We start from the raw sequence: 144,179 nt of genomic DNA on the forward strand, positions 1-144,179 counted from the left end.
TTGGTTTTGCAGCTTCGTATATATCGCCAATGGACTGGCAGGTTTTCTGAGTGAGGCAGTTTTGTTTGAAATCCCACACATCAAACTGAAAGTCCAATTCTGATCCTTGAGGAGAAATTCCATCTGGGAAAAACTGTTTCTTTCCTTCCTTGAGAATGTCTTTGAACCCAGCTTGTGTGGACATTTGAAGTTTTCTGGTACCTCCTCCCTGCTTCTCCCTCACCTATTGACCTCTTTAGTCACCCTCTGCTACTCCAAAAGTGAAACGATGTCCTCCGACACTCCTCGCCCATGCCAAAAGTCGCAAGGTGACGACATGACGTACTCTCCTCAAAGCCACGCCACACGCTGACGTTCCCCTCAATTCATGAGTCCACAAAGTGAGAATTCAAACTTTAAAGTCAGAACCACAAGAATACAGTCAAAATTCGGACTTGACATTACCGATCTCTGTTCTCGCAGATGAAAATAAAAACAACAACCTCAGAAGACTAAACTCCTGTAAGGGGAGTTGCAGGTATAGATTTGTTGTACCTTTTGCAATTTTGGGCGGACTTATGGTACCTGTGCAATTTTTAGAGGTTTGAAAGTATTTTTATTTTTGTGTAACCTGTTCAATTTGGGGGTCTTTACGCTAATCTCACCTTTACCTGTACAATGTTTGAGGGAGTAACTATACTTTAACATGCATAACCTTTGGGGTAGTTTAAGATAGTCTTGATGTAACTTGTGCAACCTTTAGGGGATTTGTGACAGCATTATTTATTGCATGATTTATATCACTTGGATTTCAACTTGCACAATTTTGACGGGATTTACAGTCATGTTATTTTAACCTTGCACAACTTTGGCAGGATTTAAGGTGTTGCTGTTGTAAACTGCGACTTTTGGAGGAATTTACAGGAGTCTGACTATCACCTGTGCAACCCTCAGGGGATTTACTGTATTCTTTTTGTAGAATGTGCAGTTTTTTAGCAGTAATCAAAATTTTACCCGTCCAAGTTTTGGGGTATTTCTGGTAATGTTATTTTAACCTGCACCAATTTTGGGGGGTTTAAGGTATACTTGTTGTAAAATGCAACTTTTGGAGTATTTACAGGAGTCTGACTTTAACTTGTGGAACCTTCAGGTATTTATTGTAGTGTTGTTGTAATATGTGTAATTTTTTAAGTTTTTTTTTTGTCATGTTACTTTTTCCTGTACAAGTTTTAGGGGAATATTTGGTAGTCCTACTTATGCCCGTGCAATTTTTAAAGGGAATTACTGTGATGTTTTAAACTGCACACCTATGGGGATTTGGGGTCATGTTGTTGCATTCAATCATTCATTCATTCATTCATTCATTTTCCGAACCACTTTATCCTCACTAGGGTTGCGGGGGGTGCTGGAGCATATCCCAGCTGTCTTAGGCGTAGGTGGGGGACACCCTGAACCGGTTGCCAGCCAATCGCAGGGCACACGGAGACGAACAACCATCCGCGCTCACTCTCACACCTAGGGACAATTTGGAGTGTTCAATCAGCCTGCCATGCATGTTTTTGGAATGTGGGAGGAACCCCACGCAAACACGGGGAGAACATGCAAACTCCACACAGGAAGGCCGGAGCTGGAATTGAATAGCACTGTAAAGTCAACGTGCTAACCACTCGACTACCGGGCCGCCCGTCATTTTGTTGTAAACTGTTCTAATTTAGGGATTCAGGGTTGCCTTAACCGCAGCTACAAAATGTTTGGAGGATTTATAATGACTTTACTTTAACAGGTGTAACTTTTAGAGATTTACACTCGTCTTAGTTTAATCAAGTGCGATTTTGGGCGGGTCTTAAAATTTGTCTCATTTTAACATGCACAATTTTTCGAGGATTTTTGTATTGTGGTTCTCTTTTATTTACGCAGCTTTTGGGTTGTCCTCACTCAGATTCTGATGGCAAGCAGGTTTTAAGAGGCAGCCGACTGTGTCTCCATGTCGACAAAATGTAATAAGAGCAAACACGAGCAGTCGAGCACAACAAATAACAACCAGAGCTGATAAGATATGACAGATACACGAGAGTCAGAACATGCTAAATTGCCTGTTTCAAATCTTGACATTGCGGCTTTCTCACCCTCGCCTACACTCAGCAAATTTAGCTTATTATCGCATATGTAAAACAGATAAGGAGCAAAATAATAATGGGAGTACAAAGTTTACTACATATTCAAGTTGTCATAGTAGTAGTTTTACACATTGAACACCAGTAAGCTGTTTTGTTGTTCGAAGTTATTGCAAAATTATTGATTTGAATAAAATGGATTATATAAGCATATAACAATTTAATTCAAAACGATCCAATTTGATTAGACATTTTTAGAAGTTTGATGTTTTTCAATTACATTACTGTGTGTCACGTTGCAAGGTGGTGGTGGACCCCAAAAACCAGGCAGGAGGGAGGAGCAGGGTGTACTTGAAAGATTGTATTAAAACGCAGAAAACTAAGTCCAAAACAAACAAAGTCCAAAGTAGCAAACAAAAATCACAACTGAAGCTAAAACTAGTGATGGGTCCAGCGACACCGATGCGTTGACGCATGCGCCGGGCTCACAGAGCAAACCACGTGTCGGTGCATGTGCTGCTTCATTACGTCACGTGATTGACACGTGAACCGCACCGGCGCAGTTTAGACTGCATCGGCTGCGTTGACACAGTCCAGGCTGCTAATTGACACGTGAACTGCACCTGTGCAGTTTGGACTGCATCGGCTGCTTGGCACAGTCCAAGCTGCGCCACTTAGTCCAGGGGGCGTCGACTCAGTGCAGGGGGCGTTGACGCAGCAAAAGCCCGCACAGTGTATCCTAAGGAAGTGCGTCTGGCGACACGATGCCGATTGCCGAAACAAGCCAGACCTCACCCTCGCTCGAATAAAAATATATGTTTGGGCAATACGGAAAACACACTGATTATCAGAAAAAATGTTTCCGTCTGACTTCGAGCGTCATGTCGGCTGTCATATAATAGGCTATTATTATATGAGAAGTGCTTTATGAACGTTTGTACTCTACGTCATACTCCAGTTGATTGAGAGGTCCCGCCTATAAGGGGGAGTTCCAGAAAGTGACTGCGAGTGAGCACACCGCATGTTTGATGACTCTGCCACGTTGCTATTAAAAGTCACATAAAACGTAAAGCTTGTCTGCTGACCATCATTACATCGGCTAGGCTAGTTTAGCTGTTGTCGTAGTTCAAAGCTTAATATGTGGCGTGGGTTGGGTCGGCGCCGCGAGTACGTGCTCGCGCTCACGCGCTCACAGCAGAGAGCAGCAGACTATCGACTGCTGAGACGCGCTTCACTCGAGTGATGTTGCTACAGTACGTGCAGACAAACGGGCCGGATCCGGCCCGCGGGCCGTAGTTTGCCCACCCCTGATTTAAGTAATGCACAACAAAATAGGTGCAAAGGGTTAAAAACATGCCTCTAGGTAGCACTGTTTCCTTCTTTGTGAGTAAAGTCCTTGGCTGGACGACACTCACTCCCGTTACACTCAGCAGGCTGCCATGAAGCAATGAAAAGGCCGATGTGACGTCAGAGCACCGGCATTAAATCAAGCTGGTATGAATCATGCCTAGAGAGAGAGAGAGAGAGAGAGAGAGAGCATTTAAATGCAATCTCTCTGGTCTCTGTTAACTCCATGTTGCCATCCATGTCGTGGCCTTTTAAGTTAGTTGGACAACGGCACTTGCAGCGAACACCAAGCTTCCCCCACACCTTTCTCAGATTCCAGCAAAAAGTTGATGATAAAGCATCATTGTTATGAGACTAAATAAATGCTAATACTCGTATATACGGTACACAGATGTTGTGAGGGGAAGTCATTTTGTTGGGGCATGTGGAAGGAAGTTGGCATACAATTTTCCTTTGCAAAAAAACAAACAAAATAAACCCATCAAACTCGAAACATCTCAACCCAACTAGGTCAGATTTTGACCAAACCTCTTCAAGAGAGTCAGGTGCCACCTGGTAAGTGTCTAAAAATGTATTAAAAAATTCAACACTTCCGCCCCAGAAAATGATTGTAGTGAAGAAAGCAGATGCTGCAGGCTTGCCTCTGGATGCTCTGGAGAGTAAACATGTCCTGCGGTGGTGCTTCTGACAAAGACAAATGGCCATCTCTTTTCCCTTGGTTTTCAGCCTCGTGCATCCTACTTGACAGTCTAAAGATATTCTAAATGAGTGGCTCTCGAACTGGTGTGCCTGAATCATAGTTTTGGGGGCCGCATAATTATTTGCACCAAATTATTTCGTATCACTTTACAAAGTAAGAAGTTTACACCTGCATATCACAAATGTCGGGGCAAAACCTCATAAATCACAAGATTCATATTTTTCCAAAATCAATACGATTGATCAGTCCACGCTTGGGGGTTTTATTATTACAAACTACTGACCAATATTAAGTGTTGAAATGGTTTGCTCTCTTTGATGACGCAATGTTAATGGTTGAAGAAGCATTTTCTTTTTGGGGTCTCTTAAAAAGAAACTATTTCAGAGGTTCAAGGTTATGGCTGGACGCCAGGGATATGAGCACTGATGCGCCAAGAAATCAAATCTAATAAACCATTCATTTCTACAGAAACAATAGGGACCTCACAGCGATTGCTGCTGGGGTTAGGGTTACTGCTTACTACTACAGCATCATTACCAATTAAAAGCTCATAAGATTGTCACAAATCCTATTTAGTCAATCTTACATCCCTGCATGACTAAGGTGATGTTTTTTCAGAATAAAAGGCTTATTATTCCAGTACAGTACAGCTAGCTAGCTAGCGTGATAGCTAGATAGATACGAGACCCATCTTTTGAGCTGCTTCAGATAGTTACAAGACCCCTCTTTTGAGCTGTTTGCCTACGGCGATGCTCGGATACAGTATGACGGACAAAGTTGTCCTGTGTGGATAGCAAAAAAGCTAAAAAAAAAAAAAACGAGAATGCCGGCACACTTCATACACTTGTGCACAATGGCGTACAAGTACGACAAGAGAACTGGGAATAAACTTTCACATTTATTTATTTATTTGTCTATTTATTTATTTATTGTGAGTAAAGGACATTCAGAGTTCCAGAAATCTCGACAATGAACACATCTGAAGGCAAAGCCAAATGGGCAGCTTCTTAATTACGCTGACATGTAGGGCTACACAGAGTGATGTGTGTGATGTGACGTTCTTATGTTATGGATGATAGGAGCTCCTTGGAAAAACATCCAAAAAAGTTTAAAAACTTGCGTCTGTGTTACCTCTCTTCAATGAAATGACTGTATCATGAGTTTACACAGGTGCTTTTGGGCTTGAAGCACTTCAACTTTTGACCTCAAAGGAGTCAGACTCGATGCAGTCATCGTGGTCCGGGGCCAAGCTAACAACCCATAAAGAGGGTTTGGCTTCCGAAGTATCTCCGGACCACTCGGCGGGTCTTTAACGGGCCTTTGAACCGCTGCACATATTTAAACAGGCAGCGTTTTCCAGGTCACAGCCACAATAATAAAAACAGGCAAGAAAAGCGAGGTTGAAAGAAAATTTATTTTAGGCAGGGTGTTGTCAAGTCTGAGCTGCTGACTCACTTACCAAATGGACCATTTCAATCAGTTTATGCATTTAAGCAGTCACGGAGCTGTACACATAAACAGTGGCCTCCACTCTTATAAGCACCTTGCCTCTAATAGAGGCCTAGCTCTATTGGAAGTAGATTCATACATTTAATTCACTTCATTTTGGTATCTTAAGTCGACCGACATGCCAGAAAAGTTACAGGGAAGCAGTCATTCTGGTTCAAAGTGGTCTGTTTAGGCAAATTTTGAAACTTTGAAACCATAAATTCAAAAAATTGTAAATTCAGACCTCAAAGCTAGTTTTTACATATCCATCCATCCAACCAATGGCTTTATCCTCAAGAGGGTCGCGCACGGGCTGGAGCACTCATTTTCCCCATTCTTGTACGTGTATAACGTCAGATCCGGTGCTTCCAACCTTAGGACAATTTACAGCAGTGGTCTCAAACCCGCAGCTTGCAGGCCAAATGTTGGCCCACAGGGCTCCGGTGACAGCCACACTGGCATGTTGTTTATTTGTTTAAATGTGTATTCAGCATTTGGCCCGCAGGTTGCGAGTTTGAGACCTTTGCTCTAAATTGTCCTTAGTTGCGATTGTGAGTGTGAATAGTTGTTGTGCCGTGCGATTGCCTGGCAACCAGTTCAGGGTGTACCCACCTACTGCCCGAAGACAGCTCAACTCAACTCAACTCAACTCAACTGTATTTATAGAGCACTTTCAAACAGCCATCGCTGCATACAAAGTGCTGTACATGTGTCATGATTCGGTTTTCGGTCTGGCCAGCAGGTGGCATGAGCGGACCTCGGTACGCACCTGCTGTCAATCTGTAATTTGTAGACTCTGTATTTAAGGTCTCTTCTGCGGTGCACCTGTGTAGGAGTATTGTTTCTGGTATTGCTATCTTCTCTCCTCATGGACTATTTGGCTATTGACCTCGTCGTGTTTCGCATTTTGTACTCTCGGTATCCCTGCTTTTTGTAAGTACGCTTTTGGTTTTGTGATTTGGCTTTTCGCTCGCGTGTATTTTGATACATTGTTTTCGTTTGTATTCGCGGTATTTATTTTTCTCCCTTGCCTTTTGTGCAAGCGCTTTTTGTTATTCGTTTATGTTCTCTCTGGTCCTTGTTTTGACCAGCGCTTTGTTACCTCTTTATCGGTGTGATTATTAGCATTAAAACAGATTTTTGTTACGGAGACCTTGTTTACGTCTACGTTTTTGGGATCCAGACTTAACTCGGCTTGCCCGAGTCGTGACAACATGGAGCAATTTAACATATACAATAAACAGTAAAACAAATCGGTAATAAAGACAGTAGAAAGCACCGAACAGTAAAACCAAGAACAAATCTAAGTCATGCTGAGTCGAATGCCAAAGAATACAAGTGAGTTTTGAGGAGGGTTTTGAAGATGGGCAGCGAGGAGGCTTGCCGAATGTTCAGTGGGAGGTCATTCCAGAGAGAGGGACAAGCAACAGAAAAGGCTCGATCCCCTCTGAGCCCCAGTTTAGTTCTTGGTACTTCTAATAATGTCTGGTCCGCAGACCTGAGGCGCCGGGCAGGTGTGTAGGGGCGGATGAGCTCAGAGAGGTAAGGTGGCGCGAGGTCATTTAGAGATTTGAAAACAAATAAGAGGATCTTGAAAATAACTCTAAAATGTATGGGGAGCCAGGGTAGGGATGCCAGAGTTATGTGCTCCCTCTTACGAGTACCAGTCAAAAGGCGAGCAGCGGCTTTCTGAACCAGCTGAAGGCGCTTAATGGAGGACTGGCTGACTACAAAGTAAAGGGCATTGCAGTAATCGAGCCGCGATGTGACAAAGGCATGAATTACTGTCTCAAAGTGTTCATGAGAGAGGAGAGGTTTGACTTTGGCCAGCTGTCTAAGGTGGAAGAAGCTGGATTTAACAACGGCACCAATTTGCCGGTCAAGTTTGAAATCACTGTCCAGTTTAAGGCCCAAGTTTGAGACTGTTGACTTAAGATAAGGAGACAGGGGGCCCAAGTCTCCAGGATGGGATGTACAAGGGCCACTGGGACCAAACAGTATCACCTCTGTCTTCTTTTCATTGAAATTCAAGAAATGTTGTGCCATCCAGGTTTTGATTTCTTCCAGGCAGGATAGAAGTGGCCTTAATGAGAAGGCGTCTTTTTTGCTCAGTGGGACATAGATCTGGTAGTCATCTGCATAGCAGTGGAAGGGAATATCATGTTTCCTTAAGATGGAACCCAATGGGAGCAGATACAGCGAGAACAGCACAGGCCCCAGAATTGAGCCCTGTGGAACACCACATGACAGGGGAGCAGTGCGTGACTCAGAGCAGCCAAGGCTGACACAAAAGGTTCTGTCAGCTAAATAGGACCTAAACCACTCAAGAGCACTCCCGCCAATGCCCACCGGGTGCTGCAAACGAGTCAGCAGAATACTGTGATCCACTGTATCAAATGCTGCAGTTAAGTCCAATAAAACTAGACACACGTGGTCTCCAGTGTCATTTGCCAGGAGGATGTCATTAGAAACGCGTAACAGGGCTGACTCCGTGCTATGCATCGTCTTGAAACCTGACTGCTGGGATGGGCTCCAGCACGCCTGCGACCCTTGTGCGAATAAGTGGATCAGAAAATGGATGGGTCATCAGTAGACTCGTAAAAAAAGTCAATCCATGACCCAAAAACACAGGAAGGAGGCTAGTTTAGGTTAAGGTGCATTTTTCATTTCATAACTCTTACTCTTTAACTGTACAGTTTAAAAAAATTCAGCAAGTTTCAGCCGCATGAATTTTGGTAGGTGTGTGAGTCATGAGAAGACTTTTTTGATATGGTGCCTTACATCGAATGTCCAGATTTTTTGACCCATTCGAATTAAACCATTCCGGTCATTCTTATTCCATTTTCTTCAGAAGAATTTCAAAATAAAAGCCCAAAATTCAAATTTTGGGCGGATTTAACACCACATTTTTTTTTGACCAATTTAAACCAATCTAACTTTAAACTGTCTAGCTCAGTCCTATTCTATTTTATTTTCAAAATCTCACAATCCTCCCGCCACCACCCCTCAATTTACTTTTTCTTGAGAGACTTACATCTGATTTCCTGATTTTTTTTGACCAATTCAAACAATTCCGTTTTAAACTGCTCAGCCCATTTTTGTAATCCATTTTCAAACACACATTTTGAAATCAAAGCCCCAAATTAAAATGTGGAAGATTTACCTCCAACTTTATACTGTTTGGCTCAATCCTATTAATTTTGTTGTTCAATATTTCAAAATAAAAGCCCAAATTAAATGTGTGGTCATTTTTCGATTGACCTCTAATGTCCAAATTTGTTTTAATTGTTCCAACTTATATTTGTTTGGCCCATTCCCATTAAACATTAAAAAATGAAAAAAAAGAGGTTTCTAGCATGTATAAGTTTACCTTTCGTTCAGATCAGTGAAAGAGTTTTCATTGAGAACAATGGTTCAAATAGTTCTTCAGTGCGATCCAGCAGGCCCATTCAGAATTTTCATGTTAATGTTATTAATATGAAACTATTCAAGTTGCTGCAGGTAGTCATTTGAAACAGAGGAAACATCTGTTAAAATTCACATTTTTTTTCTCCTCTTGTATTTTCATTTGCCTTGAAGGTGATGTCTTTACCGCACAAGCCTCATCAATGTTTAAAACAAAGATGGCACCCACTCAAGAGCCGATTTACTCCATTTCAAGAGGCTCTTATGTGATTTTAATTACCCAACAGGACAGCGGTGTGAGTCGAATGAAATAAACGTCGAGCTCGTGTTTGACATTGGGGAAAAGCAAAAAAAAAAAAAACTCTATGAGGGGGCTGAGAAACTGCGAGACACCTCAGGGGTGGTTGCCAGGCAACAGCCTCCACAGTCCGTCTCTGATGTATGAACTCGGAAAATGAAATTCCCAAGATGGGAGAGAGCTTTTTAATAAAAATTGTACAGTCTCACCAGAATGGCTTTGCATTCATAATTTACCATTCAAAATAAACAGCGTATATGATGATGTACTACAGGTTGCTAGAAGTCGGCGTGTACGCGCAACTCTGCCTCCTGTGGGTGGTGGAGATGTCTGTAGCCATGGCAACAGCTTCAGAGGCGAAGTGTCATAGTTTGATTGCATTTGAGTGAAGGAAACACACGTCAAAGATGAATAATCGTGACACTAACACTTAAAAGATGATTATTGTCGGTTTGTCAAGTATTTGTTAGGTACACACAATAAATGCGTATGTCGCTCGTAGATGTAAAAGCAACTGCAGGATGAATGCAACATGACGTTGCAAATGTATTAGAAAAGATTTTTATTATTCAAGAGAAGTGTAAATATTATAAAACATCACAATTTTGCAAGAAGAGTCACAATGTTACAGTGTGACACAAACGTATGATTTTGTGAGAAATAAATTGCCAATGACATGGAAAAACTGTAATTAAACGAAAACCAAGATCCCACTTTTGCGAAAGGTAAATTTGCAAGAAAAAACACGTCTGAATGAGGGTCCTTGTAATATTACAAAACAAGTTTTGATTTAAATAGAAAAAAAGATGCAATATTGAAAACATATTTAAGTTAAATTTTGAATTGTCATGTTTTTAAAATGTAATTTGTTGAATGTGATTTTTCTTCGCACCATTCTTATAACTGCAACGTTTTCTTCATAATATTGTGACTCTCTTTTAATTTTTATTTATTTTAATTAAATTATTGTATGATTAAATATCATGATTTTTAAAATAATATCAGTTTTCTCATAGGCCTTTTTTAAATGTCATGAATTTTAATCCTCAGTCCTATGAATTGTATCACACCAATAATTTTTACGAAATGATTACGGGAGTCCATTACATGTGCATGTGTATTGATTTTAGTTTATTCTTGTCAAAGTATTAGTTTTTGCAATCTCACATTGATGTGTAATTGAAAATAATTGTCTTGTGATATTGTGACAATGTTTAATTCCCGTATTCATTTGAATCAGTAATTCAGTTCATATCAGTATTATAAGAACATTATTAATGGGAAATTATACATATAATATTGGTGCATCTTTGAAATTATTGGTGGATCATTCAAAATAAACTAATTGTAGTTTTAGAATCTCTTTGACCCATTTTGTCTCAAATTGTAATAAAGTGAGCTTTATTGTATATAAATATACTGGATATTGTATAGAAGATTTTTTTTGGGGGGGGGGGGTAAATATTAATATTAGTGTATAATCTCCACCATTTTCCCACAATATTTTTCCTTCGTGGCACCGTAATCCAGTTTCCTGTTGTCTGGAGTGCAATAAATGATATTTTACGAACTGAAATGTAACAAAATTCTCACCCACGTGCAATACAATCTGCCCTTTTACGGTTCTACACACTAGTCAAGTGTAAATGAATGGCTTGAAGGGAAGCACAAGAACAAGTGATATTCCCAGCTGCAGTATTTGAGTTGTTCCCTAAAAAGGAGCCACTCAGCATGTGTTGATGACAATGTGCCTTGTCAGAGTTTACTTCAGCGGCACACTTTGCGTGCCTTAACACTGTGGGGGAGAAAGGAAGTACTGTGTCATTAAAAGAAAACACATTGTTCAGACCCTGATGTTTTTATTGGCCGCGCTCCTCTTACTTTGCATAATTACGATCTGGAGGAGGAAGTGTGGAAGTGTGTATGCATGTGTGTGTGTTAACCTTTTGATTGCAAACTGAATCCATGTGTATAGGGTTGAAGTTAACTTTGAAGAACGTGTGAGTGTGTCAGTGTGTGTGTGTGTGTGTGTGTGTGTGTGTGTGTGTGTGAGAGAGAGTCAGTGTGTGTGTGTGTGTGTGTGTGTGTGTGAGTCACACAGAGGCAACTGGGCAAGTCCAGACATGATGAGAGGAAAATACATCTAGTGTCTGGTTGGTAAAAGCACTTTTCCTTTTGGGTTTTTCTTTTTTTTTAATTCCTGGAAAAGAAATTTTTATTATATACAGGCTCAGGCAAAATGATCGGACACATTTGTAGGTTAAATAAAAGACAAATAAAGTAAAGAAACAAAAAAGTGTTTTCGGCTCCTCTCTGAGCCCTTGGTATTTCTCGAGTTTCTCGTGTTCCTTCTTTATGATGTTTCCATCACTTGGGACCGCTACATCCACTATAAACAACGGCTTACAACGGCTTCAAAGACCCTTCACGCTAATGCCTACCTCATACAATGATGAGAGACAATAAAACGAATGACATGCCGGCTCAGACGTCGCCCGGCCAAACAAGGTCTGCGTCAGGTGCTGGGGAACCAGAGCACCTTGATGAAAAATGGGCTACTGGAACAAAGCGGAGATGGGCGAGATGCAATATATAAAATAAAAAATTCCTCGTCTCACCCCCCCTCGGTGGTGTCCGTCCCTCATTCAGCTCGGGTCCTCTACCAGAGGCCAGGAAGCTTGAGGGTTCTGCGCAGTATCCTTGCTGTTCCCAGCACTGCACATTTCTGGACTGAGATGTCCGATGTTGTTCCCGGGATCTGTTGCAACCACTCATCTAGTTTGGGGGTCACTGCCCCAAGTGCTCCGACCACCACAGGCACGACTGTCACTTTTACCTTCCAGGCTCTCTCCAGCTCCTCTCTGAGCCCTTGGTATTTCTCGAGTTTCTCGTGTTCCTTCTTTCTGATGTTTCCATCACTTGGGACCGCTACATCCACTACAACGGCTTTCCTCTGCCCTTTATCTATGATCACGATATCTGGTTGGTTTTTTGCCTCACTCAAATTATCCTCAAATGAGGGTAGTTCGAGCGTGGGGTTTTTTTCTCCCCCTGTCCCTCCCTTGTTTCTGACTTTTGGGTTGAGTGAACGCTGGCGCGTTTTGGCTGCCGCTGCTCAACCCGTATTGTTTTGTGTTTTTTGTTATTGTAAAGTGTCCTTGGGTGATATTATATAAATAAAATCTATTATTATTATTATTATTATTACCATCTTGTCAGTCTGGATCTGGAAGTGCCACAGGATCTTCGCTCTGTCATTCTCCACCACCTTCGGAGGTGTTTCCCATTTTGACCTTGGGGTTTCCAGTCCATACTCCGCACAGATGTTTCGGTAGACTATGCCAGCCACCTGGTTATGGCGTTCCATGTAGGCTTTCCCTGCCAGCATCTTACACCCTGCAGTTATGTGTTGGATCGTCTCAGGTGCCTCTTTGCACAACCTACACCTTGGGTCTTGTCTGGTGTGATATATCTGGGCCTCAATGGCTCTGGTGCTCAGGGCCTGCTCTTGAGCAGCCAGGATGAGTGCCTCTGTGCTGTCCTTCAAGCCAGCCCTCTCTAGCCACTGATAGGACTTCTTGAGATCAGCCACTTCAGTTATGGTCCGGTGGTACATCCCGTGTAGTGGCTTGTCCTCCCATGATGGTCCCTCTTCCAGCATCTCATCCTCTGTTCCCCATTGTCTGAGACATTCTCTGAGTACGTCATCCGTTGGAGCCTTCTCCTTGATGTATTCATGGAGCTTGGATGTTTCATGCTGGACAGTGGCTCTCACACTCACTAGTCCCCGGCCTCCTTCCTTTCGGCTTGCGTACAGTCTCAGGGTGCTGGATTTGGGATGGAACCCTCCATGCATGGTTAGGAGCTTTCGGGTCTTAACGTCCGTGGTCTGAATCTCTTCCTTTGGCCACCTTATTATTCCTGCAGGGTATCTGATCACTGGCAGGGCATAGCTGTTTATTGCCCGGGTGTTATTCTTGCCATTGAGCTGGCTTCTTAGGACTTGCCTCACTCGCTGGAGGTATTTGGCCGTAGCCGCTTTCCTTGTTGCCAGTTCGAGGTTGCCATTGGCTTGTGGTATACCGAGGTACTTGTAGCTGTCCTCAATGTCTGCTATTGTTCCTTCAGGGAGTGAGACCCCTTCAGTGCGGACTACCTTTCCTCTCTTAGTCACCATCCGACTACATTTCTCAAGCCCGAATGACATCCCGATGTCGCTGCTGTAGATCCTGGTTGTGTGGATCAGGGAATCTACGTCCCTTTCGCTCTTAGCATACAGCTTTATGTCATCCATGTAGAGGAGGTGACTGATTGTAGCTCCATTTCTGAGGCGGTATCCATAGCCTGTCTTGGTGATTACTTGGCTTAGGGGGTTCAGTCCTATGCAGAACGGCAGTGGGGAGAGTGCATTACCTTGGTATATGCCACATTTGATGGACACTTGGGTAAGTGGCTTGCCATTGGCTTCAAGTGTGGTTTTCCACATCCTCATTGAGTTCGCAACGAAGGCGCTTAGGGTCCTGTTCACCTTATACAACTCCAAGCATTCAGTGATCCATGTATGTGGCATCGAGTCATAGGCTTTCTTGTAATCGTTGTAATCGGTTTCTAGGTTGCCCAGCTTTCATTCTCGCCATGATCTTAGCTTTCAGGTCAGTAGCTGCCTCGCTCAGCATTTCATTCATTGGGGCTGGCCTCCCAATCTCATCATCTGCATTCATTGGGGCTTGCCTCCCAATCTCTGGTATGACCTCCTCCTCTGATCTGGCAGAGGAGGAGGTACATCACCATGGAACCTGCGTTGTACCTCATCAATCTCAAGTTGTGACAGCAGTTGCCGTTTGTTGGAACACTGAGCTACTAGTTGTTTCGTGGTCAACCGTGACTGTGGGTTTCGAAGTAACCATTTAGCCCACATTCTCTGCATGTAACCCCTCTGACTAGGGTTGCTTGAGTAGTAGCATTCCAACAGAGCCATGTTATCGCATCTCACCCATCTCCGCTTTGTTCCAGTAGCCCATTTTTCATCAAGGTGCTCTGGTTCCCCAGCACCTGACGCAGACGTCTGTGCTGCGTCTGTTTCCTGACACAATGATCCATTTTGAATGCGTATGGGCACACCTTAAGTTCAGAGGAGCCAATCAGCGCATCGTTATCGCCAACATGCCCTGCTCAGCCAGGGTCTCCAGTTAGTCAAACATTATCCACACACAGTCGCGCTGCTGCGGTCCTCTGCAATACATCTGTTAGTGCACGCAAAGAATACAACGGATAACTTTAACAAGCGATCGCGGTAATGCGCAGATTATAGTCCAAAAATATAAAATGTATAACGTAAAAATCACATTATAATTTATTATTTTATACAATTTGCAGAGGAGGTCGGCGGTCCGGTCGTGGATCGCGGTCCGCCAGTTGAGGAAGCCTGCTGTATACACATACACATACATATATACACATACATATACTGTATATACACATACATATATATATTGAAATATAAATAAAACATTTCGGATCCGCTTACGGGGTGTGCCGAAGGCCATCCCAGCTGTCTTTAGGCAGTCGGCGGGTGACATCCTGAACTGGTTGCCAGCCGATCGCAGGGCAAATATCCAGGCCACCATTTTCAACACTGCTAGTCCTGAACAGGGCTGCAGAGGGGTGCTGGGGCTAACTTCGGGTGAAAAGCAGGCTACATCCTGAACTGGTCGCCAGTCTGTCGCAGGGCACATATAGAGACAAGCAACCATTCATACCGTCACCATTCACGAACCAATCCCACATTGCCCACACACAAGTCAGGCGAGTAAAGCACTTGTGAAACACGACAGCATCAGTGACTCTATTTTTACACATTTGGATATACTGTATGTATGTATATTAAGGGTGTGTGTGTTTCATAAAAGACAATTCAATGTCTATTTTTGTACATGCTGTTCAATTAATTATGTGCATGTTTTTTTGCTGCATATATTGCTGTTGACTGTTTTTGCTGCTGCTACACTGCGAGTAGTATCACTGGTGCTGACTTCACTTCCAACTGCTTATCCACTATCTATTGAGTACTAATTAAAATGTGTCTCAGTTTTTTGGGTTTTATTTATTTATTTTTTGCTGCATCGAGTGCAGCTAACTATTCGACCTATTGTATTTTAATTGTAGCGGTCTACTTCACAAAGTTACATGTCCTTGAAAGCTTGCTCGTCTTTGTGTGATGGTGGAAATGCTTTTGGTGAAGGGTGCAGTTTACTTGAGGTCAAGTGGCTTCATTTATTGTCTTTGTGTGATGAAATTTTGGCGAGGTGGAAAGTGCTTTTCACATTAATCATCCATTGTGTGTGCAAGGGTAAAAGGCTTCCAGGGGAATGGCATTCGTCCACAACAGCAGAGATGTGTTTATGCAGGAGCATCTGGCGCCATCCCGGACGCCTGCCAGGGAACACATGAGATGGCAAGATAAGAATTTGAGTGTGATTTACCAAAAAAACTGAGCAATACAACACTGTTTCCACATTTTTAGGGACTATTAACATGACATTAAAATAATTTAAAATATTCAAATTGTGTTTAAAGTTGATTTTATGTCCATGTTGAAAAAGATGCAATATTTGGGCAAAAAATGAATATTAAAAATTGTTATCTTAAAAAGGGTTTAACAAATAGTTTCAACAGCACGTAAATGGATGAGATGTTTCAATCAGTTCAATTTCTTGAAAATACAATTGAGCTACATTAAAATAAATACAATAGTAATATTTGTTAATAACTTTGAACAAGTTCTCTCTCACTTCATACATTAGATAAAAATGACAGTTTATTGAATATTACATTATAAAAATATTTGTAAAAGTTTGTTATTGTTTTAAAACATTAACATTCGCACATTAAGTATCCATCCATCCATTTTCCGAACCGCTTGATCCTCACTAGGGTCGCGGGGGGTGCTGGAGCCTATCCCAGCCGTCTCTGGGCAGTAGGCGGGGGACACCCTGAATCAGTTGCCAGCCAATCGCAGGGCACACAGAGACGAACAACCATTCACGCCCACACTCACACCTAGGGACAATTTTAGAGCGTCCAATCAGCCTGCCATGCATGTTTTTGGAATGTGGGAGGAAACCGGAGCACCCGGAGAAAACCCACGCAGGCCCGGGGAGAACATGCAAACTCCACACAGGGAGGCCGGAGCTGGAATTGAACCCGGTACCTCTGCACTGTGAAGCCGACGTGCTAACCACTGGACTACCGGGCCGCCCACATTAAGTATCGATCACTGTATTTTTATTTATTTATTTATTTAAACAGGTAACTTAAGTCACTTATTTCCAGCAGTACTCGAGGAAAGAAAAACTATACTTCACTACATTTTTATATGGCATTAGATATTAGATTAGGATAAATTCTGTATTTCCATGCATGGCATCCACAAATAAGAAATGAAAGAGTTTATTTCAGAATTTCGGTACAATAAAATAACAGTTGTTGCCCAGGGGGAGAGAAAAGTAGATAAATAACTAAACATGAGTGAATGAAAAACACATTAAAAAAAAGATTATACAGGAAGAAAATGGAAGCATGTCGAACTGTACAAAAGAACCCCATTGAATCTGTTTGCTCTGAAATGTTTGTTTTTTTGGCAGAGAAATAAATACTTGACAGGTGTAACTGCCTCAAATGAAGCACCCACAATCTCTTTGGTAGGGGAAGAATAGGCACCTTAGCAAGGAAAAGAAGCACAAATGGAATATTTACACACGAGGGAGGCTTTGGGTTGAAAAATCCCCTCCAAAAGTATTGGAACAATGAGGCCAAATAGTTTACTATTGGGGTCGGACATCAAAATGTTTTTCCGAATTAGAATTTTCAAACATATTTACATTTAAAAAAAAAAGTGTGTGTCACTTTAACATTTGCCATACAAAGTGGATAGAGAACGTTGGCACAAACGTTCAAAACTTTGTGTGGCACAAAAAAATAAGACAGTCAATCATTTCCAAGCTATTTTCATCAATGTGACTTCTAACCTATAGCACTCAACTGAGGAAAAAGAAGTGTGATCATGTGCTTGCACAAGTGTGCACACCCTCATAAACAGTGAATGCGGCTATGTTCAGATTTAACCAGTCACATTCAAGCACATGTTAAATGGGAGTCATTACTCACCTGACACCATTTTAAGTACCGCTGATTAACTTCAAATAAAGTCCAGATGTTCTGGTAGGCTTTTCCCCGAACCATAATGCCAGGAAAAGCCTACTAGAACATCAGAACTTTATGTGGGGGGGTAATCGGCGGCAACGATTGACTGAATCTAAACACAAATTTTAAAAGGATGTGCACACTTGAGCAACTGCATTTTCTCACTTTGTTTGTACTCACACTATCAAAGGTTTCTGCATTTTATTTTAGTTCTCGGTACTGCAAGTCACATTATTGGTGGAAAAAGTGTTTCCACCAATAATTTGTTTCTATGTCATAAAAAAAACCCCATTTCAACAGGGGTGTGAAAACTTTATATCCACTGTTGTTTTGGCTATTTTAATTTTGCTTTGTACTGAATATTTAAAAAAAGATTCTAACAGTGTGTAAACGCATTATGAATTTTTAATATTGGGGGTATTAAAAATTCACAAGTGTCAAAACAACAAAGAAGTTCATCAGAGGGACAAGAAGGTGAAGATACAAGCTCAAATGCCCAGACTTAAACCCTATATAGTGCGCAGAAGAGGGGATTGAAGGATGTTTGTTTTCATGTCAAACCCAGTTATCGTGGCGGTGCAAAAAAAAAAAAAAAAAAGGATTAGCTTCACTGTTCCAATACTTTTGGAGGGGAGCCAATAGCAAAAGCACTCGAACAAAAGAAATTCCCATTTCCCGTGACACTATCAGCCCAAAAGAGGTGAGGAACAGGCAACTCCTTATCTCAAATTGTCTTCCATCACTCCAAATAGAGGCCGGTGGAATTTGTAGTCTCAGTATTTATTCCACGACGTTCAAGAGATGGAATCTGTCCCAATCTTGGTTTTACTTTCTTCATCCAATTTTGCTTTAAACGTGTCCGATGGGCGCGCTATTGTTGGCGATATCGGTGTCCTTGCACACGCACGCACACTCCTCGTGGTGCTCCAAGGCCACGTCGGTCATGGACTTCTGCAGGCCTCGGCCGCCGCTGCGGTGTTTCAGCAGCAGAACCTGATGGGAAAAAAAACATCATGTATTCACACAGTATGTATGAAATAAGACTATCCTAAAATTTGAGGAACTGATATCCTTACACATTGCATGTAGATATATACTGTATGTGCACACGTATATAGTCGACACATATTGGAAAGATGTATATACTGTATATACACACACTCACACACACAACAGAATAATTTTAGTAAAAAAAAACCCCAATAACAATAATATTAAAGTTGCTGCCTATACCCCTCAATGGGTGCTGCAGTTTTGGTTAGCAACTAAGTAAAAAAGAAATCAAATAATATTTAATAATTAAATGTATTTTGAATGAACCCTTTATTTATTACATGATGAGTGAAGCTTTGTGATTTAAAAAATACTTTATTATATTTTAATCATATACTTTGTTGAACAAAGATAATGGATTGTATATTTAGATTATTTTCGTATTGGTATTTAGTGGTAGTAGTTGAGTTCTAATCTTGTGATTATCCTTTTATGTTGTTTTAGGTTAAGATGTTTTATTTTCTTATTTTGAAATGATGATGATAATTGGGAATTATTGTGATAGCGACCCAGCATTATAATAATAATAATAATAATAGATTTTATTTATAAGCGCCTTTCAAGACACCCAAGGACACTTTACAATAACAAAAAACACAAAACAATACGGGTTGAGCAGCGGCAGCCAAAACGCGCCAGCGTTCACTCAACCCGGAAGTCAGAAAGAAATGATGATGAATAATGACAAGAAACAAGTCCAATTTATATCACGTCCATTATGGTCCATTAATAAAATGAACAACTCAACACAAAAGTGTGCTGAAAATGTTATCACCGAAAGGCAGTGAGAGGCAATGCTCTGAATACTGAACGAAATTGTGAACGGGTCAATTTGACCTGGAAAACTGAAGGCTGTTCCTGACAAACAAATGGAACAAAAGAGTTTTGAAAAGTCATTTGCCCAGGACAAAACTGGTTTGGATGAATTTCCTTGGGGCTACCTCGTGGTACTTTTTGGTGACGCGGGCTGGCTGGCACTGGCAGTCGAAGCAGCGGCGAGCGCAGCAGGCACAGTTCCCGCCACAACGCCTCACCAGGAGGCAGCTGGGCCAGAAAATGGCATCGGTCCGCTTGAGCTCCTCGCGCAGCGACACAGACAGGTTGCGTGGCGTGCAGCTGTACAGCTGAGATTCCTCCCGAAGCAGGTTGAGGTCAGCGCCTCCTCCAGGGGGAAAGCAAAAACAGGAAGATTAATATCAGTCAATTCATGCTGTACAGTGTTCCGCCACTAAATCATAGATTGTTAAAGGATTGTTTTAAAACAATTTTTACAGTAACAATGAACTAAATGAAGTTCCGCAATTAACAAACGTCCCTCGGCATCAAGATGTCACACTTTGGCGGCAAAGTATTACTCTTGTCTGAATGAAGCTTCTTAACTCATTTCGCCATCGTCTGTTGACACGAGATACCACAAGATGCTGATAAAGTACTAGTTTTGTCTAAATGAAGCTCCTCAACTCACATGGTCACATTTCCTTGGCAACAAGAATTCAGAGGATAGCAGCCAAGCACTGGTTTTGTCTCAGTGAAGCACCTCATCACCTCACCAGAGTTTCTTGGCATCAAAATGGCATCCAAGTACTGCCTTTGTCTCAATAACGTGCTGAAGCTCACTTCAGCAGAGTTTCTTGCCATCAAGATGCCACAGAATGGCAGCAAAACACACCATTTGCATAAATGAAGCACCTCAACTTTCTTGGCATCAAAATGGCGGGGGAGCAATAAAATATCAGAATGACGTGCTGCATCGCACGTCTTTATAGATGCTAACACCAAGTTACCAAGGGGTGGTGGCAAAGCACTATTTTGGTCTAAATTAAGCTTTTTAACCCACTTCAGCATATTTCCTTGGTACCAAGATGCCACAGGTTGGTGACAAAGCACACGCTTTTTTTTTCTTTTTTAATAATGAAGCTCTTCAACTCATTTCACAAAGTACCACTTTTGTCTAAATAACGAACTGCAAATTGTACGACATAAAGTCAAAGTACTCCTTTGTACCACTTTTGTCTGAATAACGTACTGCAAATTGTTCAACATAATGTCAAAGTACTTCTTTGGCCGAAATGAAGCTCCTCAACCAATTCCACCATAGTTCCTTGGCAACAAGTTGAAAATATGGAAAAAAATATTTACCTCTGGCTTTCTTGTTATGGATGAAGGATTTGCCGAGCACGTGCCACGTTGGTTTATACAAGTCATCCATGTCGACCTGCCAGCGCTCGGGCTCCAAGTACTTCATCACCTCCTCCACTGTTCTCAGGCCCGACACGGCAGCCGACAGCTCTTGCAGGTCCAGCTGGGATGGAAGTTCGGTTCCTGCCGGAATCTGAAAAGCAATAAAGGTCTTCATTTTGGATTTCAATCAAAACAGCATTTAACTTTTTTTCACACTTGTATGACACTTGAAAATGTGAAAAACATTGATTGGGGCAAGTTGATGCTGAAGATGATTTACATTTATAATATTTCACACAGTCACTCCTGTTGTGGGTCCACTTTTGCTCCTGCCGTCCCCCGGGGTAGCATTATTTGTTTTTTCCCTGCTGCGCCAAAGGCGGACATGATTGATACTTGCACTGTCGCTTCTTCCGAAAGCACTTGGCTCGTCCGTTTAAGCTTTAAGCATCAAGACCATGTGTTTGTTGGCTTTGTGCTCGGCATTAACCTTGCCTGAATGACAGCCAGGATGTAACAACACTGACAACAGATGAGGAAAAAAATGCTTCGGGCGGTGTTTCATGAGCGTTTTTGTGGCGAGTCATGAAACTTTATCGCTATGCTTTGGCTAACCAAATCTGAAATGCCGAACAAGTTAGTAGTGCCCGTTTTACCCATTTGTGGTTCAAATTTGGTAATACATTTCTTGGATGAGTTTACCTTGATCAACACCTGGAAAAGGTCAAAATTATCCTAAACTAGCCTCTTTAAATGAAAATGGCAGATTTCTTGCCTCTTTGCAGGCATGGCGACTTCAGACTTTGTGTGCTCTCGGGCATAGCTTATTGAGAATTTCTTGTGGGCCTCCTCGTGATAGACACGCTTAAAAAATGTCACCGTGAAAGTGGCTCCACAGGCTAAATTTGAACAAAAAATCCGAAATGAGCTTTCTGTTATTCCCATTGGAGATGCTAATGGGGAAATCACCTTCCATTAAGTCACACATTTACGTTCAGGAATATAGAAACCAAAACCACAAATGAATTCCTCAGCTGTCTGTGGTTAGGATGGGTTTTAGTGTTATTTTATACGAGTATTTAGAGCTGTGAATCAAAACAGTTATTTCCGATCCCTCTTAATACAAATGAGGTCAAGGAGCCCCGCAGCAAAATCCATTCATAGGGTGGCACGGCCATCTGCCTCAAAGTTAGGTCAAAGTTGTACGATAAAGCAATCAGGTCAATGAGAGTGCCCGAGCACACAGTACTGTTTCTCCCTTGATTCATTTTGGAAATTTCATGCTCAAAAATAATTCAATAGAAAGAATACTGTGGCCATAATCCTCGCAGGCGTGATTTTGGGGTCCATTTTCTTAGTGTGTCGGTTTGACCTTATGCTCAGTTCACTTATCGGTTTTTCAATTTTATTTGACCAGACCACGAAATAGAGAAAACAGAAATTACAGTGAAAACAAAAGAATATATTGCCCGAGTAAAAAGTAATGTTGAAATGACGATGAAAAATAGCTTATAGCTTATTCAAAAATCCATCCATCCATCCATTTTCTACCACTTATCTGGGGTCGGGGGCTTTAGCAGGGAAGCCCAGACTTCCCTCTCCCTAGTTACTTCTTCCAGCTCTCCCGGGGGGATCCCGAGGCGCTCCCAGGCCAGCTGGGTGACATAGTCTCTCCAGCGCGTCCTGGGTCCTTCCTGGGGTCTCCTGCTGGTGGGACATGCCCGGAACACCTCACCAAGGAGGCGTTCAGGAGGCATCCTAATCAGATGCCCGAGCCACCTCATCTGGCTCCTCTCGATGTGGAGGAGGAGCTTCTCGACTCTGAGCCCCTGCCGGATGACCGAGCTTCTCATTTTATCTCTAAGGGAGAGCCCGGACACCCCGCGGAGAAAACTCATTTCGGCCGCTTGTATCCGGCCGAAATGTACCCTATATAGCACGTGACCATAGATGAGGGTTGGAACGTGGATCGACCGGTAAATTGAGAGCTCCGCCCTTTGGCTCAGCTCCTTCTTGACCACGACAGACCGATGCAAAGTCCGCAGCAGAGCAGATGCTGCACCGATCCGTCTGTTGATCTCTCGCTCCCTCCTGCCCTCACTCGTGAACAAGACCCCAAGATACTTAAACTATTCAAAAATATGTGTTTTTAATTGAACTAAAACACATAGCAAATCATGGAAATAAAATAAAATGCATAACAATAATTGAATAGACAAATACGTACAAAATGTTTTCATTTTGTATATATTTTTCTATTCAATAAAATGAAAATGAAAAAGAAACAATGACAAGGACAAAAAAATTGAAACCAATTTTAGATTTAAGCAATAGACATTTCAACACGTAGTCTTCTTGGATCACCTTTTTGATATTGCCTGCCCTTTTCCACTCTTTCCCACATTCATTTTTGCATGCGCACTAAACTCCTACATGTGCTCTCGGGATTGCTCCTGAAGACGGACGCCAAAATGAGAAAAAATAAAATAAAAACATCTGAGGCCCATCTGTGCGGTGGCTCAACGAGAGCGGCTCGTTAAGAAAGCTTGCAGTGTAGCATTTGGTTTCGCCGGAGCCTCGCTGAGATAAATCGACACAAGAGTGGAACACCGACAGATCTTGGCAGTGAGTAGCAGCAGTAGCGTGAGCGGCAAATTAGCCCAGCCTTGGCAGAGTTCAGCGACTGGAAGTCATTAACAGCCTATGAATTTTGACGGCGCAATCCTCCCCCAATTAGCGGCGGAACGCTCCCTCGGCCAACTAGGCCCACTGTGACTTTTAACAGCTGCCAATTAAGACACAAACACACAAGCCAAAACCCTCTATTGAGTTTGAAGGGTATCCTTTGAAAGATGATCGGAAACATGCAAGAAATGGCCAAAAAGTGCCTAACATGGACTCTTCAAACCAAGATGGTAGAGTCCTGTGTTTTTTAGGGCATCAGTTGTTCGACTTTTTTGTGGGTCTACTCATGATAAACACGTCCACCAAATTTCATGTTGATGATTGAAATTGTCTCCAGGTATTGGATTTTAAAACTGAATTTATTTTCAGATGTTGTCGAGCTGCACCACATTTTTCACATCAAAATGGCAGACTTCTTGTGTCTTTTAAAGGAAACGTTTTCGAAAGGTTTTTGTGGGTCTACTCGTAATAAACATGCCCACCACATTTAATGCTGCTGTGAAACTGGTTGCAGGGGCTTCAGTTTCAAATTCAACTTGAAGTGCACATTTTAAGGCAAGTCATCAAACGTCTGTGCTGCTCGCTGCCATGCCAATTCAAACAAAAATGACACACCTTCACCTTTTAGGGCATGGGTAGAGAACCTTTTTGTGCATATACTCTTGGTAGAAAATGCTTCCCAAAGTTCATGCTGCTAATTGAAACTGACACAGGGAGCTAAATGATCAATTTCAATTTTAAAGTGTTTTATGGTATGTCATCAAACTTCACTGCCATCCCTATACTTTTCAAACCAAAATGGCAGACTTCCTGTGTCACTTAAAGTACAGCTTCTTGAGACTTTTTTGCACGTCTACTCATGGTAAACACCAATCCATTCGTCCGTTTTCCGATCCGCTTGATCCTCACCAGGGTCGCGGGGCGTGCCGGAGCCTATCCCAGCCGTCTTCGGGCAGTAAGCGGGGGACACCCTCAACCGGTTGCTAGCCAATTGCAGGGGCACACTGAGACGAACAACGATCACACTCACACTCGGGGACAATTTAGAGTGTTCAATCAGTATGCTATGCATGTTTTTGGAATGTGGGAGGAAACGGGAGGACCCGGAGAAAACCCACGCAGGCACGGGAAAAACATGAAAACTCCACACAGGAAGGCCAGAGCCTGGAATTGAACCCCGCACCTCTGCACTGTGAGCAGAGAACCAGCCGACTACCGTGCCAACCCTCATTGTCAACATGACGACCAAATTTCATTTCACATTTTTAAACTCAATTTTTATTAGAGTTGAGCCTTTTATGGGGCATCATCATATTTCGTTGCCACCTTCCGCCTCACTGATTCAAACCAAAATTGCAGACTTCCTGTGTTGTTTCTTCATATTTAATTGTACAAGATCTTTAGGATGAGTTCCCTGGAACTAACTGAAACAAGGTTAAAATGGCTTCTTGAGAGTTTTGTTTGTTCGTCTACTCATGACAGCAAGTTTTGCCCTCATACAGTGGTGCATATTTTCTGCTGGCTAAAATGATGACAACTCGTCCGGAAAGGGCAGATTAAAACACACGTGGACAACTCTTCGCCGTTCTCAAGCTCTGGCGAACCACTTCTCTACAATCCGCTTCGCTTCCATTAAACCACAAAGTCTATTGTGCATGAAATCATGTGGCTGTGTGTGGGGTTTTTTTCTGCCCCATTCACAGTCTGCAATTAAGGTTGGCGTAAAAACAGCCTCGGCTGTTTTATCAACTCTTGCCTCAACAACAGTTGAAACGGCCGACATGGATGTGAGTTGCATGAAGTTGTAAAGTTTTCTTTTTCCATTCCAACCTTCTAAAAGAAATATCAAAATTTGTAATGTTTTTTTTTAAACTAAATCTCCACATTTTTGTGGAACCCATATGTGCAAATTTACAGATCATATTATGTGGCCCGGTGGTCCAGTGGTTAGCGTGTCGACCTCACAGCGCAGAGGTACCGGGTTCAATTCCAGCTCTGGCCTCCCTGTGCGGAGTTTACATGTTCTCCCTTGGCCTGCATGGGTTTTCTCAAGGTACTTTGTTTTCCTCCCTCCCATGTTCCAAAAACATGCATGGCAGGCTGATTGAACACTCCAAATTGTCCCAAGGTGTGAGTGTGAGCGCGGATGGTTGTTCGTCTGTGTGTGCCCTGCAACCGGTTCAGGGGTCCCCTGCCTACTGCCCGGGATAGGCTCCGGCACCCCCCGCGATGCTAGGAAACTATGTTGAAATGAATTGAGAAGTGTCTTTTAAACCAAAGTCCTGCTCTGCTACCATCTCATAGCATGTTGGTGCTAAGGAAGTACGTTAAAGTGAATCAAAGTGCTGCATTTAGATAAATGGAGTGTTCCGCTGCTATCTTGTAGCATACTGATGCTAGGGAACTATGTCGACATAAATATTAGTAACTTCATTTGGACAAAATCTCTGATCTTTGGCATCTTGATGCCAAGGACCTGTGTGGGAATGAATTAAGAAGCGCCAAAAGTATGGGAAGTACTTTTTTTTCTTTACTTAAGTAAAAGTTGAATTTGTTGAATTATTTAATCCTTTTCTGCACTCCTATTTATGTGGATAGAGTGATCAGTCATTTTCCATCTCTGCATTTTAGAGGCTGTGCTTTTTCACTTTGACCAGAATATTATTTTGCAAATAGTATCTGAAGTAAAGAATGCGAATACTCTTGCTGCCTCTGCATTTCAGTATCATAGTCTGAGTACTTTTGCGCTGGTTTCAAGTGTCTCCTCCTCATCATTCTTCTTGTTGTTTTAACAAGCCGCCTGCCAAAAATGGCATCCTGTCAATGACAGAGCGGCTCTTGATGGGCCCCTGTGTGGCTTCCTGCGGGTTCCGGTAGCTGGGAACAGAGCGCCGCTGTTCCTCTGCTCGAGGTTCAAAGAGAAGACAGGAGGGGTAACATTTTCACAAGGTTTTCGCAGTGGAAGTTGGGTACGTTTGCTTGGTGGGGGTGCTCTGATGCATGCTCAACATCGCTGGTGGGGGTGGCTGGCAACTGGCACTTAGCACAATAGAAATACACAATGACTAGAAATGATAACGGTGCAACTAAAACATAGAAGAAAAATAAAAAAATGTGAGCGCAAAATTTGCCCGGACTTCACAAATAAAAACTATGACTTGGAACATCATTTCTCCCAGTTTTCCTGTATGTAACACAAACATCCAATCACATCCCGCAAGAAAAAGAAAGACTATAAATAATCTGCGGGATAGAGCAAATGTCCACGCCACAATCCGCACACCACAATTGGTCAGAACAATTGAGCATCACTTTTCCCAGTTTTGTTGAATGCCACACGCAAGCCGCATACATCAGTGACTACTCTATGAGCATTTTGATGCTCTTGTTTTTCGCTCTTATTATAAAATGAGTGATGTCCACTTTTCCCAGTTTTAATGAACACGGCACGTGTGCTGCACACACTAGTTCTTGCTTATACTGTTTCTTTTCACCTTCTTTACTATTGTCCCGACAAAATGAGATGTCCCCTCTTCACAGATTTCGTGAACACAGCACAATGTCCAATCAGATCGTTCTGGAGTTCTCAAATCCTTTTCCCAATGTTCTTGAATGCGTCATGTGAGCTGCACATACCGTTTTTATTAGATCCTTTTCATAGTCTTTTCACCCCTGATTATAAATGACAGATGAACCATTGTGACATTGTCCCATGTCGCTTTAGGACTTGAAGAAAGGTTAACGGAAAGGTCGCGCGGGACTATCAACCTTGCAATATTAAAGTGAAAAAAGAAACGGGCCCTGTATATATAGTGTATATCACAGAGCTAAAAATAGAGAGACATTATCCTCCAAGTAAGATCCGCTATATTACTTGTCGAAGGCTCCAAATGATGGACAGTTTAAAAAGTATTCCAGTCCCTCTGAATTCCTCCTTTCATTTCAGGGGTCCCAATGGAAGCCACGCAGGGGTCGAGAACCCTTGACGAGAAACTTCATTCCCTTCATAAGATCTGCGCTTTCATAGGGAACAATAACCTTTCGATCATCTAGATGGAGAATCGGAAAGGGTGCAGGTGGAAGGCATTCATGGGAGAACTTGGTGGAAAAGTTCATTTCTTGGTCATTTATACAAAGAGAAGCAAGCAGAAATAAGAAATAAAATAACCCAGTATTTTAACAAATGACATAAAATAACACATTATTTTATCAAAAAAATAAAGGACACAAAATGAATCCAAATGAAAAAAAAATAGAATACAACTATGTGAAAATGAAATGAAAATATTTCAAATACAGAAAACATTAAAAAGCTGCAAGCAAATAAATAGATAAAATACATTCATTCATTCATTTTCCGAACCGCTTTATCCACACGAGGGTCGCAGGGGGTGCTGGAGCCTAACCCAGCTGTCTTCGGGTGGTAGGCGGGGGACACACTGAACCGGTTGCCAGCCAATCGCAGGGCACACGGAGACGAACAACCATTCGCGCTCACACTGAGAGACAATTTGGAGTGTTCAATCAGCCTGCCAAGCATGTTTTTGGAACGTTGGAGGAAACCGGAGTACCCGGAGAAAACCCACGCAGGCCCGGGGAGAACATGCAAACTCCACACAGGGAGGCCGGAGCTGGAATTGAACCCGGTACCTCTGCGCTGTGAAGTCGACGTGCTAACCACTCGACTACCGGGCCGCTAGATAAAATACAACACAAGTCAAAAAAAACAAGAAACAAATAAAACTATTATAGTCAAAAATATAACAACATAAGAATCAAACATTAGAATTTGAGTGCAACAAAATATTAAAATGCTAACAAAATGCAAAGAATAATTTGCAAATAATAAAACAAAAAAATGTGAATCAGAAATAGAGCAATATCAAAGTGATGATGAATACATAAAATATAACTCATAAAATTGACATGTAAGAAGTACAATTATAAAATAAATCAAATGGAAATTCTAATATAAAAAATGATTAATTCGAAAATTAAGTGCCGCTAAAAAAATTCAAACAAATATTTAGACAAGAAAAATCAACAAATGTAGATTACAATTTAGTGAATATAATGCAAATATACGAAATGCAAACAAAATAAAAGTGCAAATAAAAACGGATAGAATACAACTCATACACATATGTACTATGTAATAATGAAATCAAAATTACCTCGAGATCTAATTAAATAGAACTGATTGAAGTGAATTTTAGGTAATCCTGTTTTTCTGAAGATTTAAATCCTACCCCGGTAATGGTGACATTCTGGTTTTATCTGCATGATTAAACTAATGAGCTGTTCCGTTCCTGTGCAACTTCCATGAACAAAATAAACACGTGCTCCTTTTTAATTTGTCATTCAGATGGACGGAACCAGAATTGGAAAAATATAATTGCCAATTTTGTGAACACATTAGACTGTTGTTGTTTCCACCTCAGCTCGTTCATGAAGTGAAATTAAAGCACAAGGGAGTTTTTGACCGTGATCTCAAATGACAATTGACATGTTTCTGCTGCCGTGACGTGATTCTTACCGCTGGCTGGATGGAGTAGCGGATGAGGAAGCCCGGCTCGGATGGGAAGTACTCATCCGAGACGAAGCGTACGCAGACCTGATTGCCTTTGGTGAGGTGGGCCGCGGGGGCTGCCTGCAACCCACACCAGCGGCCCAGGATGCTCCCGTCGGTCGGATCCTCCAGCTCAACAAAGTCATACCTCAAAAACACATCACATTCTATTTTAACCGAAACTGCAAGCATGACAGCTGAATAGATACAAATTGTTGTATAATTTATTTTAATCTATCCATCCATCCATTTTCCGAACCGCTTGATCCTCACTAGGGTCGCGGGGGGTGCCGGAGCCTATCCCAGCCGTCTCCGGGCAGTAGGCGGGGGACACCCTGAATCAGTCGCCAGCCAATCGCAGGGCACACAGAGACGAACAACCATCCACGCCCACACTCACACCTAGGGACAATTTAGAGCGTCCAATCAGCCTGACATGCATGTTTTTGGAATGTGGGAGGAAACCGGAGCTATTTTAATCTAGAGTGGGGAAAAAAAAAAGTAAAACATTACAAGATGCTTACTGCACAATATACAGTATGGCCACTATATCTGGATAGATGGATGGATAAATGGATATTACCTAAATGGATGGATGTGATAGCAGATAGCTAGCTATATAGTTAGCTAGCTCGCTAGGTAGATAGCTAGATAGCGAGATAGCCTCTTTGTTGCCCATTAAAAAACATCACATGCCTGCACCCACAGGTTGCCTCACAACCCGAAGGCCCCGCGTTTGATCCCTGCCTCCTCCACGAGGTGACGCATCAAAGCGTCCTTGTGCAAGGCAATGACCTCCAACCTTTTCTGCCACCGCCATCTGTGCCGGAAACGTCTGCGGAACAATACTCATAAAAACACTCATAAAAGGAGTGGAGGTGGCATGGCGATCAATACCAAGCTATCCCATAATAAGCAGCAAACACAGTGGAGTGGAAGTATTCCAGCACTTTTTGTGGCGACAGATGGCTCATCAATAATGCAGCAAGTGTGGATCATTAAGTGCTGTTGAACAGCAATGGAACAAATAGGCTGACATCAAGTAGCATCTCAAAGACACTGTAAGGGCAAAGACGGCTCAATATAATCCATCCATCCGGCCATCCATGACCTCACAAGAGAAAATAACATGTAAAACACACGCAAACAGCTGATTATTCATCAAGACCACCGTGCGCGATAGAAATAAACAGAAGCGACTACAAACATGGAATGGAGGCGATCTGTTCTTCTAAACCTCTCAGTGCATGTCAGAATGTGCAGACGAGAGCATTGTGAGTGGAATGTAAATGTGTGTGTGTGCGTGTGTGTGTGTGCAGATGATTGGATGCTGCATTCATCATGCGGCATCCTGGAACGCAATCGAATGCCTCAGGCCCTCAGTCGGACTGGCTTGACCCCAGGAAAAAAAAAATGTCGCTCTTATTCGCCCGACGGCTGCCAGGATGCTGATTACTTCAAGCTACGTCCACACGTGCACACGGATGTTTTCGGGAGATTTTTTATTTTTTTGTGATGTTTTTTTTTTTTGGTGTGATTTTCTCTTTGTTGTGTGTAAAAAAGAAAGAAAAACAATGTTGCATCTTTTCTTTGAAATGTCGTGCAAGGGTCTTCTGTTGAAATTTTAAAAAATGTTACCCTAGAAAGTTGTCACTTAAATGTCTTTGTGTCTTCTCTTGTATGCAATTTTAAAAATTTCAGTTTCCACTAATGCTGTTGAAAGGGTGAACATTTACTCGTTGTGGGGTTAATAACGGGGATCTCAACATCATCATTATTGCTGTATTAAGAGAACATAATGTTGAAGTATTTAGTAAGGTTTGAGATTCCAGTTGTTTTATGGAATAAAAACTTTCTGAACTGGAAATTTGAAAATAAAGTATCAGTAAAATAAGGAGTTCATATATATTTGTAGATACATATTAATTTTATTTAATTTCATTTGTATAATGCGTGTTGAGTTTCAAATATTTTTCAATGTAGGTTTAAGACATTTTTCTGATCAAAGAACTTTTTGAAAATATATTTAATATATCGTCGGCCACATAGGATAAGTGCCCAAGTAATTTTTCAATATTTTGAGAAAACCAGAACCCCCCCCCCCCCCCTCACATTTTAGAACTCCCATTGCTATTTTGACTTTGGCAATTATGCTATATCTGATGATGTACGTTATTTAAGTTATATGAAATACAATAATATTTTATTATACAAGTATCACATTCAGTTGAATCCTGACATGAGCACGATCTTAAATTGATGTCAGCAAATACTGTATGAGCTTTTGGAGGGACGCAGGCGAAGGGGGGGGGGTTCAATCATACTATAATTTCTTCTGGCACTGTCTCTTTTGATTAGGTGTTCATTGTCTTGTGGAGGTAAACACAAATAAATATTTGATTATAGCTGTGCATACAAATTGACCTCATGTGGTCACCGATTGCACTAGGTGGCAATAATCGAGCCTCCAGTACTTGTCCAGGACTCTCCAGACAGAAGTAGCCCGGCATTAACCACCTCCAACTCCTTCCTCTTCCTCTTGCCCTTCATCATCCATCTGTCCACCTTGCCCTCATTTGTCTCCTGCATAACGTCCAGTCAGTGGTGATGTACTGTATCTGCGTAAAGGCACACACAGCCGTCATCGACCGGCTCTTTCTTTAAATGAAATGGCACCAGAGGCAAACACGAGCCGTAATTGAAAGTGACCCGTACGAGAAAACAAATGTAGTGTGTACGACGCAGTGGCGATTGCTCTCGGACTGCAAGGGAAGCTCGGCTTCCCCTAAAATGTCAAAGAATAAGTGATCAAATATATGAATGTAAATTTCATTGTGTGTACATGTCATTGACTAAATATGTGCTACAACGTGCTCAACTTTTGTTCCGAATCAGCTTCTTCTTACTGGTTACGACGCGACTCCCTTCTCATTCATTCCCGCAGCTTCGCTGTGCTTTAAACGGTGGACGCTGAGCGTCCGCAGAGCGTCTACTGCCCGGACGCCGAGCGTCTCGAGAGTTCAGGGTAGGTTGTGCCAATGCGTTGAACGGAGACGAGTCATTGGATATAAGCTGTTTTTTGTCCCGCCCACGGACGCTCGGCGTCTCTGGGACTGGACGGCAGTGGGAGGGTACCGGACGCCAGGCTTTTCTGCATCAGATTGGATGATCTGTCTGAACCTGTGTGCCAGTTTGATTGACATCGAAATGAGCCAATCACCGACCTTTTAGTATAGGCATCCGTGTGAGCAATTTTTCAATTCGCATTCTGTTCTGAGTTGAGCTGGAGACTTCTCCTAATCATCTTAGCGACACTCTTTGTTGTAAACAACTAGCGATAAATTAATCTTTTATTTCTGGTGGGGTTTATTGTAGTTCCTGTAGTTGTAGGACACTAATTAAGTCCCTGGAAAAGACGCCTTGTTGGTATGACATGGTCACAGATCATTTTCTTGAAAAGGAACGGAGAGTAGAGTTCACGTATAAATAAACGGACACATTTTATGATGTCGGCCCAAATTGAGCTTCCCCTCTTTGACAGACCAGCATCCGCCACTGGTACGACGTATGTGTGTGAGTTACTGTGAGCCGCCGTTTGTATTGACGCAGTCCGAGTCAAATTCGCTGCTGTGTATACATTTTTAATATTCATGATCGTCTGAAGCAGAATGAAACCCGGAGGCAATTTCACAAATGGACTCACGCCCACTCTAAATCTTGAAAGGCAGACAACCTCACATGATCCAACACTGACCAACTGTACAAGCGGTGATCTGCCATGCCTATGGTATTCAAATCAAAGTCATTTGTTTGCAAAAAATTGGTGGAAACCTCCCAAAACCCAAACAAACAATGGAGGAAAACAACCATCTCTTGCTAAGGTCATGTATTTTACCCAAGAAAATATTGAGGATGATCTGTTCTTCCAATGTTTGATGAAGACGTTCATGACTTTTGCTGATTTTTTTCACCATCATTTGGGATCTTACATTATTCAGCAGATGCCTCACAAGACTTCAGTCAGTCTCATGATTTAGCAGATTTCACACAGTATTTGAGGAAGTCTTTTATGAATTTGCAAGAAGACTGACAAGACTTGGGGAAACGCCATCGAATGGAATTCTCTGTGATACGATAAAGTCTCGCCTGAGTTAGCTGATTACTTCCCCGATTCCATGATTCATCATAGGTCTGTAAAGATTTTAAGAAAGTCTCATGAGATAGAATAGAAGCATGCAATTGGCAGAAATCTCACAAGATTTCATGAGGTCTCATTTCATTTGGCGGTCTCGTGATTTTTATTATTATTTTTAGGAAATATTTGCTTGATTTAGCTAGTGGTACCAGTAAGTGATTCAGTGGAACTCTTACAACATATGAGAATGTCTTATCTGATTTTGCTGAATGTTTTTCAATATTTTAGGAAGTCTGAGTTAGGAGTCTCTTAAGATTTGAGGAAGTCCTGCATAGTTATATGGCATTCTAGTGAGATTTGAGGACATCTTGAGTGCTTTAGTGGTAGTCTCACAAGATTTAACGAGGTTTTGTGTGATTTTACAGAAATCTCACCTGATTTGAAAAGGTCTTGTGTGATCTCACATAAATTTTATGAGAGATTTTGCTAAATTTTTCAGAGCAGTCTTTTAATTGAATGGAAGCCTTATCAGATTTGATTAATGCTTGTGTAATTTAGCAGAACTCTCACGACATTAGAGGAATGCTCATGTGATTTCGAAAAAAATTCTATTCACGTATCAGTCGTTGCGACAATTTAAGGAATTATGACACCCAGTGGGTGTTTTCCTTACTTGCATATTCCGTCCTCTGAGTCTTCCAAGCCAAATCTCTCATCAAAGGTAAACTGAATCCTCATGTTGCTCGCCGCCACCAGTCTCCACACCAACACGATGTTCCTGGGGTAAGTGAGAGGGAAATCCGGGCTATGGATCGTCCCCTCTCCAGACACCATGATCACCTTCTCCTGATGGGACTCCTGCACTCCTAAAAGAGAAAAAAAAAAACAACAAATGAAGGGATGCTTTGCGGCCGAAAATGGCGATAAACTGTCACAGACCTCACTGAATTGAACACTTTAAACCAGGGATGTCAAACTCATTGATCGCGCGGGCCACATTTTAGTTACCGTTTCACTTAGAGGGCCGTTATGACGAAGCCATATAAAGAAGTCAAGAATAACTGTTGATTCAACTCTTGTTTAAATTACTTTCATGAGGGATTTGGTAACAAGAAAATGCTTCGAATATCCATCCATCCATCCATCCATCCATTTCCGTTCCGCTTTATCCTCACAAGGGTTGCGGGCATGCTGGAGCTCCCAGCTGTCTTCGAGCAGTAGGCGGAGGACACCCTGAACTGGTTGCCAGCCAATCGCAGGGCACACACATACGAATCATCCGCGCTCATACTCACACCTTTGTGACAATTTTTGAGTGGTCAAATGTGGGAGGGAATGTGGGAGGACACCGGAGTACCCGGAGAAAACCCACGCAGGCACAGGGAGAACATGCAAACTCCACACAGGAAGGCTGGAGCTGGAATCGAACCTAGTACCTCCGCACTGTGAGGTCAAAATGCCAACCACTTGACCGGGCCACCCAGCTTAGAATGTCTCTCTTATTTATTACATATGAGAATTAAAATTTTTAGTAGACATTTTAGAAAGGATAATGGAAGTTGACATGTTTGAGCTGCTTTCCCGGGCCACATAAAATGAGGTGGCGGGCCAGATCTGGCCCCTGGGCCTTGAGTTTGACCCCCGTGGTTTAAACTAAATTAGACAACCAAGGAATTGTATCTGGAGAGGAGACAGTAGGCAACAAAGCAGAGACTTGAGCCAATTACACATATCATGTGAAATATTTACACCAGGAAGAAGTACCGGTAACATAAGGAATCTACGAGATTTTATAGAGAGTCTCGTATTGTCTGAATAGGTTTGATGAAGTCTTTTGTCAATTCTGGAAAGATTCAAGAAAGTCCCACCTGATTAGCGCAAGATTTGAAAAAATCCTGGATGGGTCTGTGGACCAGACCTTATTAGAAGTACCAAGAACTAAACTGAGGCTCAGAGGGGATGGAGCCTTTTCTGTTGCTGGTCCCTCTCTCTGGAATGACCTCCCACTGAACATTCGGCAAGCCTCCTCGCTGCCCATCTTCAAAACCCTCCTCAAAACTCACTTGTATTCTTTGGCATTCGACTCAGCATGACTTAGATTTGTTCTTGGTTTTACTGTTTGGTGCTTTCTACCGCCTTTATTACCGATTTGTCTTACTGTTTATTGTGCATGTCAAATTGCTCCATGTACAGCACTTTGTATGCAGCGATGGCTGTTTGAAAGTGCGCTATAAATACTGTTGACTTGACTTGACTTGACTTTCTATGGTATTCATACAAGTCGTTGAAGTCTTGCATGACTTCATTGAATTCCCACAACTGTTGAGAATGTCTTGCGTCATTTGGGGGAAATCCCACGCGATTAAGAAAGTCTCATTTGATTTTGTGGAATTCTTGTGAGAATTGTGAAAATTTTATGTGAATTTGCGTTGGGTAATTCTTCCAACAATTGAGGAATTCCTGTGTGGTGTACCTGAGAACAGGTCTGGCAAGATTTGAGGGCAATGTGCAATTAAAATAATTATCGCAAGATGAACACACGTTTCTAATGAATTTGCATAAGCATTGCATGGTTTGGAAGAAATCTCATGAGAATTGATGAAATCTCATGTGATTTAGTGGATCTGATTTTTTTTTTCTTTTCCATGATTTGTCAGAATTTTGAAGTCCAGTGGAGGTCTCATTTGATTCAACGGGAATTGGTTACATTCAGACTGCAGGCAAATATGAAAACTGATTTTTTTTTTCACAGCCTGAATGGCTCAATTTCCATTGTTTTTAAAGTCAACCTGGGTCACTTTCATATGTGGTCTTAGATCGGATATGTATTTGATTTTTCTGCAATGCGACTTCTGTCGGCAAGGTCGCAATTATCTGATTTATATGTCATCAAAAGCCCAAATAAAGTCTTATTTGCCACGCAAACGGTTCATTTATTGCATGTGGCAATGACGTGATGTCATCTTTAGTAGACGTCTCCGTGAAATGAGACGATCAAAAAGCTTTGCCTCATTTCCCCAATATATTTTTACTTGCTCCCACACCACTCTTCCGCAGATACGAGATGATGAAAAGGTGAGGCCCTACTCACTGCACCATATTTACTTCCATAAACACTATTATGTAGGTCACGTCATCTCTTCTGCACATGCGGGTGACTGGGGGTGCATTTGGTTCACACACCAGACAGACTGAGGTCACAATTAATACATAATCACACCAAAAAATAAATAAAAAATCGATTTCACCCAAAAATCTAAACTGAGCATTAAGACCTACAAACTGAACCTAGATGCTTTTTATTTTATTTCAGCACCAAATATATAACATTGTGATGCCGGTTTGTGGATAAATCACTTTTTAATGTACTTATTTTATTCAGTGAACCCAAGCAGCACAAAACAGTCTTTTTGCGAGTGAGAAATGACAGTGTCAAACTGCAGTATTTCCTTTGGGTATAAACACCACAAAAGGCGCGAAGGTCCCTTGAAACTCCTCAATCAGTGCACCCTATAAGATGACTGTTTATATTATATTCCTCCAAACAAACAGATACATCCTGCTGATGGAATTTGTTGTTTGTGTATGCCCCCATGGTGCATGCTTTTCCAGATACATTTATAAATGAGAAACAAGTGGCTGTGATTCATTCTTTGCTTGCTGGCTTTAGAAAATAACAAGAAAACAAAAGCATTATGCCACGTGAATAACAAACACCGGAAGATCTTAATAGGCCAACTCAGGTCAGTATCCAGATTCACACGTGCAGCAAGTGGGTGTTTGCAAGGCAGGCAAGGAGTGGGAAACATATTGGTTAACATTTTAATCATGGTGATATCAACCAGCAATGGGACTGAAACTGATTAATTCGATAGAATGAGATGATCATTTAAGTGCTGAGGTTTAAAAAATATAGGGGTCAAGTAGAGAGCCTTCACGCGTGTACCTACAAGTACTGGCGACCCTGTTAATCTCCCAAACCCACGGGGGAGACCAATCTCTACACCACGCACAGTACTGAATAATTGGGGTGGTCCCAGGCATGCACCTAGTCGTCCACCATGCTAGCCCTGTCCATGGAAGTGTCATCTACACACGAGATCCATCGAACATCCTAAACAGAAGGGATGGAAATACTTGAAGTAGAAACGACACATATCACCATTGTGTCAGTTTACAAACCACCTTTAACACCATTCATGTGGCCCAGAACCGTCAGCCAAAGAAACAAGGCCCTAGTTGCTATTGGTGATTTCAATAGTCATAACACCATCTGGGGCTATGCCCAAAATGATAATGATGGAGAGGTCGTTGAAGAATGGGCATTAAATAACAATCAGACAATCTTACATAATGCGAAAGATAAACCATCCTTCATGAGTGCAAGATGGAAAAGAGGCTATAACCCTGATCTGGCATTTGTGTCCTCTCACATCTACACAAATTTTGAAAAATATGTCAACGACCCAATCCCCAGATCACAACATAGACCAATCACTTTGAATGTGAGGCCAGTCATCAGGCCTCTCGACTCCAAATCAACCCCCAGATTTAACTTTAGAAAGGCAAAATGGGAAGACTTCACCCATGAACTAGATTCCAGGATCTCCACCATTGCAGCGCGAGCAGAGAACTATGAACACTTCCAAAAGCTTGTCTGGGAGGTTTCCAGGAGACACATCCCAAGAGGATGTAGAAAGACCTTCATTCCTTGCCTAACAGATCAAAGCAAGGAACTTTACGAGGATTATGTTCAAGCATATAATGCAGATCCATTTGATGAAAATACTATCGAACTAGGTGAATTGTTAACAGCCTCTGTTGCAAATGGAAAACGTGAATGCTGGCAAGAACGTATATGCAACACAGATATGACTCATAATAGCAAGAAGGCATGGAGCACTTTAAAGAAATTGAATACAGAAAAGAACATCCGAACAAGAACAGCTGCCGTAACACCGGACGAAGTGGCAAACCAACTACTACTCAATGGAAAACCACCCAATAAAGAGCGAGGATACCTCAAAAAAATGAAATCAGAAATGGACCGCATTATGCAAGAAAGTGATGAACTCTTCAATCCGTTCACCATGGAAGAACTCTTGGGAGCCATGATACCTAAAACCTGGCAAAGCAGCAGGACTCGATGGTATTACAACAGAAATAATTCAGCACTTCGGTACAAAGACCAGATCATGGATACTTGCTCTCTTCATCAACTGTGCAGCAAGCCTAAAGATCCCGAAGATATGGCGAAGAGCAAGAGTCGTGGCCCTGCTAAAACCTGGTAAAGACCCAGAGAATAAAAAAAGCTATCGTCCTATTTCGCTCCTATGCATCCTCTACAAATTATATGAACGAATGATAATGGCCCGAATGTACCCTACAGTGGAACAACAACTATCGCCAGACCAGGCTGGATTTCGTCCAGGGCGATCATGCTGTAGCCAAATATTAAACCTCACTCAGTACATCGAGGATGGTTTCGAGGCCAAGCAAATTACTGGTGCAGTTTTTGTAGACCTGACTGCTGCATACGACACAGTAAATCACAGAATTCTTCTCCTGAAACTTGCCAAAGCTGTTCATAATACAACGATTGTGAAAATCATACAATCACTGCTTACAAACAGACGCTTCTTTGTAGAAATGGATGGCAAGAAAAGTAGATATCGAACACAAAAAAATGGTCTCCCACAAGGCTCTGTTCTGGCTCCAGTACTTTTTAACATCTACACAAATGACCAGCCAGAGTTTGAAAACATCCGAAGATTTATATATGCCGATGATTTGTGTATTGCCACCCAATCGCGCTCATTTGAAACCACCGAAAGGAGACTATCAGCTGCTCTTCAACATCTAACAGAGTATTATAAACAAAACTCACTTAATGCCAATCCAGGAAAGACGCAGGTGTGTGTATTCCACCTAAATAACCACCAGGCAAATAGAAAATTAAGCATCCACTGGAATAATGAGAGACTTGAGCATGTTGACTATCCCGTCTATCTTGGAGTCACATTAGATCGAACGCTCTCCTTCGCAGAACATGTAAGGAAACTCAAGTCAAAAGTTGCCACAAGAAACAACCTCTTAGCTAAACTTGCTAACTCTAACTGGGGAACAGATCCTAAAACTCTGAGAACAACACCTCTAGCACTATGCTACTCTACTGCTGAATATTGCTCAGCAGCATGGGCAAGATCGTGTCATGCTCACAAAATAGATCCTGAGCTGAACAACACATGCAGAATAATTACTGGCACACTAAAACCAACACCACTGACAGCACTCTACAGATTGGCGGGCATCGCACCACCACACATACGTAGAGACATTCATGCAAGGACACAAAAGCATAGTCAAGAAAATGACACAAGACACCCCCTCTATGGTCATAGTGACTCAATAAGAAGACTGAAGTCCAGAAAGAGCTTTATGACCGTCCAAAGTTTAGACCCTGAGCAGTCAACAAACCACAGGCTCGAAAAATGGAGAGAATGGGACAGCTCTGCACTAAATGGTGCAATCCAAAGCCCAAACGAACATCTTCCAAGTGGAACTGCCCTGTCAAGAAAGAACTGGGTGACATTAAATAGAGCAAGAACCAGAGTAGGCAAGACTGGGAACAACACCGATAAATGGGGACTCTCACTCAGCAGTGAGTGTCCGTGTGGCCACCCAATACAAACAATGGAGCACATTCTTCGGGATTGTGAACTGGGGCCCACCTGCACAGATCAAGACCTCTTAGACACAAGTGATGCTGCCAAGCAATGGATCCAGTACTGGCGCGACAAGATATGATGACGATTTAAAAAATATATAGGCAAATATTTCTTTCAATACAAGGCGTCGAGTTTGTTTAGTAAATGACACTGTATTTTGACTCATTTATTTTAACACTGGTCTGCATCAAAAACTAAATAAGAATGACATGTATACTATATATAATGACATCAATAACATGAATATTTTCTAGATGAGTTTTCGCACTGAATCGAGTGGTAACATTCATTTTGCCCCATATGCTCCAGTTGTTCTGTTAGTTGCTATATGCTATTTTTTTATTTATTTATATGGGGGGGGGGGGGGGATCCCTTTTGCGAAGCTATTAGCCAGTTACTACTATCTACTACAACTTAGCATGTGTGCATGTATATGGTATATGTATGAAGTGCATAAGCAAACACTCTGTTGACACGAAAACTCAGAGAAACTGAGCAAATGTCCATATGCACTCTTTCCATCCATCCATTCATTATCTGACACTTATCCGGGGGCAACAGCTTCAGCAGGGAAGTCCAGACTTCACTCTCCCCAGCTACTTCTTCCAGCTCTTCCTTAGGGATCCCAAGGTGTTCCCAGGCCAGCTGGGAGACATAGTCTCTCCAACGTGTCCTGGGTCATCCCTGGGGCCTCCTACCAGTGGGATATGTCCAGAACACCTCACCAGGGAGGCGTTTAGGAGGCATCCTAATCAGATGCCCGAGCCACCTCATCTGGCTCCTCTCGACGTGTAGGAGAAGCGGCTTGACTCTGAGTGCCTCCTGAATGACCAAGCTTCTCACCTTATCTCTAAGGGAGAGCCCAGACACCCGGCGGACGAAACTAATTTCAAGTCAAGTCAAGTCAACTTTATTGTCAAATGTGCTACATGTGCGACATACAGCACAGATGAAATTACTTTCCTCTCAACCACAGGAGTGAGAGGAGCCGTCAAAAGAAGAGTTAACATAAAATGACAAAATAATACAACACAACACATGAGACACAGACCGTCGTGCAATTTCGTCTGCTTGAATCCAGGATCTTGTTCTTTCGGTCACGACCCATAGCTCGTGACCATAGGTGAGGGCATGAATGTAGATCAAGACCTACTAAGAGTGAGCTAAGAGCTACTTCATGTGTACTGATTGTGTGAAGGGCGACCAAACTGATACATTTCTGTATAACATATAACTAATAACATATTTGTGCAAATTACCTCTAAAAATATTAGAATGTGATATTTTTAATACTTGATGATTTTAAAATTTCAGACTCTGACCATGTTAAAGAGTTTTCACAATACTGCCAGTGTTTGCATTTTTGAATCATCATTGCTACTAGCAAATCACAATGTCCTAGCACTGGCGGGCTACTCATGTGGTCCTCACGGGCCACCTGGTGCCTGCGGAGACCACGTTGGTGACCCAATGCATTCTATAGCAAATTGTGACACACGTCAGAAAGTTCTTCCAATTCAAATCAATCATGAATATACTTTGGATATAACCAAATTTTATTTTTTTATGACACTTGTTTTTCAGTTTTAACTTAGAACTCCTGATGTACAAAGAAAAAACAAGTCATAGCATCTTTTACAGTGCAGCTATCATTCAACCTCATTCAATACTTCAAATAGAAAAAAAGTATGTAAACTTGAATGGAAAAAAAAGAAAAAAACTACATTGGATTGCCTTTGATGCTTTCATTTGGGCTTGGTAGCCAGCCAAGTGGGACGCCATTGAATCACACTACGCCAACAAAAACAAAAAAAAGGGCTTTTGCATGAAAAGACTCTTTCATAAAGACACCAAACTAACATTTGGCACAGCAATACCTCCTGCAGGGCAAACACGCATGCATGGGAACACTGCATAATCCCTCCTTTTCTTGCACTGAATCCAATTAAAGCGCAATCGTATCTATTGAGCACACACTTGTCCCGGCACGCCATACTCTGCTGAGGTCTTATCATCATTCTTGGAGCAAGTGGCAGCGAAAGGGACCATGTTTAATTAACTGATCCAGGCTCGGGAGGTCACAAATTGAGGGGTTTGTCTTGGCCTCCAGCAGTCGTGTTTTTAATTACCCTCCACTTTTTCCCCACTGCCAGAAGTGACGTTATCGCGGTGGGAGAAATGGGATTCGCCAGACATGGCATCATCTGTTGAATGTTGACTGAAACATGTCGGTTTTAACATAACGAAGGGCATAGCAACTAATAATTTCCAGCAGCTCCTATATTTTGTTGTTCTACTTCTTCCTTTCATAACTTTGCTGGTGTGAATTGGGAATTTCTCCATTGCGAGACTAATAAAAGTTTTCTCATCTTATCTTATCTTAATACATTTACTTTAATTGTTACATATTGTAGAAAAAAGTACTTTTAATTTCTTGTATACAAATATTTGGCTCTCTCAAGTGCATCACGTGTGAAATTAAACAATGGAGTCTATTTGCCTACTTCGAAAAATGTGTCTGTGAGCAAGCCCTTCTGCACCTGTTGGTGGAACAAGCAGGGCTAATTTACATTGTAACCGCCCTAACGCCAAGTTTCTTTGCTTGTGACATTATCAGTTAGGCTGGGCGAAGGTCCAGAGCCACTTTCAAGCGATGGCCGAACAACCCTGTCTGAAACAAATATCATGGTGTTGATATTGGATGCACCAATTAGCATAAGCAAACAGTGTTAGCTGCCGAACAATGCTGCAATTAGTGAGTAATTGAACCCAAAATATTTCTAATTGCCTATAAATGCCACAAGGTGGCAGAAAAGCACAACCTTGGTCTACTCATTTCATCATAATTTCTTGCCACAAAGATGCCACAAAATGGTACCAAAGTGAAAAAAATGCATCATAAGTCTCCTTTAAAGGGACACATTTTTTAATTCCCAATGGTACACCATACAAGATGAAGTAAAAGTAGACTTTTCTTCACATTTTCATCAACAGGGGGTCTTTTCACTGAAGCACCTCATCATGGATATGTACCATGTGACTTGCAAATGACCTCACCTCTGGGGTCTTCTTAAGATCAGAGGCGCAGCCGTTCCTCCCGGGGGGTGAATTACCTCAAACATGACTTTTCTTTGACCTACTTACCCACCCACCCCTCGCAGTGAGGAAAGTGGAGGCGGCTATTGAGGCAGGAAGTCAATGCGGATGAATAGGTTGGCGTACAGTGCGGCCATTGTGCTTTCTTCGCACCTTCCATTCACGCTGTTGAACATTAACCTTTCCACTGGAGCGCCCATACATGCGTGCAAGGGGGGAGTTCTAGGGACCCCGCCCACCGTAACATGGACATGAATGAACTCTGTGGGTAGGTTGCTAACAGCGCTGTTCTTGAAAATAGCAAATTTCCTCAAATAGATGCCGTCCCTTCCAGTAGAAGCTGGGCGGTCATCCACTAAACACAAATGAAAGACTACCTTTTCCCCATCAACAAAAAGGGGTCCTAATTATCTTAGTTCAGCCTTTTTCAACCCAGGTGCTAACCAAAACAGCAGTATGCTTTGAAGGTGTCATGTTTCGGTTTGTGGCCAACAGGTGGCACTGTGGGGCTTTTCCTTGCAGCTGCACACCTGTTGGTCGTTACATAATTAGCGGCTTTAAAAGGACTCCCAGCCCGAACACTCAGTGTCGGGTCATTGTTTGCTCTTGGCTTCTGTAATATTTGTTTCAGTCATGTTTAGTTCATTGTTATGTTTTAGCTTCAGTCATGTTTTGGTCATGTTTTTGTTATTGAGAGTTTTTAGTTTCTGCCATGGTGTTTGTTTGTTACTTTGGGTTCGTTTTGTTTTCACAACTTTGTTTTTGATTTAGTTTTCTGTGTTTTATCAATACACTTCTTCAAATACACCCTGCTCCTCCCTCCTGCCTGCTTTTTGGGTCCACCGCCACCTTGCTACGTGACAGAAGGACAATTTAAGTCCAGAGTCGACACCCTGATCCTTGCCTTTTTAAGTTTGTTTTAAACTCCAGTGTCACTTGACACAAATGTCTTTCAATCAAAAGCTCCCTCTCACTTATAACTAACTGTATTATACTAGAAATAGTCGCAGTGGGTCAGATACAGAAGTAAAATGATTGTACATTTTTCACGGCATAGAAGAGTACAAAAATTCAAATCTGAGGGTAACAATCGACTAGGAAAGACAAAATTCTTCATTAGTACTGGATGGAGTCCCTCAAGAGAGTGAAGTCCATGGCGTTTTCTGTAAAAGTAGAAACACTCATTCAACCTTGTATTAAGAAGAAGCCAAACAATAAAAATCAGGTGTTCAGGGAAGGAATTTAGAATTCAGAAGTTGACAATCCCAGAGAAAGGACAATATACCCCTCAATTCTCCACTCAAAAACTACTACAGTACTGAAAAGAGTTCCTCAAGGAGGTGTTTAATGTACGTTTTCTATAAAAGGGAGAAAAGCTCCTTGATTCTTGTTGCAAGACAAAAACAAACAGTGATCGAAGGTGTTAAAAGTACAAAAGTTAAAATCTGAGTGTGACATTCCCCAGTGAAGAAACAGCATACCCCTAAATTTCTTCAACAACACTGAGTGGAGTTCCTCAAGGAAGTGTTTGAGGTGCATGAAGGTTTCTATAAAAAGTAAAAAATGATTTCATTTAGGATACCTGCTTCTTAGTGAATACATTTCAAAGTGCAAGGCCATTTTGTGGGAGCCAAACCAACTAACAAGACAACGTAAACCAACAAAGGATGAATTCACCTTTTTTTCACGATTATTTCGAAATTTAATGCCAACATCTGTTACCTGTTAGGAGTCCCGCAGGTGCAGTGAATTCCCAGGCCCTGCTTAGCTACTATTTATGGCTTTAAAGCTTATAGTCCGTTGCCCGTACATGGCTGCAAACACACGGTGGGAATCTTTGGTAGCATGAAGTATTAATAATTAGGCATGTGCGGCCCAGTTGTGCAGTGAGTTCATCTCCCAGGCATGTTACAGGGACGCTGTCGGAATCTAACCAAGTACTGGAAAAATATGAAGACACTTTATTGAGTAAAATGTAAACTAATTAAGAATTCAAATTTGAGTGGGCTTGAGCACCCAGTGACAGATTGTCAAAATGACTGGGGTTGTATTTCAGGAATGATCACCTGTTGGCAGGCCAATAAGGCTTTATGGAAGAAGAAAAACGGCAAGGACATGGAAATGTTAATGCAAAAAATTTTAAACTTCAAAACTTTAGCCTGTAATACATTTTTACCGAGCAGCCTGACATTTTTGTCGGTGTGTCTACCATAATAGACCCACCAAAAAAGTGTGTCAAGGCATGCCTGAAAATACACAAAGTCATCCCCTTTGTTTTGAAGCAGGCAATTCTCATTCAAAAATCCGTCCCCCAACGCTATTTTCACTGAGCAACATAAAATTTGGCCAGCGTGTCTACAATGAGTAGACCCACAAAAAGTCTCAAAACTTTTACCCGAAAAGTCACAGGAAGGCAGCCACTTCAGTTATAACACACTCTTTATGGATCATTGTCTATTTCACAGCACTTTTTGCGCATATAGGCTTTTTACAGCTTTTCTATAGTGAGCAGTTACATCGTTGGACTTGTTGGAACATATTAATTTTATTTAAAGCTCGAATGAACACACATGCAATAAATCCTTGCATAAGTGCCACAGCTGCACAATGTTAATGGCAATGACTGCACACACACACACACACACACACACAGAGCAATATGCATTTTCTCCCACACCCACCGGGCTACGACCAGTCCCTGGGGGCCTGAAATTCACGACCGCAGACTTTCTCCCTCCTTCTGCTGCTCAAGTTGCAAGAGCACCGCACACCCAAGAGCACCCCCAAGTGATTTGCGCGAGGCTCTCATTAGTGCCAACACTTGTTGTGTGGCATCCGGCCACGGGAAGATTGAGTGTCAGCTGGAATTCTGTGTGTGACTGGATGAAGACATGGAATCACCTTCTGACTTCTGTCTGAAGATTTCACTCAGTATAAAAGCCATTTTACCCTAAACCAGTGGTTCTTAACCTGGGTTGGATCGAAACCTAGGGGTTTGGTGAATCGGTCTCAGGGTTTTGACGGCGCCTCTGCCATACATCCATCCATCCATTTTCCGAACCGCTTGATCCTCACTAGGGTCGCGGGGGGTGCTGGAGCCTATCCCAGCCATCACCGGGCAGTAGGCGGGGGACACCCTGAATCAGTTGCCAGCCAATCGCAGGGCACACAGAGACGAACAACCATCCACGCCCACACTCACACCTAGGGACAATTTAGAGCGTCCAATCAGCCTGACATGCATGTTTTTTAGGAATGTGGGAGGAAACCGGAGCACCCGGAGAAAATCCACGCAGGCCCGGGGAGAACATGCAAACTCCACACAGGGAGGCCGGAGCTGGAATCGAACCCGGTACCTCTGCACTGTGAAGCCGACGTGCTAACCACCGGACTACCGGGCCGCCCTCTGCCATACAATTAAATAAAAAAAACTACTCATGTCTTGAAATTTATGTTTGTAATAAAATCGTTTTTTTAATGTCTTGAATGTGTAAAAAAATCATCTTTATTTTTCACTAATGAAAGGTTCGGTGAATGTGCATGTGAACTGGTTAGGTTCGGTGCCTCTAACAAGAACCACTGCCCTAAACGTATCCCTTACAATCATCGGCCTCTTCATTAGGTACACTTTCACACTAAACTTAGATTCAAAACTTAATTTATAGCACGATGAGATCCAATATGAGTTTCAAGGAAAGAAAAAGCTTTTATTGAGATAACACCCCGTTTGGATTGAGAATGTCAGAGAGGTACTCATTTGATAATTTGTTGATTGCAGTGGTTATTGCAAGCTTATTTAGTTAACGTTTCCCTCTTTGTTGTTGTAGTTGGATGAGGTTTGATTATTTTCAGATCCCACAGGGAGAAGAAATCAAATTTAGGCATTGTAAATAATAACAATACTAATAATAATAATACAAAGATGGTCCACTGGTTAGCGTGTCGACCTCACAGTGCACAGGTCGTGAGTTTTATCCCGGCCCCGGCCTTGCTGTGTGGAGTTTGCATGTTCTCCCTGGGCCTGCGTGGGTTTTCTCTGGGTACTCCGGTTTCCTCCCACATTCCAAAAACATGCATGGCGGGCTGATTGAACACTCAAAATTGTCCCTAGTTGTGAGTGTGAGCGCAGATGGTTGTACGTCTCTTTGTGCCCTGTGATTGGCTGGCAACCGGTTCAGGGTGTCCCCCGCCTACTGCCCAAAGAAGGCTGGGATAGGCTCCACCACCCCCCGGAACACTTGTGAGGATAAAGCGGATCGGAAAATGGATGGATGGTTGGATGGATGGATGGATACAAAGAACAGGGCGGCACGGTAGTCGACTGGTTAGCACTCCTTGCTGTGTGGAGTTTGCATATTCTCCCCATGCTTGTGTCGGTTTTCTCAAGGTACTTTGGTTTAAGATTTAAGATGTCCTTTATTTGTTCCACACTGGGGAAATTTACAGTCTGCAGCAGCAAAATTGGGGGGGGGGGTAGAAAGAAGAAAAAACAAAGCATGCATGCACAAAAATAAATGTTTCAGAAGAGAGCTGTACACAGTTCAATATAAGTGCAATATATATATATATATATATATAAGGCATCGGTTTGGCATACGGGAGACGGTGGTTCGAATCCCGCTTGGGGCAAAAAATGAGCACATAACACCATCCAGTGTGGGTCCTTGGGCAAGATCCTTCACGCTAATGCCTACCTCATACAATGATGAGAGACAGTAAAATGAATGACATGCCGGCTCAGACATCGCCCGGCCAAACAAGGTCTGCGTCAGGTGCTGGGGAACCAGAGCACCTTGATGAAAAATGGGCTACTGGAACAAAGCGGAGATGGGCGAGATGCGATAACATGGCTCTGTTGGAATGCTACTACTCAAGCAACCCTAGTCAGAGGGGTTACATGCAGAGAATGTGGGCTAAATGGTTACTTCGAAACCCACAGTCACGGTTGACCACGAAACAACTAGTAGCTCAGTGTTCCAACATCCACAAACGGCAACTGCTGTCACAACTTGAGATTGATGAGGTACAACGCAGGTTCCATGGTGAAGGGCCGCAGGCTGCCAGATCAGAGGAGGAGGTCATACCAGAGATTGGGAGGCAAGCCCCAATGAATGCAGATGATGAGATTGGGAGGCCAGCCCCAATGAACGAAATGCTGAGCGAGGCAGCAACTGACCTGAAAGCTAAGATCATGGCGAGAATGAAAGCTGGGCAACCTAGAAACCGATTACAACGGCTATGTGAAGTACCACCTGAAAGTCTCATGGAAAGTGTGAATGCAGCACTGAGGGCGATCCCGACCGTAACGATCACGGAAACCAATGAGCTGATATACGCTTCAGCATCAGTGATCCTTGAGATGCTTGGCTATAAGAGCAACCATGGAAGCCATGAGATACGTTACCCACCATGGAAAAGACGGTTGGAGGCAAAAGTCAATTGACGGAGGCCCAGAGAGGTGTGATGAATACCGATACCCGAGAGGTACATCCAGATGACCATACCTGAAGCACTCGAAACTGCCAAACAAAGGCTCCAAGCCTAAAGCGGTGAGGTCAGACGAATAAACAGGCTGTTCGCAACACAATCTGCGAAAGTGTACGCTCAGTGGCAGGGTCCTAACAACAGAGCTGACCCACCAAGACTGGAAACTGAAAGGTACTGGAAAGGCTTAGAGAGAGGTGGAGAAGGAGGTTGCACATAACAGCAGCGCACAATGGCTGGTGACCCTGAGAGAGGAGCACAGCAACCTCCCTGAACAGAACCCAGTTACCATAACAGTGGCAGACATACAGGAAAGAGTCTCAGATATGAAGAACTGGACAGCACCAGGCCCGGACATGGTCCACACCTACTGGCTAAAGAAGCTCACAGCACTCCATGAGCGCCTAGCAGCACAAATGAACCAGCTGCTGAGAGATGGGACTCACCCAGGATGGCTAACCGAAGGGCGAACGATCCTGATCATGAAGGATCCCTCAAAGGGTGCAGTCCCATCCAACTATCGGCCAATAACCTGCATCATTGCGGCTATCAATACATGAGCGAAACATAGAAGGGCATTGGTAGAGATACCAGAGGAGCCAAACATCAGCTCCTGGTTGACAGAACAGTCGCACAAGACTGCAGGTCCCGACGTACCAACCTGTGCACAGCCTGGATTGATTACAAGAAAGCCTATGACTCTATGCCACATACATGGATCACTGAATGCTTGGAGTTGTATAAGGTGAACAGGACCCTAAGAGCCTTCGTTGCGAACTCGATGAGGAGGTGGAAAACCACACTTGAAGCCAATGGCAAGCCACTTACCCAAATGTCCATCAAATGTGGCATATACCACTGCTGTTCTGCATAGGACTGAACCCCCTTAGCCAAGTAATCACCAAGGTAGGCTATGGATACCGCCTCAGAAATGGAGGTACAATCAGTCACCTCCTCTACATGGATGACTTAAAGCTGTATGCTAAGAGCGAAAGGGACGTAGACTCCCTGATCCACACAACCAGGATCTACAGCAGCGACATCGGGATGTCATTCGGGCTTGAGAAATGTAGTCGGATGGTGACTAAGAGAGGAAAGGTAGTCCGCACTGAAGGGGTCTCACTCCCTGAAGGAACAATAGCAGACATTGAGGACAGCTACTGAACCCCCTAAGTATACCACAAGCCAATGGCAACCTCGAACTGGCAACAAGGAAAGCGGCTACGGCCAAATACCTCCAGCGAGTGAGGCAAGTCCTAAGAAGCCAGCTCAATGGCAAGAATAAGACCCGGGCAATAAACAGCTATGCCCTGCCAGTGATCAGATACCCTGCAGGAATAATAAGGTGGCCAAAGGAAGAGATTCAGACCACGGACGTTAAGACCCGAAAGCTCCTAACCATGCATGGGGGGTTCCATCCCAAATCCAGCACCCTGAGACTGTACGCAAGCCGAAAGGAAGGAGGCCGGGGACTAGTGAGTGTGAGAGCCACTGTCCAGGATGAAACATCCAAGCTCCATGAATACATCAAGGAGAAGGCTCCAACGGATGACGTACTCAGAGAATGTCTCAGACAATGGGGAACAGAAGATGAGGCGCTGGAAGAGGGACCATCATGGGAGGACAAGCCCCTACACGGGATGTACCACCGGACCATAACTGAAGTGGCCGATCTCAAGAAGTCCTATCAGTGGCTAGAGAGGGCTGGCCTGAAGGACAGCACAGAGGCACTCATCCTAGCTGCTCAGGAGCAGGCCCTGAGCACCAGAGCCATTGAGGCCCAGATATACCACACCAGACAAGACCCAAGGTGTAGGTTGTGCAAAGAGGCACCTGAGACGATCCAACACATAACTGCAGGGTGTAAGATGCTGGCAGGGAAAGCCTACATGGAACGCCATAACCAGGTGGCTGGCATAGTCTACCGAAACATCTGTGCGGAGTATGGACTGGAAACCCCAAGGTCAAAATGGGAAACACCTCCGAAGGTGGTGGAGAATGACAGAGCGAAGATCCTGTGGGACTTCCAGATCCAGACTGACAAGATGGTAATGGCGAACCAACCAGATATCGTGATCATAGATAAAGGGCAGAGGAAAGCCGTTGTCGTGGATGTAGCAGTCCCAAGTGATGGAAACATCAGAAAGAAGGAACACGAGAAACTCGAGAAATACCAAGGGCTCAGAGAGGAGCTGGAGAGAGCCTGGAATGTAAAGGTGACAGTCGTGCCTGTGGTGGTCGGAGCACTCAGGGCAGTGACCCCCAAACTAGATGAGTGGTTGCAACAGATCCCGGGAACAACATCGGACATCTCAGTCCAGAAATGTGCAGTGCTGGGAACAGCAAGGTTGCTGCGCAGAACCCTCAAGATTGCTGGCCTCTGGTAGAGGACCCGAGCTGAATGAGGGACGGACACCACCCGAGGAGGGGTGAGACGAGGAATTATTTTATTTTTATATATATATATATATATATATATAAAGCAGATATATTTTTTCTGTTTCCTCCCACATTCCAAAATCATGTATGGCAGATTAATGGAACACTCTAAATTGTCCTTAAGTGTGATTGTGAGAGTGAATGGTTGTTTGTCCATATGTGCCCTGTGATTGGCTGGCAAACAGTTCAGGGTGGCCCCTGCCTATTGCCTAAAGACAGCTGGTATAGGCTCTGGCACGCCCCGCAACCCTTGTGAGGATAAGCGTATTAGAAAATGGATGGAAGGATGAAAAAACGAACAAAAAGAAGAAAAAGAACTAACCCGTTTAAGATGCTCAATAAAGAAATACAAAAGAAATAAACAAAGAGAATAAGCAACCCAAAAATAATCATAAATAATCATAACTGAGATGAATGAATAATAAAATAAAAAGAAAATACCAAAACAACTCAAATTAAATTAGATAATTAATACATAACAAAATAAAAAAAATAAAAATGAAAGCAGCTGATTACACGTTGCAAAATAAATAAAAAAGCGAACACAAATTACATAAAAAAAATAAAAACTAGCAGTAGATAAAAACAAACAACAAAAACAAACAACAAAAATTCAAATAGAGTTTGGGGGGACGAAAATGAAAAATAAATTAAAATAACAAATCAACCAAAAACATACAGTAAACAAAATAAGAAAATTAGTCTATAAAAAATAAAATGGTGAAAGAATGTCATGACTCACAATATTCAAGGGGGATATAAAAAAAAAGTATAAAAATGTAATATAAAAAAATCTTTCATTCAGCCATGTAATCCTAATAGGAAATTTCCAAGTGACGGTAAAGCCTTAGAGAAGTCCCGATGGAAACCACATCACCCCTTTAGCGAGACACAGCTGCCAATCGGGCTGCTTTGAAGTTGCATCTGAAAGCGGTAGCACGACAGGAGAAATTTTTAGCCGTTGGATTTGTGGCTTGGCCGGTCTGGAAGTGGCCGCAACCAGAGGCAGCCATTAGAACGCAGAACAGGGAAGAAGGCCAAGTTGTGCTGAGAGGATGATTGCAGGCCACTTCGCACAAGCACAGAAACATGCAACAACTCCGACAATGGGTGGGCAACCTTAAGCCATTGTGCACGCAGAAGGATTTTTCAAAAAGGTAGTTTATCTGTCGGGATGTTCAATACCACTCTTTTTTTCAAACAGATACCGGTAGGAGTATTAACTCTTTGAGTACCCACTGTACTGCACAAGTACTGTTACCTCTGGTATTTTATATGTATTAAATTTGATTTAATACAGTGATGATACATTGTGAACGAAGAAGTGCCTCTGGGCTTGCATTATGAACATCGCGTGACCAAACCCAGAACAGGTGAGGCTTTACTGTACATTTGCAATTGGGGCACGTGGACACTTTGATGTTAATTTCAGTTGACAACAGGGGGTGGTCTTGAAGGTGTCAAATGTAACATTTTCGACCTGTTGCTGCCCCTACACAAAAAAACAACATTTTTTTTTCAAACCCTCAGTTGTCCAGATATGTTCTATTTTTGGCCAATGCTCGAAAGAAAGTCAAGAAGCTTCAGCAAAGGACGGGTGCTAGTTATGTGGTTAATAAGCTATCATACTATCATTACTGTGTTTTGCTTGTTTGATATTAACACCATTATATTTTCTTAACATGGCACTATTTTGTTTAAATTATGTATGTAAATTATGTATAAGACTAAAATGTGATGAAGATTAATAAGTATATTCGGCAAAAAGACTAAAACTAAAATGGCTACCAAAAACAACACTGTACAGAACCCAACTAAAACAAGATATTGCTGCAACTGTGACCTCGTCACGCAACGATACAACACTGTGTAATCTGATAATTCAACATCTGGTGTGATGTGTAAAATATTTGTCTGACAACAACTGCTTCGAACGCAATAGGAGGGCAGGAGTGAGTGACTATTACATTTTTTTTCCATTTCCTGTACATTTACTGCCAATAGTTTTGTCCATCGTGTAAGTGAAATTTCACATTCTTTTGATGCTTTTAAAAGTGCTAACTAACAGGTTAGCGAGTGAGCGTGGAGAAGGTGTGGAGCCCTCGTCTTCATCATTCTACTCTTCTTCCTCCACAACTTTCTCCTTGCAGCTGCCTCGAATGGGAAAGTTTGGCGGGAGCTGTGCCAGCTAACGAGAGAGCGTTGACGAGGTTTGTCAAAGTCCATCTTTCACTTTGTGCTCCTTTCAGCCAAAGCACACACCTGTTGACAGCAACTTTTTTAGCTTCTATTCACATTCTTTTAGGATTTCAACATGGCTGGAGGCGTCACGTCTTGCTGCTGATGGATTTTGTCAGGAGGATGCTTGACGTGTTCCCACTCGCGCTCACTGTGGCCACCGCCAACATTTATTGTAAATTTGTATGCTGTTTAGGAAATATAAGTAATAAAGACTGCATGCGCTTTTAATTGCAGTCACTCTGTGAAAATAGCACATTAAAGATCACAATGCGCCAGGCAAACTGCCTTAACAGTGCTTTATTTTTGCATGAAGAATAAGCTCACCATCACTCACATCATGAAGTGCTTTAAAAGCAAACTGTTTCCATTTTATAGAACTCTGAAAAAGAAGTCCACCAAATGGTACTTTGCGCCTGGTAAACTCAATCTACAGTGTTTGATAAATGTTGGCTATTACAGCTCCTGTGGTTCGGCAACCATACAGCATCATGAAGTGCTTGAATGCGGACGCTTTCCGTTTAATTTGTCATAATTGAAGAATCCATTACACGACTAGTTTTCGGATGAGAAAGCTGAATGGACATTCCTTAACAAGTGCATTTGACCACCATCACTCAGAGAGCATAGGAAATGAAAAGTGCTTTAAAGTGGACAGTTTCAATTTTAGTAAGTTTCGAAAAAGCAGCGCACTGAAGGTCAATATGGATCTTGCAAGCTGAAAGTAAAGCGCTTAACAAGAATGCTAGACCACCACCACCACCACCACTACCACAAGAGCATTCATCATCAGAAGCTCTTGAGAAAAAAGGCTCACCTGTTTCCCGGCTTAGGTCACGTGGCGTTCGCAATGCAAGCCTGAGGGCGGTTGTGACGTCAATTTCAGTCAACAGCAGAGGACGGTATGAGCCAAAACGGTGGCTCCCTGAATATGAATGAAAATGGATCAATTAAGATCGCCATTGATGTGCTGATATTCTCTGTTTCGTGGTGGTCTAATGCACGTTAAAGGGGAAATAAATGTAAAAAAAAAAATACTATTGCATTTGTGAAATAATAATGACGTATATAAAGCCTGTCAAACTGAATACACAGTGCAAAACAACTGTATTAGACCCCTGTCCTCAGGAGACCATCCGGCATTATGAAGCACTTTAATGCACATTCTACATTCTTTCGAGTTCGGTGAACCTGCGGAGTTTCATGAGTGGTTAAGCCCTCCCGAGTGAAATAGAGGGCCAAAGCAATAGACTGTGCTTAACCTCACTTGTGGACTAAAGGCTCCTGTGGGATTTGAATCGATTTGACTCGAAAAGCTTTATTTATAAATTAATATAAACGTTCTCGTACTTAACTGCTCAGGATCATTTGTGTCGAATGCACATTACATTATTACCTTTATCATAATGCGCCCACTTATTATTATTAGCCTTTCGGTCTTTTAGTAGATTACTGCAGGAGCCATTGGACGGTTCATGGCTTTTAAAATTAAGTGTTCTTTGTGAATGTAATGTGCTCAGCTTGCGAGTTCCAGGCAGTCGTACTGTGTTAGTATTTTGGTTTATGAGCAAAAAGAAAAGAAAAAAAAACGGACTCGACTTGGGCCTCGCTGAGCTCATTTGCATACTCATGAAAGGGTACCGGTACTTGTTTTGTGACACGTTTAGTAGTGATCAATCACTTCTCGGGTGGAGATGCAGCAAAGATGCACCTGAAACTAATTGAGCTTCAGTTTCATAAATTCTACATATTCATCATTATTTTATATTGTAGTATTATCACTCTGTCGACATTATTGATTGGTCAACCTAAGTGCCAGATTGCCTCTTTCACACATGATTTATACTTCACAGCTGGTCTATTACTCCCACTCAAAAGCGTGTCTGATATCTTACGATCACAGAATTTGCACCATCGAATCACTTTTTAAGATAAGATAAGATAAGATAAGATATCCTTTATTTGTCCCACACTGGGGAAATTTACAGTCTACAGCAGCAAGATTGTGGGTAGAAAGAACTTGTTCGTATGTGTGACGCATGACTGACTTGGTCGAATGTTACACACCTTGATCAGATTTCCTGTACAGTGGTGTGGTGTGAAGAAAATGTTCCAGTAAGTAAATTTCAATATTTGGTAATGTGGGAAATTGGCAAAAAATACTTCAGTTGAGAAAGAGAAGCACTAAAAAGGAACAGCAATGGAGTACATACAGTAAGAGTCCTCTGTCTTCACTTGGCCATGCTAAGGAGACACTATTTTATGCGAGAGGAAACTGCAGGCCAGCTGCAGCAAAATTGGGAGACAATGAGTCAACGCATTTTTTTGCAAACACAGTGGAAAACGAGGGTCTTCAAAATGAGAAAACCTATTGTTTATCCAAGTCTGCAGGTCTTCTGCAGCAAAGTGGAGACTATGGAGACTCAAGTCTCAGTGACAGATTAGTTAGGTTAGCAAGGAATGACACATGCTAAAAAACAACAGTTGGGAATAATGAGGTCTCCCATATTTACTTCTCCACAGTAAAGAGACACATTTTTATCCAAACGAGAGACTGTGGGCCTGCCTCAGTAAATTAGACACTGTGAAGTCTATGCATCTGCTGTAATTACCGTGGAGGAGGAGATGCGATTCGAGAAGAGATTGTCGGTTCGGCAAGTGGAGACACTGGAGTCCTGTCTGGCTCACCCGAGCCATTAAGTTGCCTGCTAAGATAACTAACATAGAGTATGATCACACAAACTAAATCAACGCACTTTTTGGGGGACCCACTAAAGCTTCATCAAATCACCTCTGTCTGCCCTTTTTCAAACAGTTTCCAGGACCTCTTTCCCACACGGATTTGTCAAACAAGCTCTTTAGTACAAAACCATCTGCTACATTTGCAGGGTCTCGCTTTCATACAAAACTGAAGTGAGATTTGATTAAAAGCAGGCTGCCGCACATCCGGATGAGACTACACACACATACACCAGCTAACAGTTAATGTGGGTCGTTGTAATGTATACTCCCACCCACGGGGTTGCGGGGTTGGAGGGTTCCCAAGTCGTGAAGCATATCCATCCCTCCATGAAAACAACTTGGGGAAAGCCTTACATTCTTTAAATAGCCAATATGATCAGGTTACTGGGGCATGTATCGCCAATCGCCATGTGTCGGCTGACATCATCCACTACTGGGACAGGTGTATTGTTTATCTACGTACATTCATGTCATCTATCAAGTGAGGCTTGGCGATGATTTATGTTCTGTTTTTATAACAATATTTTACATTCAAAACAGAATTTGTTGACAAAGCTTTACATGAATGGGCAACTGCTACACTATAAACTCATTATTTCTCCAAAGTGAGTCTTTACTCCAACATGTCTCGGTTGTATTTAGAGCTAAGATCGGTCCTAAAAAATCGAGCCCCACCCGAACCGGCCCGAGGGTATTTAAGCCCGACCCGGCCCGAGCCCGATCACTTAGCTTGATTTGCAGGCCCGAGCCCGAAGCAAACCCGACATTTCATATTTTATTTGTGAGGACTCGGGAGCAGGAGGGGTGATTTCTGATAACAAAGCCTGTCTTTTGGAACGAAATCTAAGTTAAACAAGACTGTATAAACATTTACATCTTTTATATTTCTGTTTCTGAAGAGGTTACATTAACCGACAATTTTCTATCATTGACGGATTTTTTTTAAGAATTTAAGGCCGTCCGTCATTTTGACGGGTTGAAAATTGGGCCGTAAACCACCGCAGCAGTACGTCCTTAAGAATCTAGCGCGGCACTATATGAGAGAGAAGCAGAGAGACAAAAAAGAATAATGATGGGTGGATCATAGACAGAGACAGGAAGGAGTTCTTTGAATTGTCATTGCAAGAGTTTAGTACAGTACATGTTGTGATGAGGCGACTTCTGTTTTTTTTTGCGAACCACGGTCTCTCGTGGCCAAAACTATTGACGGCCTCGGAAAAAAAAAAAGTCAGCGAGAGAGAAGCCCGACCCGACCCGAACCAATGATTGACATTTTAAGGCCCAACCCGACCCGAATTGAAGACCATTTTGGTCTTTCTATTCTTCAATAGAAAGACCAAAATGAATTTCGAGTCGGGTCGAATTTCGGGTCGGGTCAGGCTCGGGCTCGGGCGGCCCGATCTTACCTCTAGTTGTATTGGGCTTGAAATGTGAAGATCCTTATCACATCTGCCCCGAGGTGTCAAATGTATGCAGCTGCTCACGCATGGCCACGCAAGCTAAAATTAGCCAGCATAATGGCGGTGCTCCCGTAAGCATGAAATGTGCTGCATTGCCTTAGTGTAGCCGCATGCATTGAGGAACTTTCGCACAACGGAGCTGAGGAATCTTCTTGCAGCTTCACAATTGCCTGTTTGTCATCATGAGACAGCTCTTTGGTTTTCTTGTGGGTTAACAGGTCTAAATCATAAAACAGATTGAATGTAAATCCAGTATTAAATGAAGTGTATTCCAATATTGTAGTTATATAAAACATGAATAAAAACACAACTGGAAAAAATGAATCAGTTAAAGAAAAAAAAAACAAATTAGAAAACACGTATAATACAGAAAAATGCTGAATTAAAATGTGTGTGTGTGTGTTGAGAGAGAGAGAGACAAAAACACATTTGTTTTTATTCAATCTTGTCAGGGTCATCAATTCATAACTGTTAAATTGACAACAATGAATCAACATTGTGGGTCATTATGGTCGGAATATTAAGATTTAGTTGTTTGAAGAATAGAAAGACCAAAATGTTCTTTGCAATTGCAGCTTCATGGCTACACTTTTTCATAGACTCACGAGAGAGTCTTTGTGATGGGAATTGCATGAATTCTAGGATGTTCCCTTGCGTTCATGCCTCGGGGCAACAGAGGACACAACTGCGGGATTCTTCAGGTTTCCCACCGAGGCGACGAGATGCCCTCCAGAGACGCCGGCCAAGGTCAACTCCCGGACGAGGAAGTGAGGGCAGAATTCTGAGGAGCGCGGTCTAGGTCTCGGTGAAAGCGGTGTTGTGTTCTTACAACCCGCCAAACCCGCCGGCTTAATGCAACAAAGGAAGCTTTGTAACGCATACTCTCAAAAAATTTTAACATATAAATCACACACCCATACATTACTCTGAAGCACTTTATATAATCAGACTAGAGCCATGCTACAACTAGCCTCGACCAGACTAGACACAGACAGTCAAGGGCTAGACTAGTACCAGAATTTGAGGAGGCAAACACCAGTCTCCTACCAGGCAAGAGACAACTAGTAACATTCTGCTACCAGGCTAGGACAAGATGAAAGGCAGACTAGTAACAGCCAGATACCAGACTACTTTGTGACTATTATCAGGCTAGAACAAAGTTCAACGAGGCTAGTACCAGAGAACCAGAGTGGAAACAGACTAGTATCAGATGAAAGTCAGAATATTACCAGAGTTGGACCAGATGAGAGGTTCCTACCAGGTTACTAGCAGACAAGTACCAGAGTAACAACAAACCACAACTGTACTAGTGTCAGGCTAGAACCAGGCTAATAGTTTGAGAGACCTGTGCAAGAAACAGACTAGTATTAAATGAGACCCAGAGTAGTAATAAACAACAACCAGAATAGTTTGAGACCAGTACCAGACGAGCACGAGACCGAAACCAGACACGTTTGGGATTAGTACATGACTCGAACCAGATGCCAGATGAGACCCAGACTAGTAACAATCTACACTATGGCAGTACCAAGAAGAATCAGACTACTAGTCGTAACTTGAAACTGATACTCAGACTAGACTCAGTCGAGCACCAGATTAGAAACAGGCTGTCAAACGAGTACCAGGCTTGAGACTGATCTACCGGGCTAAATCCTTGACAGGACCAAACTAGAACCAGTCTATTACAAGGACACACCAACACTACAACCAGATAAGGACCAGGCAAGTTTACTACTAGGCGAGAACCATTCTATTTCCGGAATTGAAGCAACTTTCACACATTTGGCACATCATAATTATGATTTACAGGCATTTCTGTGGGGTGTTTATTTAATCATAATGCCTCCACATTGGAGTTTCAAACTAGTTTGTTCTTGTCTCCTTTTGTTTTTCCCCAACCACCACCATTTCCCACTAATCTGCCCTGAAGAGTGTGTCACTCGAAGCTTTTTATACAAGCGGTTATATGTTATGTAAGATGCTGTACAAGCAGGCTAGCATTTTAGAGTGAATTTAGTGGATAAAAGTGTCAAATTACAGTGCGAGAGCAGGTCAGGACGATGAGCAAATACAAAGACGAGGAAACGAGGAAGCCACGCAAGCACCTGATGATTGAAATCTATGTGCTCTGACAAGCAGGCCTGACTGTCTGCTGGGAGGCTCAAATATCTATGCTCAATTTTAGATTTGGGTTTTGACAGGCAACACAATTTGAGTGTGTTTTAACCCTTTAAGAGACAGATGTATCAACAAACAGTGCAGCAACCCATGAAGACAGACAATCCATCACAATACACATTCGCATAAAGACTTAAATCGCTGTGATAAACAACTATTCCTGCAGATACTAAATCAATAGTTCAGTACAGTAGTTTCCTTCTTTGTTTGTTTTTACTGAACAGTCAGTCTTACACTGCCCCCAAGTTGTGCATACCAGAAGAAGCCACAATTAATTATTCCTGATGCACAAAATGTTCCAAAAAAATTTAATGTGTTATTCCTATTCATATAAAATTCAACATTGTAAATTGCAAGTTTCCTTCTTTTTTTTTTTTGTTTTGTTTTGACTGGAACAGATTCATGCATGGCATTCCCATTCATTTCAATAGGAAAATATTACATATTTTATGATATATTTTAGATGTGAATTCCATCCATCCATCCATTTTCCAAACTGCTGACCCTCACGTGTTGGAGCCCATCCCAGCGGTCTTCGGGCAGTAGGCGCGGTACACCTTGAACTGGTTGCCAGGCAATCACAGGGCACACAGAGACGAACAACCATCCACGCTCACACTCACACCGAGGGACAATTTAGTGCGTTCCATTATCCTGCCGTGCATCTTTTTTTGGAATGTGGGAGGAAACCGGAGTACCCAGAGAAAACCCATGCAGGCATGGCGAGAACATGCAAACGCCACACAGGAAGGTCAAAGCCTGCACCTCTGCATTGTGAGGCCGACGTACTAACCAGTCGCCCTCCATTCCGCCCCAGATGTGATTTCCACCCCAAATACATACATACATACACAAATAGTTAGATTAATAAATAAATGCACAAATAGATAAATAGATAGATAAATGTTTCAGTTCTCACAATTTGAATAGCAAGGGATTTGAGTAAATCTTAAATTTAAAAAAATATTCAAACTATTGTGAACAAATATTACTGTAATATATACTTAATATATGTTGATTAAAAACTATAAATATCAAAGTAGTTTCTCTCTAAATCAACAAAACTAAATCAATCTGTAATTTCAGAAAGATTTTTTCTCAAAATGACAATGCATTTAGTTTACATTTTCACCTAAAAAACTGAAAAAAACCCAGAGCAAATTTCAAGTTTGTGTAATAAACCTATTCCAATTTTTTTAACTACAGGTACATGTGAAGACAACATGAACATTAGATGTGCAACCAACATGAAAACCAGAGAACTATGGGGGTGGGGGAATACAAACGCAAGATAATGACCTAAATCACACTGTCAAAACAACCAAGGACATGAGTCGGATAATAGTTCGACCTAAACCCTATCGAGCATGCATTTTACCCTTGAGGAGGAAATTTCAGGAAGTACCAAACCCCCCTAAACTAACAAGTAAACGTGTCTGTGGCGATCATCATCCTATTTCACATAGAGACCCCACAAAACTGCCATGAATGAAGCTTCAGTATTTCCCGGGGGTGGAATAATGCCGTCATGTCTTTGCCAAGCAGAATGTCTTTATCTGAAGTGCGATGTTATTGTTCCCAGTCAAGGGCGGCGGAAATGAGGCGGCACAACTACATTGGTGCCCGGGCTCCAGCGATAAGCAGCACCAAAAAGGAGGCAGCCGACAAAGTGGCACATATTATTTCATGACAGCAATTATCCCGCTTATTGTTTTGGCCCAAGTGCCTTTTCCTCACCAACAGCCACCCTGCCTGCGAGCTATTTCTATAAAGGCTGCGCTGAGTCAGCGCAATTTGCGCATTCACTCGTCTGTAAGGCAGGGCAGGATTGCAATGAATGATCATGGCAATAGTGCTGCAGTATCACTTTTCAATAATATCCATATCTGGTGATCTGAGTTTTCAACAAAAGTTAGGGTTTGTAATTCGAAGTTCAAACAAGGTTTACTGTTTTAAAGCGGTTGATGGTTCAAAGGGGTTACGAGCCTCGCTTAGGGTTTCAATATCAGGCAAGAAGTTCAAGTTAGATTACGGTTTCAGATTTTGGATCGAAGACAGGTTTAGGGTTTCATATTAGGGATTCAGAAAAAGGTTGCAGGGTGAAGGTTTCAAAGCAAGATCACGTTAGGACTTTAAACAACAAAAGGGGGATTTGTGGTGGGTTTTCCAGCAAGGATTTGGGTTTCAAAGTAGGGTATCCAATGAGAGTTGAAGTTTCAGAAAAGGGTTTCATGCCTACATTTCAAAGTAGTGTTTCAAGACATTGTTAGGGTTTTCGAGAGAGAGTTTTTAAATAATGGCTGAGAAAAAGGGTTATGGTTTCAAAAGAGAGTTTTAAGCCTCTTTTAAGGGTTAACGGTTGGCCAGGGTTACGGTCTTCAGGCATGGCTACGGGTTCAAATTAATTTTTCAGGCCTATGTGAGTGTTTCAAACCAGAGTTAATATTGTAAATGGGGTGTTTTAGCCAAGGTTCGGTTTCATAGAAGGGTTTCAAGGCCACCGAGCGACGCTCTCAGATTGTCAGACAGTAAGTTAGCAGTTATGGAGACAATGAGTGAAAGGCAGTTCATTGAATGAGAGTAAAGGACCTCTGCAATTGGGCAATGCAGGGAGGCAGGATTCCTAAAGCACCATCAGAAAAACACACCAATAACCAGCCTTGTGTTGTAGTCACACATCTACTTGGTAAACAAACACACCATAACTCAGCCTCTGATTAGCGCTTGTCCTGACTCAGCTGTATCTTTTTTCGCAATTAAAACTACATTTTAAAGTGAAATGGTTGGTGTAGCACTTGGAAAGTGTGGTGCCAAAATGACAAACAGCAGGCCCCCCGGCCAAGCGCCGGCCAAATAAAACACCTTGGAGTCCTTCTGTTATGTCACAGGCGGGAGACGCCAAGCAGAGAACACACTCGGACCTGTGTCCATATGTTGGCGTCTTTAGATTGGAGGATATTATTTCTCTTGATGAGGTGTTTGTGTCGGAAGTGATGGCTTTCAATCAGAATCTCGCTGGATGTCGGGGATCGTTTTCATGTGCTCATTTTTTTTTTTTTTTAACATGTGTGAGACAGTGCTAAATAAGGCAAGCACTGACTTAAGAAAATACTTTTTTACCTGATTAAGTAATACTTACCTCCCTGAACCAACACCAACTGAATAAAATAAGTACCAACATTTTACACTACCTACAGATCTACCTCCCGAATAAAGTACTTTCCTAACTATGAATTGCACGCACACCCACACATAAACACCCACACACATATACATATACATACATACATACATATACACACACACACACACATATATATATATATATATACACTCACACATATATACATACATACACACACACACACATTTTCTATATATATATATATGTATATATATATATATATATATATATATATATATATATATATATATACATACATACCGGAACATGTATGTTTTGTACTTCCCTGCTGACCTAATTAAGTATTTGCAGTACATGCCAAATAATATAAGAACCTACATAAGTACTCAACTACAGTACTTACATATCTACCTACCCAACTACTTACTGAATACAGTACAGACCTACCTAATAAAGTACCTTCTTACCAGGTAACATGAGAACCTTCCTTATAAAGTGCCTAACGACCTACCTAAGTACCTACCTACACACCTGCTGTAACCTTTCAAGTACCTGTCTAATAAATAACCTACCTATGTAATAAATCACCATCGTAGCTACCTAATCTTTACCTACCAACCAAATAAAGCAAGCAAATACCTCCCCTTTAAAGTACATCGAGTAAATACTCTCCTTACCTACAAAATAAACTACTTTCAGTACCTACATACTTATCTAACTAATAAAGTGACTGCCTACTGAATAAAGTACAAAGTCCTTACTCGCCAACAAAACAAATCACAGACTACCTCATGAACTACTTACCGGTACCTACCAACCTGCTATGTCTCAAATGTACAATTACTACTACCCCGGCACACATTTACTGTATAGACTTAGCCTAAACTGTGAGCCCTAGAGTGTGTATTTAAAGCATGGCATTTACCCAACTGGTACCAGACATTCCCTAAAAAAGGTCCTCTTTGGCTCTGATGTGTCAATCCCGCTTTTCCCGGCCACCCAGGACTTGGACGCACTCCAACATCCAATCACGACATTCACATCTGGAAACACGGGGACCCCGATATGTGCCCGCCCCCGGTAAAATGGATATGCTCATATGTCTCAAAGTGCGCACAGACTTTTCACATTTTTCAAACCACTCTGCCATAAACACGTATTTGTCCCCATGGTAATCTAATGAATGCACAATATGCCTCTTTATCTTTAACCCCACCCTTCCATATGAGGATTTTTTTTCCCGGCCCCCCTTCCGTAAGGCTTGTGAGTGACCCCACTCACCCCTGTCTGTCACTCTCCCAGTTTAATCTGGTAATCTGGAGCGGAACAGCGGCCTCTGTGATCACTGGCAGGTTGGGTTCGGCGGATGCATACCTTCCTCCGGCGGTGCTCAAGGGGGGTGGGGTGGATACGAAGGGGTATTTATGAAGGTAATCCGCATCTCCAGTGGCGGTTTGTTACTAATAAGATCAGGGCCAGGGGGGGGGGGGTTTATGGGTGGGCTCGGGCGAGCAAAAACGTGGCCTTGTACGGGAACATTAACCGGGAACACTTAACTCCCATGTGGAATCTGAAGACTCCCCTAATCTAAGATTAATCTACAGATAAAACAAGTATTTGGTGGGTATTGATGTGTAATGCTGGATGTTTCACTTGCCATGCGGTGGAAGAGAACTTCTAAAATTGAGGAAATCAAAGACCAATTACGGAAGGGATGAAGGGTACCATGGGCAAAATTAATGGCCAACCAATTTTAAAAAGTACCTAATGAGCTACAAACCTATTTGTAATTGAGTACCTAACTACAGTATGTATGGAATAACGTTATCATCTCCATACTACGGACTTCAACAATTGTGTTAAATCACAGACCAGGGCAAGACAACGAAAAAATATATTTTGCATGGGTTGATTCAAGATGCTATGAATCAACAATCAATAGAGATTAGAGTTTGGTTTACTGGAAAAGTCATAAATAGGATTTGCCCACAGAAATTAATAGGCAAGGCAAATGAAGGCACACTATATTTGTGAAAAATATTCAAAATAGGTCAGAATCTTGTTGGAATTTGGAAGCGAGAATTTCAGTTCAGGGATTCCAAGTTCCCATTTGTGGAGAGTTGAATCTGCAGGGCGTCGGCTTCCAAGATTTACCTGGCCATCAAGCACCTTTCATGGCTACGGATTCCAGGGCCTCGGTAGAGGCTCCAGGGTCAAATTTATGTTGTCCTACCTGACTTTTTGGGTGAGAGGGTCGGATCCAAAAAGTTGGAACGTTTCACTCCAAGTATTATGCTATTTTTTTAAAAGGGCTATAGGGTTTACATTAGAATTAAGGGTTAGGGTTAAAATCGGGAAATGGGGATTATGATTATAGCTATGGTGAAGCGTTTGCATTAGGGTTCAGTGTTAAGAGTCATGAATTAGGTTTATCTTTGGTTACACAGAGGGTAATTATGGTAAGGGTGTAGGGTTAGAGTTAAGCATTAGGGTTGCCGTGTTGGCCTTCTCCAAACAAATTCTCCAATGTCGGAAATTTCAACTCACTATACTACTATGGCTATAAGCTATCCTTTAATGTCTGCATTTCCATGTCCAATGTCAAAGATTAAGATTCAGCCGTCTTTTTTTTTTTTTTTACTCATGGCTATCATTAAACCGAGCCAGGCAGCTGGACTGCTGTTTGCTGACTGTTTGGAAGTTTTAAATCAAATTCAAATATAATGTTGAAAGTGATTCCTTTAGTATGTGGTGAGTAAGATGGAAAACTGTTACATCAGAAGTGCAACTAGACTGCAATCAGATCAGAGACGAGGTCAGTTTGGGCTATGGCCGTAGGATATCCTTTGGCTGTTAGCTCTGGTTTTTGAGGCAAAAACAAACAAGAGTGTTTTTTTTCAAAGTGCAGCTGTGGATGTCTTTCAAGCAGTCTCACTTAAATAAGTGTGAAACATTATAGCCACACCAAGCCGCGCTCAGACCAACAAACCACGTCCAATATTTGTTATTGTAATATAATTGTTGAGACGAAGGAGCTTTGCCAGTGCCATGCGTACAATATCCCTGAGACTCATTGGGTGATCTTAAAAAGACTCTCAGCGTCAGCATCCCTCAATAGGAAGTGCGGCAGTATAAGCAGCTGCTTCAATGTAAGACTGTTGCTCCATCAAGTCCTGCTCAACTTAATAGAGCAGCCACTTCTCCTTCGGATGAGTAACAAGATGTTTTGACAAAGCAGTTAACAAGATATCGATTGAATTCAGTCCAACCTGCTAAAAACACCAAACACTACAGATTTGTTGCTTCCTGGTCTTACAAGTGACAGTGATGTGGATTCCAAAGTAGATGCAAAAAAGGCTTGTGATCATGCCAAACTCCCAGCCAACCAGCCCGTCATCCAGTCAGCCAGCCAATCAATCAGTCATCCAACAAATGAACAAACCAGCCAGCAAACCCACAAATCAACTAAGATATGAACCCGAAAGCCAGTCAGCGCCAGTCAAAGTACTCATCAAACCAACCAACCAACCAGCCTACCAACCAGCAATAAACTAGCCAACCACCCAATCGAACAACCAACAAAACAATCAGACAGCTAGAAAATCAGCAAACCAATCGACCAAACCCAACCAATGAACCAGCCAGTTGACCTGTCAGCCAGCCAAGCAAACAACCAGTCATCCCACGGGTACCAACAAATAAACCAGAAACTTGACAACCAGCTTCCAACCAACCAACCAACCAACCATCCATTCAACCAGTCATCTTGGAATTCAATACAGGGAATTTGAACCCTGCCCTTCTTTCATCTGAATTTTTCAATTGCCAAACACTGTGCCATTTGTAGAGAAAAATCGATTTGGTGCCTTAACCGTCTGTGAACCCCAACTGTTCTACTTGTGTGACAGCCGAATGCCCTGCACTCTATGGGCAAAACGACACACTTCCTAATCAGATGGTTTACATAGACGCCTTGGATCAGTAATTGTATGCTTCCAGCGGAGAGGGTGTGTGTGTGGGGGGGGGGGGGGGGAGTTGACATGGAATTTGGGGGCAAACTTTAAAAGGTAATTTCCATATCCTGCCTTGTTCGAAGTGAATGAAACACACCCATTCATTGCAACCAAACTCAAACAAGGTGTCATTTGGGGGGGGGGGGGGGGGGGATGGGCATAAGCCCAGAAAGAATGAACATGTGTGTGTGCAAGGAAAAGAGGCATAGAGACGTAAACTGACCGTTTTGCTCCTTGCTGCCCGGAGGGTGAAACTTGCTGACATGACTTTCCTGAGCCTCCGAGCCACTTGAATGCAGAAGCAACGCGAGAAGGATGAGGATTGATGGAGGTATCATTTGGATAAGTTGGAGTGGTGGTGCGGCGCAGGGTTCCGGGAGACTGGGGGGGGGCTCGGGGATCAGCAGGGGCACCGGTGCTGCTTCGGCGCACGGACGCGCGCGAGAATCCGCATAATCTTCACCATCAATCCACCCAGAGGAAGATGAAATAGTTGCCAGAAAAAAAATAAAGAAGGAAAAATAAAATCTTTATGAAAACAACCAAGAGCACAAAGTGATCGAAACAAAGTGGCAAATGTTTAAAATACAAAAATTAAAATAAAACAATCCAGGTTTTAAAGAGGTATTCTTGCATAAAAGTGAATGTACAAAAGCATTATCTCCCACTCGAATTGGAGTTGTGCTGTAGTCCGTAAAAGTGGTTCTGCTGGGCTTTCTCGGTTTGTGTGGAAGACTAGTCGCTCAACAGGTGCCGGACAGAAAAAAAAAAAAAGTTTGAGCCGGGAAGGAGGAGGAGGAAGGAGAGTGGAGGGAGGGAACTCCTCGGGCATTTTAACCATTGCAGTGCTGAGCGCAAGCACGTCCAGTGCCAGCGCGCGCGCGTGTGCGCATGCGTGTGTGTGCAAATGTACTTATTTTGAAAACACATAGTGGAGTGTGTAATTGTCAAATTTCAATTGTGAGTAGGATTAAAAACTTGTATCTTTTTTGATGAAACCTTTATCATTTAGCATTTGCTGAACTCAGGGGTAGCCGACCTTTTTTGACCGAAGATCGACTTTTGAATCAACCAACCTCTCGCATGCACGCGGGTCCGCAACCATGCACACGCAAGTGTAAATAAGCACGCACGCACGCCACGACGAGCAACAGCCGTACATGAACGAAACCGGAATCTACAAACACACAAATCCCCCAACCCCCACCCCATTTCCCCCTTCGAGCCCTTGCGATCAACGTAATGGGCACCCCTGGCATAACTGCCGCTTATTTAGCATAGCACAGCATAATATAGCAAGACTGGTGTGATTACATCCCGAATATCCACACGACAGTATTTTCAGTATGGTGATGCAGTAATGACAAAGCCAGATAAATATGAATGTTGACCTCAAGTTAAACTTTTTTCAAGTTATTGATATTTCTAGCTTGTTTCATAGTTCTAATTGAAAATATCTCTACTCAACATCAGTTGACTCTCTTTTCCATCAATATTTGACTGCTATTGACTTGATGTTTATGTTTCATAGTACATATAAAGTGTGAATCATCGTGCTATTAAGATGTACCCCTGATGTTCCAATCTCAGAGTTCTTGTTTAGACACTTGATTGGCGATGAAACATGAACGGGACGTTTTAAGTTTTCCTGCGACTGTTTGTTTGTTGTTGTTTTTTTTAAGCATCTTCACTTTGTCAGATCAGAGCGCTGAACTCCTGTTCCCAATTTCCCCCGTTTTGTGCATCATCAGGTCGATTTCATTATCCCATTGTTGACCTGACAGAAGATGCCATGTTTACATGTTGACCATCAACTTAGAGATGGGGAAAAAAAGTCAGCTTTCCTGAAAGTAAATACTGTTATGTGATTCAAATAGTGCAACTATAACAAACAATAACATTTTGAATGTGTTTTTAATAAGAAAAAAATAGCATTCTATCATACTTCACACACACACAAAAAACTGGATTGACGAATTAAAGTTGAACAATTTTTGCAATACTGTACAGTATTTGGACGTAGTGCTGCTGTTCCTTCTGGTGTGCTCACCTTGGCCGCCTGGGGGCAGTAGAATGCAGACATAGAGACACACACAAACGAAGAAGAGTTTGACAAATAAAGAATACAGTGTTATGAGTATTGTTATATTGTCTGTGTGTTGCATGTTGCTTCACTGTTTCCACTAGTGGTATAAACTGTCTGGAGTTAAAGTGGTTTTAATGCAATAACACAAATGCTCTTTGTTAGCTAGCTCGTCGATGTAATTTTGAATTGTTTATCAGCATTAAGCTAAAGGGACGGTATTAACATAAAGCTCTGTGATTGTTCTAAATATGCACTGTGCAAATCTTTTTTAATGTTTAGTTTTACTGTAAACTTCAACTTGGTGTGACATTTAAACAACTTGAAGCCTCTTTTCCACTTTGCTTCGCAGTCATTAAACATTCAACTGCAAATGAAAAAACATGGAGTTAGCCCACTCTAGTTCCAATGGCTCCAAAGACTTGACAATTAGTTTTTGCGGATCCCCGTCATGGATCGAATTTTGAAAATCACTTCAGTGAACACAAACGATAGCAAGTAATGACACAAACTAGCATGTATTCAGGCACCTAGGGCGGGATCGTGCTCACTAGCGCTAATGGGGAAGCACATTCCAGTCATACTACTTAATCCTGATCCTGATCCTGGGCAATCGGCCCCCGTCAGGGACTTGCCCCCCCTCCCCCTACTTAATGTCTTCTTCTTCTTCTTCTTCTTCTTCTTCTTCTTCTTCTTCTCCTCACGGCTGCCGAGTCTTTTGTCGACAGTACAGAATCACATTCCAGCCCTGCAAAGGCCTACAACACATGTCAGCACTTCACCATTGTGGAATCCCCCATCGCTTTCCCTCTCTCTCTCTCTCTCTCTCTCTCTTTCTCTCTCTGTCTCACACACACACACACGCATACACATTCGTGCAGCCCTGTCTACTGGACTATTTTGTCTCGTTTGATTGGCGCTTTCACGGTGGTCTGGCCGAGACGTGTTTGGGCTTTGATGCAGAGACGTACAATAAACACAGCAAATTAGAAACAAGTCCCAGTTTTTTTTTTTTTTTTTTTTTTTTGGTGAAGGGTCATCTACGATCACAGGGGTCAGCCTTTGATGGGAATGTATACAAGACGGAGACACGCCCTGTCAAACTAAACATGCATATGGTGGAGTTGTCCTCACACCAGGTGAAATTCTATCCAAGCAGTTGTGATGTTGTTTATTTTTCATTTAAAAAATAATTAAATATGAGTGAATGCTTAAAAAATGTTTTGGGGCTTTGTTCGTTCAGATTGTACTTCATTTGTTTTGCTGTATACTTCCCTCTTTTTATTTTTGTTCTTTGATTAAAGTGCATTAAGTAGATTTAATTTCCTAGTCCTAGTATTTATTTAAATGTAATTTTTTTTGACAGTGATTTAACAACTTATATATTGGTAGAGGATAACATTGCAAATTAGTGACAAACAACTTAGTGATAATGTTGTATTCGTACAAAAATAACAATTGAAAAAAATGTTTAAATAGAAAAAATGTAAAATAAGTTTGTCATTTATATTTTAGAGATGTGTTTAGCACAGACATTTTTATTAATTTATTGTTTTTAATTAAAAAAAAACATTTCAGAACAATTTTTTTTGTTCAGAATTGTTTAGATTTTATTTATTGACTTTTTGTTGATATTTACACAATTTACACGTTTGTGTCTTTGATTTAGTTTGAATACTTCATTCATTTAGTGTTGTGTTTTCCATATATTTGTTGTTTTTAAAGTCCTAATTTTGCAGTTGTTGAAGAAAGAAATTATAATTGACCAGTCTTTTGAAAAAAAAAAACAATAATTCTGCTACGCCATCACAAAAGCCAAAGAAAAAGCAAAACATACTTATGGAGTTCAAATGCGTCTTCTTGGTAATGTAAGTAACATCATTGGGAATTGTTGGCATCTTCAATGCACCGGATCATATCACCCCGGATTGCATTGAAGACGAATACCTGCTGCTGCTTACACCTTCATGCAGTTGTTTCTTAACATCAATAATAATAATAATAATAATACATTTTATTTATAAGCGCCTTTCAAGACACCCAAGGACACTTTACAATTACAAAAAACACAAAACAATACGGGTTGAGCAGCGGCAGCCAAAACGCGCCAGCGTTCACTCAACTATATACACAGAGATTGGAACTTTTTGTTGACCTTGTTAGTGGAAAGTATGAAAAGTATGATTCCATCCTGACATGCAATGTACAAATGTGCGTACACTTCGAGAATGCAGCGAGTCAAGCGAGCAGAATGCAAGAGGGAACGATCAATACCGAAAGGAAGAGATCAGCACATGCAGGCTGACGTCAATTGCCACTCCAAAAGTCTCCTGCTCTCGTGAGCATGGGGAAGCACAAAATAAAGGTTCAAGACAGTATGTTGAGCTTTTTAAGATACGATAAGAAAACCTTTATTAGTCTCGCAATGGAGAAATTCCAGATTCACAGCAGCAAAGTTATGAAAGGAAGAAGTAGAACAACAAAATGTAGGAGCTGCTGGAAAGGCAGCCACTCACACGGCGCCATTTTGAAGTCAAAATAACGAAAATAACACAACACAACACATAGGACACAGACAGTCGTGCAATCTTCACCCCTTTTCTGCATACACTTTGTTGTCTGAAGCGGTTCTAGATGAAAGAGGAGAGGATCAAAGTGTCCTTTCACCAGTGGGTCAGAGACGTCATGCTGAAAATGTGCACACGTCTGCTACAAGCTAAGCTTTGAAAGCAAACGCGAAGCTGTAGCGTCCATTGACGAAAAAGAGATTGGCTCACATCTCCTTCAGGGATTTTGGAGGCAGTGAATTGAAAATGTATTCTAACCCTTTCATGCACCCTGTAACCTGATAAGATGATAAGCTGTCCACTGTCATAACCGCTCTCCCTGAAAGGGTTAAGAAAGTGGTTGAATTGCAGGGGTGGCACGGTGGGCCTTCCTGTGTGGAGTTTGAATCTTCTCCCCTGTGGCTGCGTGGATTTTCTCCGGGTACAGTACTCCGATTTCCTTCTCTTGGTGTGTAGTATTTTCATGAAGAAAAATTAACAACAAAACTGGTGGCTACATAGCCCCAAAGACAACATAGCCTTGGGTCTCCTCTAAAAATAGTCCGCCAGGGATGAGACATTGTGACTTACTAAGAAGAAGAATTAAAACGCAAGAAGAATGTTAACATTTCTTTTTTTAAACTAAACTTGTCTGGTGTGGCATGGTGGTCGACTGGTTTGTGTGTCGGTTTCACAGTGCAGAGGTGCAATGTTCGGTTCCGGCTCCGGCCTTCCTGTATGGGGTTTGTATGTTCTCCCTGTAACTGCATGGGTTTTCTCCGGGTACTCCGGTTTCCTCCCACATTCCAAAAACATGCTTGGCAGGCCGATTGAACACTCGAAATTGTCCCGAGGTGTGAGTGTGAGCGTGGACGCTTGTTCGTCTGTGTGTGCCCTGCGATTGGCTGGCAACTGGTTCAGGGTGTCCAAAGACAGCTGGGATAGGCTCCAGCACGCCCGTGACCCTCGTGAGGATAAGCGGATTAGAAAATGGATAGATGGCTTGATAGGATGTACTGCAATGAGCTTCTAACGTGTTGTCTGACGCTAAAACATTGCAATCAACATGCATTCTTTTCTTTACAGTTTATTAATTTGCAGAGTACACACCCAATCCTCACAACAATTACAATGCAAACCTCCACCAAGGCCAAATGATCCTGACAATCTGACTCCCTTGATTGAAAATTGTTCCACTCCGGTCCTGAAGGTGGCGGCAACATGCACCAAAAAATGCCATGTGTGCCAAAATGTCACATTGTTGAGTGGAATTTTTCCGAGGCATTATTGTGTGGTTTATTATTTATTGATTTTTAAAATGTAACCAATGCAATAATTTATGGTTTGTGAAATGTTGTGTTGAAACTTTCAGGGATTCAGAGTGTCACATTTTTTTCTTTGGCCACAGCAAGAACTCGATTGACAAATGACGTAATGCTGCCGAGGCAAAGGAGCAAATCAATAATCATTGCGGCCTCTCTCGCAGGCGCGAATTTAAACTGTTGGTCTTTAATTGTTCATGGATTAGCGTTCATCTCCTTAAGCATCCTATTCATTTTTTTTTAAACTGACCAGGGAACATATGGATTTTTTTTGTACATTTCAATAAAAAATGCCAATAATTATTGCCACTTCCATTTTGAACAATTTGTATTAAAATTGTTAAAATATGATGGAAGAAATCTGTTGGTTTGGAATAATTCCCAACACAAAATGGTCACACAAGCAATTGATGTAAATTTCCACCATTTTGTGTTTTATTGCTTCGCACATTCACACATTGGTCTTATCCATTCAGTCACAGCCTTATTCCAAAATGAAATACATTTTCTCCTCAAAACTCTGGACACAATACACCCCATAGTGAGAATGATACTTTGTTTCCCTCAATTTTCTAGATGTGTAAGAAATACTTCTAAAAAAAAGACAAAATGTGGACGAAGTAAATACTTTTTTGTCTGCAGTGTCGAAGGCAGAACCTGTAATTTGGAAAACAAGTCAAATTGAAGACTATGTGTCCAAGAAATACACGGTTATTACAAATAAGAGTTCAATAAGTGTTTGAAAAAGACAAATAGCTAATTACCTATGTCAGGTTTGATCAAAGTTAACGTGGCCAACCACGCATTTACGTGACAGGACAAAGATCCCCGTAATTTACTCATAAAATGAGCATTATTTTCCCATCTTGCATTAATTGAAACAAATCAAATTTTTGATGAGTAATCTCAATAATAAGTCACTTGATTTATGTTAAAATTTCAAAAATGAAATACCTCAATATATTTCAAACGATTTGTGACCAAAATGGATATGTTTATTTCTTATATGTTTTTAAATTAAAAAAAATATGGTCCTTGAGCACAAAATGTTTACGCTGCCCAGATCTTTGTGCTGTCGTCAGATGTTGCCTTCGAGCACAATTTAAATTATTTTTCCCTCACAAAACACCTGAGTGACTATTCCAAAGGTGTTTATATGTCAAAGTCCAATGTATGTATTACATATACATGAGCACACCAGTGAATACATTTTGTATGATCCAATGAATTTGCTTTCCCACTGAATCCATGACTGGGGTCTTTTGAGCTTCCGTGATATGCCTGAAGCGACCGGGAAGTGCGTCCGTGTCTCGCTAAGTCATTCGCTCTCAGCAAGTCACATGTTCGCCTCGCAACAGCCGGAAAGGAGGAGGGGCGCGGCTGGAGGCGCGTTCTCTCTCCGTGGTGCTGATGGCGCGATGCCTTCTGCGCAGCCGTTACTGCGCATGTTGCATGACAGGTGCTCGCGCGCGAACCATCCAGCGAGCCTCCATCTTGGGCTTCCTTGAGCAGCAGAAATCTATCCACCCCCACAAAACAACAACAACAACAACAACTGCGGCAACGGAGCCATCATGCCGCTTGGGCTTGATGATGTGACTCTCCTTTAGAGACGACAGCTCGCCGAAGAAGGAAAAGTCCCCCCAGGGGAAGGGGGATGGAAAGGAGCGGCAACGGCTGGTCGGGAAGGCGCCGTTAACGACGATTAGTCCCAGCTTGCTTTGACGGGTCGGTCCGGAAGGGAGTTTTTCGACAAACGTCTGACAGGTGACGGATCAGAAGAAACGTTTTGACGTAATGGTCGTAATGTTTACGTTCGTGACGTGTGCGTGTGTTGGCCGCCATTTTAGGGAGGGAGTGGTGGCGGTGGGGGATCCCTGTATACATGGTTGCGTGTGCTGGCATCTTCCCCTTCACTGCCATCCCTCCCCAACATGGTGGTCGCTTTTTTTTCCCCCTCTGCAGCACTTTTAATGGTTGTTTGTCGTTGGTTTACATGGTTTGTAAGCTGGGCCTTACATTAGGTACAGCTGCAAAAGCTAATTCAAGAGCTGTGTGGCCTTACTGAAATGACACTTGAGAACTGACCTCTCCCAAGGTTCAAAATTGTACACCTTATACTTATGCACCTCCAGTACGTGTCAGTTTTGGCACTGAGAGCTGGGCCTAATATTATGGCAAGACTGCATTACTGAGACCAGTTCAACATGCATATTGTTGTATTAAATGTACATTTTATTTGGCAGTACTTGCACACAATTCTTGACTGCTACCCATGTTATTAATATTGTCTGTATAAATATTTTCAACTGCAAATACACTACAAACAGTGCTCTGTACCTCTTGTATGTCAATGTGAAAGTAGCGCTTGTATCGCGGGCGATGCAACATTAGATCTACAGTAAAAGAGAAAACAAGTACAATTATTTTACAAAATAAAAACATTCATCTTATGTCACAAATTTCACTTATGTGACACGACTGCATGCCTTCTTTTCCACCCCTTATATTTTTATTGAATTTATTTTAAAATAACTTATTGACGTTTTTAATGGGGAAACGTTTATTATTTTGTTCTTTAGAAAAATGATCATGTCTCATGTTGGATCTTATGTATAGCACTTTGCCACAGCTTCACTTGTTAATGTGCCATATAAATGAAGTTGAGTAAGTAAGTGATTAGTTTAGTAGTGCCATCTAGAAAGGTTGAAAAAAATAAATGGCCGCCAACTACGTTCTATAAAACAGTATGAACATTTATAGATGTACAAACACGTCAATTACAAATATGTGTATACAGCATGAAGAAAACATTTAGTCAGCAAATGAAAAGTGGCTTATATGGTTTAGGATGTGCCACGCCCTGAAGCCGTTTATAATCATCTTCAGGCCTCGAACTCTGCCATGATTTTGTTGCCATTACGGATGATTGTCGAAATCGTTGACCAGTTCGTAGTCTCGTCCGAGCTTCGTCTGGGAGACTCCATTTCGAAAGTGAGAGATGATATCAGCCTTCACAGACAATGAGATTTGCTTCTGTTTACCAGACATGTTTTCAGACCATGTGCTCAGGACCACACCTTGCCTCTGAAAGTACAATGTCCGGCACTGTACATTTTGCTTCTAAGCAAGGTCACGGCGGCAGTTTGCTTCCCACGGTTTATTGTAACAAAGTCATTTTCACTATTTTGTGGGAAAAAGCTGGTTGTTATAATGAAGTTTACGTTAGAAAGCTGTTTGTTGTAAGTGAAATCGGCAAATGGAAAATGAATGACTTGAAATTTGGGCTTTGAAATGTGAACGTTATAGCGGTGAAAACGCTGTATGTTGAAAAGAGGTTTGATTGTACCTGTCGTAACAGCATTCACAAAACATCCCCAAATTCAACAGAAGTCTGCCATTTTGGGGGAATTCAAGGGATCGTACTTTGGCAAATTCCTCCGAGCAAATTTGTCCAAATGATTTCCTGTCAGAGGCACCGCTAAAATAAGAGCGCAAGCACTCATTAATTATTAATGTTTTCGGTAGCTCTATTCCCATGTGGCATCATAGTGGTGATATGGTATTGACCTTGAAGTCTTAATACAGCACGTGTATGTCTGTCTGACTCTGCCACTTTGTGTGACACAGTCAGCTCTATGAACACTGACATGATCAAACAGAACGAGGGCGATCTTGTTCATTGGTCCGCCAGAGGCAAAGTCACTCGTGAAAGATTTCTGGTTGGCTCGAAGGCTTGAAGGCATGTAGAGCAACGTTTTAATGATTTGTCAACAGCATTTTTTTTTTCTCTGAAGTACACTCTATTATCGGCATTGACTGACGTTAAGCCACAAAACTGTCATTGTTTCTTAAGTGAAAACGTGAATGGAATACTGCCTGTTAGTCAGGCGCTGTTGAGTGTTATGTACTATCTAGCAAATGATCCATTAGTCAATATTGGAGCTGCTGCGTTTTTTATTAATTTAATTTTGGAGGGGAATCATATGTCTCTTAATGCTATGGACTGAGGTTTTTTTTTTTTTAGATTTGCTGAGGTCTCGCATCACGCTAGTAACGGCATGAGCTTTGTATGAGCTCAGAGACAGATTACAACCACCAGTATTTACATTTGAGTATTTGAAATTGCATTTTATTATCAATGCACTTAATTTCAACCTAATGTTGTTTAGTGTAGCTTGAATGTGGCACAAGTTTCATGCATTGGAAATCAGAATCTGTTCTCGCTTGCATTACCCGGAGAAATAAAAGTTAAATTTCAAACACCACCTGTCATTTCTGACATTTTAATATTAAATTGCAACTTAAACGTGTCCTGTAACACAAGGTACTTTAGTTATGAGGTGTCTCAGTCAGAGCACGAGAATGCACTATGTTAAAGGGATACATATATACAGCACCAAAAAGAAATATGGGCTGGAGAAGAACATAGACATGTAGAAATATCAATGACATGCTACCTCATTTTGTTAACTGCAAAATAAAGAAGTAAAAAGAAATACAGGACCGCTTATATATAACAGATGATTAAGTGGTATCGGTTTGTATTGGCACAGATATGGATACAGCAAAACTACTTGATGGGCCAAGGAAGATATTACATTTTTGGTACTGATTACCAATATTTTATCTCAACAGAGGTCAGTCGAAAGACTCCTGCCCTAATTAATGAAACCAAATTGACCTTGCCAAGGCGACGTGCAGTTAAAAGTTGACGTACTGGGCAATAGCAAGGACTTCCACTTATGAATATGATGAAGAGCGAGCAGCAAGGAGCGGGTTAGGAGGGCTGGGCCAAGAGAGTCCGTCTCGACAATAAACTGTGCTACTTAAGAGAGGGATGCAAGTTTGGCTGCGGCATCTCTATACTGTCCAATGGCGACTGCATCACGCGGTTGATTTATGACTCCTATTGCTGCATACACGTACTGCCTCGAAATAGACATGCTCTGTTTGTATTCTCTCGCATAGGGGCCAAGGGTTGGCTGAACGGTAAACACACAGGATCAAATTGTATTCATGATGACTGTGTGTACCATGGAAATCCAACACTTGACTGCATCTCGAAATGGACGCTAATTTGCGGCGCCCCCATTTGGAGGTCACATTGCTCTGACAAGGACTGAATCATGAATCAGTCGCACCACTCAAATTGATTGCGTGTAGGCCCGGAAAATGTCATTTTAGTTTATATTTTTGGATGATTGCTAGGCCTAAAAAGAGATGCTTCTACCAATAGGTACAGTTTAGAAGTCCCCGTTTCCATCAAATCCAATGGTCTGGTTCACTTTACTATTAGTTGTGGTAGTCACAGAAGTTGTCGTAAACGTAGTACCGTATTTTCCGCACTAAAAGGCGCACTGGATTATGAGGCTCACCTTCAATGAATGGCCTATATTGTAATTTTGTTCATATATTGGACACACCGCACTATAAGACGCAATCTACAATGCATCCACTAGATGGAGCTACACTCCATGAAATGCGTTGCTACAGAACTGTAGTAACGCCACTCGAGTGAAGCGCGCCTCAGCAGTCCATAGTCCGCTGCCCTCTGCTGTGTGTGCGTGAGCGCGACCACGTACACACGTGGTTCAACCAATCGGCGCCGACGCAACCCACGTCACAGATCAAAGAAGCTTTGCACAAATGACAACAGCTAAGATAGCTTAGCTGTTGAAGGGCTTGCTACAAAACGATCAAATGTCTATAAAACTTTTTTACATCAAGTTATAACATTGACTCATTAACATTGACTCTCTTGCGCTGCTCTATTTCCATGTTCAACTGTGTAACCCGATCAACGTAAGTTTCAACTGTGTAACCCGATCAACGTAAGTTTGAACTCTGCGTTGTAAGCATGTCTCTAGCAAGGAGCCATTTTGGGGTCGACATATTACCGTAATAACCATACATAAGGCGCATCGGATTTTAAGACGCGCTGTGAGCTTTTAAGAAAATGGAAAGCTTTTAGGTGCGCCTTTTCGTGCGGAAAATACGGTAATGCTAAAAGCCATAGTTGTCGTATTAGTGGCGGTTTCAGTTTGTCATGGTACAGGTCATACAGATATCCCAATGCCACCACTTCAATCCATATGGTTATTATTGGACTAATATCCGCCGAGCAGTACAGTTCAATTTAAAAAAACAACTACTATACCCCTTTGAGCAGCCATTTTGGGGATCATGTTGTGTGATTTGCCCTCTATCTTGGCAGCTCAACCTAGTTAAAACTGGAGCATACTCACGATTGTTTTAAAGTGTCCTAATTCGTATTTCCGTACCCGGACAGGCTCCATTTGACACGCAGGATGGGTGTCAAGAAGAAGCTGGTGTTCTTCCTCCTGGTCCTGTGCGTTTGCCTCCAGGGAGCATCTGCCAAAGAGAAGGGAACAAAGAAGGGCAAGAAGAAAGGGAAGCAGGTTTACTGCCCATCGTAAGTAGAACAAACAAACACAACACATTACTGTGCGTTGGTTACTTTTCTTTGGATTTACAGTTTCAAATAAATAGTGGCCAGGGGAGTGTTTACTTAACCTTTGATGGGACAGGGGTTCGGTTTTGCCAATATATTACAATGTATCTCTCGTAATTGTGAAAAAAATGATAAGGGCCCCAGTAATCCCCACGTTTGCGGTTCACTATTCACGAATTCACCCATTGTTTTTTCTCTCACCTATCCCCAGTGATATGCTAAAAATCTCACCAAGTGGCAGTTTTATGCTTTTTGCGAAACATCTGAAGGTAGGAAAGTTGCATATTGGTGTCAAAGAAGTATGTTGAAGTGAACATCTCAACTGGGAGACAAGGTTTGTGTGCAGAAGACGAGCTAATTTTATTATTGGTGATTAGTTTACATGATTATTACATCCATCCATCCATCTTCTACCGCTTATCCGGGGCCGGGTCGCGGGGGCAGCAGCTTTAGCAGGGAAGCCCAGACTTCCCTCTCCCTAGCGACTTCTTCCAGCTCTCCCCGGGGGATCCCAAGGCGTTCCCAGGCCAGCTGGGTGACATAGTCTCTCCAGCGTGTCCTGGGTCGTCCTCTGGGTCTCCTCCCGGTGGCACATGCCCGGAACACCTCACCAGGGAGGCGTTCAGGAGGCATCCGAATCAGATGCCCAAGCCACCTCATCTGGCTCCTCTCGATGTGGAGGAGAAGCGGCTTGACTCTGAGCCCCTCCCGGATGACCGAGCTTCTCACCTTATCTCTAAGGGATAGCCCGGACACCCTGCAGGGAAAACTCATTTCGGCCGCTTGTATCCGGGATCTCGTTCTTTTTCGGTCACGACCCATAGCTCGTGACCATAGATGAGGGTTGGAACGTAGATCGACCGGTAATTTGAGAGCTTCGCCCTTTGGCTCAGCTCCTTCTTTACCACGACAGACCGATACAACGTCCGCATCACAGCAGACGCTGCACCGATTCGCCTGTCAATCTCTCGCTCCCTCCTGCCCTCACTTGTGGACAAGACCCCAAGATACTTAAACTCCTCCATTTGGGGCAAGATCTCCTCCCCGAACCGGAGGGGGCACTCCACCCTTTTCCGACTGAGGACCATTGTTTCAGATTTGGAGGTGCTGATTTTCATCCCAACCGCTTCACACTCGGCTGCGAAACACTCCAGTGAGAGTTGGAGAGCCCTACTTGAAGGAGCCAACAGTACCACATCATCTGCAAAAATCAGAGATGCAATACTGAGGCCACCAAAACAGACCCCCTCAACGCTTCAGCTGCGCCTCGAAATTCTGTCCATAAAGGTTATGAACAGAATCTGCGACAAAGGGCAGCCTTGGCGGAGTCCTACCCTCACTGGAAACAATTCTGACTTACGTACTGCTGGTGTCCACCAGCGAGTACGGGGATTGCCGCCACGACAGGCACCAACCACCTTACGTCCACAACTCAGATTGGCCGCCTCAACAATAGAGGCACGGAACATGGTCCATTTGGACTCAATGTCCCCCGCATCCCCCGGGACATGGGAAAAGCTCTACCGGAGGTGGGAGTTGAAAATCTTTCTGACAGGGGATTCCGCCAGACGCTCCCAACAAACCCTCACAATACGTTTGGGTCTGCCAGGACGAACCGGCATCTTCCCCCACCATCGGAGCCTACTCACCACCACGTGGTGATCAGTTGACAGGTCCGCCCCTCTCTTCACCCGAGTGTCCAAAACATGCGGCCGCAAATCCGATGATACAACCACAAAGTCAATCATTGAACTGCAGCCAAGGGTGTCCTGGTGCCAAGTGCACATATGGACACCCTTATGTTTGAACAAGGTGTTCGTTATGGACAATCCGTGACGAGCACAGACGTCCAATAACAAAACACCCCTCGAGTTCTGATCGGGGGGGCCGTTCCTCCCAATCATGCCCTTCCAGGTCTCACTGTCATCGCCCACGTGAGCATTGAAGTCCCCTAGCAGAACAAGGGAGTCCCCAGCAGGAGTACTCTCCAGCACACTCTCCAAGGACTCCAAAAAGGGTGGGTACGCTGAGCTGCTGTTTGGTGCATATGCACAAACAACAGTCAGGACCCGTCCCCCCCCACCCAAAGGCGGAGGGAGGCAACCCTCTCGTCTACCGGTGTGAACCCCAATGTACAGGCACTGAGCCGGGGGGCAATGAGTATGCCCACACCTGCTCTGCGCCTCTCACTGTGAGCAACTCCAGAGTGGAAGAGAGTCCAACCCCTCTCGAGAGAAGTGGTACCAGAACCCAGGCTGTGTGTGGAGGCAAGTCCGACTATATCTAGTCTGAACTTCTCTGCCTCACACACCAGCTCGGGCTCCTTCCCTGCCAGAGAGGTGACATTCCATTTCCCAAGAGCTAGCTTCTGCAGCCGAGGATCGGACCGCCAGGGTCCCCGCCTTTGGCTGCCGCCCAGCTCACACTGCACCCGACTCCTTTGGCCCCTCCCATGGGTGGTGAGACCATGAGAAGGGGGACCCACGTTGCCTCTTCGGGCCAGGTGTAGGCCCGGCCACCAGGCGCTCGCCAACGAGCCCCACCTCCAGGCCTGGCTCCAGAGGGGGGCCCCGGTGACCCGCGTCCGGGCAAGGGAAACTGAGTGCCATTTATTTTATTCATCATTAGGGGTTTGTGAGCCGTGCTTTGTCTGGTCCCTCACCTAGGACCTGTTTGCCGTGGGTGACCCTGCCAGGGGCATAAAGCCCCAGACAACTTAGCTCCTCGGATCATTGATTATTATTATTACAGTGCATGTAAAAGAAAAAAAAATCCAGCCATCTGTAATGCATTTATTTTTAAGGGTCTTGTTGTAAGACGAGTTTGAAATGAAAAAGAAAAAACAAAACAAAGGAATATGTCGACAAGTTCACATTCCTGACATGACTGGCTATTTTCCGTGAAGTGAAAGTTGGCTCCCAAAGAGACCCGAAATGAAGTGTGGGACGAATAGACGGGAGAGTCTAACATCTTTTGTTTGACCACCTAAAAGCAGCAACACAGCATCAATGTCCCAACAGACCCAGTGGAGTCGATACGCTGTATATATATATCCAAATGTATATTGTATATACGGTATATTGAACAACTGCCTTAAATGGTAACAAATGTAGTGTAAGCTGTGCCACATATTTTGCGTCTTTTGTGGAACCACTTGGTTTCATTGCATCTGCAGCGATGAGGCTAGGGAAAAAAAAGGAGGTTTATCAGACGGGAATTATGTGTTTTACTTTGATCATGGAAACAACACGCACACACCGTCAGCAACATTCTTGCAGAGCGTTCACACCGATTTTGTGTGTGGGATAACGTTTATATAATGACATGTAAAGTGCTTGAAGAAGGGGTGTGGGGGGATTCTTTGGCAGGAGCTTTCATTGCCACCCACGGGGGGAGGCTTTCGCTTCTCTGCTCTCCTGCCAGACCTGCGTCTGCTGCCTCTCCGCCTCCGCCATCTAAACATCCCAAACATCCGCACTCTCTTTATGTGTTGCTGCGGCGGCTAGCTTCAAAAGGAAAAGATGATTCTTTTTTTTTTTTTTTGCGTGTACATTCTTGATAAGCTCAGCTCAGACCATCAATCAGATCACATGACTCACAAACTGGCTATTCCATTGCCCTTACTAATTTGTCATCTGCATGCACATCAGCTATACATGATGAAAACTATTAAAGGAGATGTATTAGGGATATTTTTATTCCAAAATGTAACAATTCCCAGGTGTCTTAAATGTGACACACATTACACACGCTGTTTGTATAGCCTGGTGTGCTCCCGCACGGTGGTCCTATCTCATGCGATGAGCCAACCCCTATTTGACATACATACATACATACATTTTCCGAACCGCTTTATCCTCACTAGGGTCGCGGGGGGCGCTGGAGCCTATCCCAGCTGTCTCCGGGCAGTAGGCGGGGGACACCCCGAATTGATTGCCAGCCAATCGCAGGGCACACACAGACGAACAACCATGCACGCCCACCGCCCACACTCACACCTAGGGACAATCTAGAGTGATCAATCAGCCTGCCATGCATGTTTTTGGAATGTGGGAGGAAACCGGAGTACCCGGAGAAAACCCACGCAGGCCCGGAGAGAACATGCAAACTCCACACAGGGAGGCCGGAGCTGGAATTGAACCCGGTACCTCTGCACTGTGAAGTCGACGTGCTAACCACTGGACTACCGGGTCAATCCTATTTCACATTCTAAATTAATATAGACATGGTTTAATACATGGCTGACGCACGCATGTAAGCCTTTTGATGTTATTCAGATGTCCTCTTAGGTTCCCAAGTGCAAGGACAGATTGCGTCACTTTATGTCCGTTCCCATTGGGTGGTTGCGTTTCAGCCAGACGCAAATGGAATCCACCACTGGCAGCCCCACCTGAAGTCCTAATTGAATCAGAGTGGAGAGCTGGAATGTTGACGGCCCTTTTTTTTTTTCCCAGGCAACTATCATCCGAGGATCTGGCCCGCGTGCCTGCCAATTCCACCAGTAACATCTTGAACAGGTTACTGATCAGCTACGATCCCAGAATACGGCCCAACTTCAAAGGTAAGTGTGAATGCCTCTTCATCTCCCTCATCTGTCTGTCTGGCTTTCATGAAGGCCGCCGAATTGCTGGTGTTATGCTAATTTCACAACAGCTACTCGGAATGTCTTCTTTTGGATTTATCTTCACTCCAAGCGCGTGTTCAGAAGACCGTGAAGTCTTCGATTTGAAATGAGGTTAGGCCATGCTCAAAATGGACGCTCAAAATAAGTCAACATGGTCAATGTCACATTTTTCAGATCAGGGTTTTTTTGCATTATTGCTCCCTAAGCGCCCGCCCCCCTTTTTTTTCTTCAGTAAATCTTTTTTCCAATTGCCAGGGCGTTACTCTTCATATGAAATTTTTAAGTTACGAAACAGCTCAATAGGAATGTTCCGCCCTCGCCACGTCCCTGATGCGGCTAGACCGGGGGTCGGCAACACGCAGCCCCAGAGCCGCATGCGGCTCTTTAGCGACATCTAGTGGCTCCCTGGAGCTTTATAAAAAATGTTTGAAAATGGAAAAAAAAATTGATAGTAGGCTAATATAGCTCAAATAGATATAGATACATGTTGCAGCTCAGAAAAAGGAGAGCTGTGGTGTTGGGATTTTAAAACGTACACTTTATTTATGCTTTTAACAGTCTCGACAAACACAGACACGTCTGCGTCCGACTCCGTGCCTTCTCTCTTCGCGTTCGACTCGAGAGGCGTTCAAAGACAGCCTCCGAAAAACGGAAATAAATGATCACTTCACTGACACTAAGAAAAGCGAAAATAATGCACCAAAACAAAAAATCAAGCGAGGAAATCACAAAATAAATTATATGGGGGCGTTTGTGAACACACACCAAAGGAATGAATAACAAACAATTCTGAGACAGTTCAGTCTCCAACATACAGTACATACAGCATGTGTTTCCTTCATTGTAAGTTTTATAGAAGGCTTTAATTTTTTTGCGGCTCCAGACATACTTGTTTTTTGTTTTGTTTTTATCCTATGTGGCTCTTTCAACATTTTGGGTTGCCGACCCCTGGGCTAGACAGACTGATAACTCCTTCAATGACCACACCGTTGATGTTTCTTGCAATTTATTCACCGGCGAGTCAAGAAGGTGTAAAACTGTAACAGACACACATAAAAACACTCACACATTGTTGCAAAGTAAAACGTGGTATAACAATGTGCGCCACTGGTCTGATGCGTGACGAACGCGTGGCTACGCTAGTGTAGCTAACGTTAATGAGCAAATGCGCTAATCGCTGTACGTATATGCTAACCGTAAGCATTTGGAACGCCCCTCAAATGTAAATATACGGCGAACACACCCCACTAATTCATAATGTTGCACACATTTGCATAATAGATTTACATACAGGCTGTGCTTGGCTTACGACACGAAGTTGCAGTCCATCATTTCGGAGGTACCCCGTACTTCGTGAAACAGGAAGTGTCTCACGCAACAACGTTCGGTGTGCCCTTCACAATAACAAATTAACCTAACAAAGTAAAGAAACTCTGTCGCTATAGAAATAGAAAACAAATGTTACATGGCTCTTCAGGAGCCAGAATAAGGAAAATATTGCCTCTAGTTATGAAATAAATTTCAAGAAACGAAAGGTAAAAATAGAGTATGGGTTGCTACTCACAGCTCCGAGTTTCCTGAACGCAACATACTTATAGCTGCTCTGCCATTGGCTATTCCCGAGCATCATCCGGGCAACCCATTGGCAAAGAGGGACCTTCACCGTCTTCATTGTTTATGTCTTGTGACCTGTTGTAACTGTCATATGCTTGTGCAGGAGTTTTTTGCCTCACTCAAATTATCCTCAAATGAGGGTAGTTCGAGCGTGGGGGTTTTTTTCTCCCCCTCTCCCTCCCTTGTTTCTTTCTGACTTTCGGGTTGAGTGAACGCTGGCGCGTTTTGGCTGCCGCTGCTCAACCCGTATTGTTTTGTGTTTTTTGTTATTGTAAAGTGTCCTTGGGTGTCTTGAAAGGCGCTTATAAATAAAATCTATTATTATTATTATTATTTACCGTATGTGTCTATGTGTGTCGATAGATATGTGTTTTTACAGCGTCCTCGTCATTTGCCTCTCTGGCCATGAGGTGTTCCGATAGTTTTAACTCAATATGAACCCCCAGAATTCTTCATCAGTCGCGCGATCGCTCACTCTGCTGATGTTTGCTTTGGATATTTTCGAAGGATTGTTAAAAGCCGACAAAAGCAGATGTCCTTTGCTCAGTTCTTTACAAAACCTCTGAGAGAAAACATGAACTAAAGAGGACAAAAAAAGATGAGGACGCAGTTAAAAGTTAAATGACCATAATTTTGATTCTTTATTCTATTTTTTTGTTTTCAGAATCAGAATCATCTTTATTGGCCAAGTATGTAGAACACACAAGCAATTTGTTTCCGGTAGTACACGCTGCACTAGTATCATCATAAACAAGGACATGACAAATAAGGACAAGGAAGGACATTCCGTAATGTAAGTGAACTGTTGTGCGGTGGTACCACCCAATGACAACAGTGAGACAATGTGCAAAGTCTCACAAAGTATCAAACAGAGCTAAAGTGATCAATGGTAGAATACAATACGATAATACCCTTTTCCCACTAAAACTAGCGGGTAGTAGTGATCCGTGGCGACACGCAACCAATTGGCAATATGTCCCTTTCCCATTTCCCTTTCAAACAAACAAACAAACATTGACCAAAAGAAGGTGGTTCTGTGATAATACTCACCATTAATGTGGTTTTACGTTCCTCACGATTGCTGAAAATCCAGCAAAACTAGTGTAATTGTAGTCGGCTTGCCGGGTCCATACGCGGAGTTGCTGCTGGCTACCTTGCACCCTGTTTAGTAGCTTGCACGCTTCCTTTCCGCTGTCTCTCGCAGGGTATTTTGATGCGGACGTAGCATGGCGCGTGTCAAAATGCTGCTTTACATTCGACCGTTTCATCGATGGTATTTTGTCATTGCAAATCAGACAGATCCTATTCTCTCCACAAAGGCGAATCCTTCGCTCCATTCATCCTGAAGTGTACCATACTCGTCATCTTTTTTTTTCTCGCCATCTGATTTGTTTAGGATTAGCTTTGAGCTAATGACCGAGCGGTCTGATTCCAAATCGGGGCGTTTACCCGTTTCCACAGCAACGGCCTACGTAGTATCATCCAATTAAAATTGCTCCTCCAACTGCAGCCCTGAATCAGCCCCACACAGTTTAAATGAGCAGTGAAAAATGGATGGATGTATTAAACAAGCGAGAATATTTTATTTTACCTGCGAGCCAGATGCAATCATCAAAAGAGCCACATATGGCTCTCGAGCCATAGGTTCCCAACCCCTGGATTAGGGCATTTAGATGGAAACCGCATCTCTACTTACAAAATGTTCTTGTTAAGAAATTTCTTCCAGAACCAATTAATTTCGTAAGTAGAGGTACCACAGTACAGTAAATACAGTTGTTCGAAAAAAATTAAGTTGACATTGTTGCTGTTGTTATATTATTATTATTATTATTATTATTTGGGATGTTATATACCACTTTTTTTTCAGACCGATACCCGTGTGAGTAGTCACTCTTTGAGTACTCACTGATACTGAGCACCAATACCTCAAGTACTTTTCATCCATCCATCCATTATCCAAGCCACTTCTCCTCACGAGGGTCGCAGGCGTGTTGGAGCCTATCCCAGCTGACTTTGGGCAGCCAGCCAATCGCAGTTGCCAGCCAATTGCAGGGCACACATAGCCACACAACCATTCACTCTCCCAATAACACAGAGAGACAATTTAGAGTGTTCCATTAACCTACCATGCATGTTTTTGGAATGTGTTAGGATACCGGAATACCCAGAGAAAACCCACACAGACACAGATGGAACATGCGGAATTGAACCCCGAAACTCTGCACTGTGAGGTGGACGTGCTCACCATTCCATCACCGTGCTGCCCCCTCTCGTGCTTTCAATGTATAAAATTGTATTTAACACAATAACAAAAAAAAATTGTGAACAAAAACCTTTCTTTCTGACGCAGAACACTCAATGTCTGAATTTTTTGCCAGTATCGGTGGCTGGTATCGGCAGCCTCTATAAGGTCAAAAGACTGGCAAAGTTCAACAAAGAATGCTGGTACAACACGAGGAAAACAAGACAATTAAAAACGCTTGCAAAAAAAGGCAAGGATAAAAACAAACGGAAATCGCTTGTCAATAAATGGACATGAAGAAACCCAAACATGTATAATACAAAAGCCGTGACTATAACGACAATGAAAAACTAGCTACAAAGCAGTGGCAGATGCTTGTCTGTCAACGAGGGGAAGCTCAATTTCGGCCGACATCATAAAATTTGTGCGTTTACTTATATGTGAATTTTACTCTCCATTCCTTTTCAAGAAAATGATCTGTGCTGTGCTCTGCTAAGATGATTAGAAGTCTCCAATTCAACTCAGAACAGAATGAGAATTGAAAAATGCTCCCACGGATGCCTACACCAAACGATCGGTGCTTGGCTCATATCGCTGTCAATTAAAAAGAGATTCCGTCTCAGACAGATCATTCAATCATCATGCAGAAAAGCTGAGTGTCCGGGCCAGCCGATAAACCCCCACTGTCCATAGAAATCTCTAGACACCCAGCGTCCGCGCTGTAGACACTCAGCGTCCACACAGTTTAAAGCACAGTGAAGCTGTGGGAATGAAGAAGAGAGTCTCGTTGTAACCAGTAATAAGAAGCTGATTCGGAACAAAAGTTGAGCGCGTTGTAGCACATATTTAGTCAATGACATGTACAGACAATTGCATGCACACACATATATTTGATCACTTATTTTTTGACATTTTAGGCGAAGCTGAGCTTCCCTTGCAGTCTTGGAGCAATCGCCTCTGCTACAAACAAAAGTTCAGAAAACCTGGCGGGAACAAAAACGAAGAGCAAGAACATGGAAGGTCTAGTCGAATTCAACACTTGGAAACAGTCGTGAGCAAGGTGAATTATTAGACAGTGACATGACAACAGGGGAGTCCTTAAATAGTCATCTGATTACATTGGCAGCAGATGTGCAAGATGGAGGGACCGCCCTCCATTGCCACCTGCTGGAGAAAAACAATAGGATAATGACAGCATTCCACGACATAAAGGGAAACTGCCTTTATATGCACGATGAGACGAGAGTGTTGTGGGGGTCCTCTACCCAGGGCAGATGCGTGGCTCATGACGTAGGCTGCAGTGCGGATTCCAAGTCCTGTTTTTTCCAGGGCTAATTTTCTTCTGAAAAATGTAGTTCCAAAGTTCCTCAGGTTAATATCCCATGGCAATTTAGTTGTACTTCAACGATTTCAAGATGGCACCTTAATTGTCAGCAGTCTTCAAGAGCACTTCAAGAGGTCTGCTTTTTTGTTGTTTTTGTGTTTTGTTTTGCCATATGGTGTCTGTTGTCCTTCATGTGGACCCGTTGGGGACTGTTTTCACCGTTTTGGCCACAACATTCGTCAAAGAAGTAGAATTTGTGCTTGATGGTTGCACCTTCTCTGCAGCACGCCTGTACCAGCACTGATTGTGATGGGGGGAATGTTGGAGCTATTTGACGGTCGCCGATTGACAGCACCTGTAATGGGCATTTTTCACAGTCCCATTTTGTTCAGCGGAGATGTCAGAGTTGTTGGGGGGACAGTCTGCATTCGTGCGGCTGGATGGATGGCTGGTGGGGCCGAGCATGAGGAGAGAAGAGCATATATGCGTATTTGGAGAACTGAGAGTTACTGCTTTGAATTGAAGCTGATCTAAAATTGACAGAAGTGAATCAATTTCTTTTATCATCGAACGGACACTACAGCTTTGTGTTTACTTTCAAATTTCGCTTGTAGGGGATGTGATGCATATTTTGAGCATGACGTCTCTGATCCACTGGTGAAAAGAGACTTTGATTTTCTCCTCATTCATCTATTACTGCTTCAAATAACAAGGTGGATGCAGGAATAGTTGTTTCGATTGTATGACTGTCCATGTTTAAGATATCCTTTATTTGTCCCGCAATGGGGAAATTTACAGTCAGTTCAGAAAGGAAAACACTGGGTAGGGAGAGGAAAAAAAAACCCACCCTCGAACTATCCTCTTCTGAGGATAATTTAAGTCCAGGATAAAAAAAGACCCGAGCACATAAATAAGCATATGACAGTTACAACAAGTCACAAGACATAACATTTAATGAGGGGGCAGATGAATGGGAAGGGGGAGGGGCGACCGCGACGCGGCCCGTCCGACCAGCTCGCAATGGAGAAATTCCCCATTCACAGCAGTAAAGTTATGAAAGGAAGAGGTAGAACAACAAAATATAGGAGCTGCTGGAAAGGCAGCCACTCTCGCGGCGCCATTTTGAAGTCAAAATAGCAAAAATAACACAACACAACTCATAGGACACAGACAGTCGTGCAATCTTCACCACTTTTCTGCATACACTTTGTTGTCTGAAGCAGTTATAGATGAAAGAGGAGAGGATCAAAGTGTCCTTTCACCAGTGGGTCAGAGACGTCATGCTGAAAATGTGCACACGTCTGCTACAAGCTAAGTTTTGAAAGCAAACGCGAAGCTGTAGCGTCCATTGACGAAAAGAGATGAGTTCACTTCTCCTGTCCCACGTAATCCGCTTCAAACTCCAAGCCGCGACTCCCAGTTCCAAATCCGCATCGGCGCTCCGCGCTAACGCTCCTTTCTTCTCATCGTCGGCTCCTCAAGACTTACATCCATCCAGCCGCAGACCGTTCAACAGCACCGATCTCTCCGCTGAACAAAGCGGGGCTGTGAAAAATGCTGCCCATTACAGGCGCAAGACACAAGCGCCCCGGGACTGTCCAGCAATGACAGTCAAATGGTGCCGACATTCCTCCCTGTCAAAAACAGTGCTGGTATGCCCATGCTGCCGAGAAGGCGCAACCACCAAGCACAGAGTATCCTCCTTGATGAATGTTGTGGCCAAAAAATGCTGAAAAAAAGTCCACATCAGGTCCACACAACGTTACAACAAAGTTGACTTCAAAGTTGTTGTTTTTTTAATGTTATATGTTCTATTTGGTTCTTTTATGTTAACTGTTTTGTTAAGCGCTTTGCAGCTGTTGTCGAAGCACGATATAAATAAAGATGTATTGTTTTTGTGATACAACTGATGGGTATATTTCCACTTGTCCTGTGCAAAATTATCCAATGTTTTTGCAAGGCCCGTATAAATCCTGCTGTCTGACGTATGTCGAATCAAATGTTCCTTGTCACCGATACACTGGCTCGACTGTTGAAACCATCTTAAAACAATCATCGAACTATGTTTAGATGAAGAAGCTTCTTAATTTTTAAAATAGTCTGTCAAAGGACATGTAAAGGCTTAGCACAAGCATCAGTTTGCACGCTTTTCACAGCGTGCGGTACGATAAATTGTCAGCCTCAAGCCACGAATGTCCTAGAAAAACTAGCAAGCGTTTGATTAATGTCCTCAACAGTTGTCTTTGGGTCGATCCTCGGATCCCCTCCGTCCTCGGGGTCCTTGGCAAGAGCTGTCGGTGGGCCCATGCTTCCGCCTGCCTAATCGACTGCCTCCCCGAGCGAAACATCTGCTCTCCATTCCAGTGACCCCCAAAGTCATCCATTAGCAGCGTGTCATCATCTTTCAAAAAATTGCATTCCTTTGACCAAAGCTTATAAATACCCTTGCTTTGATCAGCATTTGAAGCTACTTGAACATAACTCAAAGCAAAACACATGACCTCACTGATGTCATCTTTTGTTTCAAATGCAGGAATACCCGTGGAAGATCGGGTGAACATTTTCATCAACAGCTTCGGCTCCATCCAAGAGACGACCATGGTGAGTGTTTACCTTGACAAGCCATATTTCAGTCAAGCGTGCCAGAAAAAGTATTTTATTGCATGAATGTGAGGGCAAATTCTCACGCCCTTGCTCAACGAATGGCTTCATTTCTGATAAAGGAAATACACTTGGAATGAGCATAAAGGGATGGGACTCAAGGACAGCGCTTCACAGGAAACAATAGCTGGAACAACCAAAGACATATGCTACTACTTTGGAATTTCTCCATTGTTAGATAAATAAAGGTTTTCTTATCTTATCTTAGTCACAAAACATAAAGGGTATTGGTGTTTCAGGATGAACGTGAAATTCACCAGAACCTTTACAGGCAAACTTAATTCGACCTCTCATTCGTCCATTTGTGGATCCAACACCTGTTGTGAATTTTGCTGTTCAGCTCCATCGTAAAGAACAGCAGATTGTTCAGACGAACTGTTGCATTCAAAATTTAAAAGAAGGCCCAGATTAAGGTCACCTGTAAATGTTATACGCCCCAACGTTTTCTGAGTCATGCATTTTTTAAATAATATTTATACACCATAACATTGTCAAAATTCCTGAGGATCAAGAATTATTTCAGAGCCTTTGAGGGGGTGGGCCTTTGTCATCCACAAGAGCCACTGCTTATGCTGTCCCTCTCGACTGCAGGACCAATACAAAGTTACAATCAATTTCTAAATGCGAGCCATTTTGGGGGGGGTGGGGGGGGGGGGAGGTACCAGCGCAGTACTGTGGCAGTGACTCAGTTCACTTCAAAAAAAGCAGCAGTTTGGCAGATACAGTCAAACCTCGGTTTTCAAACGTCTCTGTTCTCGACCAAATGTTTTTTTTTTTTGTTTTTTATGCCTCGAATTACGACCGAAAATCGGTTCTCGACCAAACTGAGCGCACTTGAATGCGCCACTTGACTCCTCTCGCCTTCCTTACACGAGAAAGTGACGCTTTTTCGGCGAGACGAGGAAGTGACGCTTCCTCGTGTAGCGTTCCATTGTGAGCAGACGTGTTCAATAAAGATTTTTTTTTTTTTAAAAGAGCGTGGTTTCGGTTTTCGAACAAATCGGTTTTCAAAAAGGCTTCTGGAACGGATTATGGTCCAAAACTGAGGTATGACTGTCTTCAGAAGACGTTTCAAACTATTTATTCCCACTCCCAGTTGAAGTTTACTGCTGAAAACAAGAACAGTCATACGATTTTCGACCATAATCCGTTCCAGAAGGCTGTTCGAAAACTGATTTGTTCGAAAACCGAAACCATGTTTCCCATTGTAATCAATGTAATAAATTTTAATCCGTTCCAAGTCTAGAAAACAACTTTTTAAAGCTTTTTCTTTTTTTTTACTATTTTATACCATAAACTGTATACAGATGTAATAAGAGAGCAGGTAATATGTAAAATACTGTACAAACATTTTGTATGTTTTGTTTTGACCAATTTTAACAAACATTTACATTGTAACATAAAAATTCAGGTAACATCTCTCTCTCTCTCTTTCTCTCTCTCTCTCTCTCTCTCATCGTACCAATTGTAGATTACATTATTTTACACCTTGAATTAATAAACCCTAAAGTAATGGCTGTAACTATGGACTCTCTCTCTGCAACCCTACGGTACGAGGTAACATCCCTCCATCCATTTTCCATCCATCCATCCCGCTGTATCCACACAAGTCCAGTCTCGTCCATATTAAAAGTTTGCTGGGGAAGATATTCCTCGGCCTTGATGAGATTTTCAAACTCAACTTTAAACTTTAAACTTTTCGGCAGGTTCCTTGACTGAACTGGCTGCCTCCCCATGACGAATAACGGAGCGTATCCCACTTATTTTCCGAAACTTTTCGAACCATCCTCTGCTTGCTTTAAAATCAAACTCTTCAGGAGCAAATCTAGGATCCTTTTTTTATCAAATCTCCATACAATTGTCTTGCTTTGCCACAAATCGTATCTTGGCTAAGACTGTCCCCTGCTAGCTGTTTCTCATTTATGAAAATCAGCAAAAGTTTCTCCACTTCCTCTATGTGTGGCCTTTGTTTGCTAAACACACGAGATCCTTTAGCCACATCAGTGACATTAAGATGGTCCTTCTTTTTTAGGATGCTGCTGATCATCGATTTCGGCATGCCGAACTCCTTAGCCAACACAGACACATGCACACCTGATTAATATTTCGCTTGCAAATCTTTCTTAAATTCAATAGTTTTGCACGCTATTTTCCTCTTTTTTTTCACCGGCTTTACTACTTCCACTTGGTTTCTTCGGTGCCATGATTAGGGACTGATACACAATGCAGAAATAATAGTCCGATTTGTGTTGATGTCAACAAACACGATGCTTTAAAAAAAAACTTTATTTAACACGTTCTCTCACATTGGACGCTTTTTAAAAATCTTTATTGAACACGTCTGCTCACAATGGACCCTCTTTTTTTAAAATTAATCTTTATTGAACATGTCTGCTCACAATGGAACGCTACACGAAGACGCGTCACTTCCTCGTCTACCCGAGGAAGCGCCACTTCCTCGTGTAAGGAAGGCGAGAGGAGTCGAGTGGTGCATTCAAGTGCGCTCAGTTTGGTCGAGAAACCCAAAATTTTGGGTCGAAAACCGATTTGGCCGAGAACAGAGATGTTCGAAAACCGAAGTTTGACTGTATGTGTATCTAACACAACGGCATACCTTTGCTTTTAAGTCCACGAGCTTTATGCACACAGGGAAACACCCGTCACATTTGGGTGTTATATGCATTTTTATTATCACAGTGACTGTCACGTTGCGTAATGGTAGAGTGCCCAAAAAGCAGGCAGGCGGGAGAAGCAGGGTGCACTGAACAAAATATTTATTAACCAAACACTCGAAAAAGTAAATCAAAAGCACGAACAACGTCTTGAAAAGATCAAAATTCAAAGTAGCAACAAAACATCATGAACTAAAACACCACTCGGAGAAACAAAACAACATTACAATAACACAATGATCCGACCCTGAGTGGTCAGCGAGGCAGTCCTTTAAAAAAAAAAAGAACCATGATAATGATATGATGACCAACCGGTGTGACGCTGTAGGAGAAGCCCTCCAATGCCACCCGTTGGTCACAAACCATACAATCATGACAGTGACATTGCAAAAAACATTTACATGTAAGCGGCATAAGCGGAAAATGGAGTTAGACAAAAACTGTTAAAATGTGAGACTTTTACCCAAAATGGAGTCTTGCAATGTCACGACAACCCTCTTCCCATCATTCACACCACCCATGCTTCTGTTAGCAGATGTCTTTTTCGCTCTGAGGATGACTAATTTCATGCTGTGGCTGTTGTTTTTCTTTTACACTGCCTCCATTTTGCGATTTGCTGGCTGTGTTAAATCCCTCAAGAAGAGAAGCTTGACTCAGAGCCAAAGAAAAGATTGAGTTCCACGGCTTGCTCCTTTGTACAAAGGCGAAAGGTGTGTCAGAGCAGCCCCTGAGTGGACCAGAAAAATCGACAGCATGCCTTTGAAATCTCACTAAAGGAGAAACATACTTACAGAATTGGCACACTGACTCAATGCTTTGAGACGGTTTTGTATTACGGCCTTCTGTCGAAACAATGTATTCTTTATTCCCTGTTATCTCTCAACCCCCCCCCCCCCCCACCCCAAAAAAAAAACCCATAAATGACACGACTTGGAGCAAGCGCACAACAAAGACCTGACAAGCCATGGAACTAAACTGACTAATTGCGGCAGATGAGAGACAGCCGACTGAGCTAAAAATCCCCGTTGGATGACTTGGGTGGGGCAGGTGAAATTGATCAGAGAGTATAAATAAAAATCACTAAACACACATCACAGAAAAACATGACTCCCTCGTCCAAAATTCTTGTGATTGTGTATCGAGGCTGTCAAGTTCATGCCAAAGCAACAGGTGGCGCAATACACACAAGACTCCATTTTGGGTCTGTTAGAGGTCAAAACAGCCTTGAGAGGTCCAATAAGGTATTGGTAGGTTTGGAGCTCTCGTCACTTTCAATGAATTCACGATAACTCTACCGGGCAAAACATGAGTAGGGGGGAGCAAATTATCATCCTAATTTGTGTGTGTGTGTGTGTGTGTGTGTGTGTGTGTGTGTGTGTGTGTGTGTGTGTGTTTCCCCGTTGGTAGCACTGGCCCGCAGCAGAAAGGACAGGACTGAGTTTGTCCAGCTTGTTCGGGGTTATGTGTGCATGTGAAGAGGCCGTCTGGTGTGCAGCTGCAGGGCTTCTATGAAGTTAGCGGAGTATGTGTGTGTGTGTGTGTGTGTGTGTGTGTGTGCAGGTTTTACTTAACATCAGATAACCTACGTATGCTTTCATAAAGAACACATGTAGGCAACTGTCGCTTGACAAGCAGGTGAGCAGAGTTTGGTGAAACGCATGTCCACGAGCCATTTGACAATTGAAGGTCATTTATTGCAAAGTGATTGTTACTTGCAGGCTTTTTCATGGTAACTACCATTTTACGGAGTCGAAATAAACTCGGGTGAGTAGAAATTAGTGCTGTCACTAATAATTACACTGGTCAAAAGCTAATTTTAATCAGAGATGCCGTCGGTCTCCCTAAATGCTGATTTCAAACGTCTTTTTATCGAGCATATTAGGGTTTTGAGAGCTTTTTTATTTTCAATTTGACCTATAAAAACATATATGCAAGATGGATTTTACCATGCCTTGTTATTCATAGCTATAACATTTCATTCAACAAAATTACACCCGTTGCTGAGACCAACCCTTAATTCATAAATATTACTAAATAAATGACTATATTACATATTATATGATTGTTATATTCTAATTGTGACGATGATGATGATGATGAAAACCAGAGTTGCTGGAGAAAAAAAAATCTGTTATTTTAACAATCTGTGAAATGTCCATCTCTTTATTCAGAAACGGGACAGTATTTCATATTGGTTATATGGAAAATGCCCAATTTTACATTATTTTTGATTCACTTAAGGGTTTGTTCTGTAAGATCAGAACAATCTGCAAAAAATGTCGATTATTGTGTCCTTTGTCCAGAACCACTTCCAGTGTGGCGTATGTAGGACGTATGTAGGAATAGTTCTTACGGTTGTAGTTATGTTAATGTTTTGTGTTCTGTTGTAGTCTTGTTATTTTATGTTCAACGTTCTGTAAAGCACTTTGTCACAGCCGCCGCTGTTGTGAAAGCGCCATATAAATAAAAATTGTATTGTATTGTGTTGTTTTTCTACTTCTTCCTTTCATAACCATTGCTGTGAATTGGGAATTTCTCCATTGCGAGACTAACAAAGGATTTCTTATTTTATCCATTCTCAAAAATAATAATTGATTAATCTGATAATCAAATTGTCGTTTAATCGTGGCGTACGAGAAATAAAATTGGTCCTCACTTGATTAACATCGAAAAATTCATTGGTCTGTGTATGAAACCCTCATTGATGGGCTTGCACTCTTATTTAGCTCCACTCTTGCCAGGCATACCGCCACTCGCAATCATTGTTTCAGCATTTTTTTTCTCGAATCTCATCCTGCCAAGTCTGCACTACTTTTGGTCGATCGGCGTTTTAGTTTTTCATCCCAAACAACTGGAACACCATGTCAAGTAATGCGATGCCACCTTGCACACTAGAAATAAGTGCGACGGATATAAATAACCTGCAGTCAATCATATCATCTGTAAATGTTGCATAATTATTGCAATCGCTCCTCATGCCAATTACTACAACTGTCATCTTGCACAGGAGAAATAACCAGAATTGACTTGAACTAATCCGCAGGACTACCGAGTCAACATCTTCCTACGGCAGCGCTGGAACGACCCACGGCTCAAACTGCCGCAGGATTTCAAGTCCGACTCGCTGACCGTGGACCCCAAGATGTTCAAATGCCTCTGGAAGCCCGACCTGTTCTTCGCCAACGAGAAGAGCGCCAACTTCCACGACGTCACGCAGGAGAACATCCTCCTCTTCATCTTCCGCAACGGTGACGTGCTCATCAGTATGAGGTATTGTTTCAGTTAAATAGTTGTAGGGTTGTGTGTGTCCATGTTTCGTTCCTAACAGGACTCAACAATCCATGCCTGAAATTGTGCAGGAAGTGAGCCTCTTTACCTTGAAGGAGCAATTATCGGTGAATTCCAGGGCGCGTACTTTGACGAACTCCGACTAGGGAATTTGTCCAAACGAGTCCCAATCAGAAGCCGGTATCCTACTCAGATGGGGGAGGCTAAATTGTGAAGCTTTTTTGCCAATGCCCAAAGTGAGTGGAACACAGCCTCAAACGATCATTTAGAGGATTCGCCATAGTACTCGGGGCCCATTTTTCACTGTTTGCAGGTAATTTTTCCATTGGATCTGTTTGGCCAGTGAGTTGACTTTACTGTGTGGTAGTGCACAATTACCCTTGCAAAATCTAAAAAGCAAAGCAATAAGGTAGTTAGATCATTTCCCTGAGGCGTCAGTAGACGGGTTATAATCATGTGCGGCTGTAATTTCATAGTTTGTTGATCTAGAATATGCTCGCGATTAATCTCTCACAAATGAGTCCCCTGCCTAGTCGTAAATGAGACAGCATAAAAAAAAATGTCTTCCTCCGACCCGCAGGTTGTCCGTCACGCTGTCTTGTCCGCTAGACCTGACGTTGTTCCCCATGGACACACAGAGGTGTAAAATGCAACTGGAAAGCTGTGAGTCTCCAAAAAAAAAAAAAGTAACCTTTCAAGCCAGACCAACTATATTAGGCGTACGTACGCTTTGTGTCAATCAGTCGGCTACACCACGGACGACCTTCAGTTCATGTGGCAGACGGGGGACCCCGTGCAGATGGACGCTATCGCCTTACCCCAGTTTGACATCCGACAGGAAGACATCGACTATGGCAACTGCACTAAGTTCTACGCAGGGACAGGTACCGCTACCGAGTTGTCAGTGCAGTGGAAGCGGGTTACCACGGCAACAAGGCCAGACACGGAGATTGCCTGTGAGCTTGAGAGGCTCATTTGGAATTTAAGCTCATGTATTCCATCAAATGTCCCTTTGGACTAACACTTCAGAGAACACGAAAGAGGCGAGACATGGAGACGACTTACTATGTAGGTATTCATAATCCAAAGAATGAAGAGCATATGTCCTACGCAATGTGTGATTACGTGGTAGTATTCCACGAAAGGGTCTCTATTTTGCTCTAATTCCAGGGAAGAATAAGTCCCAACATGCCAACAATGTGCATTATGGTTTTTTTGCTGGAGTATAAGAATCTCGTCTTTTTCATTTTTTTTCCAAGTATGTAATTCGCGGTGGGACTTATAGTTGAGTGTGATTAAATGCATCATTTTTTCTTTAATGAATAAATCGTATGAACTTGTTTAGGTCCAGGCAGTAATTTCAAAGAAATCAGCAAGAGAGACCGCCAGGGATCAGTAGCGTTGGATATTAAAAAGTGATATATCATGTTGAATAGAAAAGTGCGATTACATGATTTTTTTATTTCTCTAATTTAGCAAAATGCAATAACATTAAAAAATGCTTAAGCCCTGGCTTCAAATAATTAGACTATCCATCCATTTTCCGAACCGCTTGATCCTCACTAGGGTCGCGGGGGGTGCCGGAGCTTCTCCCAGCCGTCTTCGGGCAGTAGGCGGGGGACACCCTGAACCGGTTGCCAGCCAATCGCAGGGCACACATAGACCAACAGCCATCCACGCTAAACACTCACACCTAGGGACAATTTAGAGTGTCCAATCAGCCTGCCATGCATGTTTTTGGAATGTGGGAGGAAACCGGAGTACCTGAAGAAAACCCACACAGGCCTGGCGAGAACATGCAAACTCTACACAGGGAGGCCGGAGCTGGAATTGAACCCGGTACCTCTTAACTGTGAGGTCGATGTGCTAACCGCTGGGCCGCCGGGCCGCCCTATAATTAGACTAATATTGTGTAATAGTTCAAGAAGGGAGCAAGAGAGAGCATGACCGAGCTTAAGTGCCAGGTAACAAGAATGTGTTGCCGTGTTTTGTATTGAATAGAAGTCTGATAAATGCCTTTTTTCAAGCCCTCATTTTTTCTGCAATTCACATTGTGGTTCTTAAAATGTTTGCAATAACACCTAAAAAAAAACAAAACATCTTAGCTCTCCAAGCTCCGCCCTCAGGTGCAGGCAGTTGAGTAGTAGGCAGAGGTCAAACACTGGCACAAACATTTAGGATTGTAATGTACAGCTTTTGACCCGTGAATATTAACACCCCGCTTAAATTAAATAATGATTTCATTAAATTGTATTTTGCAAAAAAAAAAAAAAAATCCATGAACATAGTGCCTAAAAAAGCTGAGCAACAACATTTGTAAAGATGGAAGGCAAAAATGTACGATTGAGTCAGAAACATCACGAGGGAGTCCTTATCCTTTTGGTGCTCGTACCACACTTTTGAGAATCACTGATTTTACACATTAATACTAATACTGTAATCATTTTCGGGGTTGAGCAAGTAAGAAAGTGAGCGAGGCGTAGCGCTACTTATGAAGGAAAAGTCTGATTAACAGCGTTGCTTATTCTTTCATGAATCAATTGAAATGAATGCTTTGTAGACCCAGTTTTAACACTCGCAATTTACTGGACTGAATAAGCGAGAGGGAGAAATCAAGGAAGGTTTTCCATGTTTCGTGTCCAATAGAAAAAACGTTTTGTGTTTAATCAACCAGTTACAATCCCCTAAAGTTCAATACTTTTGTTCCGGTAGTCAGCACATCAACCTAAACAACATTTTGCATCTTGTTCCGTGATACGGACAGTCTATCACCTGTGGTCCGGCAGGCTATTACACGTGCGTGGAGGTCATCTTCACCCTGCGGCGACAGGTGGGCTTCTACATGATGGGTGTCTATGCGCCCACGCTGCTCATTGTGGTGCTCTCCTGGCTGTCCTTCTGGATCAACCCCGACGCCAGCGCTGCCAGAGTGCCCTTGGGTAAGGCGGCTGTTTTCCCAGCTCGTGCGCGATCCCGCCTCCGCTGACAAAGTATGTATAAATATCCCAGCGGGAACAGTCAAGGAGTGTCAAAAATGCAACTTATGTGGTAGTCAGGTAATCAGGTGCGAAAGCCCACGGTACACTAAATAGGACGTGGGGTGGGGTTGAGGTTGTATGCTTTGGCGGATCACTGCTTATTGTTTTTTTCTTTACGGCCGCCATCATGCCATCAATCACCTAGACAGCGTGAAGGACTTTACCTTACAGGCATGCATGCGTGCGCCTCTGGATGCCATCAATCAGTCCTTAACAGATGTGCTTGACAGATGGGATTGAAGTCCTTCACGAAGCAAAGCAGGCCAAGGACTATGTGCACATATTCAGGGGCAGGTGAATTCTAACAGCATCTCAAGCGCAGCATTGCCTAGTTCGCGATAAGGTGTCTTCCGAAAGCAGTCGGAGGCAAAACTAAATAAAAGGGATGACTAGGGAGAAACGCAGCAGATTGGAGCGTATAATATAGGGTCACACAACATTGTGGCGCAATCTTGTTTCCGTGGAACGCTAATCAAATTCGGTTTCAATTTAGGATTTTAAGCAAAGGTCAGGATTTCAATGCATGCAGGGTTGGATGCCAGGGTTATGGTTTCTAAAAAAATTTCAGACCGATACCAGTACGAGTATTCATTCTTTGAGTACGCACTGATAAGGGGTAGCAATAACTCCAGTGCTTTTGACGGATAAAATTTAATTTAACGACTAAATGAGCTTTGTTTCTGACACAGATGATGATTCGCTGATGTGTCGAACTGCCGCAGTTTCGCGCCAATTGCTGCCGAGGAGGAATTTTGCCTGAAGTATTTGTGGCTGGTATCGTCAGCCTCCTTGAGTACCCGATGCTTAAAAATAACACCGGTATCGGCCCAATACGATACCTAATATCGCCCGTCCCAAGTTTCAAATTGGGGTTGTAGGCACGAAATTGGTTTTCAAGCTTGGGTAAAGTTTTCAAGCCAATGGTACAGTTTCAAATCAAGATTCAAAGATGTCAACAAACAATTTTAAGCCTGATGCAAGCTTTCAAACAAGAGTTTCAATACAGGAATGTGGTTTCAAGCTAGGCGTAATACTTCATAGTAAGGTTTTTAAGCAAATGTGTGTAGGTTGGTTTTGCGATTAGGGCTTTAATCAAAGTTTATAACTTTGAAACTTGGGTTTGTGTTTCAAATTAGGGTTTTAAAAGAATCTTCCAGCCAGGGTTAGAGTTTTCCAGGGTTTTGGTTTCAAATCAGGGTTTGATGCAGAGGTTCAGGTTTGAAACCAGAGTTGACGTGTTCAGCAAGGGTTGCGATCAAGGTTAAGATTTAAAATTAAGGTTCCAAGTCAGGGTGTGCGTTTCAAATCAAGATTCCATGGATGGGTAGGGTTTGAAACCTTCGTGTCTCAAGCCAGGGACTGGGTTTCAGATGAGCCTTTCAAACCCTTTGAAAGTAAGGTTGTCATCAAACGCGTGTACGTAGTACTGCATGACTTGCTTTGTCACGCGTGTCCTCCATCCTGCCTCCAGTCATCCATCATAACCTCCCTCATGTCATCATCACCTCCACTCCGCACGGACGCGCCCTCGTCACTCCTCTCTAATTGGGATCGCTGCAGGTCACTCAACACTCAGGTGTGTGCCGCCGCTCATGTTTGTTCCCCTCTGTGTGTGTACGTGAATGTGTCAGTGTATGTTTGGTTAATAGTCCAAAGTTGTACTTGGGCACTCAGGGAATGTAAGCGCATGGAAAAAACAAAAGCTGCAGTGTGATTAAAAGAAGCTCCTGTAATGAGGCTGGGTGCATTCTGTATATTGAGTGCGCCCCCATCAGAAACATTGTGAGAATAGAAGGGGAGTGACTCTATGAAATGGGGGTTAAAATGGCCGCCCGTGCTGCAATTGTCCCGACAAAGAAGTTAGCAGGTCATATGGGTCTATCAGTCGTCCTTGTTGAGGAAAAATCCCGAGTTCACCGTTGCGCAGCTCACACAAAACAAATTTACAGTTTGGAATTTGGTTGCCGAGCCAGGGTTTGTGTTAAATGAAGATTTGATGCCAAGGATACGATTTCAAATGAGGGCTCCAAGCAGGGGTTTGCGTTTGTTGGCCTGGAGTTTGAAGGTCAGGCTTCAAGTTTGGGTGAAGGGTTTGAAGTGCTTTCTTTAAGACTTGGCTAAAATCTCCCCACTGTACCTGAGCGAGCAGATGTAGATGACCTACTGGGGATTCAAGACAAAACCAATTTTTAAACCAAAGTTACTAATTTATGCAAGGATTCCAAACCGGGTTTAGGAAGTTTAGGTTTTCAAATTGGGGTTTCAAATCTGGTTGAGGTTTCAAAATAGAGTCTCGAGACAGGGTTATGGTTTCAAATTAAGTTTTCAAGTTTGGGTTAGCGTTTCAAATTCGAGTTTCATATCCGGTTTGGAGTTTCATATGATAGTTTCAAATGGCCGTTTGACTGCTTTGAGTTGATCACGCTTGCTGTGATCTTAAACTGAGACAATGATTGTTATTTAATTCCTTTTTATGCTGTTATCTGTGTGTTTCATACATGTGTTAATGTTTCATGTAAGGGTTTGGGTTTCAAATGAGGTTTGAAGACGGAGTTACTATTTCAATGAGGGCTTAAACCAGGGTTAGGGTTTAAATCTAGATTAGGCTTTCAAATGAGGGTTTCAAGTCTGGATTAGGGTTTCAAAAGATTTTTTTTTTTCCAAGTCTGGGTTCGGGTTTTAAGTAAAGGATAACGTTTTCAAATGAGGTTTTCAAAGCAAAAGTCACCACCTATGCGCGACATCCCGTGTTGTGTTTCCCCGCCCGTAGGCATCCTGTCGGTGCTGTCGCTGTCGTCCGAGTGCACGTCCCTGGCTTCGGAGCTTCCCAAGGTGTCGTACGTGAAGGCCATCGACATCTGGCTGATCGCCTGCCTGCTGTTCGGCTTCGCCTCGCTGGTGGAGTACGCCGTGGTGCAGGTCATGCTCAACAGCCCCAAGCGCATCGAGGCCGAGAAGGCCAAGATGGCGTCCAAGGAGAAAGCGGCGGGGAAGGGCGCCGCCAATGTCGCCGCAAGGAACAACACCGTCAATGGCACCGGGGGGACGCCGCTCCATGTCAGCACCTTGCATGTCAGTGCGTCCTGCGAACACCCGATCGCACCAGTCTTCAGACCTCACGACGCTGTTACGTGGGCCAAGTAGGAATTCAAATGCAAAACAGGCGAGAGCCCATCAACAAAATGCCTGCGTATGTCAGGATTCAAGTGTTGAGCCGCACAGGTCTTCCTGCTATCCAATTGACTGTCATTCTAAGCAAAGTTAGTGTCTGGATTTAATGTTCCAGCCAGGTCTAAGGTTTGCTATTTCAAATGAACTCCTAGGGGTGAGTTAAGGTTTCAAATTTCGGTTTTAAGCGAAGATTAGCGGTTTCTTCCTAAAGTTTATAAGGTGAAGATAAGTTTAAAATTGGGGTTTCAAGACAGGGTAAGGTTTTCAAAGTAGGATTTAAGTACATGGTAGAATTTCAAGTTAGGTTTTCAAGACAGGGTTACCTCTGAAGTAGGGTTTTAAATGATGTGACTGCACAAAGCAGAAGCTGTGTGGATACTTAATCGTAATAAAATATCAATCAAATAAATACATAAAAGTAAAATGAATTGAATCTGGATTTAATTGCAGACCATTTTAAAATTCTAAATATGTATAAAGTAGTGATTATGCATACAGTGAAATGAATTCCAAATTTAAAATGTTTTTTTTAAATGCATAAAAAATCAAACTGGAAAGACATTTAAAAATGTATCAAATTAGAAAAAAAAACAATTAATGAAAATGGATATGGAATAAAATTAGAATGGAAACACTTGAAAATAAGAACCAAATATAATTCCACATAAGTAAAAATAAAATACAGCATTAAATTGACTTAAAAATAAATAAAATTGCATAGCAAATTAAAATTATGTCAAGAAAAAAATGGCATGCATAACAATGAAAAATGTTTGGAAAATGCATTAAAATAAAAGTCTCAAGAAATGTAATCAAATGAATGCCCTAAAAATGAATTGAAAGTAAAAATACACAACAAATTCATGAAAAAATGTATTTCAAAATAAAATAAAAAATACAATGTAAATATAAATGAAAAGATGATGAAACCAAAAAGCTTAAAAATACATTTTAAAATGCAAAACAATTGTTGCATACAAATATAATCTAAAAATATACAATTGCATAAAGGTCATTTTTTAATGCATTAAAAATATTAATAAATGAAATCAAATAGAACTCTAACTATATATCAGTGAAGCCTTCCTTTTAACTGATTAGCCAATTCTAAATAGAAGTACTTTCTTGAAGACTTGGCTAAAATCTCCAACTTGGGACTCAAACCCTGTCTAAAAGTCACAGGTGGAAAAATTCTAACTCGACTGTTATGCCAATTTGGCCATGTGGAGGAGGCTGGAGGACATACATTCATTGTGAAAAATGTGAATTTCTTTTCCTCAATATTGCCAATTGGGATTTAATTTGTGATTATTTTTTTCTCAATATTGTCTTGCCATATATTTTTGAATGAAGTCAAGCAGTAGTCAAATTAATTATGATTTTACAATAAACGATATCAGATATATATATTTTTTCCCAATAGTTGCCTTTACGATTTGAAAATGATAGCCCACTGCAGTTCTCAGTGGTTGATTCGTTAACGGACGTTGACATCAGTGTATGGTTACAGGTGGCGGAGACGCGCTGCAAGAAGGTGTGCACATCCAAGTCGGACCTGCGCACCAACGACTTCAGCATCGTGGGCTCACTGCCGCGGGACTTTGAGCTGTCGAACTTTGACTGCTATGGCAAGCCCATCGACACGACCATCAGCGGCGGCAAATCGCAGGCCAAGAACAAGAAGAAGCCGCCACCCCCCAAGCCCGTCATCCCGTCGGCTGCTAAGCGTGTGGACCTGTACGCCAGGGCCCTCTTCCCCTTCTCCTTTCTCTTCTTTAATGTCATCTACTGGTCCTGTTACTTGTGATTACAGACACTCCGTTCACCCTTCTCGACCCGCCCTCCCCCCCTCGCCACACCAAAAACAAAAACAAAAAAACTCTGTGCTTCTTCCCATAATCCCACCCAAACAGAACTAAAACTACTGTTCAAAATCTATTTATCTTATCTAAATGTTATTTATCATCACTGCTGATGATTTAGTCAACAGCTTTGCCAAATGCACACTTCTATAAAAAGAGCTTATATCAGGGGTGGGCAAACTAAGCCTCGGGGTCACATATGGGGCACGCAAATTTTTAAAATCTGGCCCACCAATTATGGGAAATAGTAACAGCACTACATTTTGTTATGTCACAGCCTCACTCCAAACATGAGTGTTGTTTTTTTTTTTTTTGCCCTGCAAATTTATATAAATTGTGAAAAAAAACAACAAAAAACTGTCAATGCTGTAGAAAGGTTGAGACATTTTTCTTCAAGTAAAATAAACACAAAAATACAGTAAATGAAGCAATTTGAAATGAACATTTACCAGCTTTATTGTTTTTTTTATTTTATTTTTGGTTTATTCATCTTTTCTGCGCGCATCTCTGTTTTTGAAAATGGACCTTGAGCAAAAAAGTTTGTCCACCCCTGGCGTATATATATATGTATACAATATATATAAATATATATTATATATACATATATATATATTAGAGCTGTCAAACGATTAAAATATTTAATCTAATTAAAAACGCAACTGTCATAATTAACTCAAATGAACTAAAAAATAATCATAATTACTCATGCATTTTTTTATCGTTTCTGAATTTCCTTTTATATTTTTTGTCCTATTTTTCCACATTTTAATGCTCTCATCAACATGGAATCATGAATCCGTTTTCTATGTGCAAAATGCAAATATTTACTGAAATAACAATTTCGATTCATGTGCGTCAGCGCACCGTCGCTGACGAACACAGAGAAGCTCCACCCGCATTATTTATATGGACACGGAACACGGGAACCTTCCACACAAAATAGTTCCAAACAAGTAACAATCGCGTCAGTGGCATACATCGAACTGAACAGAATGCCTGCTCTTTATTCACCAGAGGCTCATCAACCTAGTCTCTTATTTCTCTCCCGAAACAGTGTCTTCTCCCTTCTCTGCTACGTACAATTTCTGTACATAGCTTGAAACGGAGGCTCTCGCTGGCAATCCGTAGTGGAGTCGTTAGATGCAATGCGAATGATTTCAGCTTGAGTCTGGCTGTGGACAATGTTGACAGGCTTGCATGCAGTAGCCATACATTTAGCTATGGCTTCAGCAAATTTGTTCTTCGTCGTGTCATCCATTTTCTGCGCTTTGAAATGATCCATAGCTTTCTGTCTTAGAAGAGGGGGCGGAGTACTCACATCAGCTGTGTGCTTGGCCATTAAGTAATAATAATAATAATAATAATAATGCATTTTATTTAAAAGCGCCTTTCATGCCACCCAAGGACACTGTACAGACAATAAGAAAATACAATGTAAAAATTAGTAAACGAGATATTATATAAAAACAGGACATAAAATCATAAAATCATAAAAACATAGGAAATGGAAGAGCTATGTGTTGTAGGCAATCCTGAACAGGTGTGTTTTTAGACGGGACTTGAAAGTGGAAAGAGGTGTGCAGTTTTGGAGGTCCGGAGGTAGGTTGTTCCAAAGCTTTTGGAGCAGCGTGACTGAAGGCTCTGGCTCCCATGGTGCTCAGTCGGGCAGGGGGCACTGACAGGCGGAGGGAGGACGAGGATCTGAGGGAGCGAGAGGGGATATGCACCTGGAGAAGGTCGGATAGGTAAGGAGGGGCCAGGTTGTGGATGGCCATATCTGTATATAGAAGCAGTTTGTAATTGATGCGATGTTGAACAGGGAGCCAGTGGAGCTGTTGGAGAACGGGGGTGATGTGCTGCTGGGAAGATATTTTTGTGATGATGCGAGCAGAGGCGTTTTGAACCAGCTGGATTTTATGAAGGGACTTTTGAGGTAGGCCGAAGAGGAGAGCGTTGCAGTAATCAAGGCGAGATGTGACAAGACTGGGGACAAGAATAGCAGTGGTGCGGGGGGTGAGGGAAGGGCGAAGTCTGGTAATATTGCGGAGGTGGAAATAAGCAGTGCGGGTGATGGTGTTGATATGTGAGTGGAAGGTGAGCATGCTATCCAGGATGACACCCAGACTCTTAACCTGGGGGGAGGGGGACACTAGGGAGCTGTCAATGTTGAAGGAAAAACTGTTTACTTTGGATAAAGTGGATTTGGTGCCAAGAAGGAGGACTTCAGTTTTATTAGCATTTAATTTAAGAAAGTTTGTTCTGAACCATGTTTTGAGTTCGGAGAGGCAAGAGGTGAGGGAGGGGGGTGGGAGTATGGAGTTTGGCTTGCAGGAGAGGTAGAGCTGGGTGTCATCAGCAAAGCAGTGAAAGTGGATATTAAATTTGCGGAGGATATGGCCAAGAGGCAGGAGGTAGATGATGAAGAGAAGGGGACCTAGGACAGATCCCTGTGGTACACCTGTGGTGACTGGGGAGGGCTTTGAGGTGAAGGATTTGAGCTGGACAAACTGAGTGCGGCCAGTGAGGTAGGAGTGGAACCAACTGAGGGGAGTGTGGGAGAGACCAATGGAGGAGAGTCTATTGAGGAGGATAGGGTGAGAGATTGTGTCAAAGGCAGCGCTCAAGTCTAAGAGGATGAGGATGGAGACTAAACCGGAATCAGATGCTATGAGGAGATCATTCACAATACGGATTAGGGCAGTCTCTGTGCTGTGGCGGGGGCGGAAACCGGACTGAAAGGGTTCATAGAGAGAGTGAAGGGACAGGTGGGAGTGGAGTTGAGCAGCAACAGTTTTTTCAAGGATTTTCGAGATAAATGGAAGGTTGGAGATGGGGCGGAGGTTATCGAAGTTGTTGGGGTCAGAGCCATGTTTTTTCAGTGTGGGGGTGATAACAGCGGTTTTGAGGAGTGATGGGACAATACCAGAAGAGAGTGAGGAGTGGATAATAGCAGATATGAGAGGAAGCACAGAAGGAAGGCAGGATTTAACAAGGGATGAAGGGAGGGGATCAAGCTGGCAAGTGGTGGGCTTGGATTTGAGTATGAGGTTGGATAATTCAGCAGTCGTTGGTGGAACAAAACTGGAGAAGAAATGACAAGGAGAAGAAGGTTCAGATGGGGGGGGGGGGGGGGAGCAGGCAGGTTTTGATGGAGTTGGTGATGGATCTTAAGGATTTTGTGATTGAAGTGTTCCATTATGGAGTTGCAGGTTGCTGTGGAGTGCAGGTGGAGGGGGAGAGAGTTTGGTGGCCGGAGGATTTAAGTGGTATTTCAGACTCGACGTGCTATGATGATAGCTCAGTTTACGACTGCAAAACATACAGGTAACTTTGGTCTTGTCAGTGGAACAATCTGGCAACTTTTTAAAAGTAAACTTTCCATTCATAAACTCTCTAAGTATCCGTTTTCGTTTTTTTTGTTTCTGGTTTATTTATAGAGCAACGTAACATCCACTGTGACGTGTGCCGCGTTAATCTCGCGAGAAAAATTTTAATCCCGTTAAAATTCATTTAAATTAATGCCAATAAAAACGCGCTAAACTGACAGCTCTAATATATATATATACTGTATATACAATATATATATATAAGATATACATAGTTCTATTTATCATGAGCTTATTTCTTTGATTTTTCAACTTGCCAAGCGGAACGTTCCGTTGTCACGTTGCATGTTTTTTAAAGCCGGGAAATGCGTGCATGTACGAACATATAAATACAATATCTAAGTAAGCATTTTAAATGACATTTTTTGGGTGGGGGGTTTCCCTAATATTTTTCTTCTTGAGTGACAGGCCCCCCCCGCCGCCGCTTCACTGTGATGTTTTCCACCTGTGTATGCAGGTTGCAAGCAAAAGCTCAATAAAAAGATTACTTTTAACGTAACGTGATGCACACCGAAAGCCGTTGGGATGCTAATCATTGATGTGACTCCGAAAAGGAGATGAATTTAAGTTTATCCCTCAGCTGAAAGCAGCTCCCAGGTGTCTTCGTGACATTTTCACAGTCTGTTTACATCAAAACACCTTAACGAATTAGACAAAGCAAATTTTAGATCGGTTTTCTCCGGGTACTCCGGTTTCAAAACATGCATGGCAGGTTAATGGAATATTCTAAATTGTCCTTAGGTGTGAAGGTGAGTGCAAATGGTTGCCCTGCGATTGGCTGGCAACCAGTTCAGGGTGTCCCCTGCCTACTGTCCGATGACGGCTGGGATAGGCTCCAGTGCGTCCGCAACGCCCGTGAGGAGAAGCGGATTAGAAAATGGATGGATGGATGGATGGGTTGATACAGTCTGAGGATGTCCCAAACTCCTACAGTGTTTTAATGACAGTGTTCTTTTTAGAGATGGCTGCCGAGCTTCAAGGCAATAATCAATTTGTCTATTAAGCAATTGTAATTAAACTACACAGATCTGATCTGCTAGACCTGATCGGCCGATTGACAATTTTTTTGGGGGGGGGACACTCCCCCCCCCCTTTTTTTTTTTGGGCTGGGCCAGTCCCGATTCCCACAAATGGAGGGGGGGGGGGCGTCGACTGTTGAGTACATGAGTTCTTAAAAGAGATTGGATAGGTTGTTCCATCTTCGGATTTGGTTACCAATTATCTTCCTGATTGTGTAAAGCCCAACTGTAATACTGACTTCGCAACGTTGCAAGCAGATAGAGGCTCCATTTAAGAACTGTGCCGTTGTAGGATGACCCATGTAACAGACACTGACATGCTTTTATGCTTCTCCAGTGGACCTGCGTGCGTGCATGTGTGTGTGTGTGTGAGAGTCGCTAACCTATATCACACAGGGCGAGCACTAATGTGACACGACCTCTCACCAGGCCGCCACCCTGCAGGAGGCCAGGATGCAGGCCGTGGTAGGCAGCAGGTCATCAGCTAACGTCTCAAGCCATAATGAGTAGTAGCAGTACAGTACAAAAAGCAATAAGCACTTGGATTTACATGAAGACAAAGTAGGTCGTTTTTTGAATTTCCTTTTTCCGTCACTTTCTTGACTTTTTCTTCATTCCTATTTCCGCTCATCAAACCTGTCTTTCATTTCCTCTCCCTTTTCAAGTTTCCTTTCTCTTTGATTTTTGTTTTTTCATGTTCAGTCTTTAACTATTTATTTTCTTTTTCACCTTCATTCCCCATTTACTTGGACCTTAGCATTTTTCTTTTCTTTTTCCGTTTTTTTCACCTTTCCATCATCCCTTTTCAAACAATTTTTCCTTTATCAACTTTTATCAACCTTGATCAAATTTTATATTTCTTTTCATTTCTGGCTGGTTTGCTTTTTATTTATCTAAAGTCCGATTAAATTTTTAGTTTTTTTCCCGCTTTTTGCGGTAGACGTTTTTTTAAAGGTTTTTGTGTTTTCATCAATGTTTTTCTTATTTTTTATGGTATTTGTCTAGGTTTTCTGTTTTTCTACGATTTGCACTTGTTTAATGCTTTTCTGAGTCTCATATATATATATATATACACACACACACACACACACACACAAAGAGAAGGGAGAGATATGTACCGGCATGTATGTATCAGTGGCGGATGCTGGTCTGTCAAGGAGGGGAAGCTCAATTTTGGCCTACATCATAAAATGTGTCCATTTATTTAGACGTGAATTGTACTCTCCGTTCCTTTTCAAGAAAATATTCTGTGACGCTGTCATACCAACAAGGCGTCTTTTCCAGGGACTTAACGAGTATCCTACAACGACAGCAACAATAAAACCCACCAGAAATAAAAGATTAATTCATCGCTAGTCGTTTTCAACAAAGAGAGTGTCGCTAAGAAGATTAGAAGAAGTCTCCAGCTCAACTCAGAACAGAATGAGAATTGAAAGATGCTCCCACGGATGCCTACACCAAAAGATGGGTGATTGGCTCATTTCGCTGTCAATCAAAAAGAGATTCAGCCTCAGACAGATCATGCAGAAAAGCTCAGCGTCCGGGCTAGCCCATAAACGCCCACTGTCCATAGACTCCCAGAGACGCTGAGCATCCGGTGGGCGGGACAAAACCAGCATTTATCCAATGACTCGTCTCGTTTCAATGCATTGGGACAACCGACACTGAACTCCCTAGACGCCCAGCGTCCGCGCTGTAGACGCTCAGCGTCCACACAGTTCAAAGCACAGGAAGCTGCGGGCTTGAATGAGAAGAGAGTCGCATCGTAACCAGTAATAAGAAGCTGATTCGGAACAAAAGTTGAGCGCGTTTAGGCGCATATTTAGTCAATGACATGTCCACACAATTGTATGTACACACATGTATTTGATCACTTATTTTTTGACATTTTAGTGGAAGCTGAGCTTCCCTGGCACTTAGAGCAATTATATGCATGGGCGGCCCGGTGGTCCAGTGGTCGGCAACCTGCGGGCTCTGGAGCTTTTTCAAATATTCTTGAAAAAGGAAAAGGATTTTTTTTTTTGGTTTTAATATGGTTTCTGTACGAGGACAAACATAATACAAACATTCTTAATGTTTTCCAATGCTGTAAAAATGTGTAGAATAAATATTCAATTTCAACATTTCTGTCAACGAAGATTTGCGTCATTGGCTGCAACACACGTTTCTATTAGCAGGACGGGATGCCAGACAGGTGGCTGTTGTTTAAAAAAAAAAAAAAAGTGTTTTATGTACAATTCACCCAGGGTACTGGCAAAGAATGGGAATGCAGAGGGCCGAGAGAAGCATTTTTAAATGGTACACGTTAGCTACGATAGTTAACACGCTGCAAAAGTGCATTCTGTGCCTCGTTCATCTTCACGGCCGTTATGGCTGTTACTCATTTTGGCATGCGTATGTAAGTGCGTGCGTATGCGTGGGTGTGCGGTAACAGGTCGATCGCGGGAGGTTGGTTGATCGAAAAAAGTCATTTTGATAGTAGGCTAATATAGCGAATATCGATACATACAGCATGTGTGGTCTTCATTATAAGCCTTTTAATTTTTTCCGGCTCCAGACATATTTGTTTTTTGTTTTTTTGGTCCAATGTGGCTCTTTCAACAATTTGGGTTCCCGACCCCTGGGTTAGCGCATCGAACTCACAGTGCAGAGGTTCTGTGTTCAATTCCTGCTCGGCCTCCCTGTGGGGAGTTTGCATGTTCTCCCCAGGCCTGCGTGGGTTTTCTTCAGGTACTCCGCTTTCCCCCCACATTCCAAACACATGCATGGCAGGTTAATGGAACGCTCTAATTCGTCCCTAGGTGCGAGTGTGAGCGCGGATGGTTGTTCGTCTCTGTGTACCCTACGATTGGCTGGCAACCGGTTCAGGGTGTCCCCGCCTACTGCCCGCAGACAGCTGGGGTAGGCTCCAGTGTGTGTGTGTGTGTGCGTGCGCATGTTGTTTTGGTTTTTTTTCTCTCCATATAGATATCAATAAAATGGTCGTATATTTATTGAATGTTCAGTTGACACAAGCCTATACAGTGTTTGGTCTCAGCAATCTTCCTGACCCCGGGACACATCCCTGCTGGTTTGAAGAACTCAACCCCCCACGTGTCAGGGGATGGTTGACATTGCAACTTGACTGTTATGTATTCATAACACCGCCATGCTTCAAGCTGCAACAATCTTCTTGTACTCACTTATCCAATTCTACTGTTTCCGACTAAATCCATCTTTCTTGTGTGTAATTCTTCTATCAGACTTAACTGAAGGTAAACTGTTGGACTCCTGCAATACGGATTTTCTGCTCTCCATGGTGCTGAAAGATCACCCGACATGGTCAAAATGAAGAAAATGAAGGAATGGAGGGGCAGGAAGATGGATGAAAATAAATACTTTTGTATTTTTCACAATCTGCATCAGGCTGGAGGGAAAGGACTGGGAGAAAAGGCGTCAGACAGTAACAGGCAAAAAAATAAAAATAAAACCTCATGAATGAGTTCATTTGATGTACATCAAATGTATCTATCTATCTACATATATATATACATCCATCCATTTTCCGAACCGCTTGATCCTCACTAGGGTCGCGGGGGGTGCTGGAGCCTATCCCAGCCATCTCCGGGCAGTAGGCGGGGGACACCCTGAATCAGTTGCCAGCCAATCGCAGGGCACACAGAGACGAACAACCATCTATATATATACACTGTATATATACACATATGTACACACGCATGCGTGTTTTCTGCCGTCTTTTTCATAGAATCTTGTGTAGCCTCATATTCAATAATGCCAGTCAGTCTTTTGTAAGTTAAGAACTCTGATTGAAGTAGATAGACTGTGTTTTAAATTAATTCAGAAGTAATGTGCCTTTATTTTGGTGTAACCCTGACCTTTCGGAACAAAAACATTTATTTATGATAAATCTGATGTCCTTTATTGTAATACTTATTACTTTTGCTTATTTATTACTTCTTCATTTAAAAATACAGTGGGAAAAAAAGCAATTATTTTTCCAAATTTTTGAACCCAACTAGAAACATCTCTTTCTGCACGCATGGCTCATGAAAGCGCACGGTTCGTTGCTGACGTCAGTCGAGCGGCCGGCTCTCCTTTCGGCAATCTTCGGCGCCCACCTCATTAGCATTCGGTTCTCGGCTTGGGGAGGAGGGGGGAAGGGAAGAGTGGTGGTGATGGGGGGGGTGATGCTAAGAGAGGAGCGCCACACTCGGAGCAGGAATCAGCAGCGCTTGCCGCTCCATCGCTAAGGGTCCTTTTTTCCTCGACTACTGGGGTCACCCCCCCCCTTTTAAATTCCACCTCCAACCTTAGTCCTCGTTAATTGCACACCCGGCTGCACCAAAAGAAAAAAAAAAGATGCGTGGGATTTAACGCCTTGATCGTCCGTCTCTCTCCTGGAATATTCCTGACTCCTCTCCCTGAGTGTGTGTACGGTAGATGCGGACCGCCGCGGCCATGCAGCAAATTGTGCATTTCTCCATGTCCTTCCTCCTCGTCTTGTGGGGGTGTGCGCAGGGAGGCTCGCCCAGCGTCCAAATCGGTGAGTGTAAAAAAAAAAAAAATGTGCGCCAAAAATGAAGCGCATTGCGTTTTAGGAAGACTGACTGGTGCGTGTCTTTTCACCCGTCCAGGGGGGCTCTTTCCGAGGGGCGCGGACCAAGAGTACAGCGCCTTCAGGATAGGCATGGTCCAGTTCGGTACGGCCGAATTTCGGCTCACGCCTCACATCGACAACCTGGAGGTGGCCAACAGCTTCGCTGTCACCAACTGCTGTGAGTGCCTTGAAAAAAAAAAATTGCATTGCGCCATATGGTATGTATGTGTGTCTGGATGGATGCAAGAGGAGAAGGGAGATGAGCGGGGGTGGGAGGAAAACTTTGTTTCCACGGCAACGGCCACATCCATTATTTCATTCCGTCACATTAACAACACCATGCTAAGCTCGCAGTCTTCTACGTCAGTGAGGCGAGTACATCCTGCTGCTCATCATCATCATCATCATCATCATCATCATCATCATCTCATTGAGTTGAGTGAGCACCTTTTTGGAGCGCATCCTCAGGTGCCCATCAGGTGAAGAACACGATTGTTGTCCGATTGCTTTGGAGAGGCACGTGGTTTATGGGATTTGCCCTCAGCCAACATTTTTCAACCTTTCAAAAATATATATTTTTAGTCATTATTTAAGTGTTGTATTATGTTTTTCTTTTGACTTATTTTTAAGCACTGTTTGATTTTAGTTTATTTGTTTGTTGATGTTTTATGATGATTAATTAATTTTTCTGTTTATTCAAACATATTTTATTTTCCGTTCTTCCATTAATTGATTTTGATTATTAATTGTTTTGCTGTAATTATATTTCATTTTTATGCAATTATATAAGTATGACATTTTACTCAACAGTAGAATTTAATTTCTTGCTACATTCCGGGCGGCCCGGTAGTCCAGTGGTTAGCACGTCGACTTCACAGTGCAGAGAATTCCAGCTCCGGCCTCCCTGTGTGGAGTTTGCATGTTGGAGTTTACCTGCGTGGGTTTTCTCCGGGTACTCCGGTTTCCTCCCATGTTCCAAAACCATGCATGGCGGGCTAATTGAACACTCTAAATTGTCCCTAGGTGTGAGTGTGAGTGTGCATGGTTGTTTGTCTCTGTGTGCCCTGCGATTAGCTGGCAACTGGTTCGGGGTGTCCCCCACCTACTGCCCGAGTTTTAATACATTTAAATTACATAAAGATAAGTTTTTATTCAATTAATTTTCAAATTTATTGTTAGTCTAATTTTCATGATCATTGTTTAATATTGTAGTTTCTTTGCGTGTAAAATATTTTATTCGTTATAACTGCAATTGTTTAGTCGGGTTTTAAACCAAAGCTCTTTGCATTATTCAGTATTTGATTAACTTTATGTTGTACCAATTTATTTGAAATGTTTAACCTGCTATTACCGGTAGTTTATTCCTATTAGTTTAATGTTCATGATCCATATTTTAATTTTGTAATATTTGTTTTATTTTGCAGTTCTTTAGCATACGTTTGGATTGTTTTTACATAACATAGTTCATGTGGAGGTGCTTGGTTGCTGTGCGACTGCTGCCTTCAATATAAATCAAAGGCTTGTGATTGGTGCTTGCCGGCATCCAATCCATATCATTTGCATTTAAAAAAAAGAAGGAGAAAAAAAAAGCTCCGTCTCCAGCCTGCGCGGCGCGTTCACCCAAGGCAGCCTGATGCAAGTGGGCGAACATCATCAAGGTGCTCAGCATACAAACACTGCAGCACAACGAGAATGTGCTCTCACTTCAACCATGGTTCCAAGATGAGAATTTAAGCACACTCATTTTGCCCAAGTGCGTATGAAATAGCTCGTGCAGCTTCTGAGTTTACTTATCTTACGAAATGATCAAATGTTGAAAATTGTGGAAAGAAATAAGACCAAAGCAAACCTTGAGAAATAAGCACAACTAATTAGCTTGAGCGTATCTCAACTGCTGTCAGTGTGGTGTGTATTTACATATTGCATTTACATATCTTACCTAATAAAAGCAAAAGTTGAAAGTTGTCGAGCAAAGGTCAACAAAATCAAAGCATCAAATACGAACTACAGCTCACGAAATTGTTTAGGATAAGCATGGCACAACCATTTTGAGTCAAACAAAATCATCAGAACCAGAGCAAACTATCGTTTTTTTTTCTGAACAGACGAAACGCTGCTGTGCAAACTAGTGTTTATTCAGTTGACGACATGATATTTAGAAAATTGGAGAACAACTATCAATATCAAAGCAAACTATAACAATTTGCTTGAGCATATTAACGAGTGTTGTGGATATTTCGGTGTTAATTTAGTTGCTATAATGATAAAATGTTGAAACTTAACAAAATCAACTCGGTCAAAGTGAACAATAAGAATTAAAGAACCATTTTCTTGAGCATATTAACAGCTGCTGAGCAACTTCTGTGTTTATTTCGTTGACATAATATGTAGGAAAATGTCATACAAAAGCAACCAGATTAAGCGAAAAATAATACCAACTGCTTTTGCTTGAGACTCCTGAGCGACTACGTGTGCAAACAATAAATTGAAGCACAATCGTGTTGCTCCACAAAGTGGAAAAATCTGCCCTATGCACCCTTTAATATCATTTCGGTTCTTGTTGCCAATCCACTAATAACTCTCTCATGGGTTTGTTAGCCATGCGAGTATTGTATAACCTGAATGCTAAAGGTTTCATGAGCATGCTTGCCTTGGTGTGTTTGCCTCGGTTTTACACCCATCCTGTGTTCCCGTAAGACTTATCGTGCCCGTGTGTACGCGCGCGTGTGTGTGTGTGTCGTAATTTTAAGTGCACGTCTTCAGGCTGTGTCCTTTCAAAGGGCAACGTGACTCAGGCTAGCTAGCGAGCTAGCGGACACGTCCATCGAACGCTTGCTGTTGTCTCCTTACCTGTTGCCATATCTCCATATTTATGAGACTTGACTCATGAAGGAGAGTCCGTTGGGCATCGTGAAATGCTTGAATGCCAACGCTTTCATTTTCAGGAAGCTCTTATGAGGCGAAAAAATGAGATGGGCATTTTGTTCTTGATTGCTATATAATATGCTGAACATTGTTATAAAACGTAAATGAAAATGCAAACCATTTCAGAACCGATAATAGCAAAATTTCAGAAGCAACGTGCAATACGAAACATAAAAGATTGTCCGGAAAAAAAGTACACGTATTGTACAAGTGATGCAAAAACAGCAACATTTCAGGACCGTTACACATTTTTCCGAACTGAAACAATAGAATGCCTGTCGCAAATGAGACGTATGTTTAGTTCTTTAATTGCTATTGAATCTGTTAATGATGGCACTTCTCTTAAGCGGAGTAAAAACAAAACCTTTAGCATTTACACGGGATAAAGTACAGTGATCCCTCGTTATTTCGCGGTTCGTTTATCGCGGATTCGGTGCATCGCAGATTTTTTCAAAAATATTCATTAAAAAATATATATATTTTTTTTCATATACATGGAGTGCAGTACTGTATATTGCTCTGTGTGACTCGCTGTTGTTTCTCACGGACTGTTTGCGGACTTTTTTTTTTACCTGTATATGTTAATTGGTCGCTACTTCGCGGATTTTCATTTATCGCGGGTGGCTTTGGTCCCCATTAACCGCGATAAATGAGGGATTACTGTATAGCACACTTGTCGTGAACGAAACAAATTTTGTCCCGTGATGGAGCTCGTGATGGATTTCTTCTGTTTTGTTCCAAGCAATGTCAAATATCAAATTTTCAGAGCCGAGACCATCCATAGCATACCATACCATTTTCTACTGCTTATCCAGGGTCGGGCCACAGGGTAACAGCTTTAGCATGGAAGCCCAGACTTCCCTTTCCCCAGCCACTTCTTCCAGCTTGTCCCAGTGGATCCCAAGGCATTCCCGGGAGACATAGTCTCTCCAGCGTGTCCTGTGTCAGATGCCCGAGCGGTGTGCTATGGGGACTGAAGAGCCTGTATCAGGGGGTTTGGTACCTCATACTCTTGAAGCACCCCCCACAGAACTCCCTGAAGGACACAGTCGAACGCCTTCTCCGAGTCCACTAAGCATACTGTATGTAAACTGATTGGGCAAACTCCCATGGACCCTCGAGGACCTTGCCAAGAGTGTAGAACTGGTCCACTGTTCTGAGGCCGGGACATAAACCACACTGCTCCTCCTGAATCTGAGACTCGACTTTTCGACAGACCCTTCTCTCCAGCACCCCTGAATAGCCCTTACCAGGGAGACTGAGGAGTGTGATCTCTCTGTTGTCGGAACACACCCTCCGGTGCCCCTTCTTAGAAAGAGGGACCACCACTCCGGTCTGCCAATCCAGAGGGATTCTCCCCGATGACCGTGCGATATTGCAGAGGCGTGTCAACCAGGACAGCCCCACAACATCCAGAGCCTTGAGGAACTCCTGGCAGATCTCATCCACCCCGAGTTGCAAGGAGGTTTTTAATTCCATATCTCTAAAGAGCTAGCTTCTGCAGCCAGGGATCAGATCGTCAAGGTCCCCTCCTTTGGCCACCGGCCAGTTCACTTTGCAACCATCCCCTTTGGCCACTCCCATAGGTGCTGAGCCCATGGAAGGGGGGATCCACATTGCCTCTTTGGGCTGAGCCCTATGGGCGTAGGTTCGGCCACCAGGCGCTCAGCAGCGTGCCCCACTTCCAGGCCTGGCTCCAAAGTGGGGGCCCGTGACCAGGGGAAAACAACATCCTATGTTTTCATTCATCATCGGAGACATTGAGCCGTGCTTTTTCTGGTCCCTCACCAAGGATCTTTTTGCCATGGGTGATCCTACCAGGGGCCTAAAGCCCCAGACAAATTAGCTGCTAGGATCATTGTGACACACAAACTCCTCCACCGTGTTTAGGTGACGGCTCATGGGGCAAAATTTCAAAGCGCTGTGTTTTGGTAATGTTGTTCTTCTGTGTGAAATCTGCAGAGCGATGATAAAACGTCAACATTTCGACACTGATATATGTTTAGATGAAGAAAATAATAGGCTGCCTGTCCCAAATCAGACAGACATTTTGTCGGTTGATTGATTTTGAACGTGTGGTGGAATGACGTCGATCTGCAGACAGAGAAAAACAAAAGCACATTTGTTCCAAACGACAGTCATTTTGGCCCTTGACAGATGTCGAATCTGTTAATCGATGCAGCTTCTATTACGCGTAATAAAAACGGCAACATTTCAGAATGAATCGTCTTTTTGTGAATCTTTATAGAATGTAATATGCTTTCATTGGCCATTCTCCTCCAAGACTGTGAAAATAAAAGACAGCACTTTAGATTGATTAGCACTTTTCAAGATGATCTGCTCATTGATTATGGTCACTGATTTCAGGAGACGTTTGGCGAAACGGCCTAATTATCGCATGAACGTCCACTCACTGTCTGCCTTAACATCAAAGGCTAATTGAGCACAAGGGCACAATTATTTTGTTTGTATGCTGTTTTTTTTAAAGGGATGGAAGATATTAATAAATGCTCTGAACGCCTGCTTAGGGACGAATTTAAGTCCAATTTCTCACACATTTTTATGAAATGTTTACAGCCAATCACTGAAGGTATTTTTCATGAGATGTTTTATCTTCTTTACCCCTCCCTCTTTGCCTCAACTGTCAATCAAACCAACGCCCTGAACCCCCATTGCCCAGCTCTGAGGCCACCGACATAACTCTAAATATAAATCATGAAGTCAGCCTCTCGGACGAGGTCAAACGGCCACTGGTGCAAACAGTGGATGTCACACGATCGAGCAGAGCAGAAATAATAAACAACGGCGAGGACAGAGTGAGGGTAGGCATAGAAAGGCAAGTTGAGTCCTTTCAGGAATTATGCGGAAACGATTGTCCGGTCTTTTAGCGCCAGCAGATGTTTCCTGTGCTCCCCCGATGCTATCAAAACAGCAGGAGATGCGCAAGTAAGAAGGCGTGCGGAAATGAATAACAAATTAACCTAACAAAGTAAAGAAACTCTGTCGCTATAGAAATAGAAAACAAATGTTACATGGCTCTTCAGGAGCCAGAATAAGGAAAATATTGCCTCTAGTTATGAAATAAATTTCAAGAAACGAAAGGTAAAAATAGAGTATGGGTTGCTACTCACAGCTCCGAGTTTCCTGAACGCAACATACTTATAGCTGCTCTGCCATTGGCTATTCCCGAGCATCATCCGGGCAACCCATTGGCAAAGAGGGACCTTCACCGTCTTCATTGTTTATGTCTTGTGACCTGTTGTAACTGTCATATGCTTGTGCAGGAGTTTTTTGCCTCACTCAAATTATCCTCAAATGAGGGTAGTTCGAGCGTGGGGGTTTTTTTCTCCCCCTCTCCCTCCCTTGTTTCTTTCTGACTTTCGGGTTGAGTGAACGCTGGCGCGTTTTGGCTGCCGCTGCTCAACCCGTATTGTTTTGTGTTTTTTGTTATTGTAAAGTGTCCTTGGGTGTCTTGAAAGGCGCTTATAAATAAAATCTATTATTATTATTATTATTATTAAAACAGCAGGAGATGCGCAAGTAAGAAGGCGTGCGGAAATGAGGCATGTAAAAATGCTGATTAATCTGCCGTCGTATTTTTCTGTACACACATTGCCTTCTTTCTGTACGTAAAGTTGTATGTTAGAATTCTACCTACTAGCAAGTTAGTGTTATGTCCATTCTTTTCAATACAGTACCTGACTATAGTAGTGCAACTCAAGCTGCTGTCTTTATGCTAACATTCATTCTTGGAACACCAACTGCTGGCATATTAGCATTTCATCCATTCGTCTTAAAAATAGTCCCTGAATCGAGAGCTGAATCTAAAAGTCCTTATCATTTTTAAAGTTGCTTTGCCCTTCTTGATTTATGTTGACTTACATTTTAGCCAACTGCTAGCATATTAGCATTTCATCCATATTTTTAATTAAAAAGAGGTCCTGACGACAGAGCAAAACGCATCAATATCTTTTCAATCCACCACAGTATGTTTGTACTCGCATTGCTATTTCTTTGTTAACCTCTGCGTTTCATTTGTTTTTATTGAAAATAATACCTGACTTTGTGCCAAACAGGGTTCTGCAGCATTGCGTGCAGTACTTACCAGGTTTCTAAATAGCTTTGTCCTCCAGGCCATCAGATGGATAAATAGCAAATAAGGATGTTAGTTTTTGATTCCCACTGACTTACACTACTGTTTTATTTTGTATACATTCAAATTTATATCCTAAGCTAAGCCAAATGCAACAAAATGTCAGTCTGTTTACACTGAATGCATACCTGAACTCTAAAATGTAAAAATAATCAATGCGCCATATCTTTTTTTTTTTTTTTGTCCACACATTGCCTTTTTGAAATGATATTTGACATGTCAGCTCACCAAATGTTCGTATTTGATCATTTCTCATTGAAAATACAAACGGCCGCATGGTACTTACACATTGAAATTTGTGCGATGTTGTCATCGTGTAGGCGGACGTAAATCCTGGCAACTCACAGTTAAAACACAAACAAGACAATAATTAAGATTGCAAATTCTTACAATCACAACTGCAAGGACATGTCGGCATTGCCTTCGTTCTGTCCAAATCAAATCACCATACTGATACAATTCATAGTGGCTTTTATTTTGATTACGTTTCTGTCCATTTTTTGTGCTTTATTGCAAATGACATAATTGTGAACCATATTATGCATTGTTAAGTAGAATCACAGATATGATCAGTGTTTCATGGTAAGAAGTACTCTCAGACAATCCGTCTAATACCCAGAATATTCTTCTATATTCGTGTCTTCATGGCACCGGATGACTTGCACTTTTGACTCTGCTCCACTTCATATTCCGGCCAAGGTGTCATTTATTTTCATCGTCATTGATATATTTATGTCATGCATTACATGGAATGATGTGTCACAGTGAGTTGAAGGCCATGGGCAAATGGAGCATATAAACGTCAGGGCTCAGGGGGTCAAATATACTTGATGAGACTGAGGTATACTGTACATTTCACTTGGCAGACAATGGAAACCTTTTTTTATTTTTATTTTTTAATCACTGGTGGATTCAGAATTTTATCATCAAGCCACCGAATTACACTTATGACTGAATGTAGCGGTTTGGTGCATGACATTGGCAAACATAAATACCCCCAACTCTAAGTATCCAACTTAGTCATACATTATGATCACAAGCTAATGCTAGTGAGCCTCTTAGCTAATGCTAATTTGTGCTAACATTGCACCTTTTGGCTCTACCGTGGTAGCAATACGGCCACCTCGTCAATTTGGTTCTGAAACTTCTGGTGGAGAAATTCAGCAAGGGCGTGGTTGTTGTGTTAATTACCCCCACTTTTTTTGTTGTAGTGCGGCGAAAGTGGAAACGACTCACCACTCTCTGGCCCTTTTAAATGACTGGCAAAAACAATCCTCATCACAGTGTTCATAATGGAGCTCCTAGTGTTGGAATCTTTGAATTAGGCACTCTCGGGCTATCAGCGGAAGTACCATATTTAAAAAGAGCAGTAAGGGTTGAACTGAGAGAAGCAACTGAGTCAGTCCACTTGGGTTGCCAGGACAACACCCTCCTTCACATGCGTGGCGGAGCTCGTCCGTTTGTTGTGAGATCATTAGGACACACCAAGTCCACTTTGGTATTTCCGTCAAAGGTCATGTAGCGTACGTTGCGTTTTTATGACAGGAAGTAGCCGTGATTCGGGTATCCTGATCGATAGTTAACACGTTAGTGTGGTCCATCGTTGTGTACGCACGCACAACATCCGATGCAAGACGTTTTGGCCTGGAATCCATCTGAACAAATATCCCCCAGAAACGTAATGCTATTGCAAGTTTTTATTTATTTTATTTTATTTATTTATTTATTTTATGTAACACAAGTGAAATAGTTACCCATCTACTGTGAAATCAATTTAACAAGAAGCGGCAATTTAGTGGCTCACGTTAGCAGTCACCCACCATTGTCTTGCATATAATAATAAGCACAAAGTCAACAGCGGTGTTTCATTTGCGTGTATTCAGGTGCTCGTAGTGTGTGTGTGGGTGTGGGTGTGTAGGTGTACACGTGAACCTAACGTCACGTGAATCATGTTGCAATATTACATGAAGGTTTTCATTTTATAAAACAAACTCCTAATTTTTACATGAATAATGTTTTAATATGATGTGAAAAAATGTTGATTAAAAATATGATGTTTTGTGAATAATGGGATATCAGTCAACGTTGCCAGAGAATAACAATAACAATTTTGCAACTTCACACAAAAAATCAAAACAAAAACATTTATGGGGAAAAGATTCCTGATCGGGGAATGAAATGTGTGAATTTTGTTGTATTATTATGTGAAAAAAAGTTTTTTTTAAGAGGGAAAAATAGATTTTACAAGAATTTTGTTGAATATTATGATTCAATTTCAACGTCACAATTTAACAATTAAAAAAAAGCAGCGTTACGAGAAAAAAGTCACCATTTTATAACAAACCAGACCTTAATTTTATTATTCGACATTACAAATATTATGACTAGTCAACTTTCTTTGAGAAAAACTGATAAAATTATTTAACAAGACAAAAAACATCATTTTATGTGAATTCTGCTGTGATATTATGAGAAAAAAGTCGCAATTTTACGTGAAAAAAATCCTAATTTTACAAGAACAGTTTTTTTAATGTTTCAGAAAAATAATTAAACTTTTTTTAATGGGGGAAAAACTCCTACAAACGTTTTTCCCCCCACCAGTCATGCAGCAAACATGAGTGTGCTTGTGAAGGACGCACTTTGCCTCGCTTGAGCGAGGCAAAGTGGTTCAGATTGTTGCCATGGTGCCGCATCTCTTCCGACTGCCCCACCTCTTCCGACTTCCAAATCTAAAGCAGGCCACGAGAAGAATCAAAAGAACATGATGTTACGCTAGGGGGCGCTACGCTGTGCTGTACTGTGCATAAAGTCGCCTGCGAAAGCTTTGTCGCAGGACATCAGAACGCCTCCAGGAAACAGGTCAGTGCACAAAAGGCGAGCGACAGCCAGGAAGAGGAGGAGGAAGAGGAGCGGGGGGAGGGGGCGCGGGCGGTGAGGGGTGTTGTTGGCGGTAGAAGTTGACAAGAACTGAGCTGCAGTGTTCTTGTCGAGAGCAGCTGCCGGAAGGACGGCTCAAAGGAATAGAAAAAAAAAATCAAGCCAGTGTGGCCGCCAGTCACATCTCCCACAAGTCCTTCTTCTTTTTAATATAGCCGGCAGTCGCCACGGCAACGTTCCCCGACGTCCCAGAAAAGCACTGCCTTATTATAGGATGAGCTACCTACATCATAATACGGCATTACGTGAGCGTAAAGAGCCGAGCACCACAATATAGGAAAGTCATCGGTAGGAGAATAAGTCGGGGGGGGGGGGGGGGGCGTCATTTTTCGTTAAGTGGTCTTTTCATGCAAAAACGGAGAAACCCAAAAAATTTGGGACAAAATAAAATGTGCATGTTAACATCAATCATTGTTGTAACATTACAAGAAAAAAATATCCAACAAGAAAATCGGAATTGCACAAGGAAAAAAAGTGTTTTATGTCAATAGGAGAAAAATGTTGTTGTTTTTTTTTTTTTTTTTTAGGAAAGAGGAATTTGACGGAAAAGCTAATGCACGTAATATCATGAGGAAAACTTTACAAGAAAAAAAACGCGATTTGACATGAATATTGTTATAGGAACGCAAGGAAATAGTAAAAACTATTAAAGAATAATTGCGTTAATAATGCATTCCTTAATAAGTGACAATGTTATGTGAATATGATTTTAATATTTGACTTGAATAGAAAAACAGTCCCCAGTTTACTTGGGTAATTGTTATATTATGAGATAATAGTCACTATTCTTATGAGGAAAAATCCATTTTAGGGGAATAATTAAGAAAAAAAACATTTTACGTGATCCGGTGGAATATCAGGAGTTAACAGACACGACTATTCAAAGAAAAACCTTCGGTGAATAACGTTACATCACGTCACCAATTTCCAGACAGACTCGCAATATTATTATTAAGATACGAATCACTATTTTTATGAGAACATGTTATATGAATACTGTCATAACATTCCGATTGATGTAACCAAAAAGTCTTAATGTCACAACTTTTTACTTTTCACGAATCTTCAAGGAACATCTTTCATTCCAATCTTTTTCATCGTAAAACGCGACTTTCTTTGAGCTTGTCCTGTCTTTGAGCTTTGTGGCTCACGTGCACTTTCTATTGATTGACTGGCTGCTCAGTCCTTAACCGCAAATGAAATCTAAGAGCAGCAAAACGCTCCTCTGGGCTTGTTGAGCTGCCGCAGAGAAGGTCGAAGTCGGAAAAGGGGGAAAAAAATAAATAAAAAACAGGACTGCCACTGTATCAAGATACACAATAGTCCATGTGTGAGCTGGTCCGAGATCACTTTCCACGTTGAAATAAAAAGTCCCTGGGTCTTGTTGCCATGGCAACGCGGCACTTGAGTGGGACAACAGTCAAATCTGCTGATGATTGCTGTGTCACTGACATACGTGTGTGTGGTGTGTGCTGCGTGTGTGTGTGAGTGTGCACGTGTGTTAGCGTGTGTGTGTGTGTGTGCTGATTCATCATTTTGGCACTGCACAAGGTCCGTTTGTCTCCCGTTATCAATCCATCCACACAAACTAAATGAGGTTGATTCATGCGAGTGTCCTTTGGTTGAAAGTGTGCGGGATGGGTGGCGAGGGGGGCGGGGGGGTCACCATGGAAACAAGACCTGCTCTAATCCATACAGAAAAGGGTTTTACAGCAGGGGACACCTTTTAGTGTCTCGTCATGGAATTCCAGATGGTTTTGCAAGGCGCATGAAGGTGGCTGATGTAAATGTGGTCTTCGCCGAGCTTGAAAGACTCCGTTCGAAATGCCGAAATGGGATGTGCTTTCACCTTGCGCTGATGTTTACAGCTTTGACTACATTCTTGGAATGCAACATTTTGGGTTACGACAACTGAAAATAATTCTTGACACAACAGGACCACGTCCATATTTAGTACCGTTTCCCGCTCAATTTTTCAGCCAACAGAAAGATTGTGATAATTTCTTTGTACACCTTCCCACAGAATTCTTGTAAGAGAGGAATTGGTGTAATTTTTATAACGGCACGATTTCTTACTTAAGATTGTAAAGACTTCTCTTTTTTTGTGCAATTTGACTCTAAAGTTCTCTGAAGATTGTGCTACTTTTTTGCCGTGTCAGCCGATTAAATCAACCAATGATGGCCCTTCAAACATCGGCCAAAGTAATGTGGCAGATTCTTTTTACCTTGATGTACTCGAAAAATCCGCAGGAGTTGTACACAAGTAATAGTGGTCTCATTAATGATTGCACGTGTATTATAACTAGACCATTACAATTATTCCAAAAGTGAAATTAGTTGATAAGGTCTTGTCAGAATCAGAATCAGAATCATCTTTATTGGCCAAGTATGTAGAACACACAAGGAATTTGTCTCCGGTATAACACGCTGCATTAGTATCATCGTAAACAACAAATCATTGAACCATTTTAGAGTAACCAGTAGCAGTATTTGTAGTACAAGAAGAGTGACTACGTCAGTGACTGTTTAAGGAGTTAATGGCTAGAGGGAAGAAGCTGTTTAAGTGTCTACTGGATTTGGTGCGCATGGATCTTGTCAGTCAGAGCAAATCTTAATTTTTGCAAGCAACGCTTCGGTGAGCCATGCAAGTTGCACAAGAAATAGACCTGGATGTCACAATTTTACACTCAGCCTAATGTCACAGTTACTTTGAAAAAAAGCCTCCAATTATTTTTCTACAATTGTACAAACAACAAAATTATTGTGAGATTTTGCTTTTTCTTTTGTACAATTTTCTACTTTTTTTTTTTTAAATCAGACCATAACTGTGCACAATTTTAATACAATTTCCCTAGAATTTTCTCTTGGAACAGAAATGTGATCTTTTTTGCGTGCAATTTCCTATAAAATTCTTGTGATATTTTTCAATATAATACAATATTTTGGAGGGTAAAAACTCCTGTTAAATTCTTGCAAATACTTTGACGATAACATGGAGCACATTATCTTAGAGAATTCCCTTTATGTGACAACACAAAGCTTCACAATTTTTTAATATAATGACCATGAAAAGACTAAATTGTATTTCCCAATAAATTCTTACGAGGTTGCAACATTTGTGAGGATTTCTGATTAAATTATTCAAATAACAAAGCTCACGCATTTCTGACCGACACATTTTTGTGACAAACATAAATTAGCACAATGTCCTGTGAAATTGTAGATGACAATTTCCTATGGCACACACATCGTTTGCAATCTCCTTGGCCAATCCCCTCCTGAATTCTTCTGCAGCGTGTCGGGGTGAGGCGAAGGTGACTGATTCATGATCATTTATGCAAATGCATTCATTCTTTGATCAGCATAAACGGCGGCGTAAAACGGAGACGATGTGGCCCTTTGAGTGCCACGCCGGCGAAAAGCAGGTCAGCTAATTGGAACGGCTAAATTAGTTTCACACCATTCACCTTCTCGCAAGGTGACAAGGCGCGAGAGTGTCCGCCCAACCGTATGTCCAAAAGAGGCAGCGAAACACAATGTACATCTGTATGTCATTCTGGACGCTTTCAATGTGGAATTGGGAAGTCATTAGCGTTATGAGGCAGTTGCAAAAATAATAATAATCATGATTAAATAAAACATTTGGAATTTCCTTCTAAAACCTTTGAAAGAAAACAACCGTGCTGACTCTTGATTACATTTACGGTACATGAAATCCTTCCAAGTACAAACAGTGATATTTTGTAAAATTTCCCCAACAAATATTGTAAAAAAACATCCATCCATCCATTTCAAACTGCTTTTATCCTCACAAGGGTCGATCCAGCCATCCATTTTCCGATCCACTTTTATTTAAGGGTCACGGGGGTTGCTGGAGCCAATCCCAGCCGTCTTCGGGCTGTAGGCGGGGGACACCCTGAACCGGTTGCAAGCCAATCGCAGGGCACACAGAGACGAACAACCATCCGCGCTCACACTCACACCTTGGGGACAATTTGGAGTGTTCCATCAACCTATGGTTCGTGTTTATGGAATGTGGGAAGAAACCGGAGAACCCAGAGAAAACCCACGTGGTCACGGGGAGAACATATAAATTCCGCACAGCAAGACCGAAGCCATAATCGAACCCTGCACCTCTACATTGTGAGGCCAACGTGCTAACCAGTCGACTACCGTGCCGCCCTTGCCTAAGACATTTTTTAAAGTAATGTTCTGTATATTGCAATGAAAAAGCCAGTGTGCAGTTGTATATTCTCGGTGAAGTGAGTGGAACAACCAAACATTTTGTACGTGGACTTGAGAAATAATAGTCATTTAGTTGTTGCGCGTGTGCGGAGGGATTTGTGAGTAGGATTCATTGAGAGGCAGTCACATGTGACGAAGACATAATGGCTTTTCCCACAATCCTTCACTCTTTCTGCCAACCGGCGATTAACCGTCCTCGACTTCTTTATTGCACGAGAGTGACTTGTCTCCCCTCTCCGAAATACATCTTGTGAACGTTTTTTGCTGCAAAAGTGACAAAAGATTTTGAACGATTTAGTGGTTTGTTTTGGGGTTCTGGGCGGCCCGGTATTCGAGTGGTTAGGGCGTCGACTTCACAGTGCAGAGGTACCAGGTTCGATTCCAGCTCCGGCCTTCCTGTGTGGAGTTTGCATGTCCTCCTCGTGCCTGCGTGGGTTTTCTCCGGGTACTCCGGTTTCCTCCCACATTCCAAACACATGTGTGACAGGCTGATTGAACACTCTAAATTGTCCTTAGGTGTGAGTGCCTACTGCCCGAAGACAGCTCGGATAGGGTCCAGCACCCCCTGCGATCCTTGTGAGGATAAAGCGGATCGGAAGATGAATGAATGAATGAATGAATGAATGAATGATTGTTTTGGGGTTGTTGTTGGGTTGGTTTCTTTTTAAGATTGAGGTCATTTTTTTGTTGCATTTACTCAAGCTAATCCACCGACCCCGACGTAATGCTTGAGAAACGATCGTCAACCTCAGGACGGCGGAAAAGCTTTTCCGTCTGTTTACCAGAGAAGGGCATGCCGTCCCTAGGTTGGTCTTTTGGGATGGAGGACGAGAAGTTTTTTTTATAAAGGACGGATTAAGCAAGGACAGAAGTGGGTTTTCGTCCGTACCTTTAATCATCCCTAACCGGGTTAAGTATGTGGTGTCGGGAGGCAAAATCACAAAGCCAACATGTAGCCAAACGCTGTATTTTCTAGCAGGCTATTTCATCTCAACAGTATTTTTATAGCAACACTGCCACATAGTGTAACAGTCAGAGAACAAAACAAAGTGCCTACGGAGACCCATTTCACTAACGATCAATCCAGCCGGTGATGAAAACTGGCTGTGTTGTCTGTCTCTCCATACCCGCCCATCGTGATGTGATGTGGCTTGGATTTCTAAAAGTAAAGTTTTTATGATTCATATTTTATTCGATCAAGGTAACTATTTTTGTGTTGTGAAATACAAAATTTGAGTTGCTTATCACTCAGACATTAAAAAAAAGAAACAGTGATGTCATTTTTGTTTGATTGGTGGTTTATCTGCAACAGCCAATCACGGTGTTACTGAAAATAAGGTTCGGTAGGCAGGCGTATACGCGATGAATACCTCAATGTTTGCATGCGAGAGTCCCGCACATTTTTCAAAGTGTGGCATTGTGTAATGTGGACGACGCGTTTCTCTCCTGAAGTGACATAAGCTTTGTAGTGATCGCCACTTTGAAGGGGAAAACACCCTAAAATCACTCATACTTGGGCGATCATTCCAATATTTTCAGAGGTTGATGTGAGCAATGAGTAAAGATGTCAATATAAATTTTGGTGACTGTCCATCGCAGTTGTGGCACATTCTAAACGACGTTTAGATTCTGACATTCGACTGTCATGTTGCATGTACGGCAAGTGAGAAATGACACATTACATTAGTGTCGGCAACAAATGGCATTTGAACCGAAGCCATAAACTCTTTGGAAAATGAAAAATTAATATAATATATTATTACTTTTTCTTTTCAATTCTTTTACAGACAGGGTCGGAGCGATATATGAGCCCATCCACCATGTTGTATGTGGCTTTAATATTAGACATAAATTCGGCAAACTGAGCTCAGATAACACCATACGATCAAATTTTGATAATATGGGGCTGCCCATTACATCGATCGCGATCGACCGGTAGATCGCGGACTGGTCCCAAGTCGATCGCGAGGGGTGTAGAGAAGAAAATAAACAACCAACCATTTGCGTGCCTTTGTGCATGTTAGAAATATATGTAGCCGAGTCTCTGGAAGGACTAGACTGGACACAAAATAATTTTTATGTGGGCTTTATTGCCGACTGAACAATGAGAAATTGTACAGCTTTAAGATGAAAGTCTGAGATGTAAACTGAATTTTAAAAGGGTTCGAAAAGGGATCTAAGAGATCAAAGAAAATCATCTAACAGATGAAAGAAAATTACACCACAATAGACAACAGCAGTGGCTTGCTTAATAGGGAAACAGAAATAAAAATACATTATTTCCAAGCCACAATATTTCTTAGTGCAGAACAAATAATCATTACAACCCAATGTTTGGAGATGCAGCCACACTTACTCGATATGTTCCGGTGTGTTGGGTGTGTACAAACACAAATGATCTCCCCTCTAAAGAACAGATAACACAATTTCACAGTCAAAGAAACATATTTACATCTTATAACATTGCGAACACTTACGCTGTACAGCTGTTCACACGCCTCACTAGTGGTAGATTTCAACCTCCAAACCAAACCACTCCAGATATTGTGCTCTACAAATACCATTCAACTAATTAATCATCTGTCCAAAATTAACACCCAACATGCGTCATGGTTACCAATTACCTGAATATCGCCAGGGTTACGACGACGATCATGGGTGTATCAAGTTGGGACAAGCAGTGGGCACAGTTCAGCGACTACCCTCCTTCACGTGCATGTCACCCTTACTGGTCTGATTCTCACACGCTGCATATGTTCCCGCGTGTTTTGATCCGTTTTTTTGTTCAATGTACACTGCACACTAATCATCATATCAGTCTCATTTTCACAAAAAGTATTACCAAAATCAAATCAAATAAAGCAGGTAAATCTTTAACCTAGGTGGCGTGTGACCTGCGTCACTGGAAGTTGTTAGCGCTCAGCAGCTGCAAATGCAGCCTGTGATCAGAGCTGTTCCACTATATCATTTCTTGTTATCATTATTCTCATTCAGAGTTTGTTTCGTGTACAATTCACCGAGGGCACGGGCAAAGAATAGGAATGTAGAAGGCCGAGGGAAGCACTTTAAAACGGTACATGTGAGCTACGATAGTTAACAGGCTGCAAAAGGGCATCGCATGCCTCCGCGTCAGGCTGTTGCTCATCATGGCGTGCGCGTGTATGTGCGTGCGCGTGCGCGGTAACGGGTCAATCGCGGGAGGTCGGTTGATCGAAAAGTCAATCTTCCGTCCAAAACGTTTGGGCACCCGTGATAAAAAGCAATAATTCCATATTTTGCTTGATGATACATCCCCAAGGAGGAAGCATTTTCACAATTTGCTTCACTTTGCCATTAACCAATACGGCACGGCGTCGACACACTCAAGAAGGCGTCTTTGTTTATGTAATGTAAAAGGTCCCTATCGTAATGCTTGCGGTTATCGCAAAAGGCGCCATTCAAGATGGGATCAGCAGTGCTATCCGAATGTATGGAGCAAAGTGAGTGCGTCGCGTCTGTCGGGGATTGAATTGCACTTTGAAAGAACACGGACGGACGGAGATGGACGACCATTATTATATGAATAAGGACAGAGGGACGATGATGGACGGGAATCCAGGTCGCGGACGTAAGACGGACCGGCAAAATGGGGTAGCGTGCCCACCTTTGCGGTTTACGGCCACAAAAGTAGCAGCGACCCCGAGCAACATCTCGGCGCCCGCTGCATAATGAATTTTAAATGTCGGGAAAAGCCATTTTGGCCAACGCGCTCGTAAATTATACAATGAGGGGTGATTTTTGCAAAGCCAACAGAATGGAGGATGGATCGCAAATCATGGGAATGAAAATGCAGATTACATGCAGCACACTTGCGTTCAAAGCAAGACCGAAAAGGTGAGAAAGACATGAAAAGCTTTCTAATATGTGCAATAAATATTAACACTGAAGTGCTACTAAATAACAAATTATAAATGATTTTTTTGAGGTATTGTGTCATTTCATTTGTGCAGATTCCGACAACATTTTTTGTTGGTTAATACTAAATTGTGCAACATTGAGCGTGGGGAGCACTAGAGCACCATCAGGGTAGAATTTTTTTTTCGGATTTTGAAAGAGCAAATATCAATTGATTCATTGGTCGGGCCATAATACAAACGATTGATGTTTCCCTTTTTTCCCATGTAAACGATTGATGGTGTATCTTTAAGAAGACAAACTCTTACATTTGCTATTAGCCTAAAAAAGACAAACTACCGTACTTCTGCTGCTGTTTCCGAGGAAATAGACGAGTAATCAAACATTCTGAAGTTCAGCAGGCTTTTTGTGACTTTCTCTACCGTACGTCCTCTTCAGTACAAGCAGTCCCCCGGTGCAGTTAAAAGACGGAAATCAATTAATCGGCCGGCAGACACGGCGAACAAGGTGCACGCGTCCCCGAGGCGCGCTAACGGATGTAAAACAACAAACATTAACGCTTGTTTTGTCTCTCACTGCAGTCTGCTCGCAGTTCTCCAGGGGCGTCTACGCCATTTTCGGATTCTACGACAAGAAGTCGGTCAACACCATCACGTCGTTCTGCGGCACGCTGCACGTGTCCTTCATCACGCCCAGCTTCCCGCTGGATGGCAACCAGCAGTTCATCATCCAGATGAGGCCCGACATCAAGGGGCCACTGCTCAGCCTCATCGAGTACTACAAGTGGGACAAGTTCGCCTACCTGTACGACAGCGATCGAGGTCAGTACGCCGTTAACGCGACATTCCTTTCTTCAACTGTGTTTTGATATGTATGTGTTTGACAATTGGACATTCGGTAACTAGAATGCAGGAATCTATCGATCCAGCCATCCATTTTCCGATCCACTTTTATTTCGGGGGGGTTGCTGGAGCCTATCCCAGCTGCCTTTGGGCCTTAGGCGGGGGACACCCTGAACCGGTTGCCAGCCAATCGCAGGGCACGCAGAGACGAGCAACCATCCGCGCTCACACTCACACCTCGGGACAATTTAGAGTGTTCAATCAGCCTGCCATGCATGTTTTTGGAATGTGGGAGGAAACCAGAGTACCCGGAAAAAAACCCACGCAGGCACGGGGGGAACATGCAAACTCCAAACAGTAAACCCAGAGCCGGGATTGAACCCACGACCTCTGCACTGTGAGGTCGTGGGTGGATGGATGGATGTAGTTATTATATATTTTCATATAGTATATACAGTATGTCTTACTTACTTATGACTATTTACATTATGCAATATAACACTCTAAATTCAAAAGAATACAATGCAATATTCTCTCCTATTCTTTTTCATGCAGGCATATTCATTCTATTTCAGTCAATTCCAAGATTGCTCCAAGGTTTTATTTGGAACTTGTGAGATGTTGACTTTGCCCTCATAGTGCCCAAAATGTCCGCAAGTCTTCAGTGTTTGCTCCCCCCCCTGATCCCTCTCCAATGTGGTTCTGTATTTGACCACCCCCAGGTGCATTTAATGAAAGTGTGCTTGTCACATACAATCAGCTGCAACACGTGTTTGAGTTTGTTTCTGTGTGTGTGTGTGTGTGTGTGTGTGCGCGCGCGCGCGCATTTTATGTAACATAATTGGACGTGTGTGGTAGTTGTGACATGCAGTGGAGGTGATGGGCCCTGCGGCTGTGGACCTCCACACTTCTAATCATAATAATAATGCTCAGAGTTGTTTGTGATTGAAAGGTTCCAGTTCACTTTGCAATTTGAAATTTGGTAGGCGTGTGTATCATGAGTAGACCCATGAGAAAAAAGACAAGACACGGGAAGTCTGCCATGTTGGTTTTTAAGTGGCCATTTTAGACATCATTGAACGGTAGTTGTTTTCAGGAGTCCTTCAGAGAAAATGTAATCACTGAAGGCAATTTCCATTAGCAACAATAGACCCACAAACAGTCTGAGAAGCCGCTTAAGACTTGGCCATTTAAGGCTTATTATCAACCCCTAAAGCCAGTTTCACTTAACTTTTTTAAAGATTTGCTAGGCATGACAGCATAAGTAGACCCACCAAAAAGTCTCAAGAGGGCCTAGCCAAATACACAGAGGCAGCATACAGCTTTGTTTTGAAATGTCCATTGTCAGGATCTTTTTGGTTGTTTTCAGGGGTCCACAAATGAAAATACATCCCCCGAAGCCAGTTTCACTTGACCCACAAAAAAAGTCCCAACAACCCAAGTCTCAACAGCCATTTTGTTAAGAATTGGTCATTTAAGGGTCATTTTGTTGGTCCTTCAATGATCTGTCAACCCCTGAAGCAGGTTTCACTTAGCAACATGAAATTCGGAAGGCCTGTCCACTGTGAGTAGACCCACCAGAAAGTCTCAAGAAGCCATGTCCAAAAAGACACAGGAGCTATGCCAATTTGAGTCAAAACTGCTATTTTAGGGTCAAGTCTGACATTTTCAGGGTCTTCCAAAGCAAAGCCATACTCAAGATTTGGTCCTATTGTTACCAACATTTAACTGTGCGATCCAGTAGGCCGTTGGATGATGCTAAGGTGAGAAAGCTTTCACCGTGTGCAGAGCTCAGCAGCTAAGTGTAATGACTCAGAATTTGGCATTATTAAATGTCAGATTATTTATTTATTTATTTTTAATTCCCGTTGGATTGATCAGGTTTACCTAATGTAGTCTCCGGTGAATGTACTTCTTACATAAATGCAGTGAAGTGGCTCGACGTGCGAAATGAAGTCATGCTAATCAATGACGACTCCGGCACGTCCGTCAAATGCTCACTCACACACGCACACACGCACGAACACACACAAACACACACACGTCCTCGCATCACTTAGTGACCTGTTCAGTCACATCCAGCACTCTCTTCTGCCTTTCTTCCATCCCTTCCTCTTGCCAGTGCCACACATGGGTTGGCATGGGAACGAGAGGATCACACTGACCTAATTAGACAGCCGTGCGATGGCGAAGTATACGCACTCGTACAGTAAGCAGCAGGTTTCATGCGCCATGTTTTAAAGCAGGATTTGTGTGTGTGTGGGGGGTGGGGGGGGTTGCCATTTTTTGTTTTTTTTCATGATTATTATTTGGGGACAGGTGCTGAGTTGCGTTGCTGAATGGGACGAAAACATGAAGAGGGGAGAAGGGGGTGGTGGGTTTCACAGCATGGAAGGCATCCGAAGAGAAGCCGTCGATGCAAAGAGGATGTGTATGCGTGTGGCATGTTTAGTGTGGAGTGAAATGGAGGAAAGAGCAGCACTGCGCTAAATCCTTGCTAAGCCAACAAGCAGGCACGCGCAAGTCAATAGACTCTCTCATCTTACGGGCGCATTATTCACGTGATGCCTTCTGTGTGCACTCAGCAGGCCTCATATGTGCAACATGCGTGACTAGTCCATGTCTACACACCGTTTACTGTGCATTGCGAGACCATTCTGCAAAATGCGATCAAATAGAAATGTCTTCAGGCTTGGTGACACAGCCTGCGCTTCTTTATCTATACTGTATTTGAAGGCCCCGTCACAAGTAATTGTTTGTGATCCAGATCTCAATTGTATTTTTGTGATCAGGACCACACATGTACAGTGTGTTTGTGAAAGGGGACTGCAAATATCTGATTTTGCTCATGATTGCAACTCTCAGCGTCACAATTCTAGGTGACCACAGTCTCAGTCGTGTTTGACTAGAACGACTGCTGCAATCACGCTTGTGCTGAAACATGACTACAAACATCTGATTCTTTGACTGTTACTTTGAGAGTACAAAAAAACAACAACCTTGCATAAAGAGCCACATGCTGCTTCACCAAGTCAAAAAGCTAAAATTATCTGAAGTCAGAATGATCTGTTTTTCGCTCACGGGTCAGGCAGAACATCCTGTCCTCATTGTAATTATACACGTATAGCTCGCTCAAATAAAAATGTGAGCCTGCCATTATCCCCCGCATCGTAAAATAAATAAATAAAGAAATAAATGAAAGTGATCGATATCTCACCCCGCCACCATCCAGCTAGGATTACATACGGCAGGCTTTTTTTATTAAAACGCAACCCCACGGTCGATACAGGCAAGTTTCAGCAGTGAAATGTCTTTAACTCGCCGGGAATGTCAGATTGATCAAGAGGTATAATTAAACGTCTCGTTCGGGCCAGCACTCTGTTTTGAAGGGGGCGGGGGGGGGGGGGGATAAAAGGCCAAACAAGATGGTGATATAAAGACTGAGGAGCAAATTTGGCCGCTCCATTCCACTCACAGGCTCGTTCATCAGATCCGTTACGGACGTTTTGCACACTTTGAAGAGGGTCCTCACCGGATCTGTCGATTTGTCATCTAGCAGCTGGCAGCTCAAATATGAATTAAAGCAGAAATATGTCATAGTTTTATGCAGGGTAAAACAATTTCAACGACAATAGTGTCCCAGATTGCCCTCATTAGTGACTCAAATCCCACTACAATGAAATATTTCACGATAAGGCAAAATGTGCGGACTTATTTTATTTCTTCACCAGGCAGTTTTTGTGTGAGAGGATTTGACTTGCTTCAAGCATTTTTACTTAAAAATCTCAATAAGGCATTCTGATTTGTTAATGAGATTTCATTACTAATCAGCTTAGAATAAGAAAGGGGGTGATGATTGAACCAGCAACTCCTCTACGTGAGCATCTTTTCCGACACATTGAGAAAATAGTTAGGAAATGTTTTCTTTCCATCATGACAGATCTACTTTGTTTTCATTTTCATGAAATGCACTACTTTTCAGACGTCTGTGAATGTTTTGAGGCTAGCTTCAGTAAGTTTATGATATACGTAGTCAAATTAATACTGTTCTGTTGACATATTTATATGTCCCTCGTTTCTTTTGTTCTGATTGAGTTGTTGCTGATGAGGTCTTTGTGATTCCGACCTATAGTGGGGAGCCAAGAAGAATGAAAGCTTCTTGCATTTTTACATTCGGAAAAGAAACTGAAAAACAGAACTCAGCAACAAAGATATGAAACGATCAAAAGTGTACCCTGTCATAAACTGCGTGCTGTTCGAGACACTTCCCTCCCACACTTGGTTGCAATGCAGAATACCAATGACTCACGCCGACAAGCTCGTTACATAAAAGCACTGAATCACAACCTTTTTAACGAACCTGAGACGGCAGCCAATCGGCAATAAACCAACAATGCCCGACCGTGAATATGTCATGTCTGACACATTATTGAGCTTATTTTCCAGAATAATTATGCTGCTTTCACAAGAGCGGGGGGTAAATTGGGCTGCTGTTGTTTCGTCGGTTAGTTGGTGAGTTGCTTGATTTGTGCATTGGTTGGTTATTGTGTTATTTAGTCATTACGTTGGGTGTTTAGTTTGTCAGTTGGTTTGTTGGTTCGTTGCTTGGTTAGTTGGTTCTTAGTTAATTAGTCAGCTTGTTGCTGATGCAGTTAGTCGTGTTGTGGGTTAGTTTGTTCATTGGTCAGTTAGTCGTTTGGTTGATTTGTCTGTTTGTTAGTCAGTTTGTTTCTTGGTTAGTTGATCTGGCCGTTAGTCTATTTTTTGGTTAGTCATTCATTTGGTTGGCTGGTCAGTTAATCGGTTGGTTAGTTTGTTAATTTGATGGTTTGATGCTTAGTTGGTTAGCCATTTTTTTGCTTAATGAGTTAGTCAGGTGGCTTGTCAGTTAGTTGCATAGTCAGTTGGTTCCTCCTTTAATCGGTTGGTTGGGTGTTTTTTGAATTGGTTAGCTGGTTGGTCACTTATTTGGACCATCAGTTAGTTAGTTGGCTAGCCAGGTGGTGCTGGGTTACGAGCTAGTTGGCTGGTCAATTTGGTGGGTTGCTTGTTATTTAGGTTAGTTGGTTGGTGTGTTGATTGGTCAGTTCGTATGGTTTCACATAACCAATGTGCATAAAATGTTGTAAAGCGTCAGTGTAAAAGCAGATGTCATTTAATTATAGCTCTGACCAATAGATAAAAGGTAAAGCGGAGCTATCACAGTCCACTTGAATGGGGACCAAGTGGGGCAGTGACCAATTTCATTTCGCGTGTGGGGTTGCACCCATTTTGTCACGCTCATTCATGCCATCTACGGGACTGGAGTGGATCAGCATTTCCCTGCGAGTCAATGAAACGAATACGGCGGCAGCCATGTTTCAAATTGTTAGGCCGGGGCATCATTCTGTCATTGTTGTTTTGTGATCTTCTACTGTTTCTATTGCCTATTTTGAGATGTTCTCACCGGGGAAATGAAACCCCGATGTTTTAATGTGACTTTGCGCTTCCCCCTTTCTCAGGCCTGACAACGCTTCAGGTGGTTCTGGACACGGCGGCTGAGAGGAAGTGGCAAGTGACGGCCATCAACGTGGGCAACCTGAAAGATGAGCGTAAGGACGAAGCGTACCGCTCGCTTTTCCAGGACCTGGAGAATAAGAAGGAGCGCAGGGTGATCCTGGACTGTGAACAAGACAAAGTCAAAGACATCATGGACCAGGTCTTTTTTACACTTCTGCTATTATACATTAAAACTGCTATTTGAAGGACTGAGCTCTGATCCAACAAAAGTTCACCACGCCCCTCCCTTTAAAAATGCACTGCAACTGTCTGCAGGGGCGTCAAGTCAACACACATTTTGTCACGGTCACATTGCACTCGAAGTAACTCCCACAAACACCCCGTACAAAACTTAACTCTTCGGTGGCACACAAAGATCTAGTTTTCGTCGGCCGGTTGAAATGTATCACTTCACCATACTTCCTTGACACCAATTATCGTTTTCTTATTAGCCAGGGTTTTGGTTTATAGACCGAAGACAAAAATGCCAGTTGTTGTGTTTTTCAATGAATAGCTGAGGACTGGTTACACAGAAAAAAAAATTATATTTGTGAATAAGACGTTGCAAATTGGCAAGGGTTCACTGCAATCCAATATTTTCCCGCTTTGTGCAATAACATTGACATCTTCACGCTTGTGTATCAAGGAACTCCAGGTAGACATCCCAGGCTTTGTACCCCGTTCGCAGATACAAAACATTACTATTCAGATCTGCCCGGAGTCGTCGTCCCGACAGACAGAGGTGCCAGTCAAGCGACAGGATTAGCTTCTGGCGTGTCACACCTGTTAAGCCTTCAAACAGTACAAAGTCGATCAATTTTCCGTCCCTTCTTTCCACCCACCCTGCTGCTGTTGATAAGGGAAAGTCGCTTTGGATATCTCTTTTTGCCACAGCCGTTACTGTCAACACTACAGGTTATTAATACAGCGATAATGGACCCAAGCTTTAGCTACGCTAGCTAGCATGACACGCAGTCGGCTTTTGGAAGGAATTCAAAAGGGATGTCCTCCTAAATTTGGGTTATACAGACGGAAAGTTTCAATGGAATCGGTTGTGGCAGGTGGACCCATCTTAAGTAAGGCTGAATAACATGGCCTTAAAATTAGATCTCAGATTTTTGAATTTCCCATTTGAAACAAGGTTTAGAAAAAGCAAAAGTAACATGATCCAAGGTCTAAGTTTTGCTTTCATGTTATTTTTGTCTCTTTTGAGATTTGCTATATTTCCCCCTGATCCCCTTTAAAACAGGAATTGCGGCAAGTCGTTTTCCACCAGCGTTAAAGGGGAAGTCAACCCCCAAATTTTCGTTACAGTAATAAATTTGATGCATGAAATTCAGTGTTTTTTTTTTTTTAATCTGATCTCTAATTCTCCAGGTGATCACCATTGGCAGACATGTGAAAGGCTACCATTATATCATAGCCAATCTGGTAAGAATACCCAAGAAAAACAACAGGTGAAGTTTTTAAACAGTAAGGCTGCAAAAGTAACCACAAATCATCGTGTTTTCAGGGTTTTGTCGATGGCGACCTATCTAAAATCCAGTACGGCGGTGCCAACGTGTCGGGCTTCCAGATTGTGGATTTCGACGACCCGCTGGCATCCAAGTTCGACCAGAGGTGGGAGGCCCTGGAGGAGAAGGAGTATCCGGGAGCAGACAGCAAGATCAGGGTGAGCGTGAAGGGTGAAGGCTTTCATGTTTGCATGTACCACAGTGCTTCAGACATGCACGCTATGTGCATTATTAAGCAAGTCACGAAGAACACTAGGAATTGTCGATGCACTCCAGCAATGTCCAGCCTCACAGGCTTGGGAATTGTAACGTATTCCGTGTTGTTCTGCTGAATCCACTTTGAAAGTCCTTCCTGTTCAAGCTCACTGAAATTGAAATAATCCACATGGACCCTTTCAGGGACAGCGGTTACTACAGTGGACAGTTTATCATGTTATCAGGTTACAGGGTGCACAAAAGGGTTAAAGAGCTTTGTAATGCTGAGTAGGAAGAGAGGTTGTTTCATAAATTTGTTAAGCACTGTGGAGTGTAACCGGGCGGCACGGTGGTTGACTGGTTAGCAAGTCCGCCTCACAGAGCAGAGGTCATGGATTCGATTCTGGGCCCATGGCCTCCCAGTGTGGAGTTTGCGTGTTCTCCCTGTGCCTGCGTGGCTTCACCGATTTCCTCCCACATTCCAAAAACATGCAAGATAGGTTGATGGAACACTCTAAGTTGTCCTTGGATGTGTTTGTGAGTGTCAATGATTGCTTGGCTATGTATGTCCTGCGGTTGGCTGGCAACCAGTTCAGGGTGTGCCCCGCCTCCTGCTCGAAGACTGCTGGGATAGGCTTCAGCGTGCAGCGACCCTCATGAGGGTAAAGCGGTTCGATAGATGTTGAGCACAGGTGTCAAACTCAAGGCCCGGGGGCCAGATCTGGCCTGCCACATCATTTGATGTGGCCCGCGAAAGCAAATCAAACATGTTGACTTCTATGATCCTTGCTAAAATTGTAACCAAAATTTCAAATTCTCATACTGTATGTAATATAAAAGAGAGCTATGGAAAGTTTTCTTGTTCCCAAAACCCTCATTACAGTAACTTAAGCTACAGTTGAATAAACCATTATTCTTGACTTCCTTATATGGTTTCACAGTCATAATGGCGCTCCAAGGGAACCAGGAACTATAACGTGGCCCGCGACAAAAAATGAGTTTGACACCCCTGATGTAGAGTGTAGCTAGAATGGCACTCGGAAATCCACATGCCTCCACCGAGTATCCTGAGGACATACTCACATACTGCATTTACCTTTTTAAAATGAATGAGTGAAATGCGAGGAAATAATCTCAAATATTGCATTATCACATTGCTGGAAGAGCTTGTTTTTTAATGGCAAGATGATAAAATTTCGGAATTTTGTAGGATCGGAATTTCTAAAAGCATTTTCAATTGTCTACAGTGAAAGAGTGATTCAGAAACTTTTTAAGTTCCACTTAAAAAACTGTAGGCCAAAGTGTTCTTGAAAAAAATGAGGCAGCAGTTTTATTTGTAAAAGTGTATTCATCATTAGTGGAAGCTGCCCTAACATTGTGCACAGTTTGAACATAAACACCAGGCTTGAAGATTTGGGAAAAAAAGGAAGTAAGGCAACTTTATTGACCGTATATAGCACATTTCATACACAAGGTATCTCAATGTGCTTCGCATTATTAAGAAACAACATTTAAGGGCATTCACAAACAAAATATTTTAAAACATTTAAGAATACACACACAGAATAATTTCAGACATTGGAAAGCAAAGTAAAAGAACATAAAGCGCAAGTATAAGATTTACAAAACACGATTAGATGTACTTCAGTAATGATTCTATTAAAATGTATTACACATAAAAGTTAAGTAAAAACTTTAACTTTTTTTTAAAAACAAGCACTGCAAATGTAAATGTATTGTACTTTAAAATAATATAACTGAACTGAACTAAAAAAAATATTGGAAGATTTTTTAAAAAATTACTAAAAGTAACAAAAATACCTGACATGACTGTATTTAAAAAATATTGAAGCCACTAAAAATCAGTTTGCACATCAGCTTGTTTGCTTTTACATGTTTACTGTTTTGGATGCCCCCTCCCAATTTTATATTTATGCAATCGAGTGATTGTTTTTCTATCCACTATAATAGGGCATGGACCATTAGTGAGAATCGTGGGTCGATACATATAGTTTTGATTGTGAATATACCATCCATCCGCACATTTTCATCACCGCTTATCCTGAACAGAGTTGCGAGGAGTTGCCGGAGCCTATCCCAGATGACTTTAGGTGAAAGGCAGACGACGCCCCGACTGGTCGCCAGTCAGTCGCATTGCACATATAGAAATAAACGACCATTCACACCGTCACTGAGTGGGAACTGATCCCACAGTTCAAACACTGCTGATTAAAGTGAACCCAGGCTTAACTTTGCTTCTCCCTGATCAAGAAAGCTTGTCTCCCCGTCCAGATGTATCACTTCAACATAATTCCATGACATCAAATGACTGTGCTATTTTTCTATTTAGATGTCATCTTGTGGCATATCAGGTCATTTAAAAAAATAGCACTAAAAAATTGTGAATTTGTGAACAGTAAACCCTGAATACTGTATGCTTGGGATTACTGCAGTCATTTTTATTTTTTATTTTTTTAACCTGGATTTGCCACTGGTGTTCATTCCTCTGTCTTCTGCTACTTAGTACACGTCGGCGTTGACGTACGACGCGGTGCAGGTGATGACGGAGGCCTTCCGCTACCTGCACAAGCAGCGGATCGACTTCACCCGGCGGGCCAACACCGGCGACTGTCTGGCCAACCCGGCCGTTCCCTGGGCTCAGGGAGTGGAGATTGAGCGAGCGCTGAAGCAGGTAAGACGCAACCATGTTCATTTTGTGATGGGTTGCTATGGTAACGGCGGATTTCATCAGCTTTGGGAAGGCACGAATGACAAAAAAGGCGGTGGAGATGTCACGGAAATGACGTCAGCGTACCGTGGAAAAATTGAAGTGATTCTGTTTTCATGCTAAGCGTGAACAGTCTGTTGAACTAGAGAATGCTGAGGAGCTGACGCTGAACTGAAATGCTGTGCAATTAATTCATTGTTGAAATGGACAATGTGAGACTCAATGTTGAAAATCGGTCAGGAAATGTGGAAGAAGGTAACTTTAAAAAAAACCTCTCAATTTGAGAATTTTGCTCGGAAATTTTGGGAAATGTGGAATATTAGATGGAGTAAATAGTTACATTGGTGTCCCGAATGAGCCGAGCAATACAATACAATACAATACAGTTTGAAGTCGTAATGGTTTGAATTGCTCCAGAAATGTGGAAGGAGGAGGTAGATATGTAAAATTAGGTTAAGAGAATTTTTTTAAGTTGAGAATTTTACCGTGAAAATGTGGGAAATGCTATCATATCTCAGGATATGTTCTGAATTAGCTTAATAGTTTGAAGTTGAAACGGTTTGACTCTGTTGAGAAATGTGCAAGGAGGAGTTCATCATGTAAAA

The 144,179-nt window shown here is 42.4% G+C and overlaps 3 protein-coding genes and 1 pseudogene across 10 annotated transcripts in view; 2 read left to right on the forward strand and 2 right to left on the reverse strand.

Annotated features, from left to right (window-relative positions):
• Positions 1 to 1,669, reverse strand: part of LOC147209837 (uncharacterized) — a 2,205-nt pseudogene extending 536 nt beyond the window's left edge.
• Positions 1,670 to 16,764: 15,095 nt separating this feature from the next.
• Positions 16,765 to 67,422, reverse strand: pdgfc (platelet derived growth factor c). 2 transcript variants are annotated; one of them, XM_086105873.1, is made up of 6 exons: positions 66,903 to 67,422; positions 33,830 to 34,022; positions 28,989 to 29,169; positions 20,726 to 20,918; positions 19,528 to 19,745; positions 16,765 to 18,526 (listed from the first exon to the last, which is right to left on the reverse strand). In XM_086105873.1, exons 1-6 carry the CDS (start codon positions 67,015 to 67,017, stop codon positions 18,383 to 18,385), a joined length of 1,044 nt encoding a protein of 347 aa, XP_085961999.1. In that variant the 5' UTR covers positions 67,018 to 67,422; the 3' UTR covers positions 16,765 to 18,382. The 2 variants fall into 2 exon arrangements, with proteins under 2 accessions (XP_085961999.1, XP_085961998.1); XM_086105872.1 differs by having other exon boundaries at positions 19,528 to 19,748.
• Positions 67,423 to 74,081: 6,659 nt separating this feature from the next.
• Positions 74,082 to 112,139, forward strand: glrbb (glycine receptor, beta b). 4 transcript variants are annotated; one of them, XM_086105867.1, is made up of 10 exons: positions 74,082 to 74,397; positions 78,923 to 79,066; positions 83,560 to 83,666; positions 91,443 to 91,510; positions 97,286 to 97,512; positions 98,111 to 98,193; positions 98,274 to 98,414; positions 100,317 to 100,469; positions 103,339 to 103,708; positions 105,250 to 112,139. In XM_086105867.1, exons 2-10 carry the CDS (start codon positions 78,942 to 78,944, stop codon positions 105,656 to 105,658), a joined length of 1,683 nt encoding a protein of 560 aa, XP_085961993.1. In that variant the 5' UTR covers positions 74,082 to 74,397; positions 78,923 to 78,941; the 3' UTR covers positions 105,659 to 112,139. The 4 variants fall into 4 exon arrangements, with proteins under 4 accessions (XP_085961993.1, XP_085961996.1, XP_085961997.1 ...); XM_086105870.1 differs by having other exon boundaries at positions 103,339 to 103,644; positions 105,250 to 105,490; XM_086105871.1 differs by having other exon boundaries at positions 103,339 to 103,731; positions 105,250 to 105,388.
• A 2,049-nt stretch (positions 112,140 to 114,188) lies between these two features.
• The window catches only part of gria2b (glutamate receptor, ionotropic, AMPA 2b), a 47,954-nt gene continuing 17,963 nt past the window's right edge, over positions 114,189 to 144,179 (forward strand). For 2 of the 4 annotated variants that reach the window (XM_086105877.1, XM_086105879.1), the window contains exons 1-7: positions 114,189 to 114,549; positions 114,641 to 114,781; positions 133,339 to 133,578; positions 139,101 to 139,297; positions 140,515 to 140,568; positions 140,651 to 140,809; positions 143,371 to 143,538. In XM_086105877.1, coding sequence (XP_085962003.1) covers positions 114,447 to 114,549; positions 114,641 to 114,781; positions 133,339 to 133,578; positions 139,101 to 139,297; positions 140,515 to 140,568; positions 140,651 to 140,809; positions 143,371 to 143,538 — 1,062 coding nt within the window. In that variant the 5' untranslated portion in view covers positions 114,189 to 114,446. The remainder of the gene's footprint in view (positions 114,550 to 114,640; positions 114,782 to 133,338; positions 133,579 to 139,100; positions 139,298 to 140,514; positions 140,569 to 140,650; positions 140,810 to 143,370; positions 143,539 to 144,179) is intronic. The other 2 variants (XM_086105876.1, XM_086105875.1) reach the window with 2 other exon arrangements.

Source organism: Hippocampus guttulatus, chromosome 2 (genome assembly GCF_054856545.1).
Source record: "Hippocampus guttulatus isolate MCC_2025c chromosome 2, RoL_Hgut_1.0, whole genome shotgun sequence".
NCBI classification, from domain to species: domain Eukaryota; kingdom Metazoa; phylum Chordata; class Actinopteri; order Syngnathiformes; family Syngnathidae; genus Hippocampus; species Hippocampus guttulatus.

What these genes read in the sequence shown, in the direction of transcription:
- pdgfc (XM_086105872.1), bottom strand. Translation starts at nt 67,017, where the DNA reads ATGATACCTCCATCAATCCTCATCCTTCTCGCGTTGCTTCTGCATTCA. An exon ending in GGGCAGCAAGGAGCAAAACG is followed by an intron (nt 34,023 to 66,902) that starts GTCAGTTTACGT and finishes TTTCTCTTTTAG; the next exon opens with GAGTGCAGGAGTCCCATCAG. An exon ending in CCATAACAAGAAAGCCAGAG is followed by an intron (nt 19,749 to 20,725) that starts GTAAATATTTTT and finishes TTCCCCCTGGAG; the next exon opens with GAGGCGCTGACCTCAACCTG.
- glrbb (XM_086105867.1), top strand. Translation starts at nt 78,942, where the DNA reads ATGGGTGTCAAGAAGAAGCTGGTGTTCTTCCTCCTGGTCCTGTGCGTT. An exon ending in AATACGGCCCAACTTCAAAG is followed by an intron (nt 83,667 to 91,442) that starts GTAAGTGTGAAT and finishes TTTCAAATGCAG; the next exon opens with GAATACCCGTGGAAGATCGG. An exon ending in TAAGTTCTACGCAGGGACAG is followed by an intron (nt 98,415 to 100,316) that starts GTACCGCTACCG and finishes GTGGTCCGGCAG; the next exon opens with GCTATTACACGTGCGTGGAG.